This window comes from Beta vulgaris, chromosome 2, assembly GCF_026745355.1.
Source record: "Beta vulgaris subsp. vulgaris cultivar EL10 chromosome 2, EL10.2, whole genome shotgun sequence".
In the NCBI taxonomy this organism is placed as follows: Eukaryota; Viridiplantae; Streptophyta; class Magnoliopsida; order Caryophyllales; family Amaranthaceae; genus Beta; species Beta vulgaris.
In genome coordinates, this window is record NC_079203.1 from 47,131,503 (window position 1) to 47,275,681 (window position 144,179).

A 144,179-nucleotide genomic window follows, 5' to 3' on the forward strand; every position below is an offset into this window, starting at 1 on the left:
TAATAATAATAATAGTTTTTAGGATATTTTTAAATGATAGTTATAAATAAATAATATTAATAATAATAATAATGATAATTAATAATTATTATTTTATATTATTTGTATTAATATATTAATACTTGAAGATGATATGTAATAACAATAATATCTAAGAAGTAAATTAATATTACTATTTTAATAATTAGATTTAATAATATAAAATATTTAGTAATAAAAATAATGATTGGGTTGGACCGCAAAAATTACATCATAAACCGTCTTGACGCGATTTGATTGGTTTATGGGCTAAAAAAAGTGGGTTCATTTGTGCTTTGACCTAAGTCATGTTCCTCCTAAATAATATCAATAATAGTGAGTAAAGCTATAATAAACAAAATAATATATAGAAACAACAATAATAATAATACTTAATAGTAATGATATATAATTAAATAATGATAATAATAATAATAATAATAATAATAAGAGTAATTAGTAAAATAAATAAATTATACCAACATAATAATAATATAACAAAATGGTTATAAAAGAATGGAGCTGAACTGAACTAAACTGAACTGAACTGATTGCAGCTGAACTGAACTAAAAATAAGTTGGGGAAAACAGGCCCTAATAGTAGTGATAATAAATAAATTACGAGCTGAACTAAACTAATTTGAATTGGTTGCAACTGAATTGAGATGAACTCAACTGAACTAAACGAAATTGAAAATAAGTTGGGGAGAACATACCTTTAATTAAAATGTTCTAGCACTATGTAGGATAATTAACAAGTATTTTTGCATGGGCGATGCCCAGGGTCAATTGCAATAAATAAATATGTTATTATTCATAATTTTTATAATTTATTTGTTACTTTTCGTTTTTTTTTTTGTCTCGTGAGAAATTGGAAAAATGACGTCATGACGTGTTAAAAGAATCGGAGTAACTGAGTATATAGTCTCTTAGTAGTACCATTATACGAGTGTTAGATATCTAAATACCTATTTAAGTCTTTTTAGTTAAATATAATTATCATGAGACTTTAGCATATTTAATTTATTTTAAACATTAAACAAAAAAGTATAGCCATGTACTGATGGCCATGCTCTTACTTTTTATTTGAAAGGTCACGTGTTTTATACGTTATTGTTGTATATTATTTATAATTTTCAATTGAGTAGTTCACATGGACATAAATAAAGCATTTGCATTAGAAGCTCGAAGAGAGTGTCACTTGGCATATAGGCTTCCTTACAAAAGTCTTTTAATATATTTGTATATGTATCTAAGAGCTAAGTACTTAGCTTGTATAGACTTTTGATTGGAAGGGATTTATACTCTTTAAAAATAGAAGAGATTTATGTTAACTTTTTTCTAGTACCCTTTTACTTTTATGGTAACAATTTCCGAATGGAGAAAAATAGAAGAGATTTATGTTAACTGAACTTATTGGAGCTGAACTGAACTAAACTAAACTGAATTGAATTGAATTAAATTGAATGTTAATCCCTCCTAGCATTGTTAATCAATCAAAAACCCAATTTCATTGTTATCGATTTGTCGATTATTCGATTGACTTGCAGCAACCTTTATAGAAAAAAAAATCAGAAATCTGAATAATACTTCAATTTCTAGTACTTTTGATTTTGATTTCAAAGATGATTGAATGAGATCATACCTAATTAATAGTGATATCAAGAAGGCTAGATCTATGACGATTGAGATTACTCCTTTGAAGATAGAAAGGGGTTTTTTTTGATAATTTTCATAGAAAGGGGTTGGTCGAAGATGAAGAGGAGCTTGGCTAGATCCCTCTTAGTATTGCTAAGATTTCAATGTGGGACTGCATGTTTTGGTTAAGATAAACAAAATCATCCTACATATGCTTTTATAACTTGGAATCCCTCTTAGCATTGTTAAAATTTCACCTTACATATACTTCTATACCTTGTGACTTCATATTATATGAAAAAAAAAAAATCATATTTGTACCAATAACACTCTTAAGTGCATTTAAATAAACAATTATCAAATATTTTAAGTATTAAATAATCAAATATTTAATAATATACTTCATTCCCTCTGTGAAGAAAATATAATATAGTTTTTTTTTTCCAATCAAGGAGATACAAAATTAAACTTTAAGTTGGAGTAAGGTTTAGTAGCTATTTATAAAGAAAATAAGGTTGATCCTTGTTTTCTTTATCAATATGGGACTTTAGTGCCTAGTGGAGTATAGGTGAAGTTGGATCACAAATTAAAATATATAATTTGTAATGATGTAATCTAAATTAAAATATAAATTTGTATTAAATTATTTCAATGTAAAATATTTTTTTAATATAATTTTTTTTTAGTATAAAATAATAATCGAGTTGTTCACTAGCTTTACGAGCCGAGCTTTGCCTAGCTCGGCTCGGCTCGTTTAAGTCTCGACCCGAGCCCGAGTTTGACCCGAGCTTCAACGAGCCGAGCTTTGATCGAGCTTTGACCGAGCCGAGCCCGAGCTGCTCGCGAGCTGGCTCATTATCACCCCTACAGTCTTCCCATTGCATTCTTTCGGTCGGGTCAGCATGGTTGCCACCGTCAATGCTCTCGTTTTGATGGTATATCAATGGCTCCTGCAGACCCTATCTTAGGTGTTTCAGAAGCTTTTAAAGCTGACACAGACGAAAAGAAGTTAAATCTTGGTGTTGGAGCTTACCGTACTGAAGAACTTCAGCCTTATGTCCCAAATGTTGTCAAGAAGGTAAGTTTTGGTTTGTCTTGTGATCTGAATTTTTATGCATTGTCTTGTACAAAGAAGTGCAATTTTATAATTTTCTTGTGATTTAAACCCTCTAATCTCCCGTATATCTTCCCTCTCTTGAGCTTATCTATGAGCTGTGGTGACTGTATTATGGAGTCCATTTCTAGTTCCTATCAACTGTACACTTCCATATGCCGCACTTTTCACATACATATTGTCAAGATATAAATCATCATGCAGATTTTGCCTTTAAGGTTTTTCCAAATAAATTGACTCTCTTCATTCAGAAATGTAATCATCACTCTTACCATTCTATAATGCCTAAAAACATAGTCCTTTTATTCTATAATGCCTAAAAGGTCAAAACTACTTTTTTATAGCAGTAATAGGTGAACTAACATGGCTATCCAAGTTATGATACCATAATGTATGTTGGTTGCAGATGATACTGTATTGGTGGACGAAACTAGAAATGAGGTTAATGTAGATTGGAGAAACAGAGGCAAACGTTGAATCTCGGGGTTTAAGCTAAGTCAAAGCGATACTAAATGAATGCAGTGCAATTTTAGTAATGAGAGGGAGTGAGGATGTAGTATTATTAGATGGTACTCCCTCCGTTTCAAATTATAAGGCATGTAAACCACTTTTACACATATTAAGAATTTAGTTAGTTTTAGTTAGATTTGCATACGTAATAAGAATTGACATTAAATATTGTATTGATAATAGAGAATAACCTATAATCTTATCTTGATAGTATAAAATTGCATTTAATTTTACATTGGTAATGTAAAACGCCTTATATTTTGAAACGAAATTTTTTAGCTAAAATGCCTTATAATTTGAAACAGAGGGAGTAAAGAATTGCCTCGACGTGAGTGATTTGAGTACCTTTTGTAGAATCTATCGAAGAAAGAGATATTAACCAAGATGTGGCTCACACAATACATTTTGGGTGGCTCAAATGAGAGGAGCAACTACGATATCAGCAACTGTATAGTAATTCTAAGGTTATTGGGAAAATTTAATAGCTTAGCTATTAGACCAATGTTATTATACGAGTCGGAGTGTTAGAAAATTTAGGAAGAATCATATTGATAGCTTAAGGAATTTCTTTTGTTCACTTCCTGAATTGAATAGATTACTTCGTCCAGAACATTTAGGAAGAATCATGTATGTATGCAATTTTCATAACATATTTATCCCTCAAAGCAGAAAACTTGATGATTATCTTATAATGAGCGATTAAAGCCATGCTTGCCGTCCATGGATGAGTTTTAGGTTTTTGAACCTTTATATTATGGATGCCTTGTTATATATCCATGCCACTTGAAGGGTAAGTCATTGAATTTAAACTGCTTATCTTATTTTTTTATGCTTGTGTAATGGTCGAGCAAGATTTCCTGGAAGAAAGTTAAGATGTATTAGGGTCATTACTACGGATGTTGCCTAGAATTGTAGTGATACTCGAACCTTACACGGTATGAATTTTTTGGTGTGTTTTCGGGCGGAGAATCTTATGCTGGAGAGAGAAGAAAATAAGGAGGTATGCTGAACTACTGGATTAATGTGGTGCTGTCAGAATTATTTTGTTTCTCATAGTTGCTTATAATATGTTGATTTCACTCTACAGTGTCTGCCAATTGAAGGCTTGGCAGCGTTTAACAAAGTGACTGCAGAATTGCTCTTCGGGGCTGACAACCCTGTTCTAAAAGAACAAAGAGTATGTACTCTGAGAAGCAATTAATTTTTCTTTCAGCTATTGCTGTAAATAATTCCGCACTTTGCCTCTTCTTTTCTTGAGTGTTCTGTTTTGCAATTCTAATTTTCAAACGTAAGGATGACTTCTTCCCCTTTCTTTGAATTTTAATTGTGCTCCATTTTCATTTCAAGGTCGCAACTGTCCGAAGTCTTTCAGTAACTGGTTCTCTCCACACATTTGGTAGTTTCCATGTTATAAACTGTAATATATGCCAAGACTATGCAATAAAACTTACATTTTATTGAATGAAAAGGCTTCAACCCCTTTTTTTTTAAGCCTCATGCTCCTCTCCTTTGCTCTTCCTCTTCTTCTCGCGCTCAGTATCACATTTCTTGCGCCCATGAAATTTTTTGTTTCTTTCCAAGTCAATTGTGTTGCAACGCTCGCATATGAAACATTGTGGGTGAATACCCTTTACATGATGTAGAAGACCAGAAGGTGTGCGCTGATCTATTTCACATTAGTCACATATCGTTTTTCGATCTTGCTTCATATTATTTTGTTTACTCATCTGTAAAGCAAAACTTGCCATCTCAATTGACTATAACATAAAAGAAACTAAAGGAAACCTAATCAGAACCTAATAAGCTAATCAAGAAAACAAACAAAATTCAAGAAAATGCATACATGTAGAGATTAGGAAGTAGCGAATGGTGTGTCAACCTATGTAGAGAATTTGCGCAGAAAAAATTATTTTAGTGGAGAAAAAATTATCTTGAGTGGCACATGTAGACTCTAGTGTTTAGGCGGGGTGTTGTGTTGCTTAGATTAGGATGGGTGATGATTTGTAGTGTTTAGGCGGGGTGTTGTGTTGCTTAGATTAGGATGGGTGATGAGTTGTGAGTTGAGTGGTGTGGAAATGACATTATGAGAGTTAGGGGTGCTCATCGAGCAAGCCGAGCCCGAATAGTACTGGGATCGGCTCAGTCTCGTTTAACTTTTTATGGGCTCGGCTCCCCGAAGCTCGGCTCGAGCTCGTGATTAGAATTAGCGGTTTGAGCTCGGCCCATGAGCTCATTTAGGCTCAGCTCATGAGCTCATTTAGGCTACTAGTGAGCTCGACTCAGCTCGAAGCCCAACTGTATAATCCCACATCAATACTAAAGCAATACTTAGGCGGTAGGCCCAATCGTATAGGTCAAGTATAAAGTAGCTAAGCTTGTTTACTCACCCATCATATGCTTTTATAACTTGATTTCCCTCTTAGCATTGCTAAGATTTCAATGTGGGACTCCATGGTTTGTCAAAGAAAAACAAACTCACTATGCCCATGTTTTATAACTTGGTTTCTCTCTTAATATTACTAAGATTTCAACGTGTGACTCCATGTTTTGTTTAAGATAAACAAACCCATTCTACATATGCTTATATAACTTGGAATCCCTCTTAGCATTGCTAAAATTTCAATGTGGGACTCCATGTTTTGTTACAGGAAAAAAACTCATTATACATGCTTTTATAACATGGTTTCCCTCCTAGCATTGTTAAAATTTCAATGTGGGACTCCATATTTTGTTAAAGAAAAAATTCCTTCATGTTATATGAAAGAAAAATCATATTTGTACCAATAACACTCTTAATAGTTTTTGTTTTCCAACCAAGGAGATACAAAATTAAACTTTAAGTTGAAATAAGGAGTAGTAGCTATTTATAAAGAATATAAGGTTGATCCTTGTTTTCTTAACCAATGTGGGACTTTAGTGCCCAGTGGAGTAGAGGTGAAGTTGGATCACAAATTAAAATATATAATTTGTAATCTAAATTAAAATATAAATTTGTACTACCTCCGTTTTTTTAGATGTAACATATTGACTTTGGACACTATTCATCCAATACACTTTGACCATTCATTGTTATTTATACATAAGAAAAAATATAGTCATGTAGGATCTTGTTCGATTCGTCACGGTATACACTTTCCAAATATATATTTTTTATAATTTTTTACTTTTATACAACTAGAGATATTATCGGTCAAAGTTGTGCCTCGACAAATGTGAAAAATCTAATGTTACATCTAAAAAAAGGAGGGAGTATTAAATTTTTTTTTAACGTAAAATATTTTTTTAATATAATTTTTTTTAGTATAAAATAATAATCGAGCTGTTCTCGAGCTTTACAAGCCGAATTTTGCCTAGCTCGGCTCGGCTCTTTTAAGTCTCGAGCCGAGCTTTGACCGAGTCGAGCCCAAGCTGCTCGCGAGCTTGTCAGGCTCATTATCACCCCTAATGAGAGTCAACAAATATGTTAGAAGGAGTATATATAACAGACAAGTTTTCCACCCTTGTCAACAATGCACGATATTATGATCTTGTAATGTAAATAGTCTAAAATGGGTTTGACCTTAAACAAAATAACTCAATGGGCTTGTTATCTAAAATGATATGATATTGTATTGAAAATAGTCTAAAATTGGCTTACAACTCGTGTGCGATGCACTATAATGAAATATAAATTATCTATAATAATTAGTATTATTGTTATTATTATCCGTATAAATGATCAAATGGTACTAAGTTAAAAGCACATACATTGCTTAGTTTAATTTAATCAACTTTAAGTAACATTTAGTGGTCAAACTTGTCTCAAACTCACTTTAAGCTCACGTAAATTTTCTTAAAATGAATCTAATTATTTATATCAATATCGTTACATATGAAAAAAAATATATATCCCCCCTAAATAGCATGGTTTTCATTTGCGGGTCAGCAAAATATATGATGATAATTAATATTAATAACATATATCTAAGAAAAAAAAATGAAAATCCAAAATATTTCAATTTAATTTAGAAATTTAATATTTTGTGATATTTACATTAGAATCATGAAGTGACCATACACAACTAACTATTGAAATAATTTAAGAAAAATATAAATGAGAAATAAAAGATTATTGACTTGCGAAATAATTTATATCTTCACTATTGAGAAATAATTTACATTAAGATTATCTGGACCCGTGCATAATACACATGATTTTTTTTTTAGGTATTAAATAGTTTTTTATTCCAAAATTATTGGAATGACTACATTTAAAATTGAAAGATTATGAATTGTAAATTTTATATTTCATGATATAATCTTTTCATTAGGGCTGTCAAATTAAAGCTGACCCAATATGATAACCCGACTACAAACAAACCTGAAAATATCGGGTTTGGGTTAAAATTTTCGACCTTAAATAAAATAATGGGTCGGCCAAATCCGACCAAAAAATATAATGGGTTAGATTCATGTTGAATTTTTGAACCTCAAAACAACCCGAATAATCTGATTTAAAAGTGGGGTCAAATTCAAGTCAGGTCAACCTAAAATAAACCTTACTTTTGTAATTTTTATAACCTATTTTATGTCTATCTAATTTGTATTAGACCAAACTCGTTTCTTGAATCTTCTAAATTTGATTAAGTTGACATTTAAATTCAAGACTCACTCAATGTGTTGAATTATTGCAATGATTATATTTAAAGTCAGGTCATTTTGGATTGGTTTTGGTTAACCTGAAACCGAAAAGGTCGGGTTCAAATTCTGATTTTCGACCTGAAATCATAATCAAGTCGGGTTTGGGTTAGGGGTAAGTGACCTGAAATAAAAATCAGGTGAACTTGAAATTAACCCAACTTGAATTGATTGTTACCCCTACATTATTAATATTGACAAATAACACGTAAAGATAATTATTGTATACTACTATAATATCTAATGATAATATAATCTACTGGAGTAATAATTAAGTAATATAAAAAGTTGTGAAAATTATCTATCTTGCAACTCCAAAATAAATTGTCTACATTATAAATTAAACTACGACTAAGGGTGTGTTCTCTTCCGTATGAAACAACTAAATTGAACTAAAATGAATTGAACTAAATTTATTGCAACTAAACAAAACTGAATTGAACTAAATTGAACTGAACTGAATTAAATTAACTTGACTAATAGTAATGATAATAAATAAATTAGGAACTGAACTGAACTAAATTGAATTGATTATAACTGAACTGGATTGATTGGAATTGAATTGAACTGAACTAAACTGAAAATAAGTTGGGAAGAACCGGCCTAAGTCTCAATTAATATCGATGTTAAAAGCCTTCAATTTAAATATTGATCCAACTGTTTTTTTGTCTGAGGAATAATATTATATACAACTAAAAGTACTCTAAAAGTTAAACATAAAGACAATGAAGAGCTGTCAAAAGAAAACGAGGAAATTAAAATATAGTATGAAGATTGAAGACCATATGTCAAGGGCTATCAATTTTCTATCCCTAGTCGCCCTCTGTCTTCTGCCTTCTTCCTCCTTTCCTCTGCCTCCATGGCTCATGGGTATGATTATTGTTGCAAAATTCCAAATCGCCAATCTCTCGCTTTAAACTTGTTCTTCCCTCTCGGTTCAAAATCCGCCGGTTTCTCTCTTCTCTTCTTTTGTTCTAATTTCTCTTATGAACCCAAATATCTCTAACCTTCTCTTGAGTTCTCTCGGATCGGTTCAACTTTTTACTTGATTTTAGCTCAAAAGATTTAAACAACAAAACTATTGCATTATCTCAATTTTGTGAGTTCATTTTTTTAAAATTATGTATGTGTTTGGTTTCAATCTTACTGGTTGCTTTCTCTTTACTCATTATGAGTATATGACATGGAGAAGAGTTTCTTTCAAATTTTTTAACAACAAAACTTATTGCTTTCTCTCTCTTCAATTTTTGCGAGTTTAGAGGTTTGAAAGAAAGTACTAAATGTAAATCATTGGTAGATGTTTGAATTTATCTAATGATTATGATCAGTTTTATAGGAGGTGGGTGAAATCTTTATAAATGTAAATAATGCATCGATTGATCCTATAAAATAATTAGAATTTTATGTTTGACACTCTCCTTAAAAATAATTAGGATTTTATGTTTGACACTATCCTTAAAAAATTAGGATTTTATTATAGACTATGTAGTGGTTATTATATTTGCATAGATCAAGTAATTTTAATGGGTAGATTAAATTATAAATTTACCGAATTTAGGGGATTTTAATTGATGCATTAAAAAAATAGCATTTAAAAAATATCTAGATTAAAGCGGCAATTAAAAATAGCATTAAAAATTTACCAAACTAAGCAATGATCATGGAACTGATTAGACATGATTTGGTGAGATTTGCACGGCAATTATATGGTGAGTTCAATGCTCATAGCAACCATGTTGCCACTTGTCCAAGAAATGCATTGTGCTGACGTGGCAGAAAATTCATTTGCACTTGACACGTATATATATATATATATATATATATATATATATATATATATACGTGTCAAGTGCAAATGAATTTTCTGCCACGTCAGCACAATGCATTTGAAATGCCTATATATATCTATTACATAAGGGAAGGGGGGAGCATGGTGTCCTCTTTTGAAATGTCTATTTTGCCCTCTTTCCCTTTCTAAATTACAATAGGAATGTCAAAATCAAAATCGGCACTCAATAAAGAAAAGTACCGAATTACAACACTCACTCATAAATCACTTAAGAGAAGAATCTTTACAAATCACTCATACAATAGAGAAAATCACATTATAAAAATCACGCAAATCACTCAGATAATCAGGAAACTTTATCAAAATTTAAAATTAACATACAAACTAAAACTAATAACCTAGAACGTCAATACATACCAAAACATTTACAAAAATTTACTTACAAATCACTATTCTCAAGAACCATTCACAATTAATGGTGGGCTATGATAAAAAAAAAAAAAAAAAGGTGTATTTGTAATTAAATAAGAATTTAAAAGTTAGACAAGGAAAAAAATTATTTTTTTATAGTGTTCCCTATATATAATAAAACTTTTACATATATGTGGACCTATCTTTTTCTATTATATAATGGCGATTAATTATCAAGGTAAAAAGGTTTATGTAAAATATCATTCAAGAATTAAAGTACAACATATCTCGATTATATAAGGGAAGGGGGAGCTATGGTGTCCCCGAATGAAGAGATTATGTTACCCCCTTCCCATTCTAAATTGCAAATTCACTTACAAATCAAAGGGGGCTTCAAACAAAAATACCAAAAATATAATTATAACAATCACTCGATCACAAGTCAACTAAAATTATGAAATTGCATAATTTACATTATGCAAATCACTAAAATGAGGAAAATTTACAAAAACTTAAAAATTCACTTACAAACTACAACCTATGAAAAAATTGACTTGAATCAAAGTGTGCACTTTCTTTACAATTTATGAAGTACTGTACTTAGTTCAAAAATCAACTAAAAAATATTATAATATTAGAAATCATAAATAAATTCAATAAAATTTCTATTTTATTCATAGAATTTAACTTTGAAAGTAAAAAAAAAAAAAAAAATGGTGAGAGACTTAAGAGACAGAAACTAAACCAATCAAATTTTGCAACTAAAAACAATTATACTTCGTATATCTAATGTTCAAATTTTGACTCTTATGCCGAAGAAAATCGAGTTTCTGTTTCGAAAAAAAATTCAAGCACGCATCGCGTGCAAAAAATTCTAGTATATATATATATATATAGAGAGAGAGAGAGAGAGATTATTCGGGTGTACCTACCGTAAGATACACCCCGATGTATGTTATAATTTGCGCCCAAATGGTGTATACCTCATCTGGAAATCAAAGATTATGGGTTACCATATCATATCTTTTTTTTTTTTTTTTTACCAAGTAAGTGTTGGCCCAGTGGTGATGGGGACTGGCTTTGGTAGGACGGACTCGTGTTCGAATCCCCGCAACACCCTTGGAAGAGGAATGGAACCTAACCACCCCGAACTTGGCCTCGATCCGGATGTCACCCGAAGGGTGAACCGGGTGCAAACACCAAAAAAAAAAAATATCATATCTTTTTCAAAGAGTTTTGATGTTTCACTTCATTTCATGTTAATTGAAAAGGGATATTACCCATAAAAATATTTTTCACATTAACTCCCAAATATGATCTCTTGATTTTTGACATTAGGAAATAAGTACATAAATAAATTGCACGATTTTCCACTACTCGATTTAGCTCTAATTAATAAACTTGTAGCTGGCAGAATTAAATATATATACACAATATATCAGTGATAATTTTTTAATGAATTTTATTTGAAATACATTTCCCATTTCTTGAGTTGCATTGATTTTTTTTTTTCCGATTTCAAATGGAAACAACAAAAGAAAACGGATCATCCTTTTTAATACACTAACTACTTTAATTTATTTAGTGATCATTTTAGTTTATTTTAGTGACTTGTTTAATCTATTCAGTAATAAAATTCTTTAATTTATTTAGTGACTGATTTAATCCATTTAACGAGTAGTTTAATCCATTCCGTAAAACTGTTAGACTATTTCTAAAAATTATTTGTTGTAGTTCGAGATTCAAAGAGAAACAAAGGAGAAGAGAATGGACGACTAAAATGGTGCAAGATACCTAAAAATAGTGTTGAGTTAGAGAGAACTAGAATGTGCTTGTTAGGAGAATGTAGGCTTGGATTGTCTAATTTATTTTAAAATTAGATCGTCTATTATAATAATTTGTGATATAAGTTTAAGTTTAGATAGTTGGGATGCAATAGGTAACCAAAACTTAGTAGGTTTCTAAAAGATCTTCGAACAATTTTCACAACTTTGATTGAGGTGATAGCTGATACAGCCTCCTGTTTACGAGAAGATTGTTCTAATAAATTTAGCCTAATTGTACCCTATAGAATTCTAATATAACTCCGAAATTTCGTATCTTTTTTCTGTGTAGGAAACGGCGAGAGGTTAGGTTTAAGTTTTCTGTGTAGGCGTAGGGCGGCGTCGGCAACGTGTGAGAGGGAGGGTGGGGCCGTTTGTGTTGGACGATGGTTAGGGTGAGGGTTGTTTGTATTGGACGGAGTGGATTGTAGATAAACAATAAAGTTTTAAGAGTTTAACAACTCAAATTCTTTTCCTACAATTTGTCTTCATTTCCTATGATTTTGTAGATTTCTCACTCATACACGTTGGGGGTACTAATTCGGTGTATGGTTTAGATTATGGCTCAATTCAATCCGATCCGAACAAAATTTGGATTCCAGTTTTCCGATCCGAATCCAAATCAAGTAGAGTTTGAATCCGATCCGATCAAATCCGAACTTTCATACTCTAGATTGGATCTGATCCGAAAATTCGATTTTTTAAAATTCTAGTTTTCGATGAAATAAATTAAGCACAATAGCAATCTAGTAGATTTAGGAATGAAGAACTAAGTGTTGTTAGGGTTTTAGGGGAAGGTTTGAAGTCCTACACTTACTAGGCTATGGACTAAGCTTTTTTTTATATAAAAAAAAATCATCTAAGCACTTAAACCAAATTCAGATACATAATACAATGCATATTACTAGTTACTCCTCAGTGATATTGAATTTTTGAATCCAAATACCCTCAATCCAATCCAATCCGAAATTCCAATTTTTGAAATAATCTCAATCATATCCGAACACAGTTTCAATCCGATCCGAATTACAAATAGGTAATGAATCTGAGAGACATTAGTTGAAAGACTAAATAATAAGATTTTATTAACCTCACAATTGGTTTAATAACACCAATTATTTGAGAGGCTACTTTGACAACTAATCTCGAAGTAGAATTTAAGAACAAAAGCAACACACTAATGCCATAAATAGCAACTACAACCACTTTAGTCAAATATATCCTCAACGACCACTTAACCGTAAATAATCAAATTTAAAATCTTGAGCAGCTGCCTAGATATAAGATCGCGTACACAAATTGAAAACTGGAAGCAAACAATAAAAACTAATTCGAACCACAACACATGAGATCCCATATTTTCATTAGCCTTCGGACAGATGTATCTGACACAACTAATTCGAACTTTCGAAGCAGCAACGCAAGGAACGACTCATCAAAGACAAAAGGCTAAACTACTACAAGATGATTTACACAAATCAAGGGCAAGACCTAAAAGGTTTGAGTTATAATGTTATATGTTAAAGCGACAAATAAGCACTGGTCATGCAAATATGTAGGTTGGATAAATAGAATGCAATTTAACAGAGCATGAATCTACATCTAAACTATTGAAAACAATATCTAGACAAAAGTTAATCCCCCAAAGTCTAATTCTACTAAACCCTCAAACAACCAAAACCAACTTCTACACAAGATTCCTAATCCTAAAAAAGCAACTGTAGAGCTGCTGTTGTGATAACACAAATAGTAGCCACGGATTGCTTAGTGATAACCAATAGATGGATGGACAAATGTGTGGCCTATGAACAGCAGTTATCTTTCTCATCTTGTGCTTCTTTTTCTCTTTTTAGCACTCTTTTTGGACTTCGATCCACTCTTTGATGCACTATTTTGAGACTTTCCCTTTGAACTTTCAGGTGTTTTTGCTGGTTCCGGTGATAATTCCATGTCTTCACTATCCTCTTCCTCTGCTGGAGAAGCAGCTTTCACTTTGCTGCTGCTGTTGATATTATTATTATTAGATTTACTGCCACTCTTTGACGATTTAGCCTTGGACTTTGAACCACCTTTAGGTGTCTCTTGCTTCGACTTGTTGCTCCCTTTGGATGTGTCCACATCAGTGTCTTTGGACTTCCCAGCTGATTTAGGGGTCTTGTCAGATGTCTTGTTGCCGGATTTTGAATCTTTGGATTTTCCACTTTTATCCTCACTAGATTTACTAATACTCTTCAAAGTTTCTTCCTTCGCTTTGCCATCCACCTTACCAGCATCCTTTTGCTTAGTCCGAGACTTGGGTGTAGCAGTCGATTTGCTGGTTGATGCTCCGGCCCTGGAAGAAACACACAATACAACTAAGGACGAGTAATAATAATGTAAAAGTAAGCGATACAATTTTAAATAATACAGGTGATCAGATAGCCAGAAAGGGAGATCAGTACTTTTTAGCCGAGGTTTCAGTCTTCCCTCGTTTAGCCCCTTGGACTGAACTCATCTTAGCTTTCTTATCTTTTGGCCTAGAAATCAACAGAAACAAATATGTTTGAAATTAATGAGATAGCCAGAAGGCAAATGAGAAAAGCAAAAACTTATGATGCCACTCCTATGAACTAGCCAAACCCATTTTATACATCTTCAAATGCAGATAAAACAAGAAGACAACAATTCCCACCGTAGCAATGTTCTCAGAAAAAGCCACATGAACACATAGACAACAATTTCTCAACCTAATCAAAAAGTGTAATGAGTTGACACAATGTGCAAATATGCAAGGCTCTAGTGCTCTATGCAGAACTCTGTACAGCAAGAAAGACATACGTTTCAGCGGATTCATCAAGGCTTTCACTGTCACTTGAATTTCCCTGTGATCAAATGTACCAGTACACATAAGGAACTGTAAAAGAACCAAGAAAAAAAAAACCACAAACGAAGCAAAAGGATACAACTATACAAGAGACCTCACCTGATCAGGAACGGGGTCATCTTTAATCAACTTCCACTTTTCCCTCTCAAGTTTTAAAACCTCTACATCACCATCATTATATATAACCTATATGAAAATGAAGCAAACTACTCAGAACAGAATATACAATCCTTAATACAGAGATAAAGCAGCGCATGAGAATTCCAATCACCTTATGCTTCCCTGAAGTAGGGTCATAATGCTCGATAACACCTTCATAAAACCTGCAAAAAGCTCCCCAAAAAGGAAATTAAATCATGTACTAGTCCAGGAACTCGGGAATCATATCATCTCCAATCTTCAAGATATATCCAGCTTACCTAAGGTTGTGACTAGTCATGCATGATTTTACACTTAGCCTCCTAAAACCTTAATGGGTATCAAATTTCCAGTCGATAACCACGAAAAAGTTGTAATCATTTGAAAAAATAATGTACGTACTGCTACATGTATAAGGCAGCAGTGAAACAAAATTTCCCTACCCAACCCCAAGCATATGCTATCTGGGATCGTATGGTAAGCATCAGTCGATCGCTCAATGTGTTACGCTCAATGTGCTATAGAAGAATAAGCATGAGTCCAAGAATAAAGTGAGTGGGTAGAGAGGAGGTTGGGGATGACAAGATTAACAGCAGAAATATTCTAGAACCAACAATTATATGGCTCCAAGTATTAAAATGATCACGTTCCAAAAATCATAGGCCAGAGATAATATAAACAATCACAGTACATCAAGGCTTTCACTTATGTAACACAAGTACAGCGACCTACAAAATATAAGCCAGCTTCTGAAGGCGAAGAAACTAATCTTTTATCAGCAAGAGGGACGCGAGAGGGAGGGAGCAGAAGCGGCGGCACTAGATGAAAAAATTTAAGCTAGAAACTATAAAATGTACTCATATAACACATACGTGATACATGCATATAGGCAGAAATGTAATATTAGGATGATAGGCTGCACATACAGATAAAACATCAGAGAAAGGAGGTGAGGATAGAGGTGAGGTTATCAAAGTTTAGATTAAATCTTTCAGCAATACACACAAAGTATATGATAGGCCTTAAAGGTTTAATATTACCAAAGCCTAGAACAAGCAAAGAGAAAATGACGTGCAGGTTCACAAACTTCATCAAAATGCATAATCAATAAGGGGAGATAAGGGAAGGCTTACTTTTTGTCATCTGGCCACCAAACCATGACCCTTGAACCAACATATTCCTTACCATATTTGGATGCCTGAAAATTTACATCAAGAGATCAAGATTAAAATTCAATTTCAAAATAAATAAATAAAACCTCAACATAACTAAAGGCCTTGTCACTACAATTTTCCGAGTGAACTTTCAAGAAACCCAAACAAGTTGGGAAAGATGATATCCTTTCAATAAGGATCCCTAGAAAATTCATCAAATATACATCAAGAGATCAAGATTAAAATTTAATTTCGAAATAAATAAATAAAACCTCAACATGACTAAAGGCCTTCTTGCTGAACAATTTTCCGAGTGAACTTTGAGAAAAGATGATAGCATTCCCATAAGGATCCCTAGAAAATTCACAAGTTTTCGAGAAGATATACATATCTATTATAGTCCAATATAGTTCCGTGATGAGTCAAAAACATTGATATTGACACTACAAACAAGGATCGCATCAAAAAGTGTGAAATACAAGTCCAAATTTTCTCTCTTTTTTATTATATATGTACAAATTTAAGCAAGTTGCGAGACCCATTCAAGCTAAATGGGCTGTAGCTAACATTTGGGTAAGGTCGTCGTTTAAAAGTGTTGTAGCTTAAGCCTTAAAGATGATGTGGCATGGCAAGCTACAAGAGATTGTTGCTTGTCATTGGAGATGCTCTAATAAAATTAGATTGTGAACCACTAATGAGAACAATGTCTGAGACTTAATCGCAATAGGATGGGGAAATGGAGGGGAGGCAATTCAGGTCAATGGGTCAGGTTCTGTATTGATTTTGGGTTAGTGTAAAACATAAAATTAGCAAAGAAAATATGAATATTGGGTCAAATGAGGCTGAGTTCGGGTTCGGTTTAGTTAGGACTTCTCTCATTAACTTCAGGTCGAGTTACGAGGTCGGAGCAGGGATTTTCACACACTCAAATTGTAAACTGGAAGCATAGGATCCACAGAACAATACAATCTCTATCAAAAACTTTCAAGTGAATGGAATAAGTGTGCTACATGTGCAATCTGTACTGATTCTCTGGCCAATTTTAAGCTGGTGTACACAAAATTTGAGGATTCAGAAACTGCAACTCAATAACTCCTAAAACCCAAATTTCCTTATTTACCACTTTGACTGAAGGGAACACACAACAAAAAGTTGACTAACATTAGCATCACTAACAATTTCAAAAAAACAGGCTCAACGAAGCCCCTGACACACAGAAGAATCATTCATCCTATGAACAGAATCAAAGTAGATGAACAGAATCAAAGTGAAGGAATATCATTCTAGACACCATATGAGTAATCCATGCAGGCAGGCAATCAATTTTCTCAAACGAATCAAGAACAAAAAAACTGTAATAGATTGGCCAAGGGGGAAGGGGCACTTTTGTTAATGCACATTAGCATATTATAAGTTAGCTTGAGGAATAAGGAGCTAAGTTTGTTAGAGCAGAGAGTAGGAAAATGCTTTATAAATAAAAGGATAGTAAAAGAATGCTCAAAATAGATTGACAGATATTTTAGTTACTCTTGGGAGTGTTCAATCACTCGAATGCTTGATTTATCTTTCTAATCAATATAAATCCATATTCAATGTTTAATGATCTTTCCAGTTCTGATTTAGCTATGTCAGCTCATTACACAAACCAATACACAGTTCAAAACATAAATCTATCTGACAAAAAGTACTCATATAATAACATCAATGTAAAAGCTCTTTTAAGCCTAGCAACCTCCAAATTCAAACCCCCTCCCCCATATGAACAGTAACAAGTAACAATATGTAAATGCAAATAAAAAAAATAAGATAATTAAACATTTTGCCATCTCCGGATGTCTTAAAATACTTGTGTTTCCTTCTTCAGGTTAGGACCACATCTCAACTAATCTAAGATAATCCACTATCTCCCAACACATCCACTTTTTCCCTCTTTTCTCAACAAAAAATATACCACTATCTTCAATGATATCTACTTTTAACTTTCTCTCCTCAATATGATAAATTACCAAATGACCGCACCTTAAACTCCCTTCTAAAGCTTTGTGCCTCAAATTAAAAGTGAGATTTCATATTTTGAACAAGAAAGTAGAGGATGTTTTCTTAAAAACATATCAAAGCAGCTTCTTAGATGATTCTCATTAACCCACAGAGAACAGAGAAATTAAGCTAATCAATTTACGAAAGAGTGCAGCATTATATAGCCAGCTTACAAAATGCAAGCCTTGTCAAATGATCAAGACATCTAGGCACACATACTTTCTTTTCGTCGGAACGCTTCCTTTTGGAATTTGACTTAGATGCTTTCTCTGCATCACTTTCATCTTTAGCAGATTTTGCAGTCGACTTCCCTGAACCAACAGCCTTCTGACAAATTCAATGAATGAGATAGATGTAAGATATAACTAAATACAATTTCATCACAGGATAAATACAACAGGTTCCCAACAAATACCTTTCCCTCAGCCTTGGATGGAGATTTTGCAAGATCCTTGGCTGGAGTTACTTTTCCCTGTCCTCGTTTTTTCTTCTCTTCATGCTGGCTACCAACAACTTCGACCTTCTTGGCCAACTGCTTCGCTGATTTCGCGTCCAACTCACTTTTCTCATCTTCCTTCAGTGATGCATCAACGGAGCTTGGTACACTGTCTTCCTCCTCTGTTGCAGGAGGTGCCTTCTTCCCTGTGCGCTTGTACAATTTGTCCGAACCACCAGCTCCTTCAGAGGACTTATTGGTATCAGATTCCTTTTTCGAATCAACATCACCAGCAGGTACACTTTCCACCGATTCATCTTTCTTCTTTTTTAGTCCGACCTTTTTTAAAGGAATTTCATCAGCACTGGGAGAAGGGGAAGGAACATCATCAGGATCGTCTGATGCTTTTGGTGAGGGGACTGGGGCTTCTGATTCTTTTTCATTTTCAGCTGGCTCTGCTGTATCAGCTACAGCAGTCTCAACTACAGAGGTATCAGCTACAGCAGTCTCAACTACAGAGGTATCAGCTACAGCAGTCTCAACTACAGAGGTATCAGCTACAGCAGTCTCACTCTGTACATTATCAGCATCCTTTCCATCTTTTTCTTGAGGCTCAGGTACCTCCACTCCCTCCTTATCATCCATAAGACTAGATTCAGGAGGTTTTGAAGAGATCTTCAAAGAACTCGTTCTCTTTCCTTTTCGCTTGCTAACTTTTTCTGGCTTAATTCGTGACTTAGTGAGTTCTTCAGCATCGGAGTGGTCATCCTTGGTCTTGCTTGGTTCTGCTTCTTCAGCATGGGCCTCATGGTTTTCCTCTTTGGAATTATCGTTTTCAGCAGAAATATCTTCAATCTCTTTCTGTATCGTACCATTGCTCATCACAGACTTTGGTGACCCAACAGCAGCAGGACCACCTTCTTCAGAAGGAGGGGCGTCGTCCAAAGTTTCCAACGCAACCTGAGAAAGGAAAAATGGGTAAATTTTATTCATCTTTGCAAAAAAAAAAAGCAATTACCAAGCTCATCAAAGAAACAAAAGGAGCAGACATACTTCAACAGCCTTTTCTGAAGGTGCATTGGCCAAGTCATTCTCATCAACCTGTTTAAAGAAAGATTTAAAAAAAAACACTTCAACAACGGAACGCAGGAGCTAGCAAATTTTGTATCAATTGGATGCTAAAATAGCTACCAGTTACGCAAACATCTGCATATACCTAGAACAACTAATCTGGAAGCATGCAGAAAAGAAAATGTGACACATGTTATTATCACGATACATAGAAGTTAGCTTATATTAACACAGTTCATAAAAATATTGGCCTTTTGATAGATGCAAATATGTATTATGTGGATCAAATAGAGTGAGTGTTTTATCTCAGCTAAGATCAACAACATTAAAGCAAAAAATTAACAAATAAATCTTTCTGCAGGGTAACCTCCGAAATCCCCTCTTTAACTAAATTTTTAACCGAGACCATAAAGACTCGAAAGTATTTTTACTTAGATGGCATATCATCTATAATCTCTCTCAAATTTCCAACTGCACTCAAAAAGCATCTACTCTGATGGTATTTATATTGTGTTCATCTATATATGAACTGCTTTTTTCCCTCAATTAAACAAGAGAAAATGATACATACTAATAATATTTTAATGAAGCTCCAGAACAAACTTTCAGGTATAACACGAAGAATGCAATATAATATTGAACATTTCACTTGCATTAAACTTTATGGTAAAGAATTTTAAAGATAACTGGCACCAACACTCCTTAACTTTAATAATCTAGTTGTTTAAGAAAAGCAATACTCTTATGTTTGATATGATACCCTGAGTATTACTGACACAGACCATGCATAAGATAATATACAAGCAATAGCAATACATTAATTGAATTGCATAAGTTGGTTTAAGGACCTGTCCTCGCACTCAGTCCATGATCTCTTTCTACTTAATATCCCCCCGCCCCCCTCCCCCCCGCCCCCCACCCCTCCTACCCAAAAGAATACAGAATTTTTTTCTGAAGGCATAAAAAGTCAACCCAAGCAACAATTGGTTTGAGAAGGCAACTTATACATTGATAAGATGATAAAGTCAGAAAACCAATAATAGAGTAACTAGACATCAAGATATGTTACAAGCTAGTAGGATCAATTTCCAGCAACACATTTAGCTTTGCAGAACTACCAAGATAGAAAAGAGTTCATTCACAAAGCGAGAAGGAATATGATACCACAATTTTGCTTGCAGCATCTGCATCACTGGGCTCAACAGCTTCACTTCTCGTTTGGTAAACCTTTGCCACAACCTTACTATAATCATCTACAGTAGTACCACGAGACTTAATAACTGGTAACAGATAAGGTTTAAGCTTGACAGCACAGTTTTCAGTCACTTTCTCTCCAAGCTGGCGAGCAACAGGCAGGACATCCTGAACATCAGAAAAAAAGATCGCAAAAATCATTCAAGGTGATCAAAAATAAAGGTCTTAGTGACACTCATATTATAACTGACCTGGTTCTCTGTTTTCAGAACGTCTAGGATAGAAGACAGAAGATCTACTGATATATCCTCACTCTCTTCCAATACAAGGGTCATAATTGTCTCCATGGAAGTAAAAACATTTTCAGGGTGCTCACTCCTGCAGAGTACCCAGAAAGACAAAAATCACATCAAGTAAGATTAATCCGTCAACACATAACAGAAACTTAACTTGAGAATCCTGCAAAACTCGAATAATAGTTTAAGAGCACTTCAACACTCACACGTACTACTGGACTAAAATATGTTAGTAGAGTTCAAACCAATTGACGTACATTTATGAACAAGAAAGGACACAAAGTTTCATTTTACATCAATCGAAGGCCTAAAATATGTGTTAGGCAAGACACAAAAGATCAGAAACATATATCCTCTGAGTCTAAACTGCTCATCTTAGAACAGCATCAAGTAGTGTCAGTTTAGAAATACTGAGAAGATATAGGGACAAGAACAGAAAATGATTGCCTGAACACAAATACATTATTTCTGCAAGCGCAATTGCGCAAAGGGTAATCATAAAAGTGCAATGGCCAGTTAAAGAAAGATATGCAATCTCGACTGAACAGTAAGGAAAAGTCACCAAGTAGACGCAGAAAAAGAGAAAACACAACAAGAGAACGAGGTTCAAAAGATTTCACGGCATGAGGACCACAATAATGAACTCTTTACCTCCACCAGAAGCATCACTTCACGAGAATGGTTAGCAAAAACACCTAACATCCAGCAACTTATCAGAATAAATTCCATAACCACAATATTTACTCTACGGAGAAACAGGACACTCAGATACTTGTAGGTGAAACAATTAGATACAACCCTTGAAAGTATTAAGCATGCCATACATGTTCTCTATGCATAGCAAAGAAGTTGTAGAGCACTGCAATACTAAAAATACAATAAAAAAATGCCAAAGTTTCTCTCATACGCATTTGACAAAATAAAAGTTCCACAACACAAACAAGGGCATAAACCTTAAAAGAAGACAAATAAACCTAACAAGAAGGCATCACAAAGTATAGGTTCCCAGCAATAAAGGAACAAATGCGCTAGTCCTTTACCGAATAGATTTAAAGAAGTGCTGGAACATTTCCGCAATTAGAGCATCACATTCTAGATCCAGCATCACCACACACGATCTGACTTTTGCCACTGTCTCCAGGATGGAGGTCCTCTTGATGTACGAAAGGCTAGATTTGTCATCCAGCTTCTCAAATGATGATACAATCAATTGAAACACCTCCTGCGAACCGTTGAGTACATCAACATTTGAAAAAGAGTAAAAATCATATAGGGTTGACCTGGGAAAATAAACTAAAGACAGTTCAATAGTCAGGTTAAGGAATGAGCAGCAATAGAGATCATATTCACCTTCATTTGGTCATCCTCATAAGGTGCATCTGGAGCTGTAATTCTGGTTATCTCACTGATACATGAAGCAACCCCCACTTTCACGTCAATATCTGAATGTCTCAGAAGCTCATTGGTGATCAATGCTTTCATTGATGGGGAGAGTGCCTTCTTCATTGACTCCAATGGTGACTGCTCCACTCTGGTGAGCAAGCTTTCGACCCGCTACAAGCATGAGAATCAATCATAACTAAAGTGAAAAATCTATTTAGTAGAACTGTCTACATAAGAATGATATATTAGAACTCGGTGCACCAATTCAAGTTTCACTTCATACTCCGAAAAGTAGGCAGTCAGCAGGGTAAAAGAGCATGCTGACAGCTCAGCAATATTAAACCCCCCCCCCCCGGCACACACAAAGGCATACCAAGCAAGCATGAAACATAATTCCGCTAGAAATTCAAACAGTCATGTACAACCAAAGGGTATATAAATCCAGAAAGGAGAATCCTATTTCAAATGCGAACATTACAGACTTAAAGAGGATAGAAATGTCTCGGAATAAACTTCTGAACTTTAGGAGCCAAAATCACTTTCATCTCTAAAGTCGTAAACATTTCCAAGTCCATATTACATCAGATAATAACTTAGGCCCTCATTTTCCTTTGAAAAAACTTCACAAAAAAAAGAAGTTTAGGCACGGGCTGCGAAGTCCAACTCATGACAAAAAAGCTATTCAGATAAGTTTAAATAACGGTTAATGAGTTCTGAAAACAAATTTCCAAATGACAGAAGACTAGAGCAAGTACTATCTTAAAAAGAGAATCAACCACAAAGTTTAATAGAGGAAAAGTTACACTGCCCCTTAACTCTGGATTACTTGGGGGGGGGGGGGGGATTTTGTTTTTGTGAGGGTAAAGAATCCCTACTTTCTCTAGCAAGCACCTTTTAAGGAACTACAAAACTCTATTAAGTCTTAAAAACTGAAAAAGGTATCAAAATTTCCATATGACCCAATAATTTAGTTTCACCAAAAAAAAAAAAGGAGAAAGAGGAGTTAGTGACTTCATTTATGACAAATAAGTCAGGTACTAGCTTCCTCAAATATTCTTATTAGAGTGGGAATCCTTGAAAAAAATAAAAGAACAGCAGCATTACTATGTCCATCAATTGCCTGAACATATAAAGTCTCATAAGGAAATCGCAAGGAGCATTTGACACCTCCACCCCGAAACTCACCACACACGAAAGTGCAACGGGAACCTCATCAAGTTCATTCCCTAAAAAATAACCTTCATCTTGGTCTTTGTCTCTATGGTTAACATTAAAGAAAATGAAAGCGACGAAAAAGGAAAGTTATCAACAGAAAGCATATTCCTTTATACGATATCCTTCCTTATATGGACACAATCACAACCATTCAAACGGCTGTTTCGCATTATCCTACCCCCACAAACACCCCCAACAAATAAATTTATCAAAAATAATATATAAATAAATAAATAAAACACAATATTAAATTACATGAACTGAACAGCAGAGAATCAAATCCAACTCCGAAATCCTTAATAAACACATGCAACTTTTAATAAAATTTGAAGTAATAAATTTAGCAGATACACACTACACTAACATAATAACATTATATATCGAACAAATTTCAAGATTTAACAACAAAACCCTAGAATCCGCATCATATACGAAATACTGAACATAAAAAAAAAAAAAAAAAAAAAAACTTACGTCAAGCGAAGATAGCAACTCAGTGACCGAAGATGGAGGAGAGAGAAGCTGATTTCCAGCTTCAGTGAGCTGCTTCTCGAGCTCTTCATCTGACATCACCATTGTTACAGAACTCTAGATCTCTCAATTTCGCAACTTCTTCACCAGCATCGAAACCCTAGAAATTTCCGAAGAAATGGATCACCATAACAACTAAAAAACACCGAATAAAATTGATCTCAAAAAAAACCTGAAAATTTTCAAAATTTCGTCCGTTTTTAGAGAGAGAAAGAGTAAGAGCGCGAAAAAAAAAATTGATGTTTAATTTTTAGAAATGAAAGGGGAAGAAATCTTTCGGAGGAGAGAGAAAAACTAGGGTTCTGTTTTTCGATTTAAATTTTTTGGGGGAGAAGAGATAGAGAGAAGAAAGAGAGAGAAAAAAAACATACCTGATTTTTTGCGTAGTAGGAGAAATTAATCACCTCTTTTCTACTTTTCCGTCTTTTTAGTTAGATTGATTTAATAAAGAGAGAGAAGAGTTTTCTTTAATATTTTTGTGGAGAATTTATTTTGTCACAGAGTGAAAAAATTTCAAATTAATAAAGCCTTTGAAATGGCGTTTATGAATTGCAGTTGAGGAGTTTGTTTGGAATCCGCTTGAGGGAGGAAAGTTTGGGCTCTTGTGAGTTGTGATGTTGTGGTGTGAGTTTGTTTTGACCCAAAGGAATCATATCATATCATCATATGCTTCTATAAATTGGTGAATAAATTGAATATTGATCAAGATTATGAAAGATCGGTTCTTGTGTGAGTTGTATCTATGAAACCATCTAAGTTGGTCATCTTAATTTGATGGAAAGATCTTGAGAGATGTTCCTAATTTGATGGAAAGATCTTGAGAGATGTTCGGAATGGCGTTTTTCCGATGTAGGGTGAAGCATTTGTTTTATTTGCTGAATATAGATCAGGTATCAATATCTTGTGACAGAACGAGCAATTTATTGCATGTGGTATTGATATTAGCTTATTGATTGGAAGTATGCGAGATGTGGTGAATATGATTGTATGGATGAGAGTCGCATTTAAACACGGTGACTCTGTATTCAAATTTGTTTTGCTTGTAAATTTATCTCTTAGATTTTTATAGATGTGCTTGAATTGAGTATGATTATAAGTATGGTGATATGGAACTAAATAATTGTCAAGTAGAAGTAAGGTTAACGCTTTAACAACGACACAACAAACGACTTTATAATTGTTATATAGTATGTGTTGTTTATTGTCAGGTTATGGTTTATCAGCAAAAGGAAATGTGCAATGTAAAACATGTTTTTTATTTATGATGCTTGAATTAACCATTATTGATACCACACAAATGCTTCAAAGTACTGTATATCCCTGCAATGTCGTTGTTTCTTATTTTCAAGCTTGTGTTACCAATTATGTTCAATCTCCTAATTTATTTGAGCATGGTGATATGCTATTTATCCACTTTTTACGTCAATTTGTCTTTTTCTTTTTTACATTATTCTAACTCATTTTTAGAAAATCCTCTTCAATCACCTATTTCTTCCTCAAACAATAAAGATTATTTTGGACATTTGGTTGCGCACAATAATTAAAGATAAAACTACACCTCCCACTTAATGCACTTATGTGAATCTTGATACAATACTTGAATGTTGCTTACTTACTTATATTCTAGTTGGCATGCAATTAATCTATAACTAGATTAAAGCATACAAAAAATGTTGAATTATAAAGTGCATGATTGCTACTCATCATGCCATAACTGTATAACATGTAAAGACATGTCTTTGTTATTCACATGTCGAATATTAAGCGATATCATCAATCATTATAATTAGTGTGTATAGTCTGTTTAAATTATATTTGAATACGGTTACGGTTTCTAAAACGATATTTGATACACTACATATCTAGTGACTTGTTTTTCATGAGAAATACACAATCTTACGTAGCGATGTGGTATTTAATTAGCTTTGCAAAATGATAAGTTTATGCTACCAACATTGACATATAATTGTCATATATTTATTTGAACCAAATCGTGTAATATCGATCTTTTGAAAAGTTATTCTACTTAATGTAAATTTTCAAACTTAAACTTTTATCATTTACTAATCATAAAAACAAGATTTTAACTTCATTAAATATCATTTAAAGTACGATATTAGTACTATACATTTGTATTATAAACATCGATTTTGTTAAGATTTTATTCCTCATTATGTAAATAAATTTCAATTATTTTCTTAGAGATTTTATTAGCAAGACCTATAAAAGAGTAGTTTTAATAGACAAGTTTATTTTTTTCCAATAACTAAAAAGGAATTAATTACATGGTTAACCATTATATTTTCATTTTTTACTTGTATCTAGCTAGACGTCCTTGCCAAAACATACAGTAACATAATTACTTAGCTTGTGTTTATTTCACGAGTATATTTGATTGTAGTAGAGGAACTCGGGAAGCTAATTATTAACAATATGCCAAATGACACTTATATTAACAATATACTATCCTAAATCGCGGTGGATCTTAAAAAAATATTCACTGGATTAAAAAACATTCGATAAATTTTCTTGGGGCCAATTGATTCAAATTTTATAAGAAAAAATAAAAAAAATGCCAAATTTAATAATAAATAATTGTATTTATTTTTGGGTGTTGCTAAACGCAACCTCACTTTACTAACGCAGCCTTAAAAAAATCCCAAAAACCCTTATTATCATATTCTTTCTAAAAACTCTTTCTCTCTCTAAAAAATATTCTCTCCTCCTCTCTAACTATTAGATATTAAAAACTTCATTGAAGATCTCTACAAATTTTAATTTGATATTCAATGGACCATAATTTTGACCCAATTGAGTTTCAATCTGATGTAAGTTGTAAAAAAAATTTGTAATTATGATTGAAGTCGTGTATTTTTTTTCGCAATTACGATTAAAGTTGTGAATTTTTTCCGCAAATTCGTAATGCATAATTAGTCGGTTTCGTGTAGACTACACGAAATAGATGATTCTGTTTCGTGCAGACTACACGAAACAGATGATTCCGTTTCGTGCAATCTGCACGAAGCAATTGAATCTATTTTGGACGTAGGATAAGAGTTCATGGTTGATTCATCATATCAGAGACAAGTTGAATGTGCTTTAGTCTGGTAAATAACATTTTCTGCTTTCAGGATGTTGTGGGCGGTTCTGATTTTTTTTCGTTGCATGATCTTCTGTGAAAGCCGTAGTTAACTGTTTGTGGACTAAAATTGTGCATCTTAAATACTTTACAGACACCCAAAAATGGCCCAATTCAACATTAAGGATGATGATGTGGATATTGTGATTGGTGCTCTGCAGTCTGATCTCACATCTTTCATGAATGCATGGAAACCCATCTTCTCTCAATTTCACTTGATTATAGTCAAAGACCCTGACCTGAAGGATGATCTGAAGATTCCAGATGGATTCAATGTTAAGATCTATACAAAGGCTGAGATGGACAAAGCTGTTGGAGAGAGAGAGGACAAAGAGGGAAGATGGAGAGAGAGGACAAACAGGGAAGATGGAGATAGAGGAGTAGTTAGAGAGAGAAATGGGGAAATCGCCCCATATGATGGAGAATTGGGTACAAATTGATATTGAATCAGAAACATCTTCAAGAGGACGAAGAAGGAAGAAGGAAGAAGGAGAGAGAGAGGGGGGAGTGGAGAGAGGAGTAGTTAGAGAGAGAAATGGGTTTTAAGGTTAAGGGTATTTTAGGTATTTTGTAGGGTTGTAGTAGTAAAGTAAGTTTGTATTTAGCAACCATGCTATTTTTTTCATATTCGAGTGGAGTTAAGAAACTCAACTTGGCCCAATATAGTGGGCTACACGTTGCTGCCAATCAATTAGTTATGAATACCATTAACTCTATGTGTGTTATCAACAACTCTATGTGGCTCTCCAGTGATCCTAATAAACATTGGAATAATAATACTAATCAATTCCTCAACCATTGATCTATTGATTGCTTCTAATCGGCTTGACACTTGTAAAATTTACAATCTTGATCACGATTTTTAATGTGAGCAACTAAATATTGCCTCGACGATTTATGAATAATTTGTTTTGATAAAATTTATCTTTGTCACTTGCTCCTCTTGTCACCTAACTCATGCTAAACCCTTGAGCTCGATTAAAGACTACTAAGTGCTAACACTACTTGCTTGTTAGAAATTGCTCATATATGAAGAGCATTACATGGATGATGTTGACACATTCGAAAACTTTTTCATCTTGTTACTTCTTTGAAAAATGACAATAGGTGTGAAAACATGTATGTGAAAAGCACGTCCACACCATACATGTAATGCATGCGTTTCTTTCGTTTTCCAAAAAATAAAACGGTTTTTTCACCATATACCCTAGACAACTTTTTTTTGCACCATATACACTTTCAACTTTCCAAATTCACCATATAACCTCCCCCTTCAAAAATTGCATCAGATTACCCTTCTGACTAACGGTGTGTTACTTCCATTAGTCATTAATTAGGCCCTAATTCTCTCCTAATCCTAATAACTAACCTAAAATCAAACCCTAACCATATTCCTTTAAAATTATTGGGGATTACAATAAATTTTGAGGGATAGTATTTATGTGAGGGGTAATATTTATGCTATTACTCATCATTTTTTTGTTAAATAAAGTCAAATAAGTTCCAATCAGGTTCAATAAGGTATAATAAGTTTCAATAAGGTCTAATAGGTTCCAATCATGTCAATAACTTTCAATCAGGTCCAATAAGTTCCAATTAGGTTCAATCAGGTCCAATACGTTCAGTTCAGATCCAATAAGTTAAGTTCAGTTTAGATAAGTTCAGTTTAGTTCAAGATTATTCAGGTGAAGAAAACACATCCTAAATGGTGAAAAAACATTAAATACATGACTAATTCAACCCTTGGGTTGAATAAACAAAACAAAAAGCTATTTCCAATAAGAAAATAAATAATGGTGGCATATTTTTTTTTACGAAAATCATGAAAATGTGTAGAATCAAAAAAAGGAAACAATAAATTACATTTTGGGATACTCTAAAATGAAAAAAGCACTATAATTTAGGACGGATGGAGTATAATAAATAATTGGTGGGAACATTTCAAAAATAGAAAAGGGTAAATTATAAGGGACAACCCAATAAAGAAATTAAGTAAACTAATAAAAATCAAAGATAGTAATTGATAGCTGATTGCTATTTATCGTATAAAATGATCAATAAATACATGTGTATAATTAATTATTGTACATTATATTGTTTATAAATGCACTTTTCAAGATTCGCAAACCTCTAATATCAAAAGCTGCTCCCACCACTATTTTTAAAAGTTCTTTTTCGATCAATCAACTATTATGAACATGTCTTTACTGTATATTCAAATTAGCGGATTAACTAGCCAAGTCATCTAATACTAGTTCAAACTTATAATTTTTTCCCAAACTTTTTTGAGTTTGTCTTGTAAGAGACCGCCTACTTTTAAATTAAAATTAGGTAATTACTCCATCCGTTTCCTAAAGATCTTCCCTCTTTCCGTTTAAGTGTGTTTCCAAAAGATCTTCTCTCTTTTACTTTATTCCTTATTTGGAAATTGTTTTTTCATTTTTACCCTCTCATGTCCCTATCATATGGTCCACCATTACATTATTAATTCAATTTTACTCACTTTCTCTCTCCTACTTTAACCCCTTTTATTTGTTTGTTTATCTTAACTCATTTCTCTCTTCTACTTTACCCACCCCACACCCCCACATAAATGGATCCTCCTAGGTATCTGTAGGAACAGTAACAAGGAAGATCTTTAGGAAACGGAGGGAGTATAAGCTTAATATTAAAAAGAAAATTAACCCTTAATGACTAGGTTAATTTTTTGGGTGACTAGTTTAATTCATTTAATAACTAGATCTATCTATACAAATATATTAAAAGGCGTGCATAAACAATAAACTATGCCACATGGCGCTCTCCTTAGGGATTTTTAGTTCATGTAATCCATGTACAATAATTTTTTTTAGAAATTGCATAGTATAGGGTTTGATCCCGAGACCTCAAGTACATATACTAAAGTCTTAACCACTAGACTAAGTTGTATTTAGTGTTATTATTATAAAGTATTATATTAATAAATGAAATTTTTTCTTACCCGAGACATAGTCCGGACCTAATAACTAGTTTTTATATTAAAATTAGACCTTTCTTTTAATAATTTTTGAACTTATTTTACCAAATCAGACCTTAATAACTCATTAGCTAATAGCATAATACAAACGAGCTATCAACAATTCAAGGCTTCATCCAAATATTTGTGTCTCGTCTACCTCACTACGCATAACTTCTCTCTTGAAAGAGAAAAAAGGTTGAGAGACAGAAATCTATTTTCATGATTAGGAAACAATTTTAAGAATTTTTCTTAGACTTAGTTTAATGTCTAATTAGTTATTAGGCTCGGACTATTCCCCGGATAAGAAAAAATTTCATTTATTAATATAATACTTTATGATAATAGCACTAAATATAACTTAGCCTAATGATTAAGACATTAATATATGTAGTGAAACTATTGGGTCAGACCGTCTGACCCAATAGGTTCCGTCGGACGGAGCGGGGCACTTGTGTTCTTCCTCCCTCCTCCCTCAAAAAGTTCAGCATCAACGGAGAACCGCCCTGCAGTAGTAGCTTCTTCATCTTCTGGTTAATATTATTCTTCCTAGTCCAAGCCCTCACTTTCTTGCTAAAAACCGAGGCCGCTAAACTTCCCGCTAATTCCTTCAAATCTTTGCTCCCCACCTTATTCTGCGAATCCAGATCGATATGGTCCTTCATTGGCTTCAAGTTTCCACCCACCACCTGCTGACCTGACGAATTCCCCAATTTCTCCACACTATTATCATCAACACACTCAACACAATACGAACTCTCTAACTTTAAATCAAAACCAGGAGCAACAAAAAGATACAGAGGGTACAACTGAACTTTCTTATAACTGAACTTGGTCAGCTAAGAGGAATGAAGAAGAAGGAGAAAGTGAGAGAAAGCAGAGGTTAGTGTTTTGTTTTTTTTTTTCAGTTGGACTTTGTTTTGTTTCAGTTGGACTTTGTTTTGTTTCAGTTGGACTTTGTTTTCTTTCAGTTGGACTTTGTTTTCTTTCAGTTGGACTTTGTTTTCTTTCAGTTGGACTTTGTGTTTTTTTCAGTTGGACTTTGTTTTGTTTCAGTTGGACTTTGTTTTTTTCAGTTGGACTACCTGAAAAAGAATGAAGACTACCTGAAAAAAAATGAAGACTACCTGAAAAAGAATAAAGACAAACTGAAACCCAAAGTAAGTCTCACTGAAGTACAAAAACCAACTGAAAAAAAAAGAAGACTAACTGAAAACAAAATGAAGATTACCTGAAAAAAAATGAAGACTACCTGAAAAAATTAAGACTAACTGAAAAAAAATTGGAACCACCTGAAAGTCGTCCGACCAAAGATTATGGTCGGACGAGTCCGACACAATACGTTCTCATATATGTATTTGAGGTTTTGGGATCAAACCTTATGCTATGTAATTTCTAAATTTTTTTTATTGTACACCTTTTAATATACTACCTCTATTTTTATTTAGTTGCAACATGTATTTTTTTGCACAAACTTTAACAGTGTGTTTGGTTCATTTTTAGTGAAGGAAAGAAAGGGAAGAGAAAGGAAGGGAAGAGAAAGGAAAAGAATGGAAGAGAAAGGAAAAAAACCTTAATTTCCCATGTTTGGTATAAATTTTCTCTTTCCTTCCGAATACCCCCGCTTTTGGGAGGAAAGGAAAGTGAAATTTTATTAAAGAGTCTTTCCTTCCAATTCCTCCCATTTCCTTTCCCTTAATTTTTTTTAATTGAACCAAACATTGGAAAGTAATATATTTCCTTCCACTTCCTTTCCTTTCCTTCCAAATTCCTTCTACCAAACAAACTGTAAGAGATGAGATACTCTAATCCCCCCTTAACACTTAACAGTAGAAACAAAGGCCCGAAAATAATAAAGAGAAGATAAAAAGAACACTCGAACCCTAACCCTCGATTACAATTTACAACTCTCTCTAGATTCATCCAAAATCCAGCCTTCCTTTTCAAAAGAAATTGACGAATTATCCCACAATTTTCGACTTTCCATTATCAAATTCCCTTCTCCGAATTTAAAGACCAGAGAAAGAGCTAAAGAAAAGAATTTCTAGCAAATTTAAACATCGCCAGAAATCTTGATCTTCCATAATCTTAAAGGTTTGTTTAGAAGTAATCTTAATTTCAGTTTTAATATTGAAAATTGGTAGCTTACACGTATTTATTAGAGTAGGAATGCAGATTGTATAAATTTAAGATTTTGATATGAAGCTGTTTTGTGGTAATCATCATTTTAGAGTTGTTGGTAAAGATTTTCCGATTCTGTAAGAAAAATGAAAGCCCAATTTGAGTTTTTTTTTTTATCATTTAATTCCTGAGCTTAAGCCTGCAAAATTCATGGTTTAATTAGTTCAGTTTAATGTGAGAGGCATATGCAAAAGTTTTGCAGGCTTTTGCATATGCCTCTCACAGTAAACTGAGCTAATTAAGCCTGCAAAACATAGTAGTATCATCAATTTTCTTTGTTAGATAGGGAAGTTATTGTTACTTTTGTCTAGTCATCGTCGTACTTTAGACAGTATCTCAATCTTATGGGTTACTTTGATTCAACAGTGTGAGTGAATGGGGAGCAAAGGTCGAATACCACCTCATCATATGAGGCACCCACTTCATGGCCCAGGTTTGTTGCATCCGGAGCCATTTGGAGGGGGGATGCGCCCGCCACATGGGGGTTTCCCTCCTGTTGACATGTTGCCTCCACCGGAGATTATGGAGCAGAAGCTTGCGACTCAACACGTGGAGATGGAGCGGCTGGCAACGGAGAACCAAAGACTTGCTGCCACTCATGGGTCATTGAGACAACAGCTTGCCGCTGCACAGCAGGAACTCCAAATGTTGGATTCGCAAATTCGAACTTCAAAGTCAGAGAGAGAGCAACAGATGAGGGCTCTTATGGAAAGAATTTCCAAGATGGAAGCTGATTTGCAGGCAGCGGATCGCCTTAAAGTGGAACTGCAACAGGCAAGGACAGAGGCGCAGAGCTTGGTTGAAGTGAGGCAAGAGCTTATTTCCAAAGTGCAGAAACTAAATATTGAGCTTCAGAGGGCCCATGTAGACGTGCAGCAAATACCTACGATGATGTCTGAACTCAATCACCTTAGACAAGAGTTTCATCAGTACAAGTATTGTTTCTATCAACACTTAATTCTCTTGGATGGATTAGGATCTAATCTGATTTTCTGATTTGTTGACAGCTGGTGATTATGTTTTATAAGCTTTGTCAAGACTCCTTCCTTGTTCTTGACTTCTCGTCGGGACTTCATTTCAAATTCTCTCTGACATGCCGAGATTGAAATCTTGCAGGGCCACTTATGAACATGAAAGAAAGGTTTACCGTGACCATCTTGAATCGCTTCAAGGAATGGATAAGGAGTATAGGAGCATGGCTGATGAGGTGACAAAACTACGTGCCGAGCTGAGTAATACTGCAAATGTTGATAAAAGACCTGGTAATTTATGTGTTTTGGAAATTCTTTCCTTGCTTTGAGGTGGTTTGTTCGTTCTCATTATGTCTAAGTTGTTACATATATGATATATCTCTATGCTGATGCAGCTTATGGTAATGCTGCTGGATATGGTGATGCGGATGCCTCTGCTCACAATCCTTCAGTGCAAAATTCTTATGAAGATGGCTATGGAGTGCCGCAGGTATAAGTCTTTCAATATCTTAAAATATCCCGCAAGGAAATGTACCAACAACATTTAAACCTTAGTTTTAAAAGGCGCAATTAACTTGCGCACGCAGCTCGTAGGTGAGGCGCACCTTTGGTGCCAAAATCCTTGATAATCAATCATAGAACATATTATATACTCAAAAGAATGTAACAATTAAAAAATACATAAGTTATTGTATTTATAAAAAAAAAGCTACTTTCCATACTTTAGATTCACTAATTTAAATTTTATGATTGTCTATTCATAATATACCAATAAAATTAAGGTAACTGTTTAGAAAAACAACAACCTTGCCATACGCTAAGAAAAACAACAACCTTTCCATAGGCTAAGAAAAACAGAAGCAGTGATTTCAAAAAAAAAGAAAGCAGAACAGAAGAAGGAAAGGAGAGGATAAGGACAAGTAAAAAGAAAAGAGACATGACTTGACAACCTCAGTTATAAAGGGCAAAAACAACAAAGAAAAGGGTTTGGAGAAAGGCTGAAAGCCTCGACAGTTGCACCACCATCAAGAATGAGAAAAGCTTTTAGAAAAGAAGAAAGAGAAAGATTGAAGAACAGAAGAACAAAAGAAAGACTCGGTGGCCACCTTGATTTCAGTTAATGAAATAGGGTTTTCCTCACAAATTAGGGTTTGTATTTAAGGTTCAATTTGATGAAATATCATGCAATTAACAAAGGGCTTTTGCTCGAATTGAATGAATCAAAGCAAAGGTGAGTTAAAATTTGAAGAAATTTTGTTCTTTTTCCAAATTTTACAGCTAGATCTTATCTTTCCCCCCTCTCCTGCCCCTCTCTACCAAAAGCGGTCGCCTTGCGCCTCGCCGCAGACGTACCAAAGCGTGTGCCTCTTAGCGCCTATTGTAGGTCCCTATGCCTCAATCTTGAGATACGTTTTGGCCGTCGCCTGGATCCGCTTGACGCCTAGGTGCGCCTTGGACTTGCTTTTTAGGACTAATATTTTGAACCCCTCAAATCAGTTGAGATTTTTTAAGCAAGTGATTTTTATGCTTGAGTTTGTGTGAAAATTGTTGTGTATCAAATATCGATCTGCCCCTTTTATATCACCCACATTGTAGTTTTATTTGCATATAGTTTGACTTTGTTTGCATGTCCCTGCTGGTGTATTCAATTGCTTCCTCTTTCCTTTGCCATATCCACTATGAGGAAGCTCTTGATTGGTTTGTCCAAGCCTAGGCTTGAAAGACTTTCTTCCTTGATGAAAGCATGACCATATAAATAGAGATCAAGGAAGTCTTTAAGGGGCCAAATGATTTTGAACTTGCATTTGTATTTTTGACCTGTGCTATACTCTCTGATACTCTCTAAAGGAAACATCCAATTTGCATCTTGTTTGGGAGGAGGATGGTGAGTAGATAGTTAGATACTCCTATCCTGGACCCCCTCACTTGCTTTCTTTGCGGAGATCTATGTAAAATTGTCATGATCTAGGGGTAGATCTGGGTGCCAGAAATACCGCTTTTGATAAAGAATGCATAACGACCAACAAGTGGTGTTGGGGGTGATGCACCCTTGGTTGCTTTTTGTTGAAGGGGGGGGGGGGGGGAGAGGGAGATCCAAAATGAAAGCTAACCAGAAAAATCTCTTAGTTAGTTTAATGAAATTACTACAACTGGAATCCTTTCTTGGCGGCAACAACTTTGTTGTTTGTTTCCAAAATATTCATTTAGTTTTCTAGAATGAAAAGGAAGAAGGTCATAATTGGGAGGAGGGGAGAGAGAGAGGGATAATCGATGAGAGAGGTGGATTCATCTTTTAAGGTTTTGTGTGGTTTGGGAAATAAAGGTGGGCTTTAAGGAAAATGAGCCAAGAGTATGTGTAGGTGGATAATATAGGGCCAGTTGCTAATAACCTGTATTTGCAATGGCCTTTGATTTTCCTTGTTGCAATTGCACTTTTTGTGATATCCCATTGTTAGTCCCATTACGAATAGGGCGTTATGAAGAGCGCTTTTTCGCTAGTTAAATTCTTTTGCCTTATGTACAAATTGTGACTACCACAGGTTTAATTGTGATTTTCTCAGAAGTACATTTTCTCTTCCTTTCCTCTCCTTGGTTCTTTTGACGACCGTTTTTATCTTCTCTCGCTTTAATGGGGACTACTACACCCTTTTCGTCTAAATTTTTTCTTTTTGAAAATCTTCTCTTCTGCGAGGGGCTTATGCCTTGGTATTGATTTTGCTAAATCTCATGTGTGGTGTGATTCATTGTCCTTGATTATATTGATCTTTGCAGGCGATAATCTTCTGAAACATACATCTAGGTCAATGGTCCATGTCTAATATGCTCTCTGCTTCCTGCTTCAGTTTGATTCTATGTTGCTTAGACTCGGGTACCCATGCCGACATGGGTTCATGTCCAAGTGTCCTACTCGGCTATTTTTTGGAATTTTTTCAATTTTTTAGCCCAAAACAAAGTGTCCAAGTGTCCCACCCATGCCCGAGTGTTCAGGATCCGACATGGGTACTTGAGGTGAAATGAAGAGTCTGAGCAACATAGGACTTTGATTAAGATGCATTTTTCGATGTAGTCAGAAAAGATTTTAACTTGTCCTCTTTGCTCGTGTATTGTTTGAAAATATGCTTCTTTTCCTTATACTAAAATATGGGTTGCTGCTTATGTTCCAATATAAATTATTTGCTCATCTGGGTGATTGAGGTTATTGTCTTTTGGTTTTGGTGACAGGCACAGCACACATTTCCGACCAGTGGTGTTGCTGCTACTGCCTCTGCTGCTGCTGCAGGTGGGGGTGTGGTAGCCAGCAGTGGTGGCACACCAACTTATGCTGCTCCTCAAACTGGGGCAGCCTATGCAAGAGCAGGCTATGATGCATCAAGGAACCCTGGTTATGAAGCACAACGAGGACCGACCTATGACTCGCAGGGTGGTCAAGTCTACAATGCTCAGAGAGCACCAGGTTATGATGCGTATAGAGGAGTTAATTATGACATGCAAAGGCCTCCTTATGATCCGCAAAGAGCAGGCTATGATATGTCTCGGGTCAATGCATATGATGCACATTCTAGGGGTCCAGCAGCTCCTCCTCCTCCTCCTCCAACTCAGGGTCAAGCACCTGTGAACAACATGCCATATGGTTCTGCAGCGCCACCACCTGGTGGTCGGACTGCAACAGGACATGAAACACAGCCTCGAGGTGGCAATGCTGCTCGTAGGTAAGAGATATCACCAGAAGGTCTTTCGGATTTCCTTTCACTATAGATGTCTTGATCCTATGAAGATTTTACCGGTATGGTTTCGAACAACTAGGGTTAGTTGGTTTCACCATTTGAATGGGTCAATGCAGAAAATTTTGAGTGGAAAAAGAGAGACTTGAACAGCAGAGAAGGTAGACATTTTTTAGGGTTGTGAAATTATCCTGTTGTGGAATCGCTGAATCTTTGTTTGGCATTGGACCTTTGTAAGATCATTTATCTGCCAAAAATGTGGTGTAGCGCTGCTGCTCGCTTTTTCCTCTCCTGACCCTTTGCTACTAATGTGTACTGTTATTTACTTGTTTGGATCAATTTCTAATGCGAATAACCTATCCATTTTGGGGAGATAAACAATTATGTCCACCCATGTCTTTGTTAGACCACTGCATTCAAATGCCTCTAGTACATTTTAACTTTGTAAAACCTTTTTGCCTCTAACAATGAGCTATGTTCTATGCTTTCCGTGCTACTTGCGCATCTCCGACAACTTTAGTGTAGTACTTCCTCAGCCTGGAATTAATAGTTGCATATACTACATAAGGATTTCTAGAATAACTTGTTGAGTTCCCAAGTATACTGATAAAGAGCAATCTAACGGGCTTATACAGTTCAAGAGATGGGAAAAGCTACAAAGTCATGACAATAACGGAAGCACTGTTCGTTGATGAACATATGAAATGAATATATGGATCTCATGACGAATATATATAACTAAGAATAAGTGTGTACATAAATCTCGCATGGATCTCAAGAAAAACATATATAATTGAGGATATAGTGCCACTGGTTAATCAATAGGCAGACTCAAAAGTACTACTGTAAAGTTAAAGATTGCATACTCCTGATTCTAGTGGGAAAGTCTACATTTGCTACTAGATCAAGCTTTGCTTTGTAAATTGGAAGATATTATGCCGATGATGGGTATTTATAACAATGAGTATAAAAATAGACAGTGTATTCACGATTATTGGTGTGGATCATGACCCTTGGCAACTCTTTATTCCTTCATTCTTTTTCAAAGATTTGCTGTCCAAAGTACTCGCTGCAACCACATATACTCAAGTGTCTAAAAGATGATTAAGATCTATCTTGAAATAGCTATAAGGAAGATACTTTATTGAGAGTTTGAGAAATATCAAGGTATGTCAGTTGCTCGGCATACGATATATATGGGACACATACATGAAATTGGCTGTAGAACGTAAAAGTTTATTCTTATATATAATCTCGAATCATAGAGAAATTGGTCAATCTTGAAATCTGCATACATTTAGAACGTCCTGAATAACACATGCAGTGTGATTTATAGAGAAATTGGAGGAGCATAAAACACAACAAATAAAAACGAAGCTAGAGTACGTTTAGTGATAAAACTGCTTAAAAGTCGAGGACATTACAAGATAAAAGAGTTTCAGTCAGTTAAAAATAATACTTTTGCTGTAACAAGTAGATTGCTTTTTAAGAATACAAGCTGATGAAATATCAGCTTTGATTCTATATCTCAATATAGAAGTTGAACATCTATGATCCAATACATCTGAAGTGTGTCAACTCTAATTATCTAAGCTTCATTAAACAGAACTTCTGGAATATATGCCTTCGCCTGTTCGGTCTGAGTGCTCTTAAGTACATTTCATAATAGATATAGTCGTACACTCATACAGATAGCACAATCACTTTAATCGGGTCAAGTGGACATTGCTACACATTAATGTCCAATCGGCAGCCTTGGCCTTGTACATTCCGATGAGTACAATTACGCTTTCTTGTTACACTTCAATTTGTCAAGCAAACAAAATATAAACTGGCTTGAAACTCTGTATTACGTCTATTAACTTGAATGAAGAGGAACTATCTGCAAGTTTATGTTGAGTACAGGTAATCAAGCAGAATCAGATGAGAGCTTAGCTACGGAAGAGGACTCGACGATGTCTGCAGCCTATGCAAGTCCAAGGAAACAACGGAGGGTCAAGGCAGTAAGAATGTATGCGGCTACTATGGCACACCCTACACTCTATAAGCATATCAGCAGGATCTCGGCTCTGACAATAACAACATACTGGCAGGGGTGTTATCTGCAATACAAAATACCAAATTCATTAAGAGAGCACAGCAATGAACTTTATGCCCTGATAGTTTCAACTAACTCGGGATGGAGAGTTATTAATGAGCACAGGAATCACCTCAACGTCAAAAAAACCTGTTCTACCCTCTGGAACAAAGTATATGTCCTGTGATGATGATGCAAATGGAATGGTCTGCGAGTAAATTTTCTGGTCCAGGGTGGCTGCAGCTTCGACTCTTGTAAAGCTGACAAAAGCAGCCTTGCATAAAGGGCATGTTGGTTCCTTCCTGTTTGAACGCTGTATAGCAGATAAGTGACTAATTAGACAAATGCATATTCAGCATATCATAGCAATCAATGAGAGACAATTTAAATCGTTGCACAAGTACAAGCCTTCTAGCACTTAACCTATTTCCAGTCAGTGATCATGGAACAATCATAATGTGAACAATATAAGTTTTATCTTTCATTGGAATGAGATGGTGAGATTATTGGTGCTATGCTGATTCTACATCCTCAAATCAGATGCCATGGGATGGCATTACTGATTGTCATATGATACTTAAAATAGATGGAAGAGAATTTTCTTTAGCTCTTTTTAACTTGAACACGATTACAAATTGTTAACTATTTTGTACAATGGGTGAACCATAAATCTCGGAAGGACATCTATTATCCACAGTTCATAAACTTAAGGCAAATTACAGAAAATCCTACCATGTGATCAGCCCAATTCTGGATGCATGGAAAACAGAAGCGATGTCCACATGGCAAAACTCCTCTCACTGAGCTGTATTCTGTCCAGCATATAACACATGATAGCTCTATTGAAGCATCGGCCGTTGACTGATCTCTTCCAAGTTTATCCCCATTTGAATTGGAAACATCAGGACTGATCTCTTCCACGTTTCTCCCCTTGGCATTCAGTGCATTGTCATGTGAGCTTTTGTTTAAAAGAGGATCTAAATCATTCATAGGGTTAACTTCATGTCTACTTTGGCCATGTACAGTAGAAATGGTATCAAGCCTTGCACTAATGATTGCTTCAATCTCAGTGCTCAAGTCATCAGAGTCATTCGATAGGCTTAAAGCAACATGGAGCTCAGAGTCATCTGCATGTGTTCTGTTTTGTCGTTCAGCATCAATAGTAGCTATATCAGTGATGTTTGGTTCAGCATCTTTTTCTACAAGTCGTCGACTTTTACGAGAAGATTCAGGAACATCTAACCACACGCCTGTAACATTATCACTTCTTCTCTGCTTGGTTGAGCATTTGTGTGAGTAATTCGATACTCCACACTGAAAGGTTAAAGACAAAAAGCAGGTCAGAGTCTTCAGTCTATTAAAAGTAGTTAGCTGTTATATGATATCAGTTGATTCTGAGGATTCATGACTACAAAAGCTGGCAAGATTTAAGCTTTGATTAATATTTAGATAAGGTTATATTAAAATTCAAATGAGACTTCAAGGCTTTCAAGCTCCACTTATGATATATTCACCTGAAGTCCATCAACTGTCGTTTTCTGGGTCTCATGAATGACGAGTCTGGTACCTGCCTTTACTCGTCTATCTTCTAGAGTCTCCTTAGCCAATTTTCTTTTAGACCTTTGTTGAGAAGATTTTCTGCTTCTTGGTTTCAGAACCAGATTCTGGACATATCACAAAACAAAATGAAACAGAAAAGTGAACACTTCAGTTTATCTTCTAAAGCCTCCTTAACCAAGTTCTTACGAATTCCCCTAGAATTTATTTCCCAATACTTCAGTCTTCACATTAAAGTTGGCTAATAATAAAATGAACATTGTTCAATGGCTCTTTTTTATTACCTCATCTAACAACGGATCATCATCCCAGTCATCATTTTCGATTTCATCAGAATCAAGAGCTATCACATCGTTGAGGTAATCATGTATGCTTGGTCTGTTCATAAGCCGCTTATTCTCAGATAGGATGCTCACAGTTTCTCTGACAACTGGATGGTCAGGGATATTGAAACCTACTTCTTGTCCACTGCAAAAAGGCAAAACAACGAACTTCTTGACACTATTGTCATTGTGGCACTAAATAATAAAAACGGCAATGCTAACACAATCAAACGGTAGCTTTGCCAAACAAATCATAAGCAACGATAAGAATGATGATGTTTCATGAACTTCATCAGAAAAATTTATACACTTTCTTCATCTATACATGGTTCACTTATGATGACTGAGGACCTCCTTGATTTCTCACTTATTCCAAGTTGAATCGTCAGATTAATCTAGGCACCAACTAATAACTTATTAGTGCTCCGCTTCTAGACTTTGCCTCGTCCTCATAAACAACATGAACCCATAAAGACAAGTTTTTCTTACCTTAGCAGCGTATAAGGAGCCTCTGGAATACGCTTCCCTTCATTAATGCAGTCTTCAAGCCACTGATGATTGACAATTTTAGTTCCAAACTTCTTCGCAAGTTCATATTTTTCCCCTTTAAACTTCCAACAAATCTGTCCAATAGCATGATTTACTATTGTTGTCATATGATGGGAATATAATAAACTTAAGGGGGTGTTTGGTTCATATGATTCTGGTATGAGGTATGGGTTTAGAATGAACAAAATCCATTCCTAGTGTTTGTTTACAAATTTAAAAGATTTAAAACCAATACCTCAAACCCATAAGGTATGGGGTTTAGAAACCCAAGGGGGTAGGTGGGTATGGCTCATATCAATAGTCAATACCTCAAGGTATCAAATAGAAGAAAAAAATTCATTCCCAAATAAAACCAAACACATGGTATTAGGTATCAAGTTCCAAACTTATACTACCTTGATTTCATTCCTGATTCCAAACTCATACCACTATATAAACCAAACACCCCCTAAAGAAGCTCAGGAGCTGAATAAACCATAGAAGCTAAGTAATCATATACAATATGCATCAGAAGAAACACAGTTCTGTCCATATGAGCAAGTGATAGTTTTTTCAACATAGATCTTCTCCTAATTGGGCCTCTCTCAAACTCTTGTTTATAAGATGCTATGACAAGCATAGTTGCACCACATTTCCTTCACAAATAACAAGGAGTTTGTCACAAACTGAAAAAGTTGTTGAAACTCAACTGATCCTTGCTTACTATAGCTAGATCTACAGCATGCTAATGTACATTTTTCATATGTACACTGCTCCCTCAAATTCCCCTCAAAACGTCTTACACACAATGATCAAGGACTACACTGATACGGCTTTTCTAGGAGCAAGTCTAATCTCTTGCTGTGGAACGGAACAATGAGGTAACAACAAATTGCCGATAGGTCTTTCTTCACAGATACAAATACGACAATACGTCGTCTTTCTAAATTACATATCTAAATCTAGGTACCTATTAGTGTCTTTTTTCTTTGTAAGAACCTCAAAGTATCAGATATTCACCTACGCAACTTTCACGTAAAAAATCCGAATTACTTAGAACACTCATACTCAAAAATACACAAATTCATGAAACAAGCATCTGTTATTCCATCTTCAAAGATCGTAAAAGGTGATTTCTTTATAACATTGCTTCAATTTTTCTTGGAATTCATAACCTAATATACAAATTAGAGCAAGAAAGAAAAAAAAAATCCTCACCAAATGCGTCGTAGATTTTGTAATTTTACCAACATAATTTGCACCAGCAAGAGAAATCAACTTTATGAGCTTCATCCGCTCAGAGCCATGGTATCCAGTGACTGTTACAACAGTGGCATTCATTCCTTCCACCATTTTCGCAGAATTTCGGAAACCCTAACAAATGCAATCGAAACCATGAATATCAAAATTTCATCTCCAAAGAAAATAGAATTGAGAGAAATCGCATGTTTCCAATAATAATGAGCGAAAAACATTAGCTTTACCTGAACAGGCTTTTGCTGGATTTGAAGAAAGGTTCAGCAAGTTGCTTTTGCCGGGAATTGGAAAAGTTTGAAAAATAAATTGGAGTTTGGTTTGTTTTGTACAGGAGTTGCCTTTATTTGGGTTGCAAAAGAAACGCAACTTGTAGTGGGTAGAGCTGCTATAAATCGACCCACCCCAATAAAAGGGTTCGGGTTAAGTTTTTCTATCCGTTTAATTAAATGGGTTGACTAATCAAATCCATTAAATTAAATGGGTTTTGAATTTTTCAATCTGAATTCACTCCGTTTAATCCATTTATTTAGACGGGTTAGATTTGGGTTAGGTTGACCCTGCTAGCTTGTTCATTTTTCCACCCAAAAAACTAATTTTCCAAGTTAAATGAGCAATAGTAAGGGTTGTATTAGATTTGGATTTATCTTCTTGTTATGTATGGATTTTTATTATAATATGAGGCATTTAAGTAATTACTAATTCGGTTGTCGTTAATTGAGATTGAAAAATACTATTAAATGGGTTAGTGGATTGATTTCAAGTCGATCCATTTATTATCAGGTTGGGTTTAGGCTGGTTTGAGAATACCAATCCGTTAAAGCACGTGGGTCAACCCGTACCCAACCCAAGTCGACCCATTGCCAGCCTTAGGACTCTTGGATCCGACCACAGGGACCTCTTTCTTTTGTTGATTAGCTTCAAAGTGCATGGACTAAAACTAATTTAGTTGTTAACTCTTTTTTAAAACTTTTTTGTTTTTATGCACGGTTCATGAGGAATAGAATTCTTTAACTCATGACAAATGGTTATGAGGGAGCTTGAAACAACTCATTATATAGCTCAAAATATATACAGACTGATTTAGGGTGTGCTCTTTTTTTCATTATGAAAAATAAGTTCAGTTAAGTTATGATAAGCTTTTGTAAATATGGATAAGATCTAATAATGATTTTTATATTAATTCTAATAAATTCAACTCAGTAAAATTCAGGTAGAAAAAAATACATCATCGACAGACACATCCTAACCCACTTTAAACAACATTTTTCTTTCACCTCTATAGCCTTGTCCAAATTATGATCTTCTACATAAGATATATTTTCTTAGACCTCTCAGTAAGAGTTGGTAATATAAAATTTCTATAATTTCATTCAATTTAATTTACGAAAATGTTTGTATTACTTTTAAAACAAAACTTAATTCTAACTTGTCTACCTCAATATTCTGCTCATGGATGAAGATTTTGTTATATTGACAAATGAATTTCTTTCTTCTCTATCTTTCTCAATTATTATTTTTTATCCCGATTTTTGTTAATTTTCATATCATCAAGATTTCAAAAACCATGGTGTTAATGCTATGATAGAAGCTGGTACTGACTATGGATTTTTTTTAAGCACTAGAAATCTTGACCATATTCACAATTATAAATAATTTTCTAAATCATTCTCAATGCGCATAAAGAAAGTGAATAAAGTAAAAAACATATTGAGGAAGTATAGTGAATTGTTATCTGTACAAAACGGTGATAATGGTAAAATCGAAAGATCGTATGATCCATCTTCGAATTTTGAAAACCATTATAATAATACTCAATTATTTTAGGTTTCAAATACAAATACATATTATAGTAATATATTCGAGCAGTGCACGAACTTTAAAACCAGTATAGATTCACTATTTCAAAAGAAAGAATCACCACATTCTTTTATCATGGTCTCATGGGCAATTTTCATTAAGAGTAAATGTATATATATTCATTTATGTTACTACTTTCATTTTAGTAATTTATTAGGGTTGATCCCATATGGGGCCTAAAAGTAACAGTTGTTTCTCAATAAAGTCTGCAACTTGGTTATCTCGTGGGCTACACTCATATGGTGAAAAATGGCCTTATCGTTGAATTTGGAATCTAAATATCCTCTCAAAGTTGAAAATCTTTATTTGGTAGATATGCCACAATAGTCCACTAGTAAGTCATACACTTAAATCTGGAAATATCATCCATATTGATCTCTTGCCAAGTTGGCATGTTGTAATATAGTTTGTGAATCTCTTGATCACCTCTTACTGCTTCGTCCTTCGAGATATGACATGTGGAACTCCCCTATTACAAAGAATTAAGTGGGTTAAACTATCTCAAATTGCTCAATCTCGAACCTTTTACGTGGTTTCACCAGCAGAAATCCATAGCTCCAAAAGGAGTCTACCTCTTATGGAGGTAGCGTATGGAAGGAACGTGATGCTACCATATTACGAAATGAAAAACCGAACACTGCCTAAATAATTCATAGAATGATCCATCTTGCTTCGAAATAGATCTATCATTACGATCTTAACACCCTTGACTCTACAGGTATCCATACAAATCATCACTATTTCTTACCTCAACCTCTAGCCAGTCAGAACATTGTTGTCGCCAAGGAGCCCCCTCCTCCTAACTTCACTAAACTTAATTTTGACAGCTCTGTCCGTGGCTCATCATCTGTAACATGTGTTATCCTCCACAATGATGAAGGCATCATGATCAAAGCTTGTTCGTACAACATTTGGAACCGTATCCCAAAAGATAAACAACATTTGGATTGAAGGAGATAATCTTGTAGTTATCAACTGACTACAAGGGATATGGTGAGCTCCATGGCAAATCGACTACATCATTAAGGATATCATACCCTCCTCACCTCCTTTAAGAACGTCGGCTACAAACACATCTATAAAATAAACAAAGCAGCAAATTGGATTGCAAATGTGGGACATATGATTTCAGACAAACTCGACATCGACATCCATTTCTCACCATCCCCCATTCGTGTATTAGATACATTAGGTCTATATCCCTCATGAGAATTAAGGGTCATCTAATTTTTTCTCCTCACCTTTTCTAAAAAAGAAATTTAGCAGGATAGATATATTTGGTTTTGGAATGAATATTTCTGCCTCCGACAAGCAAAAAGGAAGCGACCTGATTAATAGGTAAATTTTGACGGCAGATTCTTAAGTGATAAAATACGCAACAGTTGACAAAATTATAATTTTCCCCTAATTATTACTGTCAAATGGGGTTCTAATTCTCTCTATGTGCGAAGCCAAAACTAATTTTCTACATACCGTCTACGTAGGACAGCATACCAGAAGTTTGCTTTTTGTATTGTACTTAAGCAAAATCGCTACTTAAGGTAGCGGTTAACCACAATGAGCCGCAAATTTCAGTAGTGGTTAAGGGAAAAGGAAAACGCTACATTAAGTAGCGGTTCATCAAACATGACCGCTACTTTTAGTATCGGGTTATAATGCGCTATGTATTCTGGCACTTCGGTCAGTAGTGTTAAAGTAGAAGGGTTGGGTGGGTGGCTCACATAAATCGTACTGAAGGTAACAGTTATATAACTACCAAAATTAGGTAGCTACTTATAACAACAAATATAAATATTTTAGCGATAGATTGTACAATTTTCGTTTCTAATTGGAAAGAGATTATTTTGCGTTGCTTACGTTTCTAATTAGAAACAAATTATTTTTCGCTGCTATAATCGTTTTCTAATTAGAAAGAAATAAATTATATTACGTTAGCAATCTGACTTGCGTGGACCCGGTTCACACTAAAAATAGTGTGGACCAGGCCCAGACACGTGACCCGTTAAACAGTACTAACATACACTATATCACTTTAACATACACTATATCACTTTAACATACACTATATCACTTTAACATACACTATATCATTATAACATACACTATATCACTTTAACATACACTATATCATTTTAATATACACTATATCATTTTAACACACACTAAATCACTTTAACATACACTATATCACTTTAACATACACTATATCATTGTAACATACACTATATCACTTTAACACACACTATATTACTTTAACATACACTATATCACTTTAACATACATACACTATATCATTATAACATACACTATATCACTGCAACATACACTATATCATTTTAACATACATTATATCATTTTAACATACACTATATCATTTTAATATACACTATATCATATCAATATACACTATCATAAAATCACGTGATATGGATCGGGTGCACACTAATTAGTGTGCACCGGGTTCATATTAGTTTTTTTATTACGCTAAATAACCCAAAGGAACCGCTATACCAAGTGGCGGTTTATAATACTAAACCGCTATTTTAAATATTATTATTCCGCTATTATAAGTAGTGGTTTATTTTAGTGTCTACATAGTACATACATAAACGATGTAAAAGAAATTAATTTTAATTTCGGTGAATAGAGGGAATTAAACTCCACTCGACAAAATTTTGGGAGTGAAAATTGCAAAAATTACAATCAACCGAGATTCTCATGTAGGAAAAAAAATTCAACCCAGATTCAAATCGTGTTTCCACTCTTCTCTTTGCTCATCCCATTTCGCCACCTTATAGAAACCAACATTTGAAAGTCCAAACAAATGCAGCTTCAGCAGCAGCAGCCATAACCATCCACCGATTCTCTCTTTCTCTATCATCCGCCATTAAAATCTCTTCCGAAAACCTTCAAAAACTTCTATACTTGCTGAAACTCCATCTACTCAACTTCCTATTTTTTGTTGCTGAAATCAGTGATCTGAAAATCCGTCGCAAAATTCAACGCAATCTCACTTTTTCGATCGTCAAATTTCTGCGAATATTTGATCAAATATAACTCACTCCAAAGCAAAATCGATACTCGGATCTCTCTCTTCCATCTTCAACTGCACGATGCATTGAAAATTTTCAGCGATAAATTTGTTTTAGATGAAGATGAGAATTCTGGAATTGGAAAGTACGAAAGCGAAGGTTAGAGTTGGTGCATTGATAGCAATTACGGCGTTAATTAGTTTAGTTGGATTGTATGGCTTACTGAAGCCAATTAAAAGTGGTTGTGTTATGACTTACATGTATCCTACCTACATTCCGATTTCGGCGCCGAAGAATTTAACTACGAACAAGTATGGATTGTATTTGTATCATGAAGGATGGAAGAAAATTGATTTTGATCAGCATCTCAAGCAACTTAATGGCGTTCCAGTTTTGTTTATTCCTGGTAATGGTGGCAGCTACAAGCAGGTAGTTGATTTTGAATTTTTATGATTAGCGTTTGCAATTTTGCTTAATCTATTTGTTATTTGTGTAATTAAGGCAGTTTTTTCGCAGTTTCGATTGAACGCACTAGCAATACTTATGAATTTGTTTAGCTTATGCACTAAATCAATAAATTTTGTTACCGTTATCTGAATACTACTAGGTTTATTGCTGATTATAATAACAAACTTTTGATTTTGGTGGAACTTTTTTAGATTTAGATTGTTTAGTGTTTGTGAAGTTGAATCTGTCTTAGATACGTAGGTTACGAGATGGCCGGACGGGGCGAAAGAAAGGATTCTTCAAAGAAGGCAAAGGATAAGTGATTAATGATAACTGAGTTTTGAATCTAGATTGGTGCTTGATTTAATTGGAATGGAAGACATCTGTTGTTCAAATTGATGATCACAGGATGAATATATTGTAAAATCACTCAATATATTTGTTTCATTTGATTTTAAGCTTGCATGTAGGAGCAATGATCACTATGAGAGATTTGGTGCTATAGTATCTATGAGAAAAAAGTTTAAAGTTCCACTGTGTAAGTATATCTAAATAGATAATAAGCAGAGCGTATAGAATGAGTAATCTGTCTTTGTACAAGCAAGCATGGGCATATGTGTCCATCAGATAACAGGGGATGAGTAGATCTCAGAAAAGTGTGCATCATGAATACAACAGAAGCATCATGATTTGCAGATTGGTTTAATTCTTTGATTGAAATTCGTAATTCATTATTGACGGATAATGTCTAAAAGTTATCTCTGGCCTTGAGCCCTTGAGCATACATATATGCATATTATAGAGCAAGGAATAAGAAGATGGAAAAATACGGGCTGAGAACAATTTAACCTCTAGGGTGTGAACTTTTGATATTTTTCAGTTCCATGCAGTCATGTACGTGAAGCTTTTATGTCGTTCTTAATAATATAGTTAGTATATAATGTGCTGCAGCTGCTTCTGTTTTTAACGTGGTGGTTGCAAGAGAAAATTATGAGAAACTTTCTTGTCATTCCATTCTCAGAGTTCTTTTTGTTGCTTTGCTCCTCATAGGTGCGTTCAATCGCAAAGGAGTCTCATTGGGCATATACCTCAGGGCCACCTGAACGTACTTATTATCAGGAAGCTTTCTTGAGTCCAGAGGAAGGAGGGCTGGACAGTGATGCAGCTAACTTTACTCTACCTAATCAGTATGCTTCTATGCTAGACTGGTTTGCTGTGGATTTGGAAGGAGAACATTCTGCCATGGATGGACAGATTCTTGAAGAGCACACAGAATACGTGGTATATGCCATCCATCGGGTATGATGTCATGACTGTCATCTTCTAACTTATAGCTGTCTAAATGATCTATAATTCGTCTAAACTGGTTTGGTTCTAGTATTTATCTTTTTTTCTGCATTTGCTAGTTGCCTACTTGCTGCCTTTACTTTCCACTTTCCAGAATCTTTTGCTTGCTTCTGCTTGCTTAACAATTTGGATATGCTAGCAGATATTGGATCAATATAAAGAAACCTTTGATGCTAGAACGAAGGAAGGTGCTGCAGTATCTACAAATTTGCCAAGAAGTGTCATATTAGTTGGTCACTCCATGGGCGGTTTTGTTGCTAGAGCTGCAGTCGTTCATCCACAATTACGGAAATCAGCTGTTGAAACGGTGGTTACACTTTCAAGTCCACATCAGTGAGTTCTTATTTTCTCGTTTTCTTTATCTTTGGGTGTGTTAGTGGAATTTTTTCACTGAGCAATACATATGTTTAGTAATTCATATAATGAGATTTACCTGATACAGATCACCTCCTGTCACGCTGCAGCCTTCTTTGGGATACTACTACACCTCTGTAAATCAGAAATGGCAAGAAGGATACCATATTCAAGTTCCGCATGCTCAGAGTTATGCATCACATCCTACACTCTCTCATGTTGTTATGATCTCGATTTCTGGCGGAATCAATGATTATCAGGTTCTCTTATGTCGTACTTTTCCAACTTGCTTTCCAGTAATTGGTGTTGCTTACATCAATTGTTCGCTTTGTTATTTGTTTCCTACCCTCCTTCTGCAGTCATACATCTAGAGAACAGCAAATTAGTTTTTTATTTTTTATTTTGCGTGGTTGCACATGTATATTAGTGCTTTTGTTTCAAACATGGCATGGTAGACAAGACTGAACCACCCTCAAACCAAATTTCATTTTCGATATTCTTGAACATAAGAGCTCTTATCGACTTGAGTTGATGAGTTTTACGCGCTCTAAACTCGGCCCGGCCCCTGAATGACAAACCGGAGAGTGAGAGACCTTATTTTCAGCTTTCTCCTTATAAATGTACTAAATATTGTGCTATTTCAATTGTGGTAGTAGTCCAGTAGATATTGTAGAATGAACATCAGTGTTTGCATGATTATTGGGATATGGCCTATGTCTCCTTGTCAGTCCTACAAAGCCACAGAGATCGAGTACAAAGGTGTATGGCTAGATGTTAAAGCTTGTTTTTTTGTTTCAATCCGTCCTTCTGGGTATGATGAGTAAGAAATAATCTTAAAAGTGTTTCAGACAGAGGTAGTGGACCATTGAAAGCGTTTCTTTTTGATATTAGAAACATATAAATCAATCTCTGGGACAAGAAATTCTTCCAGATGTTTCTTTTTTTTTTTTTTTTTTTTTTTTGCGAATGATACAATTGCTTCCCAGTTTAATATATAGTAACAAATACGAGTAAGACTGCTGAAATATACTAACACTTCATCTCAGTGTTACCCTTCCCGACCTCCCTTGAAATAGGAACGCTGCAATATTGTCATTCCCTTTGCTTCATAATTTTATCCTATCTGACCTTTACAGAACTAAAGGCAATATGGTAAAGAACCTGTAGGAATAATTTTTAGAGAAGCATTGTATTGACTTCATCGAAAGTTTATGGGTAATCTAGTGCAGTTAATTTGATATATTATCACAATGGAAAGGACAATCACTGTGAGATGGAGGGATTTTACTTTTTTATACAGCATCTTGCAAGTTGGTTCTCTCTGACAGTAGATCTATGAAAAGTTGAAAGTAACCAAGATCTTGGCAAAGTAACTTTCTTATGAACTATATGGCCTTGAAGCTTGAGGCCCTGACTGATTTGCTGAAACATTAAGGCTATGTTCAGTTCACCTTATTTTTGCTTATTTCAGATCTAATCAGATCAGATCAGAAAAAATAATTTCAGATCAGATGAGTTCAGATCATGCTTATATTTAAAAATCATTATTACTATTAAATATCTTTCATTACATATTAGTAAAAATTATAATAATTGAATATTAATAAAGTACTCATTGAGACGAATCAAACAAGACCCCACATGACTATATTTTTCTTATATATTGAGAAAAATCTAAAAGATAAGATCTTGTAAATCAGATCAGATCAGAAAAAATAAGTTCACATCAGATCAAATCAGATAAGTTCAGATCAGAAAATTTCAGGTGAACTAAACATAGCCTAAATCACCCACTTATTAAACAGTTGTTTAGTTAGATGTTTTATGGCACCAAGCTCACTAGTAGAGGTAATTTAATATTGCCGCGTGGCATTAGGAATTTAATTACTAATATATTGAGCGATGCCGACCATATTATCTTGCAATTGCCTAGAGGCTTTTCTATACTCTCGTCCTCAGTTAAATGTCCAGTTAGGTTTGGGCATGCATATTAAGAGTAAATAATAGGGGGATGTAGGTTTAATTGGGTAGATAAAGCAAAAACGAAAATGAAAAATTGGCTGGGCGAAGAGAGATAGAGAGAGTTAGTGGAGTGTCTTACTTCACTTTAACATAAGAGAGAGTGTAAGACGGAGAATCTGGGAGATATTGTGAACGGTACCAATGTGGGTTATGTACTTATGTTCGGTGAAATTTCCATTTAAGGAAACGGGACAATAATATGGAGTGACCATAATAGTATACATCACAATTATATGAGGATGGAATTATAATGGCGAACCGAAAACTGTCTATATTTCAGTTTGTCCTGCTGAACCTTTTTGGAATTCCTTTTCTTCTTAGATCCCTAAACTAAGACGCTTCTTTCTTAGGATCCTGACCCCTGAGTATGCATTCATTGTTTTTGTTTGCTGCATCTCTGGTTCCACTAAGTGCTTTAGTATATACTATCTAGGTGATGCTCATTCTAACTCCACTTCTCCCTGTTTAAAGGTGCGGTCAAAGTTAGAAAGTCTTGATGGCATCGTTCCTCCCACTCATGGCTTCATGATCAGTAGTACAGAAATGAAAAATGTATGGCTGTCAATGGAACACCAGGCAATCTTATGGTGCAATCAACTTGTTGTCCAAGTAAGGATCAATTAATCTCCTACCAGCAGAGTATGTAGACATAATTCTTCTATTCAGAGTTAGTGATTCCCTTACATACGTTATAGGTGTCACACACACTTCTTAGTTTGGTGGATCCAGAAACAGGGGGTCCGTTCACTGATAGACTAAAAAGACTGGCAGTATTTACAAAGATGCTTCATGGTGGCCTTCGACATGGTTCAAATTTTATAGGTCAATCAGATACCCGGCAAAGACGCTTGGCCATTGGTGGTGATGGAAGCTATTCTCTTGGTATATAATCATTCTCCTTAGTCCTTACTGCAAATGTTGATATGTAAATTAAATAATTTACTTCTGCAATTATTTGAGTCACCTTTAGTTACAGTACAAACAAGGTTCTGCTAGAATTTCTGTGATACCTTAATTAGGGAAGATTTGTATCCTAATTGTATAGGGAAAAGTTACGAGTCACAGTAATACAAGCAAACCTACATATTCACAATTTTGGAGAAGTGTTGACATATTCTATATCTACTACATTCTCCATATTTGGATAGATCTTTTGGTGATTCTATGTATATATGTACGCAAAATACAAAATGGGATGGATTTGCTGCCGTTTTATATGCAGAAAAAGCTAAATTTCTTAATGTTAGGATTCAGAAATGCACTGGAATCATATAGAACTTATGCTGTCAGTAAAACTCTGACTATCTCTAACTAACATAAAACTAGAACCTCCATTTAGAGCAAGTCATCGATAAAATGGCGAACTCAATGGTTTGGAAAGTACTACGAGTATTCCATTTTCATGTATTTACTTAAATCGAAAGGGCATATTCTAACTGTGGTAATTGTAAGAGAGAATCTACAGTCTGTCGCAGTGAGGTTATTGAGAAGTGCATTTTTCATGCTTCAATAACGCAAAACAAGTATATTTTCAAAATGCAAAGCTTTGACCAAAACTCATATTGCAGGTGCCTGTCCTAAAAACATACAATGGGATATGGATAGTCTTGAGAGGGATCTTTATATCCAGACGTCTACAGTCACTGTCTTAGCAATGGACGGAAGGAGAAGGTGGTTGGACATTCAGAAGCTGGTTAGTCTGGGCATTTGTTAAGCAATCTGTACAAAAAATACTTCCTTCTAGTTTCCTTCTCCTTCAGTGCTATGCACAAAATTCCCATGTCAAAAGAGAGGGAAATATAGAAGAAAAGATATGGTTGGATCCCAGCTTAAAGATTCCAAAAATTAGCAAATCTTGACTTTGTCATCTTGCTTATCTTTTCTCTTTCGGAATGGGGGCCAAAAAATTAAGATTGTGTTTCAACTTTCTTAAACTACTTCATGCATCAACTTGAAGATCAATATTTGGTGATGTCTACATGTTTCCTGTTTGTCTGAACTTGTTGCAAGAATTGATATAAAAGTATTCTTTTAATCTTTTAGGCCATCTAAAAAGGCTAAGTCATTATGGTTATAAATTGGATCTTAGAAATCTAAATCTTGTGGAATATTCATTTGAAAATCTATAACAGTTGGCAATATGTCAATGGTTTGCGTTGTGCCACTCAGCACTGCTTTGTACTTCCATAATTACTCTATCACTATGCTTACTTGAATGTTATGGTTCCTTTATAATTATGTATTCACATGTTCAGGGTTCAAACGGCAAAAGCCATTTTGTACTGGTTACAAATCTTTCTCCTTGCTATGGGGTTAGAGTTCATCTCTGGCCTGAAAAGGGAAACTCGTTATCTGACGTGCCCCTTGGCAAAAGAGTAGTGGAGGTGACATCAACAATGGCACAGATTCCTTCAGGACCAGCACCAAGGCAGGTATCAATCGGATACTTCACCGTGTCCCTTTCAGTTGTAATGATCATAATGAATACTGAAATAAGTAATTATATTTGATGGTCTGACTGCCCATTTCATAATTAAATTGCTTGACATGGAGGCTTCTTACTTATCAGCAATCACTGTGGGGTTTAAGTAATATACTTGGAAGTAAATATTCATTCTAACAAGTTTGTATATAATTGTATTCTAAACTTGATATAATTTTTTTTCACGAACTTTCTGTGCCACTATTGTCAGATTGAACCAGGGGGTCAAACAGAACAGCCTCCTCCATCCGCTGTCTTTTGGTTAAACCCTGAAGATATGCAGGGATTCAGATTCATAACTATTTCAATTGCTCCTCGGCCGGTATTGTCTTTGGACTATGTGTCCTTATTCCATAACGTTTTACCCAGTAACTGAACTTTCAAATCTATTTGCTTGAACTTCTGTTTGCAGACAGTTTCTGGGAGACCTCCACCTGCAGCTTCAATGGCCATCGGACAATTTTTCAACCTGGAGGAGGGGGTTGAAGAATTTTCTCCATTGTCCTTAACTCTGTCTGCCTTTTTACGGAGAGTTAGTTTTCTTTTTCATCTTTTAACATATATTATATATAGAACTAGTTTAGATTGATTATGATTTTTTTACGAAGCTATACTACTGATTGTCCAGGAAATGCTGTTCAAGGAGGATCATCCTATTGCTCTTAATCTCTCTTTTACCATCAGTTTAGGCCTATTACCAGTTACAATGTCTCTTAAAACAACTGGTTGTGGGATAAAAAATTCTGGGCTTTCAGGTGAAGAGGTTGATGATGCTGAAAACAATCGTAAGAGCTTATCTTCTAAATCTTTTGTGTTAAATTGTGTTTTAGTATGATATTCTTAGAATCTGTAGGCTATTTGATTTGGAATTCTTCATGCAGTTAAATTTCTACCTTTTCTTAGAATACCGTTACTGTTTAAGCAGAAAGAGCTGTGTTATAGATATGATTTATTTTTTTTCCAACTATTTTTAAACTCCATGATATCATGATGATGCTCCAGAATAGTAAACTTGAGGCTTCTTAGTTCCTAGTTTCTTGGATTGAATTTCATGTACTTAGCCCTCTGTCATTGCCTTGTGAGTTGTGAGACAACTTATGATATGCTAAGGATCAGTAATTCCAGAACTTAATAACCGTAAGAATGGCAAGAAAAGGATAATTAGAGCAAGATAGAAAGTTGTATTGCTTGATTAGTCATTAGAGTAACCAATGCTTACAACTCCTTACTTTCGAGAGGTAAGGACCAAGGACTCTCCCACTGAACATTCCCACATTAAATTTCTGGATGCTTCTCTCTCATACTTCATGGGTATTAATTACAGATATTTACAGTTCAGTGGCTAAGTCCATTAGTAACTTTGTCAGAATATTCTTTCTTAGGTGAATTACCACAATTACCCCTAGTTGAGATAACTGAATTCATTTGTGATACATTGCACCTGTTCCCTTCCTTCTCTTGTAAGTTTCAAATAGTGGAGGAATCTTGGGCCTTAGCATGACTACAATCTCTTTTGAAAATTGAACAATTAGTCGAGAAAATGCATTATATTTGACAGAGACAATGTTTTGACTTTAACAAGTATTTTATCTTACTAGTTTACTTGCTGAGATTACCTTCATCAATTGTGTGAAAGGAAACACTTAACTCCTCCTATGGAACACATTCTGGTAGTTCATGTAAATTTTCTACATGGATCACTTTATCATTTTGTAGTACTTCTTAAGCTAGGGCATAGACTCATTGTTCTACTGTATAATTCAGCTTCTCAAGACCTAATAAGTTCTCAGTTCTGCAGCATTGTTGTCAGATATTCAAGGGTGGCAGTTATATTTGACAGATTGTGAATCTTTTGGACATGTACCAAATCCCACTATTTGGTTTTTGGAGTCCTAGAGTTACTTTTATCGACAATTATTTAGCCATCAAGGAGTAGATTTTCCAATATGATACTATCCCTGTGATTTTGTTGTAACATTGTTAGTATAAAATACACCATAATGGTGACAATTATACATGGACAGAGGGAATATGTACTAAGGGTGATCTTGTGATATTTGTAGCTCGCGTTGCAAGAACCTTATAACTTTAAGTAAACATCCATTGGTTTCAACGAATATACATATCAGAATCTTTTCACCTAGCTTTCTGACATTATCACTCTTTTTTATATGCTTCCCACTTTTGCGTTGTTTATTTTTGCTTCTTGCTTACTGTAATATCATGTTAGGGCTTTGCAAGATGCGATGTTTTCCAGCTGTGGCACTTGCTTGGGATAGGATATCCGGTCTTCATATATACCCAAATTTGAATTCTGAGACAATCATTGTAGACTCTGCACCAGCACTCTGGCATTCAGCCCAGGGATCAGATAAAACCAACATTTTGTTATTGGTACACCATCGATTTCATTGCTATGTTTTATATCACCTTTCATCAGTAACAGATTGGTTGTATCCATTCGTAGAGTTGTTACAATATATAACTACTCATTTATCTTCACTCTCTTCAATTTATGTATTCTACAGGTTGATCCTCATTGCGCATACAAAGCTAGCTTCTCTGTTTCCATCACTGCTGCTGCGAGCAGATTTCTGCTTTTATACTATTCTAAGGTGATGACTTAAGCTTCATTGTTCAATACAAGTTTTGCAATGTGTGAACGACCAAGAGAATCATGCTCACTTAACTCTAAAGTTGACTTTTCCTACTATTAAAATCACTCTTATTATATGAGCTTTGGCTCTTGCACCAAGGAGTGGAGTGGGGGATCAATTTGTGTTCTGTAGTAGTCGAAAGATTAAAGTACAAGCGTCAAAATATCCGAAGATGGGAATAAGTGGGCATGCGATCTTATGGGCAGGAGCTCAAAAGTGAAGCGTTTTGGTGGGAAGAACATAAGCGATATGGAGAGATTCCAGCCAAAATGATGGTGGGAATGAAGCATGAGTGAGGAGGGGATGATAAATGTCATCTAAAGTATAGATTACCTGCTCGTCTTTTCATTTGAAAGGAGGTGTTGGTGTAAGAGAATTGAAAGGTTATGCTATGAGTATTGAAAAGCTAAAAGGTGTGAGAGAAAGAGTTGAACTCACAGCCTTTATCACATTGAAAAGATTTGTTTTTTCGTTTGAATTGGGTTTTAACATAATTGTGGAATTTAAGGTGTTTTGCATAATTGTCATATTTGTATTTTGAGGGGGCAAAAATATATCTGACAAAATAAATCAAATCATGGGGAAGAAGAAGATAATATTTGGTGCCAACTGCACTTAACAGATGGTGATGTTCATAAATTACTATGTATGACGTCAAAAGGAGCATAAGTTCAAGATAGAGAAGGGGAAGACAGTAAGCTTTTATGCTTTGAAACATCACATGAGGGACATAGATTGGGGCTCAACTCTTTATTAGAAGAAATATAAAAATTATTATTCCTAAGAGACCTATATATATTATTCCTCTGGGTGACCAAGGCTATGGTACCATAGTTGTGGAGAAGTGACGAAAAGGGAGGCTGACTTTAGCTTGGCTTTATTAGGTGAGGGGACAGGGTAGTAATTTCCAAAGCAATTGCATCTCATGACTACTTCCCCCGTCCCAAGATTCTTCCCAAAGAAGTTAAGTGGGTCAAAACTCAAAATAACATTAGTGTCAATGGTGAATTGACCGACATATAAGAGGTTTTTAATAATGAGGGCGACTATAACATTAGAGAGGGATAAGCCTAAGGGTGGAGGACTGGAGGGGGGAAAGGGTAGTAATGTACTAATGTCTGAGCCCAAAGCAGAAGTACATGAGGCATTGCCAACAAAAAGATGAGGAACATTATTATAATTAAAAAGGATAAAAGCTTACTAGAAGTTCTAGTAATGCGTAAAGTTGTGCTCGTGTCAACATACCAAGACTCATCATCAGGCAGTTAATGATTTTTTTTGAACTTTTGTGAGAGACTGGCAAAAGCGGCAGTCTACATGTGTGTTGGCGAAGGATGCTTGAGATTTTGGGGAATCGCCTATTGAGGGCCCACATGTAGGGCTAAGGATGAGTGGAGGCAGCATGAGAGGGGGCTCTGGCCAGGCAGGCTGCTGGAAAGGTGCATGGGGGCAATGGACTGTATTTTTTTTGTTGTTGCCATTATAATGCCCCGTATTATTGCAGTCTGGATTTTAATTTTGGGATTGTTTTAGTTGTTAGTGGATACGGGATATAGAGATGCAGGGTGGAGACAACAAGCATGCAAATTGTCATATGTGTGGGCATGAGTTCACGATGATTTCTCTCCTAGAGAAGCATTCTTCGGGCGTGGTGTCTGATTAAGTGATTATACTAAGTGCTTCTTTGGTTGAACATGAGAAGTAATTTTTCTATGAACCTTTTTTTTTCAGTGTATTTCCCTTTCCGTGGAAGTACAATGAGTTGTTTAATAAGGGACATAAAATTTTTCCATGGGAAGTTCTACACTTCTACATGCCTAGGGGGACCTATATATGCATCTTCCTCCATTTTGTGGGGAAGAAGTGAAGAATATCCTATATTTTTGCCAATTAAACAGCACCACATATTTCTACTTTCTAGGAACTTCTACTTCCCATGTTTTTTTTATATGTTAAGCAAACAAGCACTAGAAATTGTATCAAAAGTAGGAGTTAGATAACCACTGATCACTTCTACAGTTCTACCATAAAAAAAAAATCACTTTTGATCACTGGCTAATTAAACGACATCGAAAAGTTGGTCAGAGAGCCCTTGGGTTGATGGCAAATAGGAGGTGATCTTAAGAATATTCTCCAAATGGGTGTGGTTTATTTTTATTTTTCTATAGATTTGCAGCACGGGTGGCTCTAGCAGGGTGAGAGGCTCAGGTTTGAGAGAAAAAAGTAATTTTAGGTACGAAGCATAGGCTGTCATACCATGCTAGAATATGTGAAAGTCATTGATTAGGGATGTATTGTATTGCTCAATATATAGACGAGTGGCAATATAGACAGGAAAATTCTAATCAGGGGTTAATTGCTTAGGAGGCCAGTTATCTTTTATAATTTTAAGAAGCTTTTTACTCAAAAACTCTATCATATCACTCAAGAGTTGTATTTCTTATTTTGAATTCTATGGAGAGTTTGATATTCCCCTACATAGCTGGGACCTAAAGCTTGCAGTGCTATATGCATTTAACATAGTTCCATTGCCTCCTTGACGCCCATTTGTGATTTCTAATTTCTCACAAAACATAATTGTGATTTGGGCCTTATGGCCAGGTCATTTTGGTGAAAGCGGGATCATTTATGATAAAGAGGATGAGCTTCAAAGAATGATTCGGAGCTCTTGCAGAGTGGAACCATGCAGACACGAGATAGATCTTCCAAAGAACAGGGCTTTTTTCGAATAAGCCAATTCATTTGGGATCCTGCAGATCCAATCTTTAACGACAGTGGCTCACTGCATTCTTTCAGCTGTTTGATTGCTAAATCTAGAGTCATGATCCTCATATATTTTTGTATTAATACTTGTTCCCACTTAATTTCATTCAGTATTTGTGGACTGCTTCAAGAACCCCTAATCACAATGTACTTTCTGGATGCTAAATATAGGCAATGGTTGGCTACATTTTAGGATTGCTAATATTTGATGCTATTATTGAATGAAGCCTCTGAGATGCCTATTTGGTGCTGATTTCCAATTTCTATGTTATGTGGTTGCTGTTGCAGATAGTTGGTCTCTCCGTTGCCGTAGTCTTCTTTGCTCTCATGAAGCAAGCACATGCATGGGAGTTTGACTTGCCTATACCCTCAATGCTGTCAGCAGTTGAGTGCAATATGAAGCTATCTTCTCCATTCCTCCTAATGACTGCAGTTCCTCTGTTGATCCCTCTGGTGCTCTCGGTCCTTCATATACATCCAATTCCATCAGTCTTGGGTTTTCTTGTTGTATCAATTGTCTGTTACGTGATTGCAAATGGCATCGTGATTCTTCTTATTGTAATTTCACAATCGGTTTTCTACATCAGTGCCATGGCACATATTTTCTTCAGAAAAAGGTAAGCTGTCCTTTTCCAGTAACTTTCTACTTTCTTACAAAGCTCATTCATTTAGCTCTAATTTATTCTGCTCTGGCCTCACTGTGGAGAATTCCTTCTTTCCAATCAAAATATATTTTGCTGGCTTGCTATTCATATTCTCTCACCTGTTGTGTCTGCAAACTTGCACTTGATTGGAACTGATATCAATATGTTTCTATTCCACTTTGCACCTTCTACGTAATTATGCTGTGTAAACCCATGTCCGAGGAAAGAGAATTTCTAGAGTTTCAATATTGTGTCTGCAGAGTACAATTTTTTCCACTTTTGGTAAGTATTGTGATATCAATGGTCTACTTCTGCAGAGTACTATCTCAAGGCAGAGTGTAATTTACTGAAATTTTGTGTTCGACAAACAATATAGCTTCCCTGACCATTAAATTATGTCTCATGAAAGTTGTCATATCTTCGTATACACACTTTACTGAACCTACTGACAAATACTTATTAATGCTAAAAAGCTTAAAAAAGAAGTTCAGCCTAACAATGTTATGGAAGTGAAACTTTCTAAATTGTTTAAAGCATTATCAAAATCTGTCCTTTTTCTATGTAAGGAGAGTATTTATTCAAGATATCCGATAATGTGGGATTCTGTATTACAGCTTTAAAGGATATTTACGGAATATATCCTATGCTCATAGAAGAAGTAGAAAATAAAGAATGAAGAAAGATTATAAATACTCCATTGGCTCGTTTGGTTGTTGGTTATAAATGATGGTAATAGGAATGAGTCTGTGTGTAAATTTTGTGAAGAATATCATTGTCCATTCCCATGGTAATGCTAATTCATCCTAAAATGTCTACTTTTCTTCTTGAATTATCATTCCCATCCAATACCACCTTGTAGGTGGTAATGAGTGGTAATGAAAATTGCTTCTCTTTGGAGACAAAAAAACAAGTTTAGGGGTGAGATTGCTTGCCCATAGAGAAAAAATTCCTCCCCATGGAGATTTTAAGGGTGCTTCCCTAATAACATTACACTTAAAATTCATTCCCATTATTGTAATTTATTAATGACTACCAAACGGGCCGCATATGTTATTTTCATTTTATCCTTCATATAGAGATTTTTTTGAGAAAATCCCAGAAGTTTGAATAGTCTCTTTCCTGTTTATTTCTCTCTCTCACCGTCTTCCACCTTCCCTGAACCCTCACCAAGGATTATGCACAGTCGTGCCCTAGCCCTCCTCACCTTGTGTCTCCATGACTTAAGAGTTAAGACAGTGAGCAGCCCTCTCTTCCTCTTCTCTTCACCCTCTTCAGGCGGTCAGCAACATGAAGCACCTTGTTCCCTGACTCTTCGCTAAAATGTTGCTGGCGAGATTCATCTTTGGTATACATAATGCAAATGTGGGATTATTGTAAGATAAGCCATACTTGGAAACTGGATGTAGTACAAGAAGATTTCTCAAGCTAGTTGTTCTTGTTCATATTTTCCTTGTATTTCTCCTGTAGTTTGTTGAATGGACATTGTCAAAAATTTCCACAGTTCTTTTCCTTCAATTTATCTTGTTGTGCATATTTGGAAACACGCCTTGGCAATGATGAAGTCTATTATGCAGACAGCTAGTCTGGAGGCTCAGTATTAGCGAAAAATTGCAGATTCAAAAGTATATCTTGCTTATCATATTTACCTTAGCATGAGCTATGTCTGTTGTAGATGGTTTGGACTGTAATAGACTAGCATAGGAGGGCAGGGGTATTTTAGTAATATACTCTAGTTAATATGTTAGCTTGGGGAATAAGGCAAGTAGACTATAAATAGAGGAGATTAGGGAGAGAAAAGATCATGAAGAAAATATTGGAGAAGTTTATATTAGTGGTTAGTTTGGGAGTGTGACCAAGTCACTCGAAACTTGGCAATTATCCTTTTATTTTCTGTAATTTGCATTTTCATCAATCAAATATCATTTTCTTCTTCCTTAATTCTACTGTTCAATATTCAGTTTATTACAGACTGTTTGGGGAAGATGGATGTGTCCAATCAGCAGATCCATTAGGGTGATTGCCAGGCAAGGGTATGAATATTTCTTGAAGGATGCATTTGCATGGCCATCTAGGGGGTCTCTGTTAACAAGCTGAATTTCAAACTGCTGAGCTAGCACATAACCAGCTCAGGCGTCTGCTGAATTCCACTTGATGCCAGGCTTCTAGCGAGACTGATCTTTACTGTGCTTAGCCAGCACTGCTCTCAAGCCACCCATTCACTGCCAGCCCAGCTACAAACCATATCTAATATATTTCAACTCTCTTTCCTAAGGCAGACTCTTAGGGCCTAATGGCCTATCCTTGCCCCTCTGTGTCTATCCATTAATCAGCATTTTTGAAAACTTAATTATACTAGGTTGCCGATTTTTATTTTCAGTCTGAGAAAAGACAGATCATGCCTTTTGCAAATCTTTTACTACCTCGTTTCCTTTTTAATCTACACTTTCCTTTCGGTCCGTTCAATTTTTAATGGTTCAACAGTTACTTTATCTATATAAGGTAAAATACGCAATTATGATTCCTCACTTTTGTCCACCATGTGGTTGCTCACCAAATAAATTAACCCACTCAACCCCCCCCCCCCCACCTACCCTATTTTTTTCTCTATTTTTTATTTACTTTTTATACTTCTTACTCCCCCACTTTTCATAATTTCTCTCCTCTCTCTCCTACTTTTTCGCTTTTTCCTAGGTTTCAGTGAAAAGTAAACCATGTAGATTAAATAGGAACAGGAGTAGTAGTAAGGAAGCTTAAGTATCGGTTTGTCATGACATATTTGAGAACATAAGATCGAGTTATTGCTGATTGAATAGGTCTCTTCTATCTATATCATTTCTTCATATTGTTAATATCGTTGAAAATATCATTTTTATTTGTCTTGCTCCCTTTTTTTACTTAATTATGTGACAGGTGGCAAGTATGGGAAGGGAATTTCGGTTTGGTCTCACTCCACCGCTTCATAAGCTTTGTCTCCAGGATCTTTGCTTTTAAGGTAGTCACTCCAACAAGTAGACTTTGTCAGTTGGTCTTCAGTCTTACCTGCTCAGAAGATACATCTTGAATGTTAGCTGGAGCTTTTCTTGCCTTTGTTTTCTTTTTATCAATCAACAGAATATTCATGCCTGACTTGTTGCTAAGACAGGTAGTGAGAGTTATCAGATCTAATCCAGTATCCATGACGGCTTTGGTAGCAATCATTCTGGTGTGCTTTGTTCATCCAGCATTGGGCTTATCAGTATTGCTGATATCACATGCATTATGTTGCCATAGTGCATTGTGCAGGTACTTTTTGCAAGTTTTCCTTTTCAAGTGACCAATATTAAAGACCCTACTTGTTAGATGCCCGCGTCTGATTGGATTAATTAGGTTCAAAAGACGTCCTTTGGCTGAAAAAATGATAGAAAGGAAAACCCATAGATTTCTGAAACGAAGTCTAGTTAATCAATGTCTTTAAGGTTCTGAATTAATATTTTTGCTAATGTTCATTGTACTGGGAGATACTAGTGTAAGTTCCAAGCAGGTGAAACATTTAATTTCTCTTCCTTGCTTCTGCATATTCGAAATAGAGCTTGCTGTAATTTCTCAGTAAAAGAAGTTTAAATCATAAAATGAGAAGTTGATATTTGTCAGTAATTGACCTGGTGATTGATGTGCTTCCCTAGTCTTCCTAGTTCACTTCTTTCTGTTCTACCTGACAGTAGATATAAATATGAAATTTTATCTTATGTATAGTTTCCTAAGTTGTGTAATTAAGTTTCGTAGGTTCATACGGTACATGTTGCCTACTCCTTCAGTCTCAACTCTTAAGATACATTACCCATCTTGCAAAATTCTAAGATGTCCAGAAATACTTTACCCGTTTTTTTAGGCTTAGGACAACTTTTCCATTCTCTACTACTTTCTTTTTCTTTTCCTCAATTTAATACTTTGTTTCAAAATATTTGACACATTTCTCTTGGCACACTTGCCAATGCATATTTTTAACCATTAACAACTCTAGTTCTCTATAAGTGAAAATTTTAAAAAGTTGATATTATGAAAGTATATGCCGAGACGAGTCTAGCAAGATCCCAAAAGAGTATTTTGCCTTACATAGAATTCACAAAATACAGTCAAATGAGAGCGTGTGAAATAGTGGTAAAGTCAAACTGTGTCAAGTATCTTCAGACGGAGAAAATATTACCTATTAGCTCGAATCTCGTCCACTTTTTTTAACCTCAATATCTTCCAAATGGCCGACTCCCTCTTTAATCTATGTGCCAAAAGCTAATGGGTAGCATATTTTAAGACGGAGGGAGTATTATATATTGTGCAATGTAATACATTTCCAAACAAGGACTTTCACAAACTCTAACCCCCCCCCCCCCCCCCCCAAACACACACACACATTTTCTTTTCCTTGGGTGTCATGGAGATCCTAAGAAGAGTCCTTTGGTGACAGCTATCTGACAGCTTCCTATCGCAGAGGAATATACGGGAAGGGATCATCTAATTCTAAAGATAAAGATTATGATGGGTTGAAGCAGTATACTCACCAGCAGAGTGGTCGGTTGAAGCATAATTTCCCCTTAGAGGAGAACCAAAACAGTACCGGTGGATCTCCTAATAGCTATGGTGACGTACAGTTAGAGGTCTTCCACCACAGACATGGGATGCTAATTTTGCATTTGCTTGCAGTGCTGATGTTTGCTCCATCTCTAATAGCTTGGTTGCAGGTATGAATGCTTAATGTTTGTTCTTCTTTTTGCTATATGTTCTTTACATTCGGCCTATTGTAGTTCGTAATTAGTTTCTCGCATATTATCTGATTTGAGTAGGCTTCTAGTGCTGTGTATGACTGGCTATGAGCACTTTTGAAGGTAATATATTGATCATAAGTTCTGTGAAGACAGGCCAATATTGTACAGAAATTTTGTTGTACAAAGAATAGTTATAAAATTTTGTCTAATCTTCCTGATCTGTTGGGGTTATGGCTGTGTTCTTGCTTAAAAGCTTTCAGATTATTTCTGATAAATTTTCAGTTGAGCTCAAATAACTCGTACGGAAAATCTCCCTCAAGTTGATAATTTGAGATAAGTTTGTAAAAGTTGTAGAAATTTTCATATAAAGCTCTAAGAACTGTTTTTTTTTTTTTTTTTTTTTTTTGCAATCATAAAGAGAAGAGGCTCACGCTTCATTTAACAGTAGAGGGGTAGTAAATTATCGTGATCATTCTTCAAAACATCTGGCTGATTCTTTTTTTATTGCTTTTTGTGGGGTTTAGGGGCCAAGAGGAGGTAGTGATTTGCGAAATATAATTCTCTATAGTCCTTAAAACATTTTTACTCCCTGGTGATCTCATCCATATCAAACATAAACTTCTCTAGAAACATTTTTGCTCCCCTGTGATCTCATCCATATCAAACATAAACTTCTCTAGAAACAGTTTTACTCCCCTGTGATCTCATTCTCATTCATATCAAACATAAAATTCTCTGGAAACATTATTTTTACAACTAGATAAGAAAACAAAGTATAGGAATTAAGACTTTTCTTAAAACAGCAAGAAAATGAGCCTTTTTAACAATTTCTCTTGAGACTTCAACGCACTTGCAAGTAGCTTCCTAATTTGCTGTCCTGGTTTGAGGCAAGCCCATATTCTTTTAGCTGGTTCTGCTGTAGCTCGAACTATTTGTATAAGGTCTGATTTGATATCGACCTGTGTTGCCCTCGATCCCAGTTCCAAGAGACCTTGTAGGACCTACTCTCATCTCTGCTTGTGTGGGTGAATGTGACTTCCCATGTAAAATGTACCTAGATACATCTTGATTTTGGGCATTGCTTTTGTTTGCAGAGTGTAGGAAATGGCCAGAGCTTTCCGAGGTTTCTAGACTCGATTTTTTGCATTGGTGTCGTCCTTCATGGTTCCTGTGACTCAAACCCAGATTTTAATTTCTTCGTCAGCCCACTGCCTGGTGTAAATGGGCTCAAAGTAAGATTGAGTTTCGCCTACCTGCTTGCTGGGTACTTCTCATTCTTGTCAGGTCTGGCATTGACTCCTTACAGAGTGTTCTATGCAATGGCTACAATCGGAGTACTTTCATTTGCATTTAGAATTATCCGGAGGAAGAACAGAGAGAAGGGAGAGGCAATATCTAGTAGCAGGAAGCATTCTCATCGGCACTAGTGCTCCTTTTACAGTAAGTTTTTTTTTGTTTTCTTTGGGTAGGTAGTTTCTGTATGTTGTAACATCATTTGTTAATTGCTTTAAAGAGGTATTGTATACCTAGCTTCTATTGCCATTACCCATTAGTGATCAGTGTTGCAATTTCATGACCAAGGCACGCACCATGATTTTGTACTCAGGGAAAATCGGGATTCACCCTACCATGAGAATATAGTGAATAGAAAGTCGAAATGTGATTCTTTTTAGACATGAGACATCCCAAATTTGAAGTTTACTGAGATGAAGAGTGTGTCTTATAATTAATTATTCTTGACAACTTTTCCAATATCTTACTGGATTCATAAATTTATTAAACTGTTTGGAAAAAAATTAGTGTGTTTTTCTTTTTTCGTCTTCGGCACACCATTAGTTGATGGTTACGCGAGATATTGGCAATGCATAAATAATTATATTGCTGAATGCTGAACATTAGTAGGGTTATAATTGGGTTGTTGCTAACACGTCAATAGGGTTATTGACAAATATTATCAACTTCTAATGAGGATGCCAAATAGTGTCACCAGTATTGTTACAGTTAACGTTTTGAAACTTGGACGTGTAATGCACTCGTCTTCCTGACGATGAGGATGCAAGCCTAATGTGGATTGGAATAAGAGCGTGAATCTTGCATCGATCGGCGTTTGGGCACACTGAGTGAGAACCTAGTGGTCACAACTCACAAGCGTGGAAGATTCGGTGAAACCGTGAAAGCAAGTTCAATAAGCGAAAATGAAAGGGGGGGGGGGGGGGGGAATTCTAAGAGAAAGAGAGGATAATTAGTCAAACAAAAGCTCATCTACTAGACAAAGAATATAAAGTTTAATATAGCTCTTTTCCTAGTGAACGCTGGAACATCGAAAATATAATTTATTAAATAATGAATCTAGATTAGTACCGTGTCGCGATTAAGGGTTCCACACATGAAATTTTCAGCAAGCATACCTTAAGCGTAAAGATTATATTAGCTTAAAAGATGGAAAGACGGGGTGGATGGTTGAGTCATGTTGTGCCTTGGTGCCCAGGCTTAATTGTCTGGATTTCACTATGTTGTTTTGTTTGTGCCGAATTTGTGATTCCCATCCATAAATGCAACTCAGATCTCGACAGAACAAATGCAACCCAAGCACGAGCCAATGGCTTAGCACTCACAGAGCCCACAACATGCCATACTTCGAGCCACCCCAACCCAGTGCCATCTTAATATATTACTAAAAAGTTGCAAACAACACCACAAACTATGGCGTAGGTTTACCTACCGGCACCAACTTTGACTAGTAGCCATACCACAAACTGTTGGATTGGGTGCAACGAGTGTTGTAAATGACGCCATGACTCACTTTTCTTGCCGGCAACGTGGAATCCGTAATAATTTTCTTTTTGATTTCCCCCTTTTTTTCTTTCATTTATCCTATTTTTTCCTTAAAAGCCTTAGTCAAGTGAACATGTATCGGAAAAAGTTAGTTTTGACGTCATTTATAACACTTGGTGCATCAAGGCCAACAATTTGTGGTGTTTTGACTATTAGTTAAAGTTGGTGGCATTGGGTGCACCCGCGCCATAACTGGTAGTGTTACGGTCAATTTTGCCTTTTTATCAATGATGCAACTTTATCGGTAAAATTGTCCATCCTATGATCTGCTATTCAACCAAAAATCAGCTTAAAGAGTACAAGCAACTGAAAATAAGAGATTAAAACTAAAAATAAGAAGAAAAAATACGAGGATAGCCGGTGTATACTTTTCCTTTTTCTTTTTAATCTACACAGTTTTCTTTTTGATTTGTTTCTTTTTAATCTACACATTATTACTTTTTCTAATCTTGATAACATGTCATATCTACTTTCTCTTCTTTTTCCACCCATGTTACCCACTTTTTAATATTTTAACCCACTTTTTGATTTATTACTTTCACTTTTCAATTTCTCTATCCATCTTATCAGTTTCTCTCTCATACTCTTGTATTGCTTTCTTAGTTCTCTCCTAAAATGAAGTGAGTACACTAAAAAGAAACAAAGAGAATATATCATCGTCTTTTTAATATTTTAATATTTTTTTACCAAAATCGCATGGGAGTGCATCTTTCTATTCCAATCTAACCAATTGAATATACCACCCTTTCTTTGACGAGGTTCCAAAATGGAAATCAAGAAATGCCTTTTTATTCATCCCGGAAAAGAAATTGGATTTTTCCAATCTATTATTAAATTTCGATTTTTTTATTAATTCTTCATTTATTATTATTCAATTAATGATTGAGCTCAAAAAGAAACATGGATTTAAATTTCTTAGGGATGTTACCTTTATTGGCCTACTAAAAGAACAAGGAGTAACATATTACACCATTTGACATTCAAACTCCAAAGCTGAACTCACTGCTAATGGTTGTAGAAGCCTAATACACAGCTGCGAATTAAGGATCTAGGAGACTGGGATATGATTTATTCATTACATAATGTTCACGCAGTTTGGGCACATCAACCCATTGTGTAGGTTGCTGTAGGCAAATTGATTACCGTACTTTTAGTTTTCGTCATCATATTAATACTGTTGGTTATTCCCTGGGATCCAATTCCACTGTCCTTTATTCCCTGCATTCAGCATAATTATGAAAATTTGTCAGGGGAAAGATCAATTAGAAGGCAAATTTCAAATGTATGCATTATGTAGTACGTTGGTAGAAACAGACTCTCCAATGTTGATACAAATCTAACAAATTGGCATCTATTAATGATGATATTATATAAGAAGCCAGCGAGTAATTCATTTTGGGCCGGAGGGGGTATAAATCATGACCCACACGGACACACCTGCTAATGTCTGAATATTATATGATGAACGTTGATGAACTTTGAAACTGGAGTAGGCTAATATTCAGTTTCGACAATTGACATGTTTCTAAAAGCTCACCTGGAAGGGGAAGTGATCTGGTCCACGAGCAGGTGCGGAATTGATCTGGACTGTTCCTGTCTCCATTGCATCACTGATCAAAATTGCCTTGTTTATGTCTTTTGTAAAAACACATCCCTACATCACAGGCATTATGTCAGTACAGAATTAGAGAAGCATTTTCCAGACCACCCAAGTAAAATACTCTTATTTCAGAAGTTTATAAACCAATGATATAATAGCAAACCTGGAGTCCAAAGTTGCTAGCATTACAATGGTGGATCCCTTCTTCAACAGAATTAATTCTAATAACTGGCAAAACAGGCCCGAAAGGCTCCTCCCATGCAATCCTCATGTCAGGTTGAACATTATCCAACAACAACGGCCAAATGAGATTGCCTTCCCTTTTATACTCTTGGCAAAAAGTTGCTCCCTTCTCCTTAGCATCCTTGACTAATCCTTCAATAAAGTTTGCAGATGACTCTGTGACGACTGGAGTTATATCACAGTCTTCTTCAGGAGGGCCAACAGTGAGTTTAGCAACTTTAGTTTTGACTTTCTCAACAAGAGTATCAGCTACTGATTCCATTACTAGCACGACTTTAACAGCTGTGCATCTTTGGCCACTGAAATTAAGAAAGAAAGTGATGAATATGTGTACATTAAGCTCAAAATAAAGAAGAACAACGTTAATTGAGATCCAAGGTGATGTCAATGGGTGAATATCACTAATGGAGTGTGACAGTTTGTCTAGACTCTGGAAGTAGATATTACTTCAATGGCCTATTTGGTAGCTGATAATAAATGGCGGTAATGACAATGAATTTATATAATATAATTTAGTAAAGAAGGTCTAAGGTTGATGATAATGGAACTTTACCCCATACACACAAATTTCCAATACCAGTTGACAGCACCACTAAGGTGGTAATCTAAATTTAAGAAGAAAGGGGCATATATGAATGGACAAGCATTATCATGGTCATTGAGATGGGACTTCCTTTACAATTTTATATTATTAACACCGTTTATTACTGTCTACTAATGAGTCCGGAGAAGTTTAACTGCGTTAGACTAGGGTAAAACAGTAAGCTTGGAACTTGAAACAGATGATAACCTGTAAGAAAAACCTCCTTTCACAATATTCGCAGCGACAAGATCCAAATCAGCATCTTCAAGAACAATGCAAGCATCTTTTCCACCGAGTTCCATCTGAAGAGGGATCATTCCAGCCTTCTTTGAGATCGCAATTCCAGTGTCTCCTCCAGTGAAGCTGAAGTCAAAAGTCAGTTCTGCTAGTTCAGAATATATCCCCCAACAAAACAGTACATTTTTCCTGGCTAATGGAAGTTTTGATTCTAACCAAGAGAATATGCCATTACCTTATGCAATTTACCCCTGGGTGCAATGTTAGGAAATCACCAATTTCAGAGCCCTTGCCAGTGATACAGCTAATAAGTCCTTTGGGAAAACCAGCCAAATGGAAGCAATGAATCATGTGGAGTGCAGACACAGCACCCTATCATACGAGCAACCCTCTCATTGTTAAACATTGTCTTTGAATTTTCGCCAAAAAAAATCAAAACTTGCAACTTTCTGTAGGATCAGTACCTGTGTTGGAGGCTTTAGCACAAGGGAGTTTCCAGCAATAAGTGCAGGCGCAATCTTTGAGACAGCAAGGTTGACGGGATAGTTAAAGGGTGGGATCGCTAAAACAACCCCCAGAGGAATCTGCAAATGGGTAAAAGATAAGACAGTTTTAAAAAAAACTCTGTATAATTGGGAAAATAGTTAATGAAACAAACATAATTATATCTATCTATTCATCAATGTATTTTATCTATCTGTATATAGACAAACACACACACACAGAGATTAGTTATCAAGCAACAGAAGTTAATGAAGGTCAACGAAGCTTGTTTTGGGAAGTAAGTTGACACATTACTTCTTGCTCGAATATATAAACTGGAAAGGCTTCAGCTTAAGAGAAATATATATGCACCAGTTTACCAGACTTAAGGATGAGAAATTTATGGAGCAGGTAAAACGGTTTTGTGGTGTTTTGCATCATTCTAGCAGCTCATATTCTCTTAAGAAAATTGAGCATAACCAAATCACAAATTGATACACAGTAATAATAGGCAAAGAAAGCAGTTGAATAGTTGATGTTATTAAATCAGTTACTTTATGTTATTGTCATCACCATAAGTTAGCTTCTTCTAGTTCTCCTCTTCCAATTCTATTTCTTAGAATTCACCCCTTTTTTAAATCGTGATCTCTATCATTAAATGGTCTTAAGCCATGTAATAATGGTTGCAGTAGTAAATACTTTATCCACATCCATAAGTATGAGCCAGGGAGAAGATTTTCATCTTTATTACCAGATGGACAAGCAGAAAATGTATCCACAACCGAAATACCGAGGATAGAGGGATTAAATCAATTTATCAGTTCCAATGTTCATATGGAATCGACCCAACTCATATACATTGAAGAAACAATTAATTCTGATGTAACTCTGCATCTGCTCTTTTAGTTGTATTCTTAATTAACAAATTATATGTAGGTGTAAGGTGGGTCACAGAGTGACATGCTTCACAAATTTCAAAAGGTTGGTTTACAATATCAATTGTCCCTCTCAATTCTGCACTCTAGTGGTTCACCATGGCCTATCCATATAGGTGCAAGGTATCCACATCTTACAAGGGGACCATTAGCCAGTGGCTAGTAAAGTCTTTCACCTACCATGAAAGACATGTATATTGGATCTATCCGTTTCCGTATATGTAGGAAGCGTATGATGTAAACCTATACAATACTAATTGACAAACAACTTGAAACAAAACAGGTCTGCAAAACGATAGGATCGTGCTCCTAATCAAATGAACCCCACAGGGTAATACGTAAGCCAATCTAGATTTTTGACTTTTAATGATAATTAAGCATATTCACTATCCAATATATGCAAATTTTATAAATGAACAACAAATATCAATAAATAAAAACTAAATAAGAGCAGACGGTGAACAAATATGCAAAAGAATATGCTGTATAATTTTTTTAGAATTTTAGTAGCCAATGACGTGATACACAAAATTAGGTTTAACATTCAACAAAACACTTGAAAGTTAACCAGCACTTGGAAGCGATAAAGAACAACACACATAAATAATAAAGATATGAAAGTGTGAGTAGCATGTGATGCATAGAGAAATGTTTAACCTTGGATGTTAAACAATACTTGGTCCTCTCATTTCCGGGGAAACTGTCAGAAACCAGGAACTTCCCTTCACCTAGAATTCTCACCCCTTCTTCGGCGCAATAAGACACCAAATCTCCAGACCTGACAACCTGTTGGCCGAGCAAATTAAAACAGAAATATATTAAAAGTTGAAACCGGAGTTTCATACCAAATTAAACAAATATTGGTCTACAATGTAGAAGAATATCTGTACACCACATCCAAAAAAAAAAAACTTTTAACACTAGTTTTTTCCTAATCAGTAACCCATTACCCACCTCATTCTAAGAAGATCCCACCTAATTTTACACAGATTCTGTAAACTCAAAAGCAGGGGAAAATCAAAAAAACATTTTCAGCAAAGACTTCAGAGTTAGGACACACATTCTGAAACATATCCTAATGCTGAATCTCGTAGAAACTTTTTATATTCAATCATCCGAAAAGGTCAAATTTTTCCAATTCTAGACTAGTCAAGGATTTGTTTGGATAATGACACTTCTGCTAAAAATTCTACATGATAATCAAAAGTTAGCATGACCACTTCGTCTCCTCATGGAATCACTATCCATAGTTTACAAATCCAAAATCAATTATCATAACCCCAACCCTCAAATCAAACCAAGACATAATGTCATCAAAGGGCAGATTTCTATAGAAAAGAAGACAATGACTTGCAAATATGCCATAGAATAAACCCTCATAATTGCCCTTTTTTTTTTTTTGAAACAATCCCTCTCATTATAGTCTCATAAACTTTTTTTTTTTTTTGGTGTTTGCACCCGGTTCACCCTTCGGGCTACATCCGGATCGAGGCCAAGTTCGGGGTGGTTAGGTTCCATTCCTCTTCCAAGGGTGTTGCGGGGATTCGAACACGGGTCCGTCCTACCAAAATCAGTCCCCATCACCACTGGGCCAACACTTACTTGGTATAGTCTCATAAACTTTAATACTGGAGTAGTTATTAAGTAGACATCTATGTGACAAACAAAGAAAGTCTAAAACCACTAAAGACAGCCCCCTGAAACTCCACCAGCAAAAGATATAAAATAAAAAATTATCCCATAACATATACTACTAATTATAAGGAAAAATAAAAAAAATGTTAATTAAACAAATGAAAGAAATTAATACTTCAGTGACAGCATCCTTAGCAGGCTTGGCAATCTCTTTAACCAAGCATTCAGCAATGGGGAGTTTATGTTCTTTCAAAATGGCAGCTGCTTTGTGCAGTAACTCTGCTCTCTTCCAAAGTGGTGTCTTTGCCCATAACTTCTGTGCCACTTTTGATGCTTCCATCACTTTATTTACCTCTTCTTGTGTGCATGCTATGTAGTAAAAAAAAACAACCAATTTCAGAGAAGTTTATATACTATAAACTTCACAAATTATACAAATCAATCAAATTATGAAGAAAATCAGCCAAACCCATTTAAGAAGGAGATTTCCCACCAAAAAAAGAAAAAGTGGGTAATCCAGAACACACTTCATTAAATAGTTAATCAACTCCAAAAACAACATAATATTAGTGAATTACTACTACTACTACTACTACAACAAGAAAGCCTTACTCCCAAAATTAACTGAATTATACAATATTTAAACATAGAATTGCTAAAAAAAAAATTTACCTTGAACTTTATATTGGGTCTTCCTAGTAGTAGGGTTAATAATAGAAACTGATTTACCAGAAGATGAAATCTTCCATTCACCATCAGCATAATACTTAAACACTTCTCCATCAATTATATCAGCAAATAATCCATTTCCTGCCATAGCAAACTCAAAAAAATAAAAATTTGTTCTTTACACTTTTTTTCTCCCTAAAATGGTTGGAATTATAAAAGGATCCAAAACAATGGCTAGATGCTTAGATGAGTTGGGTGAATTAATGTGAGCTACTGTAGTGCTGTGTGCTATGGAAGAAAGAAATTGGTGTGGTGCTGTGGGCTGATTACTGATGGGTGGCCGAGGTTTTACAAGTTGGAAGGAAGAAAGCTTTTAAAATGATCACATCTTGGTTGTGTGTGTGTGACTGTGTCTGTGTGGGGTCGGAGTGATGTGTTAGATCTTAGATGGCGCTCAATGTGCCAAGTGTTACAAAACTTCTTGTCTCTCTAACATCCACTATTTTGACTTGTTTGTAGTACTATGTGGAGCTTGCTTTGCTCGAGTAATGCTCACGTTTCTTTTAAAGAAACAAGGAAATTATCGTTGATAGACTGTCTGTCATATGGCACCTACAATAATAAGAATCGATATTGAAAGTCATTATGGGCCGGGTTGGATTGGACTTTGAAAAAAAAGCATGTTTCGGACCAAAACTTTGGGCCGGACCGGGTCGTGACAAAAAAAACCACGTCAAAGTCTGGTATTTTGGGCCAGGTCTAGTGGGCTTTTCGTGCGAGGTCTAAATTTATTCTATTTTTTCAAATCTAGATTGCCCGTGTTTGAAATTTTTATACAAAAAATCAAGTCGTGACTGGCTCGATCGCGGGCCGAATAATCGTGCCAAAAACCCTCCCAATTTTGAGTCGGGCCGGGCTAATCTTGATCACCTCTAACCCATATATAAAAGATAATCTAAAATAATACTTTTGTTTTTAAATAAATAATATGGTTTGACTTTTGCGCTATTTACACACTCTTCTTTGACCGTGTTTTGTGATTTCTACGTACGGAAAAACATAGTCATGTGGGATCTTGTTAGATTCGTCTTGATATATCTTTTTATAATTTTTACATTTAGGAAATCAAAGATATTAATAGTTAAAGTTATGTTTTGTCAAACGTGTCTGCCGGACAGCCGGAGTGTGTCAAGTATATTGAAATAGAGGCAGTATCAAGTTGAGATTCATCCAATTATTAGTTTGGTTTCTTTGTTTGTGTTATTACTTATATCTCTAGTTCCCGAACCATGGAGTTCTGAAGACATAGGAAATCGTATTTATTGGTTGGAAATCAAGAATATCAAGATGAAGGTCCAATTCTAGTTCTTCACATTATCAAATATAAAAGATGTTGAGTCATTGAAAATTGATTATAGTTGGAATATTGCAATATCAAAAAAGCGGTCCCGAAGCATTTACTTCCTTTTTTCATCCAATATCTATACAAATATATTAAAAGGCGTGCATAAACAAGAAACTGTGCCACGTGGCGCTCTCCCTAGGGAGTTTTAGTTCATGTACTATAAAAAAAGTAGAAATTGCATAGTATAGGGGTTTGATCCCAAGACCTCAAGTACATATACTAAAGTCTTAACCGCTAGACTAAGTTGTATTTAGTGTTATTATAATAAAGTATTATATTAATAAATAAATTTCTTTCTTACCCGGGGCATAGTCTGGGCCTAATAACTAGTTATCTATTCAAAACTCTCTACTTTTTATCAATAAAAAGTTACTCAACCTTCTCTCTCCTCTAATATAAAATATCCACCAACTCTTATCACATGTACTTTTTAAATAAAATAACATTTGATAATCACACTACAAAATATCACCTTAAATTATGTGTCCCAACAAGTGTTTAGATCTTTTTGGAATGGAGGGAGTAACCGAGTAATAATAATTATTGTATTGCTTATATATTTTCTTTTGTGACGTTTTTACTTAAAAATTCAATAGAATAAAACAATTTAATAGTTGTTAGAATTTGGTTACATATTTTTCATTGGCTTTTGGCTTTTCAATTTGGTCAAACAGCCAAAAAAAGTGTTTGGTTATTGGCTTTTTAGTTGGCTGAAAAGCTGGCTTTTAAGCCAAAATGATAAAGTTGCCTGGAGCAGCTTTTTGGATTGGCTTTTGGCTTGTTGGCCCACAAACTCTCTAATAAACAGCCAACAACCACACTTAATTTTGCCAAATACTTTTGCAAACAGCTGGCTTAAACAGCCAACTTAAAAATCCAATACATACAGCCAATGCTTCCAGCCAGTCAAACAAGCCAACTAAACCAGCCAACAGCCAACAACCGATTGCCAAACAACCCCAAAAGATATTGTGAAAAAAAGTAGGTCACAATTTCAACGCTTCTTATGCTATATTGATGATGTAATTTTGACTCTCGTACTCCCACTGTCTGTTTGGTAGTTGGTTATAAATGGTGGTAATGGAAATGAATTTGTGTGTAAATTTGTGAAAAATATCATTGTTCATTCCCATGGTAATGCTAATTTATCCTAAAGTGTCCACTTTCCTTCTTGAATTTTCATTCCCATCCAATACCACCTTGTAGGTGGTAATGAGTGGTAATGAAAATTGCTTCCATTTGGAGACAAAAACACAAGTTTAGGGGTGAAATGTCTCCCCATGGAGAAAAAAATGCCTCCTCATGGAGATTTTAAGGGTGCTTCCCTAATAAAACTATACTTAAAATTCATTTTCATTCCCACAATTTATTAACGACTACCAAACGGGCGGCAAGAGTTTAGAAGTTTGATAGGGGGGATTGTAGAGTTTCATCTATGAACCTATGTGTTCCAAAATTATCATTTGATATCACACATAATAATGTGTAAAATTAGTTTATCTAATTACAAATGCAACTTACGAGGTCATCTAATCTTACTTGAATTTATAAAATTTGAAAATTTCATTTTGATATTGGAGACTTCTTAATATTGTCATGAGATATTATGTTCGATATCACTATTAATTTTCAGTTTTTGGTTTAATGAATATAAAAGTCATATGCTATAAGGGGCATAATAAACTTAAAATTAGTCATGCTTACACTTACCAATCTTGAAAAGTTACAACAAATTAATGAGGATTCATTGTCTAACGAGAAAATGGACAACCAACGTCATTTATGATACGCATTACACCCAAATCCATAATTAGTGATTTAGTGGTGTTTTGGCTACTTTCGTGGTGTTGGATATCTCCGCGGGAATTTTTATCATACACACGGGTGTATCATGAGCATGATATACCTAAGGCAATGTTTTTGCTCATTGCTCATTTCAAACCTCTATATGAACATCACCTCTAGGCTGCTATCATACATGACCACTCACCCAGAGGCCCAACAAGCCCCAACCGTCCGCCTCCTCCCAACATATATCGAATATTTGCTTCCACCAAGATTTAAACCATGGTCTTTCATATAAGAAATTGGAAGTCATACCATTAAACCAAAGGGTCCTTAATATGAATTATGATGAATATAGACTTGAGCAAGTATTTCAAATTTTTTTTTTTTTTTTTTAGTGAGGTAAGAAAAAGAATTTTAGGTATGAGGAATATTAGATCCGTCATTGAGTTATTGAGTATTGTGTACGTAGTACGTACGCCTTGTAACTTGTGAGTTTGTGACATTAAACGAAGGCAGTAATTTGATCAAGGCATTCACCATCTGGGACACGAAATTCTCACTACAGTCATGTCTCTCTCTCCTCTATTTACCCTCTTTCTCTTCCTCTCATTGAACCCACATTCACATTCATTTCCTTTCACCGCTTCTGCTGCTTCAGAGGATGTCAAGGTATGATTAATGGCTCTTGATTTAATTTGATACTAGTATTTGATAACCCATTTTGAACGTAATGATATAATATTAGTTTTCACGAGTTTTCAATTCTTGAAACTGTTGATTTCTTCATTTTAATGGTGGGTTTAATGTTGTGTGTTTAGATTACATATGGATCTGTTGTGAAGTTGATGCATGAGAAAACCAAGTTTAGATTGCATTCTCATGAGTTGCCTTATGGTTCTGGTAGTGGACAACAATCTGTTACTGGTTTTCCTACTGGAGATGACGCCAATAGTTATTGGGTATAATCTCTCTTTCTCTCTCTTCTTTTACATGTTTTATTTGCATTTGGTTTTTTGAGTTTGCAATTTTGTACTTCATTTGGAATTAGGAGAAATGACATGTATTTTTGTTGTTGGGATATATATGGAAAAAGTTGTCACATTTCTTAAACACTTTTGTCAGTTTGTGGTTTGATTCTCCAAGTTGGGACGTACTTGTATTGATTGATGAGAAGAATGTGGGATTAATTACGCATCTATAAGGGTTTTAGTACTGCGATTCGTGGTGGTGGAGGAGCTGGATTTGAAAATTGGGATTCTAGTTGTAAGATATTTAATGAAACCGTCGCTTGAATTGAGAGATTGTTTCAATATGTGGGAAATATGTTTTATGTTGAGGATACAAGTGCAACAAATCTGTGTAGTAAAATGCGGTTATGTAGAATAAAAATGAACTGCAAGAGATTATGACATATTGACATGCACCAGGGAGCATCATTTCTACATTTACCTATATTTGCAGTTTTATGTTTGTATAACTGATAATTCTGTGTGATTGGTATTGGTTATAGATAAAATGGTGCACTAAGTAACAATGTAATAGCATGTTCTGCTGTCACAGGGGTAGTGGTGTCTCCCCTGCATACATTTGACCCTCCTTCCTGGCCAAGCTAGGAGCTTCTGTAGAGGGATTGGTTATAGACTATAATAATGATGATATTGATATTGTATGGTGGTATTATTGTGTATTGATTATTGATATTACATTGGAGGTTGTTAGGCCAGAGGTGGGAGCATCTGCTAAACAAGGCGACGCAATTGTAAGTAACACTATTATCAGGCTGCAGCATATGACAACCCGAAAGTGGCTGCACAGCCATACCTTTGAATCACCACTTTCTGGCAATCAAGAGGTTGGTCTCAGTTTACATTGTGATTTAGTATCTATATCTCTATCTTTACTGGTCTTCAACGGCGTCCTTTTCAAATCTATGCAGTACTTTATGGTGAATATTGACTTTGTTAAACATTTGATCAATTGCATCTGTCATTCTTCATATATTGCCATATTGGTTGAGTTTTTAGTTTTAGTAGTTGGCCTATTCTTTTGGCCCTTGCGCTGACATTACAACTTGAGGCATCCTTTTTTCATCTATATTGACGTGGACTGATTGTAGTCTCATATTCATCACTTTGTGAAAGCCCTAAGGGCTAAGGTACTTTTACATCTTTATATGTGCTATGGTATAGGTTGTCACTTGTCAGTTGTCACTGTTAAAAGCTCATTTTAATTGGTTGGCCTTTTGAAACCCCTTTCATTTGGTTGTATGACAACTAGACTTCCAGTTCTACAGGACTCCTTTATGTTCCCAGGGATGAGAGATATGAACTTGCTCACGTTAATCTCTAGATCATCAGTTTCTCTGTTGTATCATTTCATTTAAGGTAGCTCCTCAAAGATAAATTATTACCAAATTGCTTGTTCTTCATGTCAAGATCAATGGTGGCTTGAAAATTATATATAAGTTTAGGCGATTTTCACCTACATATGCTTGTGGTTCTGAAAAAGACAATAGTAATAATTATTGAATCTTGACACTTGTTGGATGGGAGAGGGTCCACCTAACCACCTTTGCTTTGAGAAAAAGTTGTGAGAGTTGTTGACTAAGCATTGTGCCTCACACTAGCCAGGCTTATAGTTGAATGATAGTATGAAATTTTTTCTTTCATTCGGGAGTGAACTGAAAGCATTCATACTTGTTTGGACCCTGCTATGCTGGTAGAATTAACTTGCTGCGACTTGGGAACCCAACAACATGTCTGAGTGAAAGGTGGCTTACAGTTTTGAGCACTGCCAATTTTAAAAGTGAAAAACTTGGACACCTGCTGGAGTCGGAGTTCCTTGGTTCGTCTTTGTATACAGGGCCCAATACGACCAAGAAGTTTGCACAATTGAAAATCAGATTGCATAGAGAGGCCAGAACTTTGACTGATGAAGGGCCTCTATTATGGACATAGGGACAGGATGAGAGGTCCTCATGGATCATTATAGAACCAAAACTCAGCTTTGTCTTAAGAGTCTCATTTTCTCATTCTCGTGCTCGAACGTATTCTCATGGTTACAAAGCCTTTACACAGATGAGAGGCAGTCTGTGATTGCGGTAGAGACATCAACATGTCCTAGTAAAGGTTACCACTTAGCTCAAGGTTATGGAGTGTCACCACTGGAAGGCAGTTGGGATGTGGTTGGGAGCAGTCCCTCGTGGTTGCACAGAGTCCCCAATTAATTAAATGTGATAGGATTTTAGAATCTTGCTTAAAGGCATTTATCAGGCAAAGCGTAGAATTGACGTCATATATAGTAACAAGGTATGTCTAAAGGTTGCTTTTGGGACGCTTTTGTGGGCCAAAGCGCAGCGCTAAGATTTAAACACACTAGGCCAACGCAAAGTATAGGGTGATTAGACCACGACCAGACTATAGGTTACAATTCCTATCATGCAGATAACATCTAAAATAGATTTCATTGGCTGGTTCTTGCAGGTTCGTGTTTTTCTGGTCATGTATATGTTACTGGAAGTATGCATTACAGAGTTGTCCGGAAAATTATCTTATGCTGGGAAAGTGGTGATGCTCACAACTTGACCTGTTGGGCTACCACTATAATACTATCAGCATGACCGAAAGAAACCTTTTAGTAAACTGGGGCAAGGCTGCTTGTAGACCTTCAAGTTTTTATAGTGGGATGCATTCTAGATCATTGTCATGGTTTACTTCTCTTCTGTTACATGGTAAGATTGTTTGTTCTGTGGAGTTAATTGCTGAGATTGTAATTCTATGCCTTACCACATGTAGGTTAGCTGCTTTGGGAAAGAGAGTGAGTCTGACAAAGGTGATCATTGGAGGTGTGTTGTAATTACAATTTATGTCCTGTTGGTTCATTCATCTCCATTAATATAAGCTTTTCCCGAGTATACACTATTATTATTTATTGGAAACTACCATATTCTTCAGACTTTTAGTTGAAGGAACGAGAAAAACGTGGAGGAAAGACCAAAGGGTTCGGCTTCAGCATGAAGTTACTGGTGTTTATCTTCATAGCCACAAGAAGTACTACGGCATGGGCCAGCAAGAGGTGAGGATATGTTAATAACCTTTTTTTTGTCATTTTTGCAATTTAATATCTGTACTTCTTTATTAAGAGTTATTTAATACCTTCGGTATTGAATTAAAATGCTATTTTGTACTTCTGTTGCATGTTGCCTCTCATATTCTGGAACTGGAAAGTGGCCATCCCTGAGAACTTCTCAGGAGTATTGTTTCATGTACGACATTTTTTTGGATCGGAAAATTTGCATACAGGGGTAACGAAGATAAGTCAAACTGAATGAATTTAGAGGCAGGTGATGGTAGGAGGGATAATGTAGTGGTAGTGCTAGGAGGGAGGATGGAAAGATGATTATTACCCTTATTTGGAGGAATACATTACCCTAGATTATTACCCTCAAATCCACCAGTCCCTCCTATTCTTACACAATCAGTACCTCATGCCATATGCCACCATCTCTGTCTACCTACATTCTCTTCATTTTTTTTTCAATTACCCTTCAATACATTAAACCTAATCCAAGCATGCTCTTGGAACTTAAATCAACGCAGAGGGGTCATGGCTTTTATATGGTGGTTCATCATGAAATTTGTGAACCGAAGGTGCTTGTATCTAAGTGAAAGTTTGCATCAATTAAGAAAGTATGATTGTTAATTGTTTAGGGCTGCACACACGGAAATTACGAGACGACCTAATAGATTCGTGGGACTTAAGTTAGCTAATTAATATTTAGCCAAATACCCACGCTCAACTCTAAATCAGGCTGTTTTTTTATATCCGACAAAGATCATGCTTGTTGCTGATTATTTTTGTTCTTTTATCCTCGGTCTCACTGATTAAACTGTCTTAAACCCAGAATCACTCTCAGCTATTGCACAAACACTAACAACAGAAGTTCTTTTGTGTCATCGCGTAAGCAGGTTTGTGGGGTGCTAGACAAGCACAGTGATAATGTTTGGACTGCAGCTGAGGGTGTTTACCTCCCTGTGATTGATACCAAACACGACGCTTAGCAACATTGCAGAATATACTATTAGCATAGACATACATATCAATCATATACCAATCTTTTCAAACAAGCACATGTTATATTTGATGCTTGCAATTGCACCCAACTTGACTGTCAATTCTCAAGCAAGTGCTTCTACAACCAAGCATTGTGTACTGATGATTGATCATAATTTTTATAGCTTTTTAAACTTGTACTCCCTTTTCTATTTTTTTATGAATTTCCTTTTGTTTGTAACGTCACATCGTATAAGAGACAATTGATAATTGTTTGGTATTATCACTGATTTATATTGGCTCTGGACCAGATGCTTTCTATTATTGAATCTTTTTCTCCTTGGTTTCACCAATGCTTTAGCCTCTTGAAATTGTAGAATTGTATCTCTTGCATCAAGGCTTTAGCATCCAGTTTCTCTCACCTGTCATCCAACTCTGCCTGTCATGTGTCCTTGATGCCGTTTAAAAAATACTTCCTCCGTTTCTTAACAAGTGCAGCATAGAGAAAGTGGGGGAATACCAAGGAATGTGGAGAGAGAAAGTTGGGACCGCAATAAGTAGAGTAATTCAAATGATGAAACAAATCGGGTGAAATTTTTTACCAACCACACATACATTTTGTCAAGGTTGTACAAACTCGGACCAATAATATGTCGTTTGCCTTTTATAACACTTAGATATCGTGCAAGTGCTCTTACAAAGGAATTGTTGTGTTTTACCAATTATAATCTTGTAGTTCACGATGTTCCTTATCTATTCCACCCTATGATACCCAAAGAGATGCTTGGTTCTTGCATCTTTCACATCATAACATGTTCTTTCTCCTCCTTCCTTTTCTTACCCTTGGCCTTTTCTTATTTCCTGATACATTTTTTGCAACGAGTTAAATATGCCCCTAACGGCCCGTTTGGTAAGCGTTAATAAATTACGGTAATGGGAATGAATTTTAAGTGTAATTTTATTAGGGAAACACCCTTAAAATCTCCTCGAGGAGACATTTTTTCTCCATCGGCAAGCAATATCACCCCTAAACTTGTGTTTTTGTCTCCAAGGGGAAGCGATTTTCATTACCACTCATTACCACCTACAAGATGGTATTGGATGGGAATGGAAATTCAAGAAGGAAAGTGGACACTTTAGGATAAATTAGCATTACCATGAGAATGAACAATGATATTCTTCACAAATTTACACACAAATTCATTCCCATTACCACCATTTATAACCAACTACCAAACGGGCCATAATAGCATATCATTTTTTCTTTTGACATTGGCTAATCATTACACTAACTATTAGAACTAAAAACAACAATAGTTTAGTCCAAACTCCCTCTATTTTGTTATTAGTGTACCCATTTGCTTTTATTTTTGTTAATTAATCAAATGTACGTCTCATAAATGCCGATAGTTTTAAAATACATAAAAAAAATTAATAGATGCCCAATATAACGATTTTTTGAACCGATATTAGTAAAATAAGTAGAAAATAAATTGTTCATATTTCATAAATTCTTATCTTAAAAAAAAATATATGAGTACACTATTATACAAATAAGAGTAAATTAAACAGAAGTATTAGAAAATCGTTTTCTAATACTATCTCTCGGTCGTTATTTGGTTGGATAAGTTTTTGTGAAATTATAAACCAAACATTCCTTTAATAGATACCCAGCCAATTTTAGGCCCAAAAGACTAGTACTCTACACTTTATAGGCCACAAAAGGAGGAGGGGCCCATTAAAGTCCGAACAACAGAGGCCCACTTTGCATCAAAAATGGTCTGCATCATCGAACAGCTGACAAAAGCACATGATCATCACTTTTCTAGATAAGGACATCATATTATGCATTCATTCACTCATATATTATCGTTCTTCTTTTATATTTAAGGTTTCTTATCATTATTAGCCTTAAAAAAGTTACATTTTGTTAGTTGAATACTTGAATTATTATGATGTTAACTTTCATTAATTTTTTCATTTCTCATATGTGGGAAAGATTTGCTGATTATTGCCTTATAAGTTAACTATAAACTTTTAGGCATTGATTAAATGAAGGGTCCATAATAATGTTATATGTCTAGTCACATATAAATTCCTTATAAAAATATACTCTTATTTGTCGGTTAGATACATCATATGCCAAATTATGGCTAAGTTAGGTTGAAATCACTCCTTCATTCATTGATAGCTTGAGATCCCTCTTTCATCATAATGCTATCCTGATTTGAGATCCCAATATCAGCATAGTTTCTAAGAAGAAATAGATATAATGAAAATCAATGTTTAGAGTCTGCTCCATTCTCTAGTACTTTATCAAATTGCTTTTTCAAAGCTTCCAACACACTTTTTTTTTTACCATTAATATCTATAATTAGATAAAATTTATGACTAATATATTAATTTGAGGGATTGAAGGGAATAGTTCTTTTAACTTATAACTTATACAATGTGAGTTTATGTTATATTAATATCAGTGTGTATAATTTATTAAATTTAATATATTAATAATAGTAATATATATAAAGTTGTACACTAGAGATTTTGAATTTCACTGAGTGATAAATGACAAGTGAACTAAGAGAATTAATTTGAAATATGTGGTAATTCACATATCATATTATTAGGCTTATATGCACGGAAAAAAAATAGTACTAATGTAGTTAGCCTTATCAATAACCGATTGGTCGTACAAACTACAAATGACATGAACTCAGTTAATGAAAAGTATAAGGTTTTGTCACCTCTCCAACTATCACTCCATTAGGTAAGATTTTTGTGGCCCAAGCACTTATTTGTTGAGGAGAGACTGATCCAATTCGGAGTTGTTGATGTTTATACTGATCGATCATAGAAGAAAAATTCTAATTTATTCCGATTAAGCTTCCATCCTATTAATCTGGAAGTTCCTCTCAGATACAAGGAAATGATTCAGTTCCATTTCCAAAATTTTGCCTAGACAAGATATGCCTTATTTGCAAGATGGAAGACCCGTTGATATGATCTTTAACCCATTAGGAGTACCTTCACGAATGAATGTAGGATATATATATTGAATGTTCGCTCGGATTAGCAGGGAGTCTGCTAGATAGCATTATCGAATAGCACCTTTTGATGAGAGATATGAACAAGAGGCTTCGAGAAAACTAGTGTTTTCGGAATTATATGAAGCCAGTAAGCAAACAGCGAATCCGTGGGTATTTGAACCCGAGTATCCGGGAAAGAGTCGAATATTTGATGGAAGAACGGGAGATCCTTTTGAATAGCCCGACCATGGGGTTGTTTTGAGGAGCAACCGCCCAAGACCCATTGATATAAAGGGCCCAGTTTTCATGAAGCATAAATAAAACTAGGTAAGAACCATAATGTTCAACAAAACAAGTTTGGCTTTCTGGTTTGTGTTATACTTACTAATGTACAGTCACGGGTTTAGCTCCGTTCTTTTAATTGCCTACTTCGACATTTATACTATTCAGATATATACATGATTTTGACTATCTATATTGATGTATACTTGAGAAAAAAACATATTGTAATTATTTTGTTGAGTAAGTGTCAAAAAAAAGTACTACTTAATGGCGAAAAATCTAACTCTACCAACACATGTAAGAGGCCCTAAACTTTAATTTCTGTCTCGAGCTTATCAAATGATGAGCTGTGATAAAACGCTAGCAGCTAGCGTTTTAATTTGTCAATAGGAGGACTCATAAGCAAATAGAGGAGTGGGAAGGAATTTGGCAGAGAAAAAAAAAAGCTAGCATCCATGTGTCAACATAATTAGCACACATGTCACAATATTGTTTATCCAAAACAAATTACTTTTTGCAATTTTTAAACTTGTATATCTCAAGAAATATATTCTAGAAAAAAATAAAAAAATATACCAATATTTATATTTTTATTCTCTACAAATAGACATCCATTTTGATATAATTTCATACAATATTTATTTTACTCTTATCCTTATAACACACTTGTATCTTGTTATTACAATGCACCTGTTTTATGTTAACATACACTTGTTTCTTATTACCATACACTTGTTTCTTAATACAATACACTTGTTTCTTGTTGAAATACAATTGTTTTTTATAACACATTGTTTCTTATTATTACAATACACCTGTTTCTCGTTAACATACACTTGTTTCTTGTTAACATACACTTGTTTCTTATTATTACAATACACCTGTTTCTCATTAACATACACTTGTTTCTTGTTAACATACACTTGTTGCTTGTTAAAATACACTTGTTTCTTATAACAATAAACTTGTTTGACGTAAGGTAATTATAACTGATATAAATTTTAAAACTGATATATGATGAAATTATATCAAAATGGATGTCTATTTGTAGAGAATAAAAATATATGAATATTAGTATATTTTTTTTTTTTCTAAAATATATTTCTTGAGATATACAAGTTTAAAAATTGCAAAAAGTAATTTATTTTGGATAAACAATATTATGACATGTGTGCTAATTACATGTTGACACATGGATGCCAGCTTTTTTTTTCTCTGCCAAATTCCTTCCCACTCCTCTATTTGCTTTTGAGTCCTCCTATTGATAAATTAAAACACTAGCTGCTAGCGTTTTATCACTCCTCATCAAATGATAGGAACAGGGCCGTCTCATAAAATTAGGGGCCCTGTGCTAAAATAAATTATAAAGATTAATTTTTTTGGTGAATAGAAAGACGGAAGAATTATAAATGGGGCTTTTTGGAGGATAGGAGAAGAAGAAAAACACCAAATAGAAATTAATCTTTTTATATTTGTAATTAGATTTAGATTTTTTTTTGGACGGACAACTAATAGAATTGGGCTCTTTATATTTCGGGGCCCTGTGCAGTTGCTCATCCTGCACATGGCCTTAGCCGCCTCTGGATAGGAACGACCCTGCATGAACTTACGCTACGTTCTTGGGTACTCCCGAGTCCCGAGTATCTAAATTCTGCTAATTTTGACAAAATGGCCTTGAATTATAGTACGCACACTCACCAAGTCACCAACCAGCGCTTAACATGATGCCTCTGACTAAGTTGGACTTTCGCTTTCTATAGCAGTTTCTAAGTCATCCTTTTCACACATGTAACATGTTAAATTCCTTCTATTACTTCTTACGATGTACTTTAACCACGGATTTTCGTTAAAGGCATATTTGATATTTCCCTTGTTAATATTTTTAAACAAACGAATCAACTACATTCGTACTATACAAGATTTCCCATCGCCAAAAGGGGAACAGAAAATTTTAATCGTAAACTGGTATTCATTGACTTTAGACCATTAACATGAAAATTTCGCTAGGGTTTCTATTAATTGTCTAACTTTGTTTACAAGGTATAGTGTTATTTTAGAGAATGTCAATAAGCAAGGATCAATCTTAAAAGAAAATTTGAAGTAGAGGTTAATAATTTCTCAAAAATATAACAAAAAAGGTTTTCAAATATAAACAGAGACGGCTACAAATAAAATATTTCAAAAGAAAAAGTTAAACAAAAAAATGACTGATCATTTGATGAAAAGACAAAGCATATATTGACACTACTACCTTACTAGTTGAACCTTATATTTTTTACGCTATTGTAATAAACCTATTTGTTCGGTATGATTGCCACGAAATGTTCATCTAATAATTTGTCCTACATAATCTAAAGAATCATCTTAACAACCAAAGTTATGACAAAATGGCGCTACCTTGGTGGAATATCACCCCGAATTCTAGGACTTTGTCCAAGATTCAAAGCTTCATTCAAACAATACCAAGGATGTCTTAGCCTAGTGGTTAAGATTGAGGTGCTGTGAACGATAGGTCACAGGTTCGAATCCCCCTCCCCTTCTTTGTACTTTGTACCGCCTTCGTGGCTCATATGAATAAAAAAAAAAAGCTTCATTCAAACAATAAGTTGAGGGAATTTATTTGTTTTGTGTTTGGCCAATTATCTTACCTAATTAAAAAATGGAAAAAGTTAAATGCAGCCCTAAGGGCTACATATAAGAAGCTCAAAATGGAAAAAACAAGCATTAACTGATCATTTATTACATAGATTAATGCAAACTTTTGCCATAAATTTACAACTAAATTCCATTTTAAGCAATGTATTTATCTCTATTACATAAGGGAAGGGGGGAGCAACGGTGTCCTCTTTTGAACTGACTATTTTACCCCCCTTCCCTTTCTAAATTACAAAAGGAATCTCAATAGCCAAATGGGTTCAAACAAAGCCACCGGAAATTAATTTTCAACAATCACTCAGAAATCACTTATATGAGGAAACTTTACAAATCACTCATAGAATTGAGAAAATCACGTTGTAGAAATCACGCAAATCACTCAAATGATCAGGAAACTTTACAAAAACTAAAAATTATCTTACAAACTAAAACTAATATACTAGGACGTCAATACATACAAAACCATTCACAAAATTCACTTACAAATCATTGTTCTCAATAACCATTCACAATTACACACTCATAAAAAATTACATTTGAACACAAATTTTAGAAAAACATAAAATTTTGACAGTGATATCGCACATTTGTCCATCAGCGATTTGCGAACTTTCAAACAGGTACATAATTCTTTTAATCTTCAAAGTTATTTCACATTATTCGACTGTTATGTAGTTGAAAAAAATGGAGATAATAACATTTTTGTTGAAAAGGGCTTTTATATAATTAGACTTAAATTTGATTCATTTTCATATAAAATCATAAAACAAATTGTGTATGAAATTTAATTCATTTATGATACTGATGAAAAATTTACAAATTTAGTTCTTTTTTTAAAAAATTCCAATATAAAATTTTTGCCAAAAACTTTTGCAAAATATCCATGTTCAGAAATAAATTTTGAAAAACAAAACAATATCAAACCTTTTTGTGAACAACTTTTGCAAAAATCCATTTTCAGAAAAAAAAAAGTTACATTAATTTGCGAAATCAGATTGCGTATGGAAAATTTTCAATTTCATTTCAATATAATTGAAACTCAAAGTGTTCAAATTTAGAAAAGGAGAAAAATTAAAAATGACCATTTCATGCGAAATCAAATTGTGTATGAAAAACTTAAAATTTCATTTCAAATATAATTGAAACTCAAAGTGTTAAAATTTAGTAAAAAGGAGAAAAATTAAAATGACCATTTCATGCAAAATCATATTGTGTATGAAAAATTTAAAATTTCATTTCAAATATAATTGAAACTCAAAGTGTGAACATTTAGAAAAGAAAAATTAAAATGATGAAAAATTTTAAATATCAATTTGTGAAACTATAATTTAGAAGTTAGACAAGGAAAAAAAAACTGAAATTGTATTATACTTTGCGGTTACAATTTTGGGATCATAGAGAGATTACTGAAATCCATGATTTAAGATATTACCTTTCTTTGTTACAAAATCGACCCAATTAGATCTATGGCTGCTTAAGACTTGAATTGAAATACTTGATTTTTTGATGTTGTTCTTTGACGTTGATTTGAAAATCTATTGTTGTTTGATGTTGTTCGCAAATTAGATCTACTGCTTAAGACTTATTGAAACGCTTGATTTTGTTATTGTATATTGCATACTTGGATGAACTATGTTCCTTCAAATATGAACTAGGTTCCTTCAAAATATAGGTTGTAGATTTGTAGGGAGAGGAGAGAGAGAATGAATAGTTGGAGAAATGTTTTTTTGTTGGTATGATGGTCTTCACTCTTCAACGATTTAAGTGGCAAATAAGTATATGGACCAACTATTCCCGGTTAACAAACAAGAATTTTTTATTTAAAAAAATCCTCCTAAGTTAAATCAGATAGGCGGTGCACAAGTTTTATTGCTCAAAATAAAAATTACTCAAACCAACCCATCATGATTCATTTGGATGAATTTCAATCTATCACCTTAACTACTAACGCATTATGTGGATTAAAAACGAAACTACTCTTATCTAAATCAAAAATTACTATCACAATTTTCCACTAACAAACCACTTTTCACCAATTATGTAAAAAAAGTATATTGCAAGTTAAATTATAATATGATATTTATATGAAAAGAACACTACATAATTAATTAGTAAAGGAACATTTAGGAGAAAGGATAATATTTGAAAACAAATTTTTTATGTACTATTTTTTTTTATGGGAAACAATCTTTTATAATTTTTCTCACAACTTAAAACTTTACAACATTTTGTATTTTTCTGCAAGAAATCAAAAACTATTACAAATTACGAAAATGAATAAAACCAAAAAAAAAAAAAGAACATGACGATATTTAGTAAAAAACATCAAATGATTATAAAATAACATGCGCATATAAAACTTGAAAAACAAAAAACTATTCAAAATCACAAAAATGAATAACAACATACAAAGACATGAAAGAATCTTATTCACAAAATGGAGGTGAACTTAAATACTAACTTGCGTTTTCAGTTTGTTTACTACTTAGTAATAATTAGGCCTAAAAATATTCTCGCACGCATCGCGTGCACAAAAGGCTAGTATCTTATATGCAGCCCTAAGGGCTGCATATAGCATAACCCTTAAAAAATATATATCATCATAGTTCTGAACTTGTACCGAGCTTGAAGCTCACGCGTTGAGCATACCATCTTTTCGAGAATTTATCGTAGGATTGAGTGCGGAAGGAGAAAGTAACTAGTGAGGGCCTTTGGGTTTGTTTCTTAAGAGAGAACATCTCACAAGACTAGTATCCCTTGTCCCAGCAGTAACATGATAACAGAATCAAAACCAAGAAAGAATACGCACTAGTCACTACTTGAGAAAAAAGGGAATCATAACTCATAAGAGTAACTAAACTTATTCTTGAAAAGGTCGTGGGTAGGGACCTTGAAGTGATGCTATGGACCCTCAAAATAATAAATCATTGAACAACTTGTGAATGAAGCAGGCAAAACTAGGCTAGAAATCTGGCTGTAAGACACTTGAATGATAAATGATAGTATATCTGTATTGGCTCCTCTTGGGCACTATATGTCCAAATCATTGAATTTGATTAGAATTATGACCATTTAACAGTAGCCTCCTAAACCTTCAGAGATTTTGAGAAGAATTTTCCACTACATCTCAATATCTCATTATGTCTAGATGTAACATGTGGTGTGATGGTATTCAAAAGTAATATCCTTGAAAGAGGGAACGGTTGAAAAGTTCTATTTTGAAAATAAAAACTTTAATTAAGGGTCTACATTAGTCTACTATATACTTCGTACGTATAGTTTGAGACAGACGGAGTAATATCTCATTATGGGTTGCTTAGAATCTAGAGAAGTGCTTCCTAAATACTTCCTCCGTTCTATACGTTAATTAAGTGTTACATACTTACATCTATTTTAAAACGAAAGTAAAACTTAATCAAAATATAGTATGTATAGTTTGAGACAGACGGAGTAGAAGAGTTTCCTTAAAGCTCCAAGAGTACTGTTATAAAAAGAGTAATCGCAATGACAGAAGAGATGAATTTCAAGAATGTGCCGTGGTAGGAGACCACTGACTTGAAAGCAATTACGGCCCGACAAAGGTGGTTATCGATCTTGGCCGGAATGCTCCCCAAGGTTAACACAGTAGCTAAGTATGCCACCACTAGCAAACTGAGCTTTGGAGAAAAGCACGAAAACCCAGGAAGAGAGAAGAGAAGGAAGAAGAGAGTGTTTATTTTGTGTGTTTAACTTATCACAAGGCACCGATTTTATAGGGAAAAATCAGGCCAAAAACGGACAACAATAGATGGGCGGATCATTAGGGATTTGCCATGAATACTGTAACGGTCAAAACGTTACAGAATTCCAACGGTCGCACACGCACAGCCCCAGGTCCAAAACTTTAGTTAAGTTAATTCCCCAAGGCCCAAGGCCCATGGCCCTGGCCCGGTCCGGACGGGCGGCGCGAGAGATAGCAAGCCCAAACCAAACATGACATCCAACCACAAAAGCATCTCTAGAACCAACTCAATAGAAGGAAGGAGGGAATATAAAAACAAGGAGAGATTCCCTCCCATAAGCAATGTGGAACAAACAACAAAATGAGCCAAGGCTTTTCCAAGCCTTAACTCCAACAGGCAACAAGTACCAAGACGCTTGAGATTTAACATTAAATAAGAAAAAGACACTAGCACTAGCACTAGCACTAGACTTGGGAAAACTAACCTAAACACGACTGCATAACCCAAATCCAAACTGTATCGAAAATACACCGACATTATGGACCCAAATTTTGGCCCGAACCTAAGATTAAGAGGACTAATTTTGGCACGACCTAGACCGAGCCTGATTTGAATGATCCATTTGCCACCTATAATTGAAACTACATACAAGATGCTCCCATTGAAGTTAACCAGCCAACCACTGCTGTGCTGACTGCACAAATGCTCCAAAATTTATCAAGAAAACGAAAGTTGACAATCTCTATCTATGAGCTGGCTACTCGCTATCTAAATGCATGTGTATATTGTCAAAAACCTCATTATCTCATCTCAGTTTAGTGGTAGTTCACATGACTACATGTCTACATTGTAACAATTTAATTCTTTGGCTGTACTGTAGCTATAGTTTAGTGATTCCAAGATTAGAGACCTAACTATTACTTTAAATATGCATGAAAATTAACAAATTGTAGTAATCTATACCATATTAAACATAGGTGCTGCTGTTAAAGTTCAACCTATGTTCATGACATTACATCATTAAAAACAGTGGAATTAAAATAGAAATAAGACATAAGTAAGAAAGTGAACAAAATAGTTCAGAGCATTATCATATTAACACAGATCTAGAAGCATATTTACAGCTAAGCAAAATCAAGTACTTGTATATAAGAAAGCAGAGAGAAAATGGGAACTGTCAGTTATTAAGGGTGAAAATAACCTGCTCTCTAGGACCCCATGTGCTACTTCTATATAAATATTTACCCAGAGAAGAAGAGAAGCTCAAGCTCTGCATTTTTGTTGTGCTTTAACTACACATTCAGCAGCTTAGATTCCTCTCCTTTGTGTACCATTTTCTTACCAAAAATCTTGCTCTCCTAATCTGTAACATATTAAAACATAAACTCAGTAAAAAAATAACATAAAAAAGTCCAAATCAGACCAACACATGCTTAGATCAACTGATAAGAGAGTTGTTCTAGCTTAACAACAGGTCTTGGGTACGATCCCTGAGAACGCAGCAGAGTGTGTTGGGAGAGCTTTCCCTCCAATTGGGGCCTGACTAGGCTCGAATCCGAATTAGTCGGATCAAAAATGGATTTCGGAAACCGGGTATGGTTCACAAAAAAAAAAGTCCAAATCATTTAGAGATAACAATGCATTTAGTTAATACTTCATAGAATTAGATCTTAATTAAAGAGGATAATCGTAGGAGATTCATTAATGTACGCGTTTTTTATTAGATCCACAAAACCAAAGCTTTCACATAATAATCGATTAAGGAGGACGATAACTATCAAAGACACACAAGAAAACGACTTGCAGCTTAATGCAAGAAAACGATATTGGATAGGATTCAAGAAATGGTCCCTTTACTGAAAGCAAGTGCATATAATTTTGGTGATCAACGTTGCGTTGCTTACCGAAAGTATCGGGCAAATACAACAAACTTTTGAAGAACATAATGCATTGCATACGGCAGTTATCTCCCTCAAGAAATAGAATGACTGAAAGCTATTTAATTTATTCCTTTAGTCATTGATTAATGATAAGGACACTACTATACAAGGATCCTCTTGGCTCTTGACAACCTCAACGCTAAATGGTACCAACATGTCTACTACTACTACTACTATAGTCTACACTAACCAAACATGGATACCAAACATAACTAATCTATATGAACATATAATTTCAGTATAATACCACCATTACAAGCTGCAAGAGAACATTGATGCAATGAAATTTCGAGAGAGTACTAACTCATTCTTATTGCTAATGCTCGGGAGAGTATCGACATCTCTAGTAATCTCAAAAGGGCAAGCTCTTCGATGTTGAACTCACAGTGAGAGACTTGAGATGTTCCGAAGGAACAAAATCTTGGGGCAAGTTGGCCCTCTTGACAATTCTTTTCATGTTACTCTGCAAACTTTGCTGAACTAATTGCTTTACTGCTTTTTTCTCTTCGCTCATCATATCTTCCTCTTCTCTGTTAACATTCATAGTAGATGAGGAAGACCCACATATCGGAGCAGAAACAGCGGCACTAGATTTACCATTAATAAAGCTCCGGGAAACTTGCTTCCCCTTATCTATCCTCAAACATTCCAATATCCTTGATGCCCTTTTCTGTGCTAATGTGCTACCAAGAAGAGTTAATTCAAGCAATGCTGATGCAACCCCAGCTTCTATCATAGTTTGCCTATCCTTATAAGATTTATGAGCCATCACCATTATTATGTAAGATGCTTTTTCTTGGCACCCCGGTGAGTCTGTCCAGTTCAAAACATCAATCAAAATCAGGAAAACATCCGCGGTACTGCTGATTGCTCTCCTGCCTTCCGAGGTTGAAACTACATTGCTTAAGATCGAAAGGATTCTCTCACTCACTTCCATATCACCCAACATGCTTATCAGGTAACGAATCAAATTAGTCTCGAGAATCAACACGATGTTGGATGGTGATATAGAGAGATTGTAAAGTGCTCTAAGCGCGTCTTGCCTTGTTTGTGAGCCGGATTTCTTCTCAGGGTCCTCAAGGATGCCAACTAGAAAAGGGATTGCCCCAGAAGCTCCAATAATCGGCTTATTAGAATCCAAAGCACTCAAAGCGAGAAAATTCGCAACAATAGCTTCCGAAACAGCCGGTTTTAAAGACCCATTAGAGGACTCAATCTTCTTTAGCATCTTATGAACTGCCCCTGCTTGAACTATAGCTGCTTTATTCCTGTACAAATTTACCAATACCAATATGTTAATAATACTAATGATGAAATTTGGTTATTGACCCAAAAAAAGAAAAAAAAAATCACAACATTCACTCACCAAACAAGTGAAACCAAACTCAAAAGTAAAATCCATATTTTCCACAAACATTTCTCTTTACAGTTGAAAACAACAGCACAGCACATTAAACAACGGAATATAGCCAGAAAACAGCAGAATTCAACAGAAGTGAACGTCCAAAAAATATAGTAAGAAAGAAAACAAAAACTCCAATTTACTCACATGAAAACAATCAAAGAAGAACAGAGTTCCCCCATAGTACTGTACACAAAAAGAAAAATTCTCCACTAAACACAAACACTCACTTTATTAATTTACTCATCTTTTTTACCTTTTTTAGTTATCCCCCTGACTTCCTAGTGTCATTAATCATCCCCATTTTCCTCCATTTTGTTTTTACCCTAAATTTAACAAAACAAATCACATACATTTCCAAAATCAACATGCATTTAATCTCATCAAATCAAAAAAACCCAGATACCAAATCAACATGCATTAATCTCACCAAATCAAAAACCCAGATCGATACCAAATTAACATGCATTTAATCTCATCAAATCAAAAAATCCCAGAAAAACCCAGAAACCGAATCAACAGAATAATTCAGATTTCCCAAAAGATCAACATGCATTGCATTACATTTAATCAAACTCATTCATCCAAAGCAAAAATTGAAGATACTCACAAATCATTCCCAATGCCCAAATTAAGCAGCGCGTAAAAAGCTTGAATCAGAGATCCATCATCATCATCATAACCATCACCATCATGATGATGATCATGATCAAGCATGGTAACCAAAGGAGGAATAGCACCAAGCATAGCCAAAGTAGACCTCGCATCACAATCTTCTTTAGCAAAACTTCTAACCAACTTAGCGCCATTTTCTCTCTCCTCAACATTCTGCAACATCCTCACCGCAGCTCTTAACTCCTCCAACCTCTCCTCCTTTCTTCTCACCACCTCCACATCTTCTTCCTCCTCTTCCTCAACTTTCTCTCTCCTCCCAGAAGAACACGACGATGACGACAAGTTCAAGAGATCCACCAGCTTCCCCGACTCAAACCGAGCCGGGCCGGGGTCGGGCTTGGGCTTCGGGTCGGGCTTCTTGGGGTGGTCGTTGGCGTGTTTAGTCTTGGAGTAGCCGCCACCGCAGCTTACGGTGGCGATGAGTTTCCGGAGAGAGAATGAATTCCATAGACGATAATGGTGGTTGTGGTGATGGTGATGATGATGGTGGTTGGAAGAAGAGTGGTTTAAGATGAGAGATCCGACGTCGTTTCGAGGTGGATGACATTTCGCCATTTTTATATATTATTGATGATGAATGATGATGACTCTGTTATAGAAAGGATAGTAGTACATTGCAGAAGAAGCGGAGATAGGGGTTGTTTGGGGAGGAGGTATTTAAGGAGGGGGAAATTATAAGTGGGAACTTTTTTTTTTGTTTTCCTTTCTCAGTGGAGTGGAGTGGAGTAGAGTGTGGAGGAATGGGCGAGGAGAGAGAGAGGAGGAGGAAGGAAGAAGGAAATGGAGATGTTTTTATTATAATGGAGTATTGAATTTGTGTTATTATATATTGAGTGTGGAGTTAGTGTATTTAAGGCTTTGTTTGGATGCTTAGCTAAGCTCACAACATGACAACATAGGTTTTTTTTCTTCAAAATGTTTACTGCTTACATCTTGGTTTTCTTTCCAATTATAGGAGGGCAAAAGAAAGATACTACCTCCGTCTCAAATTAATTATTACACTTACACTTTTTATGTATGTCAATGCAGAATTTTGAGGACATATATCTTTAGTTTTGTATTTGTAAAAATTATAAAAAGTACATATTAATAAAATACATACTAATACGAATCTAACAAAATCTCACATGACTATGTTTTTATTCACGTATAAATCACAAACGAGGGTCAAAGTGCAATTTGTGAATAGTGTAAAATGTCAAAGTGTAACAATTACTTTGAAACGGATGTAGTATTAAGATGAATGAAATAGTAAAATAATTTTGAGTATATGGAAGTCAATTAAGTTAATTAAGTCGTGTTTTTTTTTATTTATTTTTAGTTTAATTCAGTTCCGTTATTTAAAATTAGATCCTGTTTTTGTGGTTATTTCTCTATATATAATGTAAGAGAATTTTGTCTGTTGAAAAATGAAAATAGAGCTTCTTTTTAACCAAAATAGAGAATAAACTTAATAATTGCTTATTTTGTCTTAAATAAAGAGAATTTTAATTTGTAAAATGAGGGTAGTATTATTATGTTTATTTTATTTTTGAAGTGAATTTTATGGTTGTTTTAATAAGTTTGTATTGATATGATTTTTTTGACTTTCCATGAAATAATTGAAAAGGAAATAATTATAATGTGAGTGTGAAATGAACATTTAGTATCAATTATATTATTATGTCATATACCTTATTTGCAAATATTTGTCCATTATGAAAGAATTGAAAAGGAAATAATTATAATGTGAAATGATTAGGTAGTGTTATTATCCAATTAGAATGACGAAATATCAAGATTTCACATTTGTAAATTATCACAAGTTTCTTAAAATAATTTAAACTTTAGATAATTGTAGAATAATCCGAACTTGTGGGAGGAATTTTATCAAATTCATCTGAATTGTTGATTTTATTTTCTTTACTAATTCATTTTGAGTCTATAATACATATAAAATAACAGTTCGGATTATATTGAAAAGCCGATGAAAGTTGAGATTATTTATATTAATTTTCCTATTCAATAATTGAGACGCTATTATTTTGGGCTAAATTGAACTAAAACTGTGAGAGGAAATTAACATAAACAAACTAAACTGAATTGAAATTAATTGATCCAAACTAAGATTGTGCCCAAACGAATAGGGTCTGAGTTTCACATTTGATATAAAATACTTTAATCTTATAAAAGAAATATTAAACTTTTATTGGCCCGCGCTAAATATTTATTATTGATCATATTGATTTTTTTCAACTATTGATAACAAGCGTTACAACCAAAGTACCACTTACATATGTATATATAACATTTTTTTGTTTATACTCCACTCCTCAAAATTCTTTTCACTTATATACCTTCACTCTTTACTATTGGATTTTGTTATTTAAAGCCCTAAAATATTGTACGTACTAACACCTTAAATATAATTTTTTATATATAATGTATATGTATACATCCATTGCATTTCATCTTCCATTTCTTCACTCTCTTTCTCTCACTCCGATCCCTTCCCCTTTCCCTACCACAACAACCGTAGCCACCACCACAACACCACCGCCACCACAATAGTGAGAAACACCGCAACAATCCACCATCAATAAGAAACAAAAACATTGGTGAGGCATCCACCATGAACCCTCCATCACATGCACATGCATCCATCGATTTTCGTCGAATCCCCCCACCCGCTTCGTTATCCATCGAATCCCCCACGCACCCACGTCGATTTCAACCAACCAATAACCTCACCGTTGCGGGGAGGATGGGTTCTGTTGTGTCGTGTGTGTTTTTGACGGAGGAAGGGGAAATTCGATAGGGGTGGGGGAGGTGGGGCTGCTGCGGGGTGGGGAGGAGGGGGCTGCTACGGTGGTGGGGGAGGAGGGGTGGTGCTGCTAAGGGGGGTGGGGGAGGGTTGGGTGGTGGGTTGGGGGAGGAGGGTTGGGTGGTGGGGTGGTGGGGGAGGGTTAGGGGGTTAATCTTAGGGTTATGGTTTAGGGTTAATTAGAGTTAAGGGTTAGGGTTTATGGTTAGGGGTTAATAATGGCAAAATGGTAAATAAAGCTAACGGAAACTTAACGCCGTTAGTCATTAAAGGTATTTGGTGCATTTTATGCAAATTATAGGGGCATCCGATGTATTTTTAAAACAACGAGAATACCTGGTGTATTTTGTGAAACCTTAAGGGTACTTGGTGAAAAAACCGCCGATTATAAGATCTGTTAAGACTTAAGACTTCCAACTTCTAAGTCATCCAACCATTCTTATTATGTATTGTCCAAAAAACCATTCTTATTATGTTATGAAGGGAATATCAAACTTTTACTATAAATTTTCAACTTTTATCCATGCGTGATACGTCAACTAGAACTCACTTTTCATGAATACCCACTTTTTTTTTTTTATTTGCTGCTACGGTTACTTGGTATTTGGTAAGTGGAAAATTATAAATAATGGAGGGGATAATAAGCACTGTATTTTACGCTGTTACATGGAGAGGAAATAACTGGCGTTTTTGCCCTCTGCGGTTCTGGCGTTCTGTCAAACAATGTCTAAGCTTTTTCACCATGGGAGACAGGAAGGAATGGGGAGCGTATATAAAAGAAGTTGCTACTCGAGTAAAAAATTAAAATAAAGCGGTTTGAGATAAGAATTATTTTGAGACATTGGAATTTGGGACAACAAAGTAAACATCTCGCCAATACTTTTTTATTTGTTTTTTTATTATATATTATAAACACTGAGAGATGATACACATATACCGGGTATATGTGTTACTATTAAAATGTATACTTTTTGTATGTGTTACTACTAAAATGTATATTGTTACTAACAAAAATTACACACTACTTACAATCATTTGAACCTGTTTTATTATTCAATGATATCTAAATTTACATAATACATAGATGATTGAAATACTATCTTTCGAATTGAATTTCATTACATGGTAGGGATGAAAATATAACATTATTTTTCGACAAACAAATTAAATAATTATTGAAAACAACAAAAAAATTAGTAGAAATCAATAGTAGAAAAATGGTGAAGATGAATAAGATTAAGCTATTATATGAATAATCTGAAGAAAAAATTACAATTGTTATTTTAGTTTTAAACAAAGAACTCATACAAAACTAAACAAAGAAAATTTCATAAAAAGATTTTTTAAACAAAGATAAAGAACAAATCATTAAAAACAAAATTATTTATCGAAACATTATAAGTTTGTAATATTTTTAGTAACAATATACATTTTAATAGTAACACATACACTCAGTGTATGTGACTATGTGTATCCCACATACATCCAATGTATATGTTTAGACTTTGCAATAAACACCCAAACAATATTAGACTTAAAAATTCAAAATAGTAGTAAATTAATGTATGGTTCGTCATCTATATTATCTTCACTTTATGCACTTTTTCATTTCTTAATAAATGAAACATAGAGAAAGTGGAGAAAAAAAAAAGAATATAGAGAGAAAGTTGGAGCCATAAGTCCACAACAAAGTTTGATAATTCAAGAGTTGAAATAAAAAAGTATTGGTTCCCTCTTGTTTTGTACTGACATTTGTAACAAAAATGATTTGTTTTTTGCCATTTCAAGCTTGATGTCATTTATTATGACATTTCCATATACATGATCGGAGCCAGGAGGTGTGTCATTTTATTAAGAAGCTAAGATATTATATGTCAATTTCTTCTCATCAGAAATAGTCCAACACCTGTTTTATTTTCATGATCATTAACTTATACTTCCTCCGTTTCTTAATACTTGAATCATTTGCACAATAACCACTATCATCAACTAACCTTATCTCATGTTTCGACCTCACAAATATATAAGAAAAATATAGCCAAGTGTGATTTTAATTTTTTTTATTCGTTTTAATGCATACTTTCATAATATCAAATTTATTTATAATACTTACATATATATACATAATTTAAAAATATGAAGGAACAAAGTGTTGCACTGTATAACATGCAGACAAGAAATGATGCAAGTATTAAGAAACAAATGAAGTACTTATATGTTTAAATCGTCTTATAATATAGTGCTTGTGTTTTTTTAGGTGTTCTAAAACATTGTTTTTGTTTATTTTTCAAAGATCCACTTTTTCCTAACTTGCCTAAAAAATCTGTGTCACCAATTCACCATCGTTTATTTTCACTTTGAAATTAGTTTTTTCTTTTTTTGTTTATCCAAGAGTTGAATTAGTCATACATTTTATGTTCTTACACCCATCATTCTCCCTTCGATCTCCCTCCTGAAATCAGTTCTAATTATTTATCATTTCATGTTTCACTTACCTTAGTTCTAATGAAGAATAAACAACTCAAAATTTTATGGTAAGATAAAATATATAGACAAGATAGCTCAATACATCTTCGATATATACTACTTTTTTTTGGTCCCCCACTAAGGACCCCTTGGTAAGAAGAAGAATCCTACCGAACCAGCACCTCAAGTCAACCATCCCAACTACACAAGTCAATGCTTGAAAGCATGGAAATATAAAGGAATCCCTACTCCCAAGCACAAGTACGTAGTAGGATTCAGACTTGTGACATACAAGTCACAAGTTGAGTTTCGCACCACCTCCACCAATCAAGCTTGATTATTCAATATATACTACTTGTGGACCTCCATCCCATGAGGATTTATTCTTATACTCAATACGTTACTATAGGCAACCATAGTATCTACACATAAAATACACTTAATTTATCCCTTGCTAGAGTGCTCATTTATATTTAATTATATGAAATTCAAGATACATCATTGACCATCCATATATTTAATTAATTATGTACTCTTATCATCAAACTAAATTACAAATATTAGATACATTGGTCGAATATACATTCTGAGACGAATTTCACAATAATTATATTTAATTATTATGTATAATTATTGGTTAAAATTATACTCCTAATCAATATCTACAAGAGTCAACTTTATTAAGACACAAAGACTATCATGTACTCCTATAGCCTTTGTAAACTTTAATCATAGCATACTCTCTAATAGACTCGAATCCCTCAATCGTATTAGAAAGCATAATAGTATGAGCATGTTTTTGCACGAGTATCTCATTTTTATACGGAAATTCTTCAATGCATATGGGTTACAAGTTACAAGTCTGTGCCATGATTATGATGCATGAGCATAAGAGCATTTATCATTGTGATCTTTTATTTCCCCATTTTGTTTGGTTCTTTCCTCCAATAATTGTTTATTTTCTCACCTCATTGACTTTATTTCAAAGAGAATCCACTTTGATTCTCATATTAACCACTAGATGAGTAGATGCAATGTTTTTATTATCTTTTATTGTAGACCGCAATGCAACTGATCCAAAATGATGCATGCATGCCTCGTTAAATTAAGAATTGAAGGAAAATATTGTTGTTTTTTATGTGCTAAAGAAAAGATTGTTTTTCTTTTGAAGTGCTAAAGAATAAAATGTTGCTGGTTAATTGAATAAACTCGTCAAAAATATAACCAAAACATTGTAGTAAGCTATGAAGTGGCATTTGGTAACAATGTAACAACACATTTTCATGATAAATAAATGAAAACCTTTGCATTTTATATTATTTTGAATGTTAAGAATTTTGAACTTGTAAGGTCTTCATGTTCATAAAGTTATTTATTTCTCTACTAGTCGTGACTAAATTTAGTATATAGATGATTTGGGAGTGACAATTAGGTGATGTACAGATAAATGTATATTTAGATATATAATTGCTTGGACAGGTATAAATGCTAATATTTATATCCATGAGCCACGACAATGTGCTTGTACATTTGATATATATATTTAGATATATAGATGCTTGCGCATATAGCTGTCAATTAAGCATTTCGAACTGGATTCAAGTTGGGTCATCTCAGGTTTCAGATATTCAGTCAGGTCGTGTCAGCCGTCAGGCCATCAAATCCAACATGCATGTTGGGTGCATGTCGTTTTAGATTCGGTCGGGTTTAACACTATTAATTCCATGACAAGTCATCTTTCGTAGTCATGCAGTGTCGGGTCGGGTTTATGCTATGTGCTTTCAGGTTCAGATCATTCATGGGTCAAATAGTTATGAGGTCAGGACAAGAATGGTTTGTGTCAATGACAGATTGACATGTTCGATCAAGTTTCAGTTAGTAATTATTGGGTTGTGTTATAATTGGGTTTATGTCATTCTTAGTTTCATATCACTTTCGGATCTCTTCGCGTGCGGAACGAGTCATGAAACTTGTGTGGCACTGCTTCACATTTGTATCATTATTTAAGGTTTCATTGAAAATCAATGCTTAAATAGTAATCTAGTTTACTAAGAAACCATTTAGTTAGAAACCGCCTCTTGACATATTCAAACAAATAAAATTTTGCGAGGTACAAATTTTGCAAAGTGTGACTTTTGTAGGCTTTCTTATAATTTGGATATGCTATTTTGGGGTCAATCTATTAGGAATAGGGCGATGATCTCTAAGGGGTTCTTAGGGGTCTCAATATATGCCTTTTTCTAGTAGTGTTAGTTTATGATTTATGTCAATATGTGGCGAAGTTAATGACAAGTCGAGTTATCAGCAACCGACAAGTCGAGTTATCAGCAACCAACAAGTTGGGGGAAATCGGGTAACGTGGAGCAACATGCCGGACAAAACCAAGTACTAAGTCCCAACATGTCGGGTAAAATTAGATAATGGGTCGCACCAGGTCGGGACAATAACAAGTTGTGTCGAGTTATAATCAATTTCAAGTATTAAGCAGGTCAGGTGTCGAATCGGGTTCGAAACGTTGTCAAGTCGCATCAGTACAATTATCAGACTTTTTTGGCGTGTGTCAGTTCAGGTTCAAGTCATGGAGTAATGGGTCAAGATCAATTATCAATTATTGTCAGGTCTGGTACATATCAGGTTACAGGTGACCTATTTTACCAAAAATTCAAGTGCAAGTCAGTTACAAATCATTACAAGTTGAGATCGCATTCTGTCATTTTTTCACAGCTCTACTTACGCATAAGAATGCTAGATGTTTGTATTTAGATCTATAAGACTATAACAACTTGAAAATTTATGAATGCTAGACTTGCATTCACAACCATCACAGTGATATGAATGCTAAATCTATAATTATCTGGATCAATATAACTGATAGATTTAGTATGCACAACAATATGCTGGTACATTTGATAATATTTTGACATCTTAATTCTTCTCACCTACATTTACTTTCAAGTTTGAATTTTTACCAGCTATCCTTTCTTAATCTACAAGATTGACTTCTCTTTATAAAAAATCTACAAGATTGACTTCAACTGACAAGGTTATAAATTAATAGTACTAGTACAAAATGAAACAGCTGAACTAGTTCGATGGGATATTAATGACAAGACTGAACACCGCCCAAATGGAAACTCTCTGGCCCAAACTTACTACCATGAGACATGAGTCATGACGGAAAAAAAATATTGCACGGACCAAGATGCACCATTATTACTATAGCCCATATTCATTTCACCGACGAAACCATTAAACCCTTCTTCGACCCCACCTTTTTTTTTTATTCGATAATTTGCTGGTCGAAACAGGTTCAGCGTTCATGAATTGGGTAAGAAGAGGATCCTAATCCATAAGAAAACTTTTAAGGATGGGAAGATGAGAATTAGTATTCAGAAGCAAATATCCGCTCAAATACTTCAAATATGGGGATGATGAGAGTCGAACTCCCGACCATAAGGTTAGGAGGTGGGAGCTCGATAGATCTATTTTTTTTTTTTCATTTTTATAAGAAAAGACATGGAGATCCTTATTTTTAGGAGACAATATTATGCCACGTTGCATGAAAAATTAAAATTTTAACAGCTTCATATGGTCATATGTTTACTCTATTTGATTTGTTTGACACCAAATCTCTATAAAATAAAGAATTGTTGTTCTAAGATGTTCATAACTATTTTATTTTGATTTACAGTTTCTATGATATTGTCTTTTATAATAATTGAGCATTTGATGTACTATATGTAATTTTAAATTAATTTAGGAACATTTCGCCATCGAAGAAATTTCTAAAAGCGAAAACATTTTTGATGGAGAAATGGCATATAAATGTAGTCATATGAGACAAAATTCAATTGATGGATCGCTTTACAACGTGAGAATGATAAGTTAGATTCTAGAGTTAGGTCAATTGAAGAAGAAAAAGAATTTAACCTTTTGATTATTATATCTATTAAATAAAAAAGTATTCGCTCTATATCTCTTTTAATCTTTCTCACTTCAAATATTCTAGTAAAGTTAGAAAACTTTGACCATGTGTTGTGCTTACATATGAGAAAACATAAATGGGTAGATTCGTTTTGAAGTACAAAATTTAAGAGTATCAATTTTTCGTAATTTGTAAATACCTATTTAGGGTGCGTTCTATTCAACTTATTGGCCCTGAACTTATTGGACCTTATCTGAACTGAACTTATTGGAACTTATTAAACCTGATTGGACATGATTCAACTTATTGGACCTGATTGGACCTGATTGGAACTTATTGGACCTTATTGGAACTCATTGACCTTATTGAAACTTATTAGACCTTATTGGCCCTGATTGAAACTTATTAGACCTTATTGAACCTGATTGAAACTTATTAGACCTTATTGGACCTGATTGAACTTATTTGACCTTATTAGACAAAAATATTGACCATAAATAACATAAATATTACCACTAACGTAAATACTACCCCTCAAAAAAAATTTATGGAGTAATAATTATTATAATTCGTCCTTTAAAAAATAATGATTATTAATTATCTTTTATGATAATTAATTTAACAAAAAAATTTACTATTTATATATTTGCCTATACATAACTTTCACCACTAATATATCTAATAGTCTTGTTTTGATTTTATAAAACACTAGTAGAAAATCAAAAATTAATTAACATTTATTGCTAACAAATTAAAATTGGCACATATAAAAAATTCTCACTCACTTTCATTAATGTGAAGGTAAGTAGATAGCATTAACTCCTTCCTCCATTTCTTCTCCTTTCTTCTCCTTTCATTTATGTGAATGTACTAGAAGATAAAAAGAAAACAAAAAGAAAGAGAAAAAAAGATAACTCGGGCGAAAATTGCAGATGAAATATGGTTGGATGTTGGTGAAGAAAATGTATTGATTGAAGAGGATGATGTAAAAGATGAAGAAAGATACTCCGATGAAGAAAGATACTCCAGTGATGATAATGAAGCAATCAATTGATATCATTTATATCTTTCATTGTTATTGGTAACGGAAACATGTTATCTCTAGTTATTCAAAGACGAATTGCAAAATATTGTAATTATAATAATAATTATTATTATTATTGTTAACCTTAATTATTTAACCATGATTATAATATTATTTAATTATAATATAATCACCTAATAGTAATATGAATAATCAAATAATAGACAATAATACAAGTATAATACTATACATTGTGGTACTTTAATAAAAAAAATTCTAATAATAACATAATCAACTAATAGTAATATGAATAATAAAATAATAGACATAATACAAATAAATAATAAAATAATAGACATAATACAAATAAATAATAAAATAATAGACACTAATACAAGTATAATACTATATAATCATTGTGGTTCTTTAATTAAAATTCTAATAATAACATAATCAGCTAATAGTGATATGAAATTATGAATAATAAAATAATGGACAATAATACAAATATTTATTAAACATTGACTATTTGGACCTTATTGGACCTTATTAGACCTGATTGGAACTTATTGGACCTTATTAGACCTGATTGGAACTTATTGCACCTGATTGGAACTTATTGCACCTAATTGGAACTTATTGGACCTTATTGGAACTTATTGCCCTTATTATACCTTATTGCAACTTATCTGAACTTATTGGACCTGAAACTTAATTTTTTAAGTTGAACAGAACGCACCCTTAGAGATATTATGGTCAAAGACCTCCATTGGAATTCAACTATGAGTATCATTATGACATTTAATTCAATCAAAGATAGATTTTTCAGGAATCAAAGAGAGAATTTCGACATCTACATATGTAATTAGCAATTGATCATTTAATCTCACTTAAAAATCTTCAAGAACCAATATCAAGTTAAATATCAGAGGCAGATGTTCCCCCTAAATCTAGCATATGTTACTTGTACCAATCAACTAGACAGTCTAGACTTATTAAAAAAGGACATCACCTTCCAACCTCTACACCGAGGACTCAATTCATACTACTTACTAGGGCCATTACGCGAGATGAACTTTCCTTATCCACCCACCTTTTTCAAAGGATCTAACCTGCTAACTTATACTACCTCTGTTTTTATTTAGTTGCAACAATTTCTACTTTTAGGTGTTTTTTATTAGTTGCAACATTTTCCTTTTTAGGAAAGCTTTTGGGATAATTTGACTATATTACTCTTAAATCTCTCTCTCCCCCCCATTTAATTACAGTACTAATAGCAAGGGCAAGTGGGTCAATTATACTCTCTTTTCTCATTTCTTAAAGTTCGTGTAAAAAGGTAAACGTTGCAACTAAATAAAAACAGAGGTAGTATATATATTATATTGATTGCGAAATGCCCTAATCAATAGTCTCTTTCATATTATCATCCTAAAGATTTTTTCAAGTAGCATTATTGTAAATTATAAGGAGCTAACTAGATGTGAGAACCACTCCATCTTTTAAGGACTTGTCTTAAAGATTGTGGACATAAAGGATATTAGAGATAGGCACATTGCTCGGTTGCTTTGTGGGCAAGGGGAGCCACTTTTTTTGCTTATTTAATTTTGACAAAGTTTGCATGCTGATGCTAGATCTACCTAAAACATCAACAAAGATCTGACAAGAGATACTTCAGTTCGCCTCCATCCAGATTGATCTATTTGTAAACAGAGTTTGGTTCCCTCTATGCTACTAATTCACCAACCGATTGATTCTACTTAATATAATGTTTATTAGTCCCCCTAGAATGAATAGTTTGTAAGGTTATTTTTTATTCATATCGTAAATTTTTGAAATAAAACAACAACGATGCCATATATTATGGCAAGTGTTAGCCTAAATAACTTTTTATGCTTTCTTTTAGTGCATCTAGACATCTAGTAGTCACATGGAGTAAATAGTTTGTGAGATTATTTTTGTTCATCTCGTGATTCTACAATAAAACAATAATGGTATTATATATGTGAAAGTATTGTATCAGACAGTATGAGCGAAGCTTTCGGTCGGACCATCAACAACAACAACGACAACCAACAACAACAAGAGCGGAGGAGAGGGAAGCTTCGACGAAAGAGACGGCAATAACATCAACAACAGCAGCGACGAACCAACAATAGCAGTGACGAACCAACAACAGCAGCGTGGTGGCTTACGAGCAGCACCACGCATCACACACAACAATAAAACATCTAGTGAAATAATACATCTAGTGGTCTCATGGAGTAAATAGTTTGAGAGATTATTTTCGTTCATCTCGTGATTCTACAATAAAACAATAATGGTATTATACATTTGAGAAGTGTTCACCCTACATAACTTTACCCATGTTTAGTGAATCCCCTAGAGCAGATGAATTTTCAGGTTGTTTTCATTCATATCATAATTCTTTGCAACGATACGATAACAATAACATATATTTGGAAAGTGTTTACCCTAAATTAACTTTCACACATGTTTAGCAAATTGGTACGTCTGGTAGTCCTCTGGGATAAATAGTTTGTGAGGTTGTTTTTATTTATGTAATAATTCTTTGCAATTAAACAATAATGGTACCATATATTTTGGAAACCCTATATAATTAGTTTACGCATGTTTAGTGAATTAATACACAAAAAATAAACTGAATGCTAATTTCAACCAAATGGAAACATTCTAAATAAAAAGTACTACTTTCGTTTCTTTTAACTACAGACTTTCCTTTTTAGTTTGTTTCTTTTTAATCTATACACTATTGCTTTTTTTAATTTTGTAACATGTCTCATATACTTTTCCCTCTTTTTCCACCCATGTCATTCAATTTTTAATATTTTTCCATTTCTCTATCTCATACTTTTCGATTCCTCTCTCATACTTTTTTACTTCTTCTTTGGTTCTCCCCAAAGTAAAATGAGAAAATTAAAAAGAAACAGAAGGAATACATGCACTTTAAAGAACATAACTAGAAGATTTTTAAAATATACCGCTTTTACGTTATAATATCCACATGTTATTCAGTCTTACGATATATCCCGTGTCAACCCAAATGTCTATAGAACCATATTAGAAAGACAAGAAATTGATCAAACTTCATGACATTTATTTACTTATTTATTTAAGTAATTAGCAATTCAATTCAAATCCAACTGCTGAACGAATTGTGTTTGTATATACGTAATACGCCTATGTTAATTCGTTCATTATAAAAAAGATCAATCTGTTCTAACCATCTTTGGCTTTGCCATCTATTCAAACCTCCAACAATTCAACTCTAGCATTAATACAAGGAGTAGGGTCCACAAGGAACAAGGACATGGAGAATAATCTTGGCTGGAAATTTGCCATATTTTGGAGGACACATGATTTATGATTAAGTACTCAAAGATCTCTACTCGAGTACTGAGTACTGAGTACTGAGTACTGAGTACATGCACAAGTCATAACTTCATCGAATGCGCACCGACTAGATATTTCAACGCCTGTAGCCCTGTATGCCTCTACATATGAATAAGAATAACCGCATCTTACTCTCACCCCTCTTCAGTCTTCCCAAATCTTTTACTCCCTCCGTTTTTTTTAGATGTAACATATTGACTTTGGGCACTATTCATCCAATACACTTTGACCACTAATTGTTATTTATACATAAGAAAAAAATAGTCATGTGAGATCTTGTTTGATTCGTCACGGTATACACTTTCCAAATATATATTTTTTATAATTTTTACTTTTATACAATTGAAGATATTATCGGTCAAAGTTGTGCCTCGACAAATGTGAAAAATCCAATGTTACATCTAAAAAAAACGGAGGGAGTATATCTCAATTCTCAACAACCATAATTCAAGTGTAAACGAGGGCCTGCGCATCCTTAGCACATATAGCACTGAGCTACCCCACATCTGAGCAAGGACCACCATATTCAATTACATCTCAAATCCCTCTAGAACCTAATTGAGAGAGAGAGAGCGAGAATCACTCGATATCTATATGTTTGAAACAAGAGTATGTGAAGGTATTTTTGTAACTTTACGTGACAGTGCTCAACTCCGCATTTTTCACAATCAGATATCTCTAGTTTTTCCAGGAAAAAAAGGGGTACAGTTGCATTAAGCATGTGAGAGAAATAATGCCCACATATTGTTTTATTAAAACAAGAGAGAATACACAGTGACTGACCTCAAAAAACTGTCAGAAACAGAGCACCCTAAGAAAGGAGACCATGAAAAGACTTCTCCATTTACAATTTTGTCCAGTGTATATGTTGAGGATATTAGTTATTGGCAACCATAACATTTTCTAAGGGACTGCTATCCAGCTTTCGAATGACTAATTTATTTTGAGTAGGCAGATCTTTGGCTGACGACAATGTATCCACATCAATGACAACTGAGTCCTCTTCCTTAAAGTCTCCCCTTAGAACTCCCATTGCTATTTCGTTCTCAACCATTTGTTGTATCACCCGCTTGACAGGCCGGGCTCCATAATTCGGGTCGAATCCCAAAGTCCCAAGTAGCTGAAGGGCATCTTTTGTGTAATGTAGATCGATCTTCTTTTGCTTCAGTCTGTCTTTCACCCGATTCATCTGGAACAAAGTTCAAGTGTAATTTGTTAAACAAAAGCAGAGCTTAAAAATAATCTCAATTTCTAAGCACGTAGCACCATATTTAGTGAAGCGAAAGACTCGTAGAAATACCAAATTGTTGTATCTATTACACCCAAAAGGACTTGTGAAACTTGCAAAGAGCCGGCTATTCGGGTCTGAGTTTGGTTTCTGGTAGATCTTGAGCTATGCTCAAGATCTATATCAAATAAGTAAAACTTGATATAACCAAAAAAATGATAAATGGGTCAAGTTTTGTCTGATTTTCGGTTGGCAGGGTTTCTTTCAGTAACTACCGTTCAGATTGGGTTATCAAGTCGGGTCTAGTCGAAGATTTCCAGCTTTAATTGCCATTAAAAGAAAACTGGGGGCTAAGTGACCAAGACTATCCTTTCTAAGACCAAATTAAAGATGGAAAAGTGATGCTTCAAATAAAACGACGATTACACTTTCCACATAATGCAAGATAGCTCCAAGCTTATAGTCTTTACCTGTAACTCAACGATTCTGCTGATTTCTCTGGAATCAAGAGGCTGGAAAACGATGTATTCGTCAATCCTATTCATGAACTCCGGACGGAAAGTTTGTCTAGCCAATTCTACAACCTGCCTTTTCATCAAGTCATACACTGCATCCTTACTATCTTGTGTATTCTTCAGAGTTTCCAGGATATAGTGGGACCCAATATTAGATGTCATAATTACCACACAACTAGTAAAACTGACAGTTCTTCCCTGAGAGTCAGTTATACGTCCATCATCCAATAGTTGCAACAAGATGTTGAAGACATCATGATGGGCTTTCTCAATTTCGTCAAACAGGACGACAGAGTAAGGCCTTCGTCGAACCACTTCAGTGAGCTGCCCACCTTCCTCATATCCAACATAGCCAGGAGGTGCACCAACCAGCCGTGACACTGCATGCTTTTCCATGTACTCACTCATATCTATTCGTACAAGAGCATTTTCGGTATTAAAGAGGTAACCGGCTAAAGCTTTTGCAAGCTCAGTCTTCCCTACACCAGTAGGACCCATAAACATAAAGCTTGCTATTGGTCGATTCGGGTCAGACAACCCAGCTCTTGAGCGTCGAATGGCATCAGCAACTGATTTGACTGCCATGTCCTGTCCAATAACCCGTTTGTGAAGAACCTCTTCCAAAAAGACCAGCTTCTCTCTCTCAGATTGTTGAAGGTTTGACAAGGGTATGCCAGTCCACTTGCTAACAATTTCTGCAATATCTACATCAGTAACTTCTTCTCGAAGTAAGGATTTACCAGACTCTCGATACTCCGACAAGTTCGCTTCAGCCTCTTGCAACTGACGCTGAAGAGACATCAAGGTCCCATATTTGAGCTCAGCAGCACGACTGAGATCATACTCACGTTCAGCGGCTTCCATCTCCAGATTAACTCTGTCAATCTGAAAAAGCATTTCAGATATGAAGGTATAACATGGACTATAATCACATCAAAACTAAGAGAGTGTTTGCGCAGGCAAAGAAACATTTTCTCGGAAAGTGATTTTCCCTCTTTCCTTCAATTAAATTTGCAAAGGGTGAAAAACAATTTCCTTCTCAAAGGGAGGGAAACCTCATTCCACCCTATTTTTCACCTTCCACCCATCTAGCCTCCCCATTCATGTACATTCTTTCTTTTCCCTCTAACCTTTAATGCAAGAAACCAACAAGAAGGAAAATTAAGCTACAACTGTGTTCTTCCTTGGAAACTCTTTTTCAAGGAAAAATCAATTTCCACTGAAAATGTTCGGCCTAAAGAAATGACAATCATGACTTCTTAATTTTTGACTCAATATTACAAATAGAGAGGAAATACCTCTTCTTTGATTGACCGGATTCGATTCATAAGAACCTTCTCGCTTTCCCATTGATCATTTAGCTCCTTTTGTTTCTCTTTCAATGAGGTGAGATCACTGTCCAACTTATTAAGTCGCTCTTTGGATGCTTTATCAGTATCATTTTTCAAGGATAGTTTCTCCATCTCCAATTTCAGCACTGCTCTATCTATCTCATCCAACTCCGTGGGCTTAGAAGTAATCTCCATTTTTAGTTTTGCAGCAGCTTCATCAACAAGATCAATGGCTGAAACAGATGGCCAAAGATTATGATGAGATGAATAAAGAACAGCAGAGTTTCAGAAGATTACAGCAGAGAATGATGAGCAGTGATCAAATACCAACCTTTATCAGGTAAAAACCTTTCAGTGATGTAACGATCAGAAAGGATAGCAGCCGAAACGAGAGCACCATCAGATATCTTAACACCGTGATGCAATTCATAGCGTTCTCGCAACCCACGAAGAATGGAAACGGTGTCCTCTACAGATGGCTGGCCACAAAAAACCTGCTGAAATCTCCGTTCAAGAGCAGGATCCTTTTCAATGTATTTTCTGTACTCATTCAGTGTTGTTGCACCTATACACCGAAGCTCACCCCGACCAAGCATTGGCTTTAGTAAGTTACCAGCATCCATAGCACCACCAGTAGCCCCTGCAGATAAGTTGTCGAAGTGTAAAGAATTTGCGAATGACTTCATACAAAAATCAAGATTTACACCTAACTATATCCCATTGCTCTAAATCATCCCGAGTACAATCTGGTCAGAGGGTGTCATCGTGAAGCTTCAACATTGTCCTCAAGTATTTCACCATTTTAGACTCTTGCATATTACAAAAACAGGAAACAAGTTTCATCTAGTATAATAGCATGTCAAATGAGCGACAAAACGAATAAAGGAGACAACATATTAACGAAGAAGTTAGTTGAAAAAGGATGCGAGAGAGAGAGAAAAACAGAAGTTAACAACACCTAGGCCTTAAAACATGAGGAATGTTACTAAGCAAAGAAGCAGACCTGCTCCCACTACTGTATGAATTTCATCTATGAACAGAATTATTTGTCCATTGGAAGCACTAACTTCCTTCAGTACAGCTTTAAGCCTCTCTTCAAAATCGCCACGAAACTTAGCTCCAGCAAGTAGTGCACCCATGTCCAGTGAAATCAACTGCAAAGAGGAAAATAATGCACGGGAGAATCATGAGAGGAGAGGAGACAAGCAACACTCTAACGAAATCAAATGATTATTAGGCAATAAGTGCCCGAATTGGTCATTTTGAAACAAATCTTCTAGTAAAGCAAGGTTAACTGAAAAAGTCGAAAATTAGCCCACAACAAAATTTATACAAAATATCACTTCTAGTTGGAGATGCACCTTCCTATTCATCAATGGTTCAGGAACATCACCACGTATAATACGCTGTGCTAATCTGCCAACAGTCCAAAGCAGAGTAACATGGTTATCAGTTATCACAGGGGAAAGGACAATAGAATGAACAAAGCATGCTAATATATGAAGTATGAACAAATATGCTAGGATATCATCACATGGCAGCAAATAAGAGTCCAAGACCATCAGGAGCAACCAGCTATAGGCAACTACTTTGTATAATAGATACATACGCACAGCCAAAATAATATATAGCGATTTGTACTTAGGAAATACAGTTTACTGACAGAGGATTATCCCACATAAAGAGATGGATCAGAAAGAAATCTAGCAAAATTAATAACAAAAGGTTGGGGAACAAAAATATAAACTTCCCTCATTCCATATTAGTTGCAAACACTTCCCTTATAAGGAAAAATCAAATTAGTTGCAACATTAATTTATTTTGGTAATAGGTCTTTTGTATCTCTCTCCTCATTACATAGGTCCGTCTATTTGTTTCTCTCTATCACTTTCCACTTCATAAAGCTTGTGCCTCCCCTCCACGTTGCAACTAATATGAAGCGGCGGAAGTACAATATTCTTTGAGCTTCATTGTCATTTCCCCCAAATTACCATTTAAAGGAGAAAACAGTTTTTGGAGATAACCAATTCACATGGTACACGAACCATAAAATTTAAAATTTGGCAGTAAATATTTTCCATGACATTACCCTTTTTATACATACTTCCTCCGTTCCATAATAAGTCAAACACTTCTCTAAAAAAGCTCTCACATAAAAGAGAGAAGTGTTTCACTTATTATGGAATGGAGGAAGTATATATGTAATACTTGAACACCATATAAACAAGGAACCATGTACAAGAAGACACTAGATGTATGTAAGGGAAAATTTACATACATGGAGCTTACCCTTCTGCTATTGCTGTTTTACCAACTCCAGGCTCACCGATGATAACAGGATTGTTTTTGGTTCTTCTCGACAAAATTTGGATGCAGCGGCGAATTTCATCATCTCTTCCAATAACAGGGTCCAGTTTACCGCGTCTGGCTAATTCAGTAAGGTCACTTCCATACTTCTCCAGTGCTTCATATTTTCCTTCTGGATCTACATCCACAGAATGTAAACCAGTACAGCTCTAGAGAATGGAAGAGGATAAAAAAGGCACGTTTAAATTTTCGTATCGCTAATATAGACATTTTACATCCTCTTAGTGCAAAGAAGGAGAAATGTGAGAATATAAACCTCTAGTGAGTGAGGAAAGTAGTTGGAACATTGGAAGGATCAATGATCCTTCAACTTCCATATAAGGAGACAACAAAAAAAGCTTGGTGAAATCATGCCACCATGAAGAAAGCACCACATAAAGAACTTCACAATTCACATAAAATTAAAGGTAGCAAGAAAGAAGCGCCAGAAATCTATACATACACTTATCGCCGTCAAAACGACAATGAGGAATAAATTTTCAAAACCACGTGGATGCAGCAAAAAATTTAACGGATAGAAACTTTACTTGTTTAAAATTTTATGTTTGGTACTTAATAAGCTAATATTACTCCTAGAGTGACATACAGCAAGAAACTTGTATATCATTTACATGGTCAGTGCATTCTAAAAATATTAGGATCACCATCAAGTATTCTATCTGCAAAGTGTAAGAGATGAATCCACGTCATAGGAAAAACTCTCACCAATAACAGAATAGGTGAGATCCTCCCAAAAAAGCATCCACCATGAAACTCAAATAATAATGAAAGACATCTACTTAAGATAAGTTATAGCCAAAAACGTACTTTGATCTGTTACTCTTTGACTCCCACGGACAGCTTGAATGGCATCCTTTAAATCCTTTTCACTAAGGCTGAAATTTTGAAACAATTGCTTGCCAAACCTTGGATCTGAGTGAAACGCCAAGACCAAATGCTCTACTGATACAAAATCATCTCCCATTTCTTTTTTGTGTCTCCGGGATCTGTCTAACAGCGTGCCAAGATTTGTGCCGAGAATAGGTCCACTAGTGTCACCAACTACCTGCAATATCATAACCCATTAACCATAAACAACTCATTTTATTTAACAACAAGATTCTGAAAACATACCTTCGGCTGCTTGGATATGAAGTCATCTATGGCTTGCAAAACTGATGAGTTGTCAAGCCCAGCTTTTGTTAATATTTTACGAGCCAAACCATCCTTTTGTTCTAAAAGGGCCTTTATCAGATGTTCAGTCTCCACAATTTGTTGTTTGCTCAGACGTGCAGCTTCGACTGCCCCAACAATCCCCTCCCACGCCATCTCAGTAAACTCTGTTTGATTAATCTGATAGCAGGAAACATCAGGACACAATCAAATTACTAAATCTATCAGCAATTTTAAGCAATTATCTATTTATTATGAGGATCCATCATAAAGACTACTGGGCCAGTAATACAAAGATACAGACAAATATTAAGTAGTTATTTCCCAAGGAAAGCCTTTGGAGATGGAAGAAAGCGAATGGCAGAGAGCCAAAAAACTGATCGATGCAGCAATCTAAATTTTCAGTAATATGCAAACCGGATTAGTCCTGACTAAGGAATGTGAGGGAACAAACTCGAAGTGAGGACAAGCAATGAAAAGACAGTGTCAACAAGAAAGATGAAAATCACTAATTATACACCAACCTTGCATTACCTTTCTCCTATGCTGAGCCACCATACTTGGTAGCTCCCCTCACCCTCAAAGATTACAAGTTACAACATACATATAGGCTAGCATTTTAACAGCCCGTTTAGTAGGCATACATGGTGGTAATGATGATGATTTTTAGTGTAATTATGTAAGGAATATCTACGTCAGTTTGATGGTAATGCTTATCAACTTCTAAACACCTATCTTTCTTCAATGATTTGCATTACCTCTTTAGAGGATGGCATTGAGTAGTAAAGGAATTTTGTGAAGGAAAAAAAGCATGTTTGGGATAATTACTAACACGGTCTTCGACATTGGCATAGGACTTTACGAACAGTATTACATATATTACCATTATTACCACCATATATTACCACCTAACAATCGGGATTGTAAGAGGCTTGGAAATCAACAAAATATATATCTATCACTTACAAGAGTGAAATTCAATATGTTCCCGAACGTTAACCAAATCTAGAAATGGCAACTTCTGGATGACCAGGCACACTTGTTCCACTTGAATGAGATGATCGTTAAACCTTTCATGAAACACCATCTTTACAAAAGAACGCACAAATTCAAATGCATAGGCTAAGGCACTAAACTATGTGAGTCATATCTAATATGAACAATATTTGTACCCAAGTCTCTGAAAGTTGTCCAAACTACAAAGTTAGAGTCAATTTTTTCAACCTAAACCACTAAACTTATATACTTAAATTACTAATCAAACCTAATACTTCCTCGGTTCTTTTTAAATTGCAACAATGAGTTTTTACACTATTCACTCACTATCCTTTCACTATCTCTTGAGATTTTTACGTAAGGAAAAACAATGTGGGATCTTATTGGATTCGTCTCTGTTTATACTTTCAAAATATAAGATTCGTATAATTTTTACTAAAAAGTAATTAAAGATATTAATAGTTAAAGTTGTACATTGGCAAGTGTGAAAACTCCATTGTTGCAATAGAAAAAGAACGGAGGTAGTATAAGCTTATGAGGCCCAAATTGAACATAAAACTTCCCTTTTCAATTCAAAAGAACATAGCCTTAACCTTAACTATAACCAACACCATGGTCAAAATATGCAGGTTAAACATTCGAAAACAGCTCTAGATATTACATAGGTAAAATGAAAATTCTGGATTCGATCAAAACTATGATATCAATGATCATGACCGCCGCAAGCATTCGATTCGAAATAATAATAAACAGACTATCAATAAACATACAGTATACTCTTCCTAATATTGTAAGCCATCCCAAACACCCCAAAAACAATGCCGAGAATTGAAGTAAGCAAGGACTAATCAAACAAACAAACAAAAACACCCAATTTCATGAAACACCCACAATATAAGAATGCAAAACAAATTGCAAATGTTGAATTTAACCAAAAATTATCTTAAAAAAAGGGGGCAAAAGAGAAGAACAACCTGCCCAGAGCTGGCAGAAGGAGCAGCGGAAGCAGAGTAAAAGCGGCGACCCAGAGAGAAATTGGAGGCGACGCCATTGATGGAATTGCTTATAAATTCTCTCTCCAAAAGTAAAACCCCATTTGTGAAATGACCCAAATTTCTTGGAATAGTTGTCGACGCAGAATTATGATTGGAAGAGGACAGAGAATGATAAAAAGGGTATGAAGAAGAAGAGGTTTTGGAGGGTGTTAAAGCAGCAAAAGCTGACCTTGTAATTCTTCTGCTGGTGATGGCTCTAGCGGCCATTGAAGAACCAGTGAGGAGAGAGAAAGTGAGGAAATGGAAGAAGAAAAAGAGAGTGGAGAGTGTAAGACTGGAAGAGTTGAAAAAGGAAGCTTGGAGAAGGGGAAATCAAAGGATCGAGAGTCGAACGTTGGAGAGAGCAAAACAGAGGTGGCTGAATTGGTTTCTTAGTGTAGAACACTCCAGGACTTTCTAGTTCTAGTCATTCTCTCTCGAAGATCACGTGGCACTCTACTCAGAGCGCAAGGTATCGAACACCTGATTACGTGACATTTGAAATGAAAAGTAAGCGGTTAACCATCAATATACTATGATTTTAGGAAAATTTGCCAAAAGAAACCTTTTACGAATTCATTTTTGCGAAAAAAACCTTATAAAGCATTTTTTGCGAAAACAAACCTAAAACTTTTTTTTTTTGCAGGATGAAACCTTACACCATTTTCCGGTGTTGACCTCTTAATTTCCGGCGTTGACCTTGGCAATCTAGTAATTCACACTATCCACTCCAATTTGCCAGCCCCCCACCACCCATGCAGCCCTCGCTTCACCCCCACCCTAGCCCCCATCACCTACAGCCCACCCCCTATTAGCACCCCCTAACCCCTCCTTCCACCCCCTCAGGCGGAATCCCCCCCCTTCACCCCTACCTATCTCCTCTCCCTTATTCTTCCCTCCCTCACTGCTCCCCCTCTCCTCTCCCTTCGTTCATCGTTGCTCCACCCAGAACCCCCCTCCGCAACCCCATCCCCCCGCAGCTCCCCCTCCCACTCAGCCAAGGTTTTTCCGGTGCCCTAAAGCATAAAGATAGGAAAGAGTAGCAGATAACAAAAATGGAGAGAGAGGGGGTTGCGGAGGGGGGGGGCTCGCGGTGGGAGGTGGTGGACGAAGGGAGAGGAGATATGGTAGGGGCGAAGGTGGGGTGGAGGGTACGGTGTGGGGCTGCCGCATACGGGGGTGGGGGGTTGTCGCCTGAGAGGGTGGAAGGAGGGTTGGGGGCTGCTGGTGGGGGTGGGGGTTGGTGGCAGGTGTTGATAGTGGTGGTTAGGTGGTGATTAGGAAGGAAGAAGGGAAATAAATGTGGTCAGCGCCGGAAAATCTTTGGTCAACACCGGAAAATGAGTTTAGGTTTCATCTTGCAAAAATAATTTACTTTTCGTTTTTTCTCGCAAAGAATGCTTTATAAGGGTTTTTTTTTCACAAAACTGAACCTTTTAAAGGTTTTTTTTGGCACATTTTCCATGATTTTATTATCCAATGTCTCAAATAAAATTTTGTCATATACTCTTACCACAATTCCTTTTAAGGTGTTGTTTTTAAACTCGAATTTTTCAATTTTTTTCTTTACTTACCACGTTGTGACGTGAATTTTTCAATTTTTTAGTGGACAAAAAAATGAAAAGTGGCAAAACAAATTATAGAATTTAAAAATAATAACATATTTGTTTATTGTAACCGACTCGAGGCATCACCCGAACAAAAAAAAAACTAATTAGCTTACAAATTAAGTAAAATTATTGTATGTAATTTCGGTCAAATCTTGATTGAGGTCAAATAACAGTGATATAATATGCTATACAATTTTGGGAATTCTGTTCAAGTAATCAAGTATTGGAAACTTTTAATGATATTTGTTTAACAAATGGGATCAAAGAAAAGTTAACAAATAGTTAATATGTTATACCCAAAAAAAAAAAAAACCCTTTTGCTTAAGATATACAACCTCTATTCGTTAGATGCAACATTTAATAATTTTAGTTCTCTTATTAAAAAGACATATTGCATCTAAACGAAATAGAAAAGGTGTAAACTCTAGAGCATTACAAATGCTGGAGAATTTGCACCAGAAAACAAATCCTGGAATATGATCCATCATCCTTCAGAGCTCTGTGCATAACATGGCCTGTATTGTAATATGAAGATGATGTTTTGGTAATGGCACTCGTACTGGTATTGAGAATTGGCTTCTGACACGATAGTATTGAAGGACATCAGGGAATCACATATCACAAATTCACAACTCTGATGTATACCAAAAAATGCTACGTTGAGCATTGTGGTTATCTGGAGTCCTATTAAACTGACCGATAATGGTATCTCTCCCGCATAGTCGCGTAGATGATGAACAAAAAAAATTGCTATAAGATATAGGAGATGATATGGGGATCAAAATTTGGAGTAAACCCAAATTGACAAGCGCATCGATTTCACTGCTAGAAGAGGCCTGATAGCAATTGCTGCAGTTCTGAAAGTGGCTTCAGTTGTAGCCTACTGCATATACAGAAATGTTGAATACCCAGAAAGTTCAAAGTAATGCACATAACCTATTAAACCGTGTCTCTATTTGTGAACAAGTTCATCATTTTTCAGGTCACAAATTCCCGCAAAATCAAGAAAGACAATTACTCGGAGAAAACAGTATATGTGAACGTACAACCAGTTCTACTGACTACAACCCTAAAATACTTTGTTGGTGTATAAAAAAAAGGTTCATGCCACTGTTCATTTGTTCTTTTTAGGTTCCTTGTTATATTGATCTACTAGTTCCTCTACATCTTTCCAGAAAAGACCTTCCACCAAAACTCCATCCTTCGTGAACCTGTAAAATCAGATAAAATCACACAAATGAATAACCCATTCAGGAACCTGAAAATGATGGAAGCATAGTATGTCTTTTAAAAGTGAGTAGAGAGACCATTTAGTGACACTCTTATTCAACTCAACAGGTTTGTTGGCGGAGATTGATTTTGGATCGGCGCTTTCAATAGTCAGCGTGTACATATCAGAGAACCTAGGCAACTTCGAAGATACAACCAGGCCAGTACTATTGTAGGATCCCTGCAATTGGACATGTTGAATGAAGATATTACACACTTGATAGAATAATGCACTGAAATTTTGCCTGTGCAAATAGAACTATACAAGCACACACATGCATTTGCAAACACAGAAAGGGGAATTGGAAGAGATACAAAACTAAAGGGGTCATAAATTTTAATGTTCAATCTACAAAGTCTCCTTCAAAGTTTGACTGGTCCAGAGCCGAAAACCCACATCTGACACTAAATCCTAAATCCAGATACAATCATATAACTTTCTACCAAAATGTTGAAGGAAAAAAAGATAAATGATCCAAAGAGTTCCAATACTAAAAAATGTAACAGGTTAACCCTGAAAATATACACTAAGCAGGATGCTTTGCGGACTAAAACATAAAGCAACTGATACACTGCAAGGTAACAAATAGGGATAAACAGAGGTTGGCAAGTCACAGAACCCACATTGAATGTAAACTGTAAAACAAGAATTGTAGGTAATTTGTGGGTCATAGATGGCAACCTAATTCATGTAAACAATCTCAATTGTAGTAGTGAGGCTATAAGAGCCTCTATGCAATTATATGGGAAAAGCTGCATACCACCCTACCATAGGTAATCCCCTCATAACAGGCAACTAGCTTTGTGGACTCATGTTACTGTATGTATGAGATGTGAAGATGTGTATCTCTACCTCCTGTAAATTATGTTCTGAAAAGTATATTGCATATACTTAAAATCAAATCAGACTAAACACAGAATATGCCACAGAAATTACTTCCAATATTCCAACAGCACCTCATTCACCTACGTATCGATTCACCCAAACCCACATATAAGTTGCAGAGGGCCCAAGCTTATAATATAAATTGTGTACAAACTATACAATGAATGCAACTTTGACTCCACATGCATACCAGGACGGATTAAAGGGTAAGAGTAAGACGTTTAACATCAAAACTCAAATCTTCAGACAATTTTGCAGGTATAACTGCCCCATACGACAAATACTGGAAAGGTCATACATAACAGAGATTGAGAATAAAAAGCAAGAGGAAATGACTAGCTGTCTTCAGGACCCATATATCATGGGGCCACAGTACACAGCTACTTGAGTAAAGACTGCTGAACATTGCTCGGACACAATGAGGCTTACGGTTTGCGTGTCATTTCCTGGGAAATTTTTATAGAATCAAGTCATTCCCATGATTACACATAAGTCTACCAATCTCATTCCTGTACACACAATTAAGAATCCAAGTGCCTAAATGCAAGTCCAAGTTCCAAACCCATGAACAGACAATGCTGTTGCTCTGAAGTCGAACAGAAAACATCATGTCATCACTAAATGTCCAAAATTCTAAATTTTAAGAAAGCTATTAATCAACTAAAAGAGCATCCTTGATCTTTCACATGTCACACATCAAGATTGCATCAGATATAGTGTCACAAGTCACAGCATTTAGTAAGAAGCTGATTTATCACATATATAGATCACTCATCATAACAGGAAAGGGGTCTCTTCCATGACATAAACCTGCAACTTTTCTAATCATAACAGGAAAACAAACGTTGTTTTAATAAGTAAGATTCTATATCCTACCGCTGGAGGATAGGTGAACATCATAGCGTTCTTTTCCTTTGTGTAGACGATCACCTGCAAAATACCATTGAAGAGAATATATGTGCAAGATAGTCAAGGATAAAACACTGTTTCATAAACAGACAGTTCCCGACATCAATTAGTTATTGTAGCTTGGTTGACAGACAAATAGCATAACACTCTGTTCTAGACTACAGGTGTATTCTGCCTCCAAACAGGCATCCCTTGAACCCCTAGGCCCTGACATCAGATTACCAAGTAAGAGTATACAATGTATGGTGTGTAAAAGAATAGCTGGTAGTGACAGGTTCTCAGTAATTCAGTATTATTAAAACAAAGCAAGGACATCAATTCTTCATCATACTAATCAATCTCTGTTATATAAGGCAACACATGGGGGATACCAAAAATAAAACAAAAGGAATAAAAGAAAATAAAATAGGGAGCTAACTAACTGTTTCATTTGAATGGAAAAAGGGGGGAAAGTAGAACATTTAAACTAAACATCTGTTTTTTGAGAAAACAAAATGTAAAGATAATTTTTCTACACAATTAATTTTATTTTCTACTTCATATGCTATCACACATTATCGCACGCATTGCGTGCATGTAAGGCTATAATACAATAAGCCAATACGGCAACTTGGCTATTTTACAAAGACATGAATGGCAAGCCTTAAGATCTAAATCTTTCCATCCATAAATTACATTCTATGCTATTTTAAAGGCATAAGTAGTTCATTCTACTGTTATATGTGAAGCTCAAAGTGCAAGTGTTTGATCACACATTCTCATCCATGTTAGAGAGAGCAAGAATCATAGAGAGATGCAGAATGAGAAAGCATCAACATTAGTTATGCTAGTGCAAATGGATATCATAACTAATTAAAGAAAAGGATATAATATGATAGCGCCAATCAAAAAGTTCTTATTTTCTGGGAACTTCTTAGGGTAGAATTGTGCCACGACAGCAATGATTATGATCACAGTCCCCATCAGCAATCTTACATTGCTCATCCTCACATCTTCTACATACCCACGACCTTTAACAGCCTGCAAAAAAAAAGATCAGAGAAAAAAATTTACAAGCCAATTCAACATAGAAAATGAATAATCCCAAGTGAAAATTCCAGTATCCATAATCTCTGTTCATGTTTTCAACAGAAAGATGCAGAATTCCATTCAGAAGAACAATGCCCTTCCTGAAGGCAGAGGTCTTGATTCAAAAGAGACTTAACATTTCGACGAAAACGTAGAACTGACAACCTATGCACGTTTGATATCAACCCAAACCCCTTGCACAAATTGAATCCTCACGAAATTTCTTTTGCAATCTAACCCCTTTCAATTGAACAATTACCACCAAATTCCAATCACTACAAAAATCAAACCCCAGAAAAAAGAATCTAACCCCTTTCAATTGAACAATTACCACCAAATTCCAATCACTACAAAAATCAAACCCCAGAAAGAAGAAAATTTCTCACTATTGATTCAGCAAAAAAGATCGACACAGAACTACACAAATTCGAGCGTTGACTAATCCTCCACTAAGTCAAAGTGACCCAAATTCCAATCGCAACTAACACAATTCAAAAAACAATGACACAAAATCCGATAAATTAACCTAATTTACCTTCAATTCAAGCTATCAATCCGAAAACTTCGAGAATTGGTTAAAAATTAAACCAATAATACCTAATGCAAAACAAAAACTCAAGAGATCCAGAAAAAAAAAAAACTAAAATTCAACAAATTGAAAAGGATAGAAATAAGAAGAGATACCTCAGTAGCAGATTCATCAAGGAGGTGTTTGATGGAATTATGATCCAACAAATTAGTTTTTTTAGGGTTTTGCTGCTTCGTTGAAGGAGTGTTTGAATCGCTCGACATTTTTTCTCTCTCTAAAAATAACTTCTGATGTCTTAAAATTCTGAAATGTTGGAAATTTCTCTCTAAATTTTGAGTTTTTACAAGTATAAATCGAAGCGGTTGTTAAAAGGATTGTGATGCAATGAGAAGATTTTGTTTGTTTGTGTAACGCAAAAAATAATTGCTCTCGTTGAGAGTCGAACTCAAGACCTCCCGCTTACTAAACGGGTGCTCTAACCAACTGAGCTACGAGAGCTGCTTGACAAAAATGAACATGTTTATACAAAATACGAGATCCCATAAAGTACAAATACAAGATGAAATTTTTTCTTATACTAATATGAGAATAGTAAAAGTAAAATAATGGTTGTGTATTTAGTTCAGAGGAAACTAATGTAGTCATGTTAGATGTGTACTTAATGTTGTTATATTATATTCACATCGTGATCAGGTAAAACAATTACGTGTAATTGCCTTATTATTATGGTTTATCCATGTAATTGTGCAATATTATGGCTATCAATCGTACTAATTAGAAGCTTATTACACTTATAAATCTAATAATGTGAGCAATCGCACTACATATTTTTGATATAAAGAGTGTTAATACCTAACTATATGATTAGCAAAAGACTCCAATTACTCATCTCCTAATCCAAGTATGTACTGTTGAATTATATTGTATTGATTGAATTGGTATAAGCATGTTGTAACAAATGAATGCCCTAGGTTTAAATTATTCGATTTACATTCATCTTTAATCTAGTTTACTTTGGCTTAGTTCTTATGCATATAACAACCTTTAATAGTTACTTAATTGAACATTAATCTATAGAAATGATCAACTCGTATTTGATAAGTATTTGCTTACAACATATATACATCGTGCTCTTGCAGTATGACTTGTCAAACTCATCATATTATATGAGATGAACTTGATTATTTGGCCTCTTATATGTCATGTATGTATGTGATCCAAGTAATGCAAAGTGATTTATGTCAAATGTATAAAGTATGCATATGTTTATCTTGTTGATATATAGGGAGAACCTATAAATTCGTAGTAATTCTAGCTGACTATACTTTTAGATTCATCAAAAGTGAACACTAAACTAGTTTATTCCTCGAAGCTAGAAAGAAGTTTATTAATTATGTTATTTTTTAAAATGAAATTAAGAACACAATACGTTGAGTAACGTGCCTAAGATATTGGCTATCCCACATTGAAATTTGAGTAAAAATGAAACTTTTTTTATATAGAGATGGACACCTCAACCTAGTTGAAGTCTTTTGGGTATGACTAAGGTTTGCAATAAAGCAAATCATTGTTGGATAGGTCCAAAGAAAACAATATATACTATTGAGCTCCTTAATGCTTAGGGTGTACAAATTGTATCAGAGTCAGGGCTTTTTTTGATGTCCAATAATGCCTACAGGGTTCGAGGCGCATGCTCCTTAAATGAGGGGACAATATGTCTCTATTTAGCATAATATTATAATATGAGGCACGGTGATCGTATCAAGGGTAAATTCACTAATTATATACTCTTAAATCTTTATACTACGATTTCATAGCGGGGTCAACATTCTTAATGACCTAACATGAAATGGTTTTATCTTATATATTAGGTATGACCGTATGATGTGATATGTTTCATAGTTGGGTCTCTTGCTTTTGAAAATGGTAAACATATGACGACATATTACCAAAGGTACATTCCGACTAGTATATACAATTGGTAACTTTTTCAACTAAGCACCCAATTTTAATTGATCGCATATGGTTTAGGGTGGATTAGATTGATTGTGGATCAACTTATTAAAAGAATAATGAATTGCATTCAATTATGATGAATGTAATGGTTTTTTTTTTTTTTTTGGTGTGCAAAGAGGCCCAAAGCCAAAGATGAATGTAATGGTGCATCTATTTATTTATACAAATATATTAAAAAGTGTGTTAGAAAGCGTCTATGCGCTATGTGGCACTATCCTTCCCCCACTAGAATTTTGCCATGTGTACAATTAACCAACAATAATTCAAATGATCATTATTTACAAAATATATATGCTTAATCCCAAGTTCGAACCCCTAACTTTAGGTAAGAATTTCTAAAGCTCACCATTTAAGCTAACACCTTTTAGTGATCCATATTTGCAAAAATATATTAAAAGGTGTGCTAGACAGTGTCTATGCGCCACGTGACACCCTCATTCTCTCACTAGAATTTTGCCATGTGTACAATTAACCAACAATAATTCAGATGATCATTACTTTTAAAAAAATATAGGCTTAAGCCCAAGTTCGAACTCCTGACCTTATATAAGAATTTATAAAGACTCACCATTTAAGCTAACACCTTTTAATGATCCATATTTGCACAAAATTTGATTATGTTTGGAAAAAATTTAGTAATGTGGCAATCAACACCTACTTGCAGCCAAGTTTATTTTTCTTATTTACTTGTAGTCATCCCCTTACTCCATCCCCTTTCGAAATTCACCATGAATGTTACACTCCTATACTTCGTAATTAATGGGCTAGCGGTAGAATTATAATAGCTACTAATCGAACTTTAAAATTGTTGTTTGAAAATGTGGGTTAAAAGATGGAGTTTAAAGGTGAAACAACAACGCCCATAGAAAAGATTAGTGAAACTGTTAATCTTAGCACAAATTTGTTGATTTCATATATTTGATCCTATAGTGACAATTATGGAAAACACATATCCTTTCTTAAAGGATCACATATGGGAGTCAAAATATTTCCAAAAAAAGGGCTATTTTATGAGATAGTTGAGATGGTGAATGATTACGTACTATCCCATTTACTAGGATATGAGAAAGTGTATCTCAATTCAGATGCGATAAGCATGTTGAAGGCAATTTAGGAGCGAGTGAAATCTACTCAACTGAATTTCTAAATACCATTAGATGGTCAGGCCTACCTAGTCACCATTTTAAGGTTAAAGGTAGGTGCACCTGTTATGCTGTTACGTAATATAGACCAACCATTTGGGTTGTGCAATGGTACGAGGTTAGTGATGAAGCATCTTGGGAATTAATCGCGTTATTGAAGCTGTAGTAATTTTTGGAAGTAACGTGGGGGATAGTATTTATTCCTCGCATGACTCTGACTCCATCTGATGCAATGAGATTTCCAATTAAGTTTCAAAGAAGGCAATCCCCTTTGGTAGTTTGTTTTGCAATAAGTATAAACAAAAGTCAGGGTCAAGCTATATCCCAGGTAGGTTTGTATCTTCCTAGACCTATTTTTAACAAACAACCGAGGCCTTAGGACCCTAATTTGTGACAAGGAATACGGGAGATCAAATACCACGAGTAATGTTGCTTATAAGGAAGTGTTCCAGAACTTATGATTTAATTTGATTATTGATGTAAGCTACTCACTTTTTATTACATGTTTATTTTTCTGTAATTCGTATTCTTTAGTAAATGTTTGTTCTGCTTTACTTCATTATAAACTACTTAGCTAATCATTCTTTTCTTATATTATATAGATTTAAAGATTCAATTCCATAAATGCTACATGTTACTAAACTGAACTTACAATAACACTTTTCTCTCATATAAATTTATTTTTAATAAATGTTCGATGGTAAATAATAGTAGACCGTTTTACCATACACTACTGTAAAAATTAAACTTTAAATCGAGAATCACATTCAAGTGGACAAAATAATTCTAGACCAAATTATAATTTATACACATAGGTACCTTAAATTTATAAAACAAAATACTTCTCGTGCATTTTACATGGGCCAGTATTTTTTTTTTTTTTTTGAAAGAGAAATTTCATTAATTGAAGGTCAAACGGCATCTACAATAGGTATTAAAGTAAAACAAGATACAATTAAACAAGACTAAATCAAATTCGTCTTCGAAGAAACTACAATGAACCAGATCGAACAATGCAGCACAACCCTCTTGTATTTGCTGAATCAAACAGCTATTGATGAGGAAGTCTATCATTCTGATATAGTTTGGGATGAACATTCTTGATCGAGTCAGGTTGACCGCATCTGAGATTCCAATACCTTCATGTTGAGTCTCGAACTTCAACCAATGAAAATAATTTCTCATACATAAAAACAAAAGAACCATACTCACAACTCCCATAGGGGAGAAGGAAATTTCCAAAACAGAAACTAAAAACCCCATAACAGGGTTTGAGAAAATCTCATAAAAAGATACTAATTTATCGAACAAAACAAGAAAATAAATTAAAAACTGGGAATAAAAGAGGAAAATTAGTACAATATTAAAATACTATATACTTTAACTTGACATTGTTAAATATCAAAAAATTAGCTAAAAAGTTTACTCGATAAGGTTTTTTTTTGAAGTTTTTCTCATCTACTAGAATCTCGAGTTTTCTAATTTTATTTGTCTCTTGGATTTCTTTCTCCATTTCTAAAAACTGAAAAACCAAAAAACTTAACCCCATTTACCCATTTTAGTTTTCACCACTTCAAGTAAAAACACACACGAATACACGATGTATATTAAAAAAAAAAAAAGTTACTGTCCTAATTTGCACTTTTTCACCAGGTAACTTCCCCCAGTCTCCTTCAACCGCGTGCACCTTTCACTCTCTCTATCTCTCATCTCTCGCCGCCTCTCTCTCTTTTCTCTCTCCTCTTTCTCTTTTATTTCTCCCCTCTTCACTTTCTCTTCTTTCTTCAACCCTTCATTTTCCAGGTTCAACTTACCCTTCAACGTTGACCCATCTATTACCCAATCCTCCCGAGATCTAATCCTGTAACACCCTATTTTCATCTTAAAGGTTAGATCTTTAACTTCATGTCATAACTTTTGTTGGGTTTTTTTTTATATAATTATTATTGTGGTTTTTTATTTTCATTTTGTTACGATTTTGTAGATCTGAAGTTATTATGTGCTGGTGTTTGTGAAAAAAAGAAGAAGATTTGGATTAGTCATGTCTTTGGGATTGACAAAAAGTGATGATTCGATCCACATCAGGGAGGTTTGGAATCATAATTTAGAGGAAGAATTTGGTTATATTCGAGAAATAGTTGATGATTATCCTTATGTTGCTATGGATTCTGAGTTTCCTGGTGTTGTTATAAGACCAGTTGGAAATTTTAAGAATATAACAGATTATAATTATAAGACTTTGAAAGAAAATGTTGATATGTTGAAGTTAATCCAACTAGGTCTTACTTTTTCGGATGAAAAAGGGAATTTGCCAACTTGTGGGACTGATAAGTTCTGCATCTGGCAGTTTAATTTTAGGGAATTTGATGTTGGGGAGGATGTTTATGCTAGTGATTCCATTGAGTTATTGAAGCAATGTGGGATTGATTTTGAGAAGAATAGTGAGATGGGTATCGACTCGAATCGCTTTGCTGAGCTTCTTATGTCATCTGGGATTGTGTTGAATGATTCTATCAAATGGGTAACATTCCATAGTGGGTATGATTTTGGGTACTTGCTCAAGTTGTTGACTTGCCGGGATTTGCCAGAAACGCAATCCGGGTTCTTCAACTTGATCAATATCTATTTTCCTATGGTGTATGATATCAAACACTTGATGAAGTTCTGCAATAGCCTCCATGGCGGGCTTAACAAGCTCGCCGAGTTGTTGGAGGTCGAAAGAATTGGGATTTGTCACCAGGCTGGCTCAGATAGTTTGCTCACTTGCTGTACATTTATGAAGTTGAAGGAAAATTTCTTCAATGGCTCCACTGAGAAGTATGCTGGTGTACTGTATGGGCTAGGTGTTGAGGATGGTTAGGGGTTATACTTTTAACTCTTTAGTTATGGAACAAATAATAACCTTGACCAAACCAAACCAAACCAAACCAAGCCATTGTTGAATTATTGTGTCTGATTTAGTCTGTTGTGGAGTTTCCAATTTGTCTTTGTACACATTTAGTTGAAGGGTATTGTTGTTCTTAAGCTTATAAGAAGGGTGTCAGTCACTTTGTAGCTTGTGTAGTAGATGTCAATCATAATCTCTGTAACGGATATCTCGGCTCTTTTAAGGAGCATGAGCTCTCTGTAAATTAGAACAGTCAGTTGTTCAACAAGAAACTAATCATGCTTACGTTCTTTTCAACAAGTTTGTTCCTCTATTTCTGAACATATGTTGTTCACTACATATGGTGATAATTGATATGCCCCTATATATTTCCAAATGTGATGCCTTTCTCTCGAACTATAAATATGGTTCCATTTGAATGTGAGTTAGGCCTGAGCTTGAATTGTGAGAAGCTCAATTGTAGAATGTTGTTAACAAATTTCCTCGAGGCTCGAGGTATCGTCCTCAGAAATTTATTATCACTTATTTTACATTTGCAATGACTTCTTTTGTTTGGCTGTTACAATCATCTGTCTCAGTTTCATTCATTAGCTATGGTACATCATTTTCTGTCTTCTTATTTCCTTCAATCTTCACTGGTTAGTTTCCAATCTGTGATACTGGTTTTTTTTCATTGAGATGTTCTTACATCTTACCATGCTGCGAAAGATGAAAGCGAGACTAATTGTTGACTGTTTGATACATAGGTTTGTAGGCGATGTCATCTTGAGTCCTGTAATTAATCTGATCTTGGAGTCATTCAGACTGCAGGATATTGATCTGTTGCAGCTTCCTTTGGTTATGTTTTCAACAGTGCCCTGGTTTGTCTGTTCAAAAGCCAATTCTAATAAGTAATACCTGTGCATATCTTGGTATCGTGGTTATCAGCATGACTGCATGGTAGACTAAAGCATTATGCTCTGTGTGGTTATAGATACTGAGCAAAATCTCATGGGTTATTGTTTAAATTATTTTTGTAATTTTTTTTGTTAATATTGTTGATTTTTTGTTGATGTGGAATGAGATTTTTCAACACAATTGTTATATAATTTATCTCCATTCTTTTTCTATTGCAACAATTACCACTTTGAGTAGTTTTATCTATTTGAATCATTTTACTTTTGGAAAAAAAACAACTATAGTTTACAACCCATAAAACCATCATTAATTACTCAAATTGATTCATAAAGTTGCGTTGATTTTATTAAGGATTTACTTATCTTCTACTCTGGTTTTCACCCTCTATGTTAAACTACCTTCTTTTTTTTTTTCCCTTATAAACCATGCCAAAACTCATTGTTGCAGTAGAAAAAGACATAAGAAGTATTTGTCGTTATACTTTAATTTATAAATTTTATATTTTTAATATTCAGCCGAATATTGTAGCCAAGTCTATTATTAAATAGTATTTCAATAATTGGTATGACTAACAATAGCTAGCACGTTTTTAACACGAAAAATATTCAAATGGTAATTTAAGAAAGTAAAGGGTAAAAATTTAATAAATGCACGACAAGATGCAGGACAGAAAGAATCGAGAAAAAAATATGAGAGTCAGCCACAATTTTAACTTTTAATTATTAGCACATAAACACTAACACATATAGAATAGAAGATTATAAAGCAAAAAAGATCATTGTGATAAATTAAATAAATGATTTTTTCACCATATATCTCTGATATTTTTTTTGCATCATATACCGTTTCAAAAAATACATCCACCTACCCTTTTGACTGACGATGTTATGATTTTCGTTAGTTATTAGGTGCTAATCCTCCTTGAAACCTAATTAAATAACGTAAATCAAATTCGAATCCTAACCCTAAGCCTAATCTAATACACTAACCCTAACACTAACCACCCTTCCCCCACTGCCCCGTCACCCCCTCACCATCTTCCCCTCACCACCCATCCCCTTCTCCCACAGCCCCCTCACCACTAGAGGTGTTCATAAAAAATCGAAACCGAAATACCGTACCGAAGTACCGAAAAACCGGTCTAAATGGGTGGTTACTGTACCGATAAAAAAAGCTTGAACGGTACGATTACCAAACTGATAAAATTAGCGGTTAAACGGTACGGTTACGGTTATGATTTTTGAGTGAACGGTTAATCGAATACCGAATTTTTTTTTTCTCTATTTAATTGTTGTGAAACATTTTCAAACAATTATATTAATTCTAATATTTGTTGCTACGTTACAACAATTAAAGGAAGTATGTAATTATTTGGAAACTCTAGTACTAATATAAACATTGTAATTAGGAAATGAAGTGAATTCTTAGTATTAGTTATGTTTTCCAATTGATTTATTATCCACTTTGTAATAAATTTTACTCCCTATGTATTTTTTTATCTTTCCTACTTTGACTTTGCACGTTTGCCAATGCACTTATTCTATATTAAATATCTTTCATTACATATTAATAAAAATTATAATAATTGAATATTAATAAAGTACTCATTGAGACGAATCAAACAAGACCCCACATGACTATATTTTTTCTTATATATTGAGAAAAATCTAAAAGATTCTCTCTAATTGTGAATAGTGTCAAGATTCTAAGTGAGAAAGATAAAAAAAATACAGAGGGAGTATATTAGAGTATATATAATATTATAATATATGCACGAAAAAATTGAAAATACATATGTACAATAAGTAAAACATAATAGTATAACTTAAACAACGGTTAATGGCTAACCGTAAAACCGTACCGAAAAAAGGGTTAACCGCTTAGGCGGTAACCGGTCTAAACGGTTACAGTTACAGTTCGCAAAAAAAAAAAAGCGTACCATTCGGTTACCGAACCGAAATATTATTTCGGGACGGTTAATCACCCATGAACACCCCTACTCACCACTACGTCCTCCCTCCCCCGCAATCCCCTCCCCCTCCCATTCCCCACCCTGAAAATCAAATCCACAAATCGCAGTCCCCTCCCCTTCGGCAATCCCCTCCTCCATGCAGTCTCGTACCCCGAAAACCAAGACAAATATCGCTTGGTTCGATTTTTCGAACGAATTTTTCGATTTTGGGCGTTTTTCGAACTTTTTTTCATTTCAGGGGAAGGGGGTTGCGCCACTGCAGGGGAAGGGAAGGGGGTTGCTGGTGAGCTGGTGAGCCGGTGCGATGCGGTGCAGGAAAAATCGTAGAGTGCAACGGTGCGAGTAGGGATGCAATGAGGAGATGTCGTTCCCGAAGGTGTTGGCTGCCGGAATTTTGAGTGCGATGTTACTGACGAATGTGGTCGACGACGAGGTTGGTGCTGGGTTCAGGGTCGTGGTGGGTTGCGATGGTGAGGTGAGTACTGGGGATAGGGTAAGGGGTGTAGGAGTGGGGCTGGGTAAGGTGGGGGAGTGGGGGGTTAGGGTATAATTAGGATTTTTTTTAGGTTAGTTAATTAGGGTTAGGGGAGGACTAGGGCCTAATAACTAACGAAAGTCTAACTTTGTTAGTCAAAAGGGTAGTTTGATGTATTTTTTAAAGGTGGAGGCCGGGTATATGGTGAATTTGAAAAGTTGAAAGGGTATGTGGTGCAAATTTTTTTTGTCAGGGGTACATGGTGAAAAAACCGTTAAATTAAATATAAAACTAACTTCTATCAATAATCGAACATACTATTTAAGAGAAAAAATATATTCATCAATCACGACCATATCAAGACTTATCAAACTTCCTCTTTTTTATGATCCGCGACCTCAAATAGTCTACAAACTCGAACAATGATTTCTCAATTAGTTTTAGTAGATTTAGATTCATTGAGAAAAGGAAAAATTGTGAATAACCACCTGTCAGATACCCCTATTTCAAAATAACCACCCCAATTTCATTTGCATTTAAATAACCACCTCTACTTAGCTTCACGTTTTTAAATACCCACCTTTTAACGGAAAAAGGTGACTCCGTTAACAGTGGGGCCTGTTGACACGCTTTTTTATTAAATTTTCCGCCAATTTTCCTCGACTTTGACGTATTTATATATCTGTAACATTGACAAACCTAATCTAAACAAATTTGGCAAAGATTTACTTCAATTCCACTGTGATTCCTCTTGAAGCTCAAAATTCAGGTATGTTCTTTGCAATTTCTAGGGTTTTAATGTATAATTAGGGGAAATTAGGGCTTTTTCTTGTATTCTTATGAATTTTAAAAATTCTACCTTTAATAATCTTCTTCACAAAATCCCCACCGACTTGAAGCCTAATTTGATATTTCGACATTCTAGCAAGGGCAAAACTGAAATTAGGATTCTACCAATTTCATAAGGCAATCAACAGCAATTAAAAATCAATCAAAAACGAAAAAGAAATTGCTTAACCAAGCTTCTAATTACTTAATTGAATACTTTATACAGAGATTAGTATAGTATAAAGGTTAAAGTTTCAGTTTTTTACCTTGTTTAGGGCATATAATCAACTTCACTGACGACACAATGCAGTAACACCAGCGTCACTCACACCTTCTTCTCATTGTAAAAAACTGAGTTGCAGTTTAGAGAGAGAAAGAATCTTGTCCAGAAAAATTGAATGAAGAATTTCAAATGGGGAGGGGAAGGTGAAATAATAATTGAAGCTTGAAGAAAAGAAGAGAGAGGAAAGAGAGAATAGGAAGAAAAGTGAGAAATGTGTGGTCTGTTGGAGGGAAATTAGGTCAGTAAAAAAAAATGGGCCCCACTATTAACGGAGTCACCTTTTTCCGTTAAGAGGTGGTATTTAAAAACGTGAAGCTAAGTAGAGGTGGTTATTTAAATGCAAATAAAATTGGGGTGGTTATTTTGAAACAGGGGTATCTGACAGGTGGTTATTCACAATTTTTCCTTGAGAAAATAATAAGATCTGATATACAAATATACGAAAAATAAAAACATAAATAATTATTTATACAACAAATATTCTAGGAATAGAATAATTAGTCAATTGCATAACACCTCTTCAATGTCGTTGATAAACTTTCATTTGATTCTTCACGTGATGTCATCATGGTATTCTATAGGTTCAAAACGATATGTTTGTATTTTGTGTCTTATATAACTCAATTTTTAAAAGTATGATTTTGAAAAGCATAATTGTTATGTTACATAAAATATGATATTTTTATAGTTAATTTTATATGTATTTAAAATAAATAATAAAATACGTTATTGTTCATCTAAATATATATATTTTCATAAGTTGTAAAATTATATTGTATATGAAACTTATTTCAAAACATATTTCAAACACTCTTGATGTTAAATAGATATAATATTGCAAATTATGTAGCAAAAGCTATATTAAATTTACATAGTTGAATAATTTAGGTTGTTTATTTAAAATCAGAGTGTAATCTTCACTGATTAAAAATACCTTATATGTATTTATATCTATGTTAAACACTATTTTTTTAAAAAATGAAAATTAAAAATAATGACATCTCATGCTTAGGTAAAGCTCTCTATAATATTCTAAGGTTGTTTGTGTAATATCATACTCTAATTTTTCATCATATTGCTATAGATTATAATTTTTGTTGTAACAAAAAAATTTCCTTAATAATTATTGTTGGAAATTTAGGGGTGTTAATGAGCCAGGGTGGTTCGCAAACTATTCGAGTTCGGCTCGGTCAAAGCTCGGCTCGAGTTCGGGATCGGCTCGAGACCTTAACGAGCCGAGCCTGAGCCTCCCTAAGTTCGGCTCGAGAGTTCGTGAACAAGCTCGAAAGTATTTTAGATATTTTTTATATAAGATATTATGTCCCACATCGTCATAGAAGGTGAACAACAACCTTATTTTCATTATAAAATCTTACTACCTTTCACTAAACTTCATTTTAAATTATGTCTTTTGTATTATTGGACTATTTATAAAGTCTTTAATTAACTAGTTTAATTATTTTAAAATATTTATATAAACATTGAAAACATTAAATCTAAAAAAAAAAAGATATTACAAAAAGGTGGCAGTAAAGAAAAAACAAACAAACTTGCATGCCTCTTAAAAAAAAAAAAAAGAAAAATAGCATGCTACATTACAGTACCCTACAGCGTACAAAATTTCAGTTGTCCCACATCCGTGAAGTGGAAAGTGTGATGGCAAGCTTTGTTATATGAAATTCCTGAAGTCCCACATTGGTGAGGAAGGAAAGGAAAGAGTGAACCTTTTGTATTAAAAGAGCATGTGGATAAAGAGTGACAAACTTCATTGAAAGTTGGACCTATTTATTAAATGGGCATGACCTGACTTTCATATTAGTTTAATCTTGGCAAAAGTATGTTGGGCTATATTTTTTATCAAAAGCCTAACGAATAAAATTTTTGCTGAACTTCTTTTTAATATTTGAAAATTTTTGTTTTCGAGCCGAGCTTGGGTTTGAGTCTTTCGAACTCGAGCCGAGCCTAGATTTTTAGGCTCGACGAGCTTCGATCTCGAGCCGAGCTCAATCTCAAACGTTTTCGAGCCGAGCCGAGCCTGGACATGTTCGTTCTTGGTTCGGCTCGTTAACACCCCTAGCTTGGAATACTAAATTGTTTTGGTTCAGTTGAGTAAGGCTGGCGTTTGGATCCTCTAGAGTTCTAAAAGGGCCATTGAATAAAAAATCAATAGTTCATATATTATCTTTCCAAAACTAACTTTATTTTTTCTCAACAAAATCCACCTCCTTATTTCCCCCTTTCACCAATACACACTCTTGATTTTAAAATGTATGGTTCATATAAAACTCTACCTTGTAGAATTTTATTAAAACTCTAGAGGATCCAGACTCGTAAGACTGAGGTTTTGAAAGATAATATGTTTAATCATGTATTATAAGTTAAAATTACGATAAAATGCTATAGTCACATACAATACCCTATAGTTATAACTTATTATATTTATCTAAAAGAAATACTAAATAATGCCTTACCATTCATCTCGCTAAATATATTTTTATGAGTTGTAAAACTTTATTGTAGATGAGTCTTATTTTGAAGTATATTTCAAAAAACATTATCGAATGGTGAAAAATTATAATGTTTTAAATTCGGTAGCAAAAATTGTAACCAATTTATATAATATAATAATTTAGGTTGTTTATTCAAAATGAAACTCTAATTCTCGTTAACCAAAACTCCTTTTATGTATACAAATATATGTAGGATTTTATTTTTTCAAATATTTAAAATAAAAATTAATGTCATGACAAACCTACATGGCGCTCTCTATTTTATAAGTTGTAGAAATAAATTATATATGGATCTTATTTCGGAGTATATTTCGAGCACTATCCAATGGAACAAAAATTATAATATTTCAAATTACTTAGCAAAAGTTATACACAATTTACATAAGATAATAATTTAGGTTGTTCATGCAAAATCAAACTCTAATTTTAGCTTATGTAGAACTTTGTATTTAAATCTATGTACAACTCTATTTTTAAAAATATTTAAAATAAAAATTAATCATATGACAATCCCACGTGGCAGGTTCTATGACCTCATATTTCAAATTACGCATTAAAATTTTTACACAATTTATATAATATAATAATTTAGTTGCTCATGCAAAATCAAACTCTAATTTTAACTTATCTAGAACTTTTTATGTGTATTTAAATCTATGTAAAACTCTATTTTTAAAATTTTTTTAAATAAAAATTAATAATATGACAATCCTACATACCGCTCTCTATTTCATAAGTTCTAGAACTACTATGTCGTAAATGGATCTTATTATAGAGCATATTCGAGCACTATTCAATGGAACAAAAATTATAATATTCTGAATTACGTTGTAAAAGTTATACAAAATTTACATAATATAATAATTTAGGTTGTTCATGCAAAATCAAAATCTAATCATAGCTTATCTAGAACTCCTTATGTGTTTTTAAATCTGTAGATCTCTATTTTTGTAAAAGATTAAAATAAAAAGAAAAGAAAAGCAGGGTTTTGACTTTTGAGAGTATAACACTTGAATAAATAGACAAAGATCTCTATTATATAAGCCAAGGGAAGCTATGGTGTTCCCCCTCCCCCCCTTTGAAAAGACTTTTTAACCCTTCATCCAATAAAAACTAATATTTTTTGCATGCGATGTGTGCTTCGACTTTTTTCGAGATAGAAATTCGACTTTCTTCGACATAAGTAAGAGTTAAAATTTAAAAATTAGACATAAGAAGTATAATTGTTTTTAGTTGCAAAATTTGATTGGTTTAGTCTCTATCACTTAAGTCTCTCACCTGTTTTTTTTTTTACTTTTCAAAGTTAAATTCTACGAACAAAATAGAAAATTTATTGAATTTATTTGTGATTTATAATATTTTAATTTTTTAGTTGATTTTTGAATTAAATACACTACTTCATAGATTGTAAAGAAAGTGGACACTTTGAGTATTGGTTGTAGTTTGTTAGTGAATTTTTTAGTTTTATAAAGTTTCCTCATTTGAGTGATTTGTATAATGTAAATTATGCAATTCTATGATTTTAGTTGATTTGTGAGTGATTGTTATAATTTTATTTCCAGTATTTTTTTTTGAAGCCCTCTTTCATTTGTAAGTGAATTTGTGATATAGGAAGGAAATGGGATAAAATAATCTCTGTATTCGGGGACAACATAGCTCCACCTTCTCTTATATAATAGAGATACTTACCTATTAAGATTTTGAGATTTTCCTTAATCATAGTCTTCCTAATTTAAATTATGTACATCAAAAGAAGTTCAAAGTAGAAAAAATAAACTTTCATAAAAATATTTGTAGTGACTGAAAAAGTTAATGATTGAAGAACAAATTAACATAACTAAAACAGTTTTCAAATCAATTACAAAATCAAAGTCATAAAATTTTAATTTTACCTAAGCTTTGAAATGCAACAACAATACCAACATCCATTAACAAGTAATAAAAATACCAAGAAAACAACTTCTTAATCAAGTAATTTTTAATATTTTGTATTTACACCAAGCGATATTTAATTAGAACTAATGATTATTGTAAATTACATTCTTCAAATTTTCATTTAAATGAACTTTAATAATAACTGCCAAAATAATCCACGCATGCAAAGCATGCAAAAAAGGGTAGGGCTATATTTAGTGCTCTACCGATTGAGCTAATAATAGGTTTGTATGAAATTCGTCAAATATATGTTAAATAGAGAGAATAGCATATAGTTTTGAAACAACAACTAATAAGAGTACTTGAAAACTAATAAAATGCAGATTATACTACACCATAACATTATGGAAATCGTAATAAAAAAAACAGCAAGAAAATGAAGAGAAAAAAAACACTACCACTAACATTAAATTTTCAACATCATAATAGTCTTCTATCCAGCAAATTTCCGAACTATTTTCTCTTCATTTACCTAAAAACAAATACAAAAATGTAACCTAATTACATAAATTAAGTCTAAAAATTCAAAACAAAAGCAATAACTTTCGCTTAAAATAGCGCTTCAATAAATTAAACCTAAATATTAATTAAGCTTAAAATAGGGCTTTAAGAAATTAAACCTAAATATCAAAATACAATAAATTTCTCAAACTACTACACGAGATAATTTCTCAAAACTGGATTTTCTTTCGTGGAAGACCCATGATAATTTGGGTATCCACCATTCGGAAACTGTTATCATGAAATTAAAAGGATACTAGAAAAAAGTTAATATAAATCTCTTCTATTTTAACACCAATACACCATCCAGTCCATCCTAGATCATGTATATAAATACCGTACGTCTACACAATCACCCTTCAAAACAAAATACAAAAAGGAGAAAAAGTAGAGCCAACAAGCAGATCTTGTGATAAAGGTGAGTATTCTACATCTCCGTTATATTCTTTAAAAAAATTGAGTTAAACGCATTAATTTTACTATAAATTATAAAAAATTCAAGTTTTTTTTTAGGGGAAAAGAAGTGCATTAATCAAAAGGACAAGGTGTCCATAAGTACATAAGGTGTAATAATACTAGGACAGTGACGCTCCCAACACCAAAATGCACTACTCTAGCAAGGTTATGAGCAACCGTATTCCCATCTCTTTTAACATGAGAAAAAGAAACTAAAGAAAAACCATTACACATAGAAAGAATGTCCCCAAGTATTGCATCCAAATCAGAGAAAAAGATTGCTGCTTTTGCTAATCTTTTCGTGGCTACTAGCAGGGGCGGATTCATGATTTCGATTTTGGTGGGCACCAAATTAGAAAAGAAAAATCATAATATCATATTTTAAAACAATATAATGCAACACTTTAATTTTCACAACCTTAATAATAAATAATATTAAGTATCCAATACTATCTTCATTTTTAGTATATTTAACATATTGACTTTCACATTCATTATATGCACTGGAGCAAGTTGCATTATATGCAATTATTGCGCGCATTTTAATTTTAACCTATTGTACAAATCTGCTTGACGCTAAAAATAAAAAGAATTCGATTTTTTTTTGGTGGGGCACGTGCCACCCAGGACCCTTAATAGGTCCGCCCATGGCTACTAGGGAGTAAGACTCGAAGATCACATCACCATACCCATGAGCTTTGGCTAAGCGGGTTGCCATATAAATGGCCTTACATTCAGCTACCTCGGGAGGCCAGTAGGAACGCACACGTCTAGATGCAGCAAAGCACACCTTACCATCCGAGTCACGGGCTACCACTCCAAGTCCCACCCAACCTTCATCCGCCAAACTTGCATCCGTTGTAATACCCCATATTTTCAAGTATTTATTTATTAATTAAAATATTTATTTTCTAAAATAAATATTTTAAGCAAAGGGTATTTTAGCAATTTCACTCATTTTAAATTATTTTGGCGGAAGATGGCGCCAAAATTGAATTGTTAAACTTTTGGTTTTAAATCCTAGTCAAAATTATTCAAAAACCAAAAAAAAAAAAAAAAAAAAATTTTTTTTTAGGCCATTATTTTTGACGGGATTGTGAAGTAAATGGGGGAGTTTTGTTTTCCAAATTTATGATGAAGGTTACAAATCTTGGTTTAATCTCCTAATTTATGGTGAAGGTTACAAACTCTTTAATTTTAAAATTAAGTACTCTACCTATTCTACTCCTATAAATACCCCACCTTTAGCATCTTTTCCACACAAAAACTTTGGAGAATCCATACTTCAAGGTTCTTCTTTCTCTTCTTATCTATTCTAGTTTTATATTTCTTATTCAAGTTCTAATTCTCTTTTGGTTAAGAAAGAAAAAGATTTTCCATGTTTCTTACTCAAAAATATTATGCTCATGATATTATTCATGTTTACATTCATGATTAAGTTCATGTGATAAGTTACTTATTAGATTTTATTATTGGTTTGTTAGGAAGATCGTTCAAGATTAAGACTAAGTGGAGATACTAGTATACTTTTTGTGCAAGATCAAGGTACGTTATGTAGCTAGATCTTTTAAAATGTGGTTTATATGATAAAGTTGTTTATTGATTTTATTGGTTGGATTGGTTTAGAAATTTGGTTTAAAATGGTTACAATGTTTTATTATTCACTCTTGAAAGTGAAAAGAAGGAATGATTTTATCAATCATTTTATATAGAAGTTTTGTTATCCTTTTTGGAAAATTAAATTATTTTTACAAGGAAAGGTTGATTGGTTTTTATGAACTTTGAATGTTCAAAAAGTTGTTTATGAGGAAAGGAGGTTTATTCATGACTTACAAGTCATATTATTATTATTTCCGCTTGTTAATATCAAGAGATTCAAAGTCCACTTGTTGGCAATTATAGTTACCCCTTGATATAGCTCCGTGATGGGATGACTAGCTTGGGGGGTGTCACACTTAGCAAAATAGAAGGGGAGATAAGAAGAGGAATTGTTTTCAGGATTATTTTTAATCTAAGTTGTTTGGAAAGAGTTAATTTATAAAAGATTATTCTTGAATTACTATTCAAGTGTTTGGAAAGAGTTTGTTCTTGTTGTTCTTGAATTATTATTCAAGTGTTTGGAAGAGTTTGTTCTTAAAATTATTCTTGAATTATTATTAAGTGTTTGAAAAAGTTTATTCTTAAAGAGTTATTCTTGAATTTTTATGGATTTTCGAAATAAAAATTAGACGAACTAACAAATGTGTTACTTATCTAGTACATTTCGTACTCAGTTTTATACGTACTGACGCGTATTTTTTTTTTCCTATTTGGCTTTGCCTGTTTACCTTTTTGGTAAGCAGATTTGCAGGTGAATTTTGGATGTGCATGGGAGCATACTAGGAAGGGGATCTTCACTAGATTAGAGTGTTTCATTTATTTTGAGTATTGAGACAATATTTACTTTTATTAATAAAGAAGTATTATTATTTTTGGTTAAAGTCTTCCGCTGCAAGTTATTTTGGTTAGTTAGTAGTTGGTTGCCGAAAGCGTGTTAGTCACGTGGCGGTAATACTCCTAAATTACTCAAATATTATTTATTAAATTATTTATTTAAAAGTGAGTAATTTGGGAGTGTTACATCCGTGTTCAATTTAATAACGCCAGCAGGGGGAGCATGCCATCGACCAGGACTAGGAGCCGCAAGGGGGTGTCCTCCTCCATAAATCCGCACAGTACAGCATAGTTATTGAAATCATCAACTTGTCTCATAATTCTCTGGCATACAACAGTGGCAGGGTGGCTTGTATGCTCAAAGACTTTCCTGTTTCTTTCAATCCAAACATTCCATAGGATATTGCAACCCGTTTGAACCACACTTGCATCTATCTCACTCCATCTAATGAGGGTATCACACATGGCTTCATCATCCACCCCTGGCAATAATATATAACTACCCAACTCTTCCCACAACGTTAACAACGTCGGGCAATGATAAAATAAGTGAAATTGTGTTCCATCCTCTCTGGCACAACAGGGACACCATGCTTCTTCGACGAAGTGGCGTCTTTTAAGCACTTCCCTTACCGAGAGTGAACTTGTGCAAGCACGCCACAGGAAAGGACGTACCTTAGGCGCCACATTTAGGCTCCATAAAATATTCTACACTCTATGAAAATCATCAGGTTCCCCCTTTTCCCAACATATAAGCGGTTT

General features: G+C 34.7%; 10 protein-coding genes and 1 non-coding gene across 17 annotated transcripts; 4 read left to right on the forward strand and 7 right to left on the reverse strand.

Annotated features, from left to right (window-relative positions):
- Nucleotides 1–13,520: 13,520 nt before the first annotated feature.
- LOC104883280 (sister chromatid cohesion protein PDS5 homolog C) lies at nucleotides 13,521–24,825 on the reverse strand. 3 transcript variants are annotated; one of them, XM_057392701.1, is made up of 16 exons: nucleotides 24,670–24,825; nucleotides 24,242–24,398; nucleotides 22,520–22,723; nucleotides 22,210–22,391; nucleotides 21,125–21,251; nucleotides 20,844–21,041; nucleotides 19,662–19,709; nucleotides 19,099–19,568; nucleotides 18,588–19,068; nucleotides 18,392–18,499; nucleotides 16,115–16,179; nucleotides 15,115–15,166; nucleotides 14,943–15,029; nucleotides 14,798–14,841; nucleotides 14,422–14,496; nucleotides 13,521–14,312 (listed from the first exon to the last, which is right to left on the reverse strand). In XM_057392701.1, the coding sequence occupies exons 2-16, from the start codon at nucleotides 24,341–24,343 to the stop codon at nucleotides 13,805–13,807; spliced, it is 2,751 nt and encodes a 916-aa protein (XP_057248684.1). In that variant the 5' UTR covers nucleotides 24,344–24,398; nucleotides 24,670–24,825; the 3' UTR covers nucleotides 13,521–13,804. The 3 variants fall into 3 exon arrangements, with proteins under 3 accessions (XP_057248684.1, XP_019102597.1, XP_010666074.1); XM_019247052.3 differs by having other exon boundaries at nucleotides 18,392–18,496; nucleotides 18,588–19,568; XM_010667772.3 differs by having other exon boundaries at nucleotides 18,588–19,568; nucleotides 24,670–24,824.
- Nucleotides 24,826–32,262: 7,437 nt separating this feature from the next.
- On the forward strand, nucleotides 32,263–37,598 carry LOC104883273 (protein FLX-like 2). Its single transcript, XM_010667763.4, has 5 exons — nucleotides 32,263–32,526; nucleotides 32,980–33,548; nucleotides 33,730–33,875; nucleotides 33,980–34,074; nucleotides 36,807–37,598. Exons 2-5 carry the CDS (start codon nucleotides 32,989–32,991, stop codon nucleotides 37,296–37,298), a joined length of 1,293 nt encoding a protein of 430 aa, XP_010666065.1. The 5' UTR covers nucleotides 32,263–32,526; nucleotides 32,980–32,988; the 3' UTR covers nucleotides 37,299–37,598.
- Nucleotides 37,599–38,752: 1,154 nt separating this feature from the next.
- Nucleotides 38,753–43,397, reverse strand: LOC104883257 (hypothetical protein). Of its 3 annotated transcripts, XM_010667749.3 has the most exons (8): nucleotides 43,276–43,397; nucleotides 43,010–43,165; nucleotides 41,753–41,886; nucleotides 41,225–41,408; nucleotides 40,898–41,047; nucleotides 40,116–40,697; nucleotides 39,517–39,696; nucleotides 38,753–39,408 (listed from the first exon to the last, which is right to left on the reverse strand). In XM_010667749.3, the coding sequence occupies exons 2-8, from the start codon at nucleotides 43,142–43,144 to the stop codon at nucleotides 39,238–39,240; spliced, it is 1,536 nt and encodes a 511-aa protein (XP_010666051.1). In that variant the 5' UTR covers nucleotides 43,145–43,165; nucleotides 43,276–43,397; the 3' UTR covers nucleotides 38,753–39,237. The 3 variants fall into 3 exon arrangements, with proteins under 3 accessions (XP_010666051.1, XP_048495139.1, XP_010666057.1); XM_048639182.1 differs by lacking the exon at nucleotides 41,753–41,886; XM_010667755.3 differs by lacking the exons at nucleotides 41,753–41,886; nucleotides 43,276–43,397 and having other exon boundaries at nucleotides 43,010–43,177.
- Nucleotides 43,398–47,595: 4,198 nt separating this feature from the next.
- Nucleotides 47,596–67,146, forward strand: LOC104883248 (uncharacterized). Of its 3 annotated transcripts, none has more exons than XM_010667736.4 (18): nucleotides 47,602–48,366; nucleotides 49,435–49,683; nucleotides 49,874–50,064; nucleotides 50,174–50,345; nucleotides 52,579–52,716; nucleotides 52,803–52,989; nucleotides 53,676–53,800; nucleotides 54,363–54,539; nucleotides 54,801–54,911; nucleotides 55,002–55,121; nucleotides 55,218–55,374; nucleotides 56,820–56,983; nucleotides 57,118–57,204; nucleotides 60,298–60,626; nucleotides 63,564–63,645; nucleotides 63,796–63,935; nucleotides 65,095–65,368; nucleotides 66,487–67,146. In XM_010667736.4, the coding sequence occupies exons 1-18, from the start codon at nucleotides 48,055–48,057 to the stop codon at nucleotides 66,817–66,819; spliced, it is 3,348 nt and encodes a 1,115-aa protein (XP_010666038.1). In that variant the 5' UTR covers nucleotides 47,602–48,054; the 3' UTR covers nucleotides 66,820–67,146. The 3 variants fall into 3 exon arrangements, with proteins under 3 accessions (XP_048495141.1, XP_010666038.1, XP_010666045.1); XM_010667743.4 differs by having other exon boundaries at nucleotides 65,119–65,368; XM_048639184.2 differs by lacking the exon at nucleotides 66,487–67,146 and having other exon boundaries at nucleotides 47,596–48,366; nucleotides 65,106–65,291.
- Nucleotides 67,147–69,109: 1,963 nt separating this feature from the next.
- On the reverse strand, nucleotides 69,110–74,981 carry LOC104883240 (NADP-dependent glyceraldehyde-3-phosphate dehydrogenase). The gene is made up of 9 exons (XM_010667725.4): nucleotides 74,616–74,981; nucleotides 74,119–74,312; nucleotides 72,966–73,094; nucleotides 71,355–71,474; nucleotides 71,126–71,262; nucleotides 70,861–71,016; nucleotides 69,991–70,369; nucleotides 69,765–69,881; nucleotides 69,110–69,445 (listed from the first exon to the last, which is right to left on the reverse strand). Exons 1-9 carry the CDS (start codon nucleotides 74,758–74,760, stop codon nucleotides 69,332–69,334), a joined length of 1,491 nt encoding a protein of 496 aa, XP_010666027.1. The 5' UTR covers nucleotides 74,761–74,981; the 3' UTR covers nucleotides 69,110–69,331.
- A 3,197-nt stretch (nucleotides 74,982–78,178) lies between these two features.
- Nucleotides 78,179–83,151, forward strand: LOC104883232 (stromal cell-derived factor 2-like protein). The gene is made up of 6 exons (XM_010667716.4): nucleotides 78,179–78,474; nucleotides 78,624–78,764; nucleotides 79,517–79,657; nucleotides 81,600–81,649; nucleotides 81,759–81,879; nucleotides 82,773–83,151. Exons 1-6 carry the CDS (start codon nucleotides 78,373–78,375, stop codon nucleotides 82,863–82,865), a joined length of 648 nt encoding a protein of 215 aa, XP_010666018.1. The 5' UTR covers nucleotides 78,179–78,372; the 3' UTR covers nucleotides 82,866–83,151.
- An 11,376-nt stretch (nucleotides 83,152–94,527) lies between these two features.
- Nucleotides 94,528–97,487, reverse strand: LOC104883224 (U-box domain-containing protein 4). The gene is made up of 2 exons (XM_010667708.4): nucleotides 96,495–97,487; nucleotides 94,528–95,750 (listed from the first exon to the last, which is right to left on the reverse strand). The coding sequence occupies exons 1-2, from the start codon at nucleotides 97,112–97,114 to the stop codon at nucleotides 94,835–94,837; spliced, it is 1,536 nt and encodes a 511-aa protein (XP_010666010.1). The 5' UTR covers nucleotides 97,115–97,487; the 3' UTR covers nucleotides 94,528–94,834.
- A 13,409-nt stretch (nucleotides 97,488–110,896) lies between these two features.
- Nucleotides 110,897–119,214, reverse strand: LOC104883214 (chaperone protein ClpB4, mitochondrial). Its single transcript, XM_010667697.4, has 10 exons — nucleotides 118,752–119,214; nucleotides 116,743–116,961; nucleotides 116,437–116,674; nucleotides 115,552–115,747; nucleotides 114,624–114,678; nucleotides 114,266–114,416; nucleotides 113,594–113,902; nucleotides 113,230–113,495; nucleotides 111,887–112,816; nucleotides 110,897–111,377 (listed from the first exon to the last, which is right to left on the reverse strand). The coding sequence occupies exons 1-10, from the start codon at nucleotides 119,037–119,039 to the stop codon at nucleotides 111,066–111,068; spliced, it is 2,964 nt and encodes a 987-aa protein (XP_010665999.1). The 5' UTR covers nucleotides 119,040–119,214; the 3' UTR covers nucleotides 110,897–111,065.
- A 2,062-nt stretch (nucleotides 119,215–121,276) lies between these two features.
- On the reverse strand, nucleotides 121,277–125,463 carry LOC104883206 (signal peptidase complex subunit 2). Its single transcript, XM_057392702.1, has 5 exons — nucleotides 125,238–125,463; nucleotides 124,350–124,505; nucleotides 123,453–123,530; nucleotides 121,729–121,871; nucleotides 121,277–121,632 (listed from the first exon to the last, which is right to left on the reverse strand). Exons 1-5 carry the CDS (start codon nucleotides 125,343–125,345, stop codon nucleotides 121,536–121,538), a joined length of 582 nt encoding a protein of 193 aa, XP_057248685.1. The 5' UTR covers nucleotides 125,346–125,463; the 3' UTR covers nucleotides 121,277–121,535.
- Nucleotides 125,464–125,506: 43 nt separating this feature from the next.
- TRNAT-AGU (transfer RNA threonine (anticodon AGU)) lies at nucleotides 125,507–125,580 on the reverse strand. Its single transcript has one exon. It is a non-coding gene; the product is annotated as a tRNA-Thr (tRNA).
- Nucleotides 125,581–129,922: 4,342 nt separating this feature from the next.
- On the forward strand, nucleotides 129,923–131,448 carry LOC104883198 (probable CCR4-associated factor 1 homolog 7). The gene is made up of 2 exons (XM_010667680.4): nucleotides 129,923–130,128; nucleotides 130,225–131,448. The coding sequence occupies exon 2, from the start codon at nucleotides 130,282–130,284 to the stop codon at nucleotides 131,098–131,100; it is 819 nt and encodes a 272-aa protein (XP_010665982.1). The 5' UTR covers nucleotides 129,923–130,128; nucleotides 130,225–130,281; the 3' UTR covers nucleotides 131,101–131,448.
- The last annotated feature ends 12,731 nt before the right edge of the window (nucleotides 131,449–144,179 follow it).

Bases quoted from the DNA above. Each gene is read 5' to 3' on its own strand.
- LOC104883257 (XM_010667749.3), bottom strand. From the start codon at position 43,144: ATGGTGGAAGGAATGAATGCCACTGTTGTAACAGTCACTGGATACCAT. The intron at 40,698-40,897 runs GTGAATATATCA...TTAACCTTTCAG, and splicing joins CGACAGTTGATGGACTTCAG to TGTGGAGTATCGAATTACTC. The intron at 39,409-39,516 runs GTGATTCCTGTG...TTTGTATTGCAG, and splicing joins CAGGTTTTTTTGACGTTGAG to ATAACACCCCTGCCAGTATG.
- LOC104883206 (XM_057392702.1), bottom strand. From the start codon at position 125,345: ATGTCGAGCGATTCAAACACTCCTTCAACGAAGCAGCAAAACCCTAAA. The intron at 121,872-123,452 runs GTAGGATATAGA...GTCCAATTGCAG, and splicing joins TGTTCACCTATCCTCCAGCG to GGATCCTACAATAGTACTGG. The intron at 121,633-121,728 runs GTCTCTCTACTC...CTGATTTTACAG, and splicing joins AATAAGAGTGTCACTAAATG to GTTCACGAAGGATGGAGTTT.
- LOC104883198 (XM_010667680.4), top strand. From the start codon at position 130,282: ATGTCTTTGGGATTGACAAAAAGTGATGATTCGATCCACATCAGGGAG.
- LOC104883280 (XM_010667772.3), bottom strand. From the start codon at position 24,343: ATGGTGATGTCAGATGAAGAGCTCGAGAAGCAGCTCACTGAAGCTGGA. The intron at 19,710-20,843 runs GTATCATATTCC...TTCTTTAAACAG, and splicing joins ATGCTGCAAGCAAAATTGTG to GTTGATGAGAATGACTTGGC. The intron at 18,500-18,587 runs GTATTTGTTGGG...TGAATTTGTCAG, and splicing joins CATCCAAGGCTGAGGGAAAG to AAGGCTGTTGGTTCAGGGAA.
- LOC104883232 (XM_010667716.4), top strand. From the start codon at position 78,373: ATGTCTCTCTCTCCTCTATTTACCCTCTTTCTCTTCCTCTCATTGAAC. The intron at 78,765-79,516 runs GTATAATCTCTC...ATTACATTGGAG, and splicing joins ATGACGCCAATAGTTATTGG to GTTGTTAGGCCAGAGGTGGG. The intron at 79,658-81,599 runs GTTGGTCTCAGT...TACCACATGTAG, and splicing joins CACTTTCTGGCAATCAAGAG to GTTAGCTGCTTTGGGAAAGA.
- LOC104883224 (XM_010667708.4), bottom strand. From the start codon at position 97,114: ATGGCGAAATGTCATCCACCTCGAAACGACGTCGGATCTCTCATCTTA. The intron at 95,751-96,494 runs GTGAGTATCTTC...AAATTTGTACAG, and splicing joins TTGGGCATTGGGAATGATTT to GAATAAAGCAGCTATAGTTC.
- LOC104883248 (XM_010667736.4), top strand. From the start codon at position 48,055: ATGAAGATGAGAATTCTGGAATTGGAAAGTACGAAAGCGAAGGTTAGA. The intron at 52,717-52,802 runs GTAAGGATCAAT...CATACGTTATAG, and splicing joins GCAATCAACTTGTTGTCCAA to GTGTCACACACACTTCTTAG. The intron at 54,540-54,800 runs GTATCAATCGGA...CACTATTGTCAG, and splicing joins CAGGACCAGCACCAAGGCAG to ATTGAACCAGGGGGTCAAAC.
- LOC104883273 (XM_010667763.4), top strand. From the start codon at position 32,989: ATGGGGAGCAAAGGTCGAATACCACCTCATCATATGAGGCACCCACTT. The intron at 33,549-33,729 runs GTATTGTTTCTA...GAAATCTTGCAG, and splicing joins CAAGAGTTTCATCAGTACAA to GGCCACTTATGAACATGAAA. The intron at 34,075-36,806 runs GTATAAGTCTTT...TTTTGGTGACAG, and splicing joins ATGGCTATGGAGTGCCGCAG to GCACAGCACACATTTCCGAC.
- LOC104883240 (XM_010667725.4), bottom strand. From the start codon at position 74,760: ATGGCAGGAAATGGATTATTTGCTGATATAATTGATGGAGAAGTGTTT. The intron at 74,313-74,615 runs GTAAATTTTTTT...TTTACTACATAG, and splicing joins GACCCAATATAAAGTTCAAG to CATGCACACAAGAAGAGGTA. The intron at 69,446-69,764 runs GTGAGCTTTTAG...TGCTGAATGCAG, and splicing joins CAGATCACTTCCCCTTCCAG to GGAATAAAGGACAGTGGAAT.
- LOC104883214 (XM_010667697.4), bottom strand. From the start codon at position 119,039: ATGGCCGCTAGAGCCATCACCAGCAGAAGAATTACAAGGTCAGCTTTT. The intron at 116,962-118,751 runs GTTGTTCTTCTC...TCCTGCTATCAG, and splicing joins CTTCTGCCAGCTCTGGGCAG to ATTAATCAAACAGAGTTTAC. The intron at 111,378-111,886 runs GTAAAGACTATA...ACTTTGTTCCAG, and splicing joins GCAGAATCGTTGAGTTACAG to ATGAATCGGGTGAAAGACAG.